This window comes from Cupressus sempervirens, chromosome 10, assembly GCF_028749045.1.
Source record: "Cupressus sempervirens isolate cs-2001-9-10 chromosome 10, ASM2874904v1, whole genome shotgun sequence".
NCBI classification, from domain to species: domain Eukaryota; kingdom Viridiplantae; phylum Streptophyta; class Pinopsida; order Cupressales; family Cupressaceae; genus Cupressus; species Cupressus sempervirens.
In genome coordinates this window covers 480,736,152-480,880,330 of record NC_143127.1, presented here as the reverse complement: position 1 = coordinate 480,880,330, position 144,179 = coordinate 480,736,152, and positions in this window count along the sequence as shown.

The window sequence follows — 144,179 nt, the reverse complement described above, 5'->3', positions numbered from 1 at the left end:
CCTTTGCTCATATTCTTCTAGTCCCTTACTGAAGAATGCTATTGGTTGTTCTAATCCCTCTACATTTTTCTATACCAGCATGGTTGAAATCACATCATGACCACCATATGCATAAAGAATGAAATCCTTACCAAAATCAGGATTGATTAGAATGGGTGCTACTGCTAATGCATCTTTAATGGGCTGAAAGTTCTCTTTGGCTTCCTTTGTCCATGCAAAAACTGCATTCTTTTTAAGCATGGCGATTAATGGCTTGAGAAGAGCTATGATGTTAGGCATAAATCTTCGCACAAAATTAATGTGACCAATGAAACTCTAAAGGCCTTTCTTGTGTTGTGATAGAGGCAACTCCAAAATTGCTATTACTTGTTCAAGGTCCACTGTGATGCTTGACTTAGATACAATGTATCCAAGCAATTTACCCTCATGCATAGAAAATATACTCTTTTTGGGATTTAATGAGATGCCAAACTATCTACAATGCTAAAATATCTATCTTAGGTGATCAATATGATCTGCTATTTTCTGTGAATAAACAGTGACATCATCTAGATAAACCAAGACAAATCTATACATCAGATTACTAAACGCCATTTCCATGGCTTTTTGAAAGGTTGCTCCAGAGTTGGACAATGCTGTCCACTTTGTCGTAAACACTATCTTGAACTAATCTTCCTCCTTCACCAGGATTTGATTATAACTCGAGTATCCATCCAGCAAAGAGAACCTTTCAGCCCCTGATACACACTGTAATATTTGCTCCATGGGTGGAAGCTGGTGTCTATCCTTTAGCGAGACTCTATTCAAGTCTCTGAAATCTACGCATAGCTGTAGCTCTCCATTTTTCTTCCTTACTGGGACCAAGTTAGCAACCCATCTCGTGTCTTTGATAGGGAAAATTATCTTACTTTCAATCAACCTGAACACTTCCTTTTGCATCAAAGGTTCCAACTTAGGATTGATTGGCCTTTGCTTTTGCCAAACTAGTTTAGCTACTGGTTCTAGCTCTATTGTATGTTGTGAAAGTCCTAGATTGAATCCTTTTAAGTCACTATATTGTCAAGTGAAGACATCACTAAATTCTTGGAACAAATGAAGAAAAGCCTCTTTTTCTTCAGCTAAATTTACTTTGCCAAATTTTAGGCATTTACCCAGTGCAATTTCTAGATCTGTATACTGGTTTTCTTTTACCAGCAAGTTGGCCTTTCTAGGTTTAAGCTAATCATCAGAATTAAAAATGCTTTCCAGTGTTACTAAAACCTTTGGAAACTTATTATTTTTCAATTGTATCACTTGATCACCATACTGATCTTTGTATCTCTGCTGGTAAAATCGTCTTCTTCCAGCAAAAATTGTAAAATTTGTTCATCGCTGTCAAAAACTTACCAACTAACATCATTATCAGGAACTGAAGGCTTGGTAATAATCCTAATATGTTGCTGATTAATATGTGCTGAAACATTTTTAACAATATCATACTGGGCTCCTACGGCTGCCAGTTTGTCAGCATGCTGGTTTTTGTTTCTAGGAATAGCCAGGATATTAAATGCATTAAAATTTTCAAGTAAATCCCAAACATGATGTTTATAAGATTTCAAAATGTCATTTTTTGCAGCATTCAGACATCTGATTTGATTTACTACCAATTCACTATCACCATACACCTTCAAGCACTTAATACCACATTTTCTTGCCCACTCTAATCCCTGGATTAATCCTTCGTACTCTGCTGTATTATTGGTAAAAATTGAATCTAAAAGTGGCATAGTACCTATCATTGTCGGGTGAAACTAGCATGACGCCTCCACCAACACCTTGTTTATCCCTCGAACCATCAAAAAACATGCTCCATAGCTGATCTTGGGATTCCTCCACCTGATTGCTTGGTTTGACCAGATTGGGAACAACTTCATTTTTCTCATGTATAATATAGGTCCCTAAGTCAGCACTCGTCATATGATAAAACTGGTTTTCATAGGTTTGACTTGATGCCCATTCATCAAGAAGAATATCTGGGACATCATCCAGTAGGGTTCAATTTTCAACAGCTGTATGACACTCTTCTTGGTCAAATGCAAGCAGTTTTGCATTGAAAAAACTAGGAACATAAGGCTCTATGTGGTTTTTTGCAAGTAATTTAGATCTAATCATTACTTTTGTGCCATATCTAGTCCTAAAAAGCATGTGGGACCAATCGGATGACAAGTAACCACCAATCTTTTCTGTGAAATCTCTAGACAAACAAATGGCAAAGTATGGAGGTAAATCTATCACATAGATATCCCACTGAATGGAAAAATTAGGAGAAGCATGAAGGGTGACACTTGCATCTCTAATCACGCCTATAGTACCTACAAATTTTCCATCAAGTTGAACAATACCCTTTTCAATGGGTTGGTATTTTAGTCCTAACTGGTTAGCTATCTTTTTTGGCATGACTGAGCTTGTAGCTCCACTATCTACCATACAATTATGGACTAGTTTATCACCAATGATCAAGAAAAGATAGAAAGAGGGTAGTTTTATTACCTTATTTGGCTCCTTGGCAATTTTATCGCTGTCCTCCTCCTTTTCATCAGCGCTGGTTAACACCGCTCTTGCTGGTTCATCCATCACCCTTGCGGGATTTGCCTCATCTGAGAGAGCCTTTTGCAAGATATTCGCTTGACCAGGAATGGCCAAAGTCTCCCACATTGACATAGACACGTTCAAGTTTTTCATGTTCTCTACGATATTAAATGGTGCCGCAAAGTGTGATTTCTGATGTGCTTTAACCGTGCCATGTTCTGCTAGCTTGTGAACGATTTCCTTGATGACAGGGACGTGAGTGTCTCTCACTGTATTTGTGGCACTTAATGATGGCTTAGCAGTATTAGGTGGTTTACCCTTATTTTTTGTTTGCTCTACTTCAAGGGCCCTTTTCTTAGCTCAGGTATTTGCTGATATTGGTGAGTCATTATTGACTGCACAAAACTCATCTTTCTGCCAGTTAACAAAATTGATTTCAGGAGTAGGTGCATCATGCTGCTGTTCAGGTGCATCATAAGTGACATTTTTCTATCCTGCCACTATATTTTGTACCATTAATGCTTTATTTATAACTCCATTTGTGCAAGTGGCCTGATTATGTGGCTCACTACAAGGGCAAAACCACTCAAAATCTGCTACAAGGTTATTTTGCATAGGGACTATGTCTCTTACTGGATTTGTTACATTAAGAGGGATTGGGTTGTAAGGTCAGAAAGGCCTTTGATTGATATTCTACCTATAACCCATTGCATTACCTTGAAATGGTTGTCTATTTCCTTGGGCTTGACCTTGATTTTGCTGCGGGTAAGGCGGGTTTACAACTTGATTCTGCTATTGGTAAGGCAGTCTAGGCTGGACCTGCTGCTTTTTTAGATTAACTAGCTCATTACTAAAAGTTTGCATCATATTTTTGATTTTGAGCTGACTATTCTTAATCTCCTATAGCTCTTGTGAAGGGCCTACAATACCTAAATGGCCTGCCACGGTAACTTCTTGGCTGGGAACAGGAGGTAACTGGTTAAATGGTGGAATTGTCAATGGTATATTTGGGTGAATGTCCAGAAAAATGGGCATTGGAGGCCTAGGGGCTATTTTTCTAGCCTAGATAAGACTATTTTCAGCTCTAATGGTGATATCATAAGGTTGAGGCAGCGAAACACCTCCCATAGATTGAATCATTACTGATATATCGCTATTTAAACTTCTCAAATAATAATAAAAAACATGATCAGCTGAAGGTCTTACCGTAATGGGTATTCTAGTCCAGGTTCTTTGAAATCGATTGTTAAAATCCATCATTTGCTCTTGTGGCACCCACTTTATGGTTGTGAGCTGCTCTACCAGTGACAAGAAGTCAGACTTGTCCTGAAAATGCTTCGTCAAAGCGTCACCCAATGCATCCCACGAGCCTATGGAACTAACAGTTAGACTTTTGAACCACTGTAATGCTTTCCCCTTTAAAGATGCTGCCAACAACTTAGTAGCAACATCTTCCTCTATAACATGATGTACGTTACACAGAGTAGTAACATCCCTTATGTGCTCATAAGCTGTAGTTTGGTTTTCTCTAGTAAAATTTGGCAAACTCTTCAATGCTGCAAGTGGTATATCGTGATGTTGAGAAAAGTTCAAGGGACTCCCTTGATTAAAAGGCACAAAAGCAAATTGCCTCGCCATTGGTGGAGGTTGTTGTGCAGGATGTTGCACTTGTTGTCATTGTACAGGATGTTGTTGAGCAGGAACACTCTATTGAAAGCTTGTATTTGTTGTACTAACTGGTATAAAACTAGTGCTTGCTGAATTTTCAGTAGAGTCAGTAGGTATGTCAAATGATTTAGCACTAACTGATGGACTTGCTAAATGTCTAACTTTCCCTTGATGTGTTCTGTTGTATACACAAAGACCAGGGGCTAAAAGTTGCCTTCTTGATGCTGGCTTCATTCTAGCAAGACTCCTTCCATGTCTTTTTGGAGTTTCTAGCTGCAGATATTCAAAAGAACTAGAACTTCATGTTTGTATCTTTCTCATAAATTTATCATCTCCTTTTGGCTGGTTGAAAAATGACTTTCAGTTGTACCAACATAGTTAAAAAATGCGTTTGAGTCCCACCGGGTGTGCCAAAACTGTTAAGTTTCAGGATTTGCACCCTTTACTAAATTGGAAAACGTTCACTAATCCTTACTTAACATGGGATTCATTTCACTATATATGGGACTGGATAGTGAGATGAAACCTCTAGATTCTAGGCTGGCTCCTATTAAGTCCTTCAGTGATAATCTCTAAAACTCAATGAAAACTTGAGGGAAAAGGGGAGAAATTGCAAACAATAAACCTAAAACCTAAAGCTTAGACTAAGAAAAAAAGGTGATAGACCAAAGGGGTATGGAAACATAACCCACATGTAACAAAGAGGATTATATAGCTCTATGAAACACAAATGAAGAACAACTTCCTGTAAAGGCTTGCACAAATGATTTATAATAAGGTTTTCACACTAAACTACAAAGAGAAAGATAAACTAATACCTCACTTTGATCAATTCCACCTAAAAACACATGTCATAACCTACAAAAAAACTTACTGTTCTACATAAAGGTGCTGAAATGAGACAGAAAAACAAGGAATAATGAAACATTCACAAGTTAACCTATCCAATCATTTAAAAATGCACATAGAACTTGTAGAAAGGAAAAAGGCTAACTGATAATTTCATCAAGCATAATCACACTATTGTTACCTGTATTATACTTCTAGAAATGAATTATAGACTCTATAGAATGAAGTCCAGGACTCAGAGAATAGCCACAAAACTTCTATCCATAAAAATTAGAACCTCTGAAATGAGTTGAAAAACTCATACTTAACACTTTTTTTCCAACTACATTTCACAAAAGCCATAAATGCTAGGTTGGATTCAGCACTTGAGGCCAACTTGAGTCTCTGAAAAGACATAAAAAAGGTGTACAAAATCCCCCAAAAAGCATGGCCTAAAAAATCATCACAATTGTCCCTCATAAATGCAGTTATTAGCTCTGAGCAATCCCCAAAATTCTCCAAGATGTAATAAAGATCCCTCAACTGCTCTGACAGAGTCAAATCTGACCCAGACATATAAAACTTCCAGATATTCCAAAATATCTGACACTTTTCTCCTTAAGGACATGTCAAGGAAAAGATGACTCACATTTCTTCTTTTTTGCATTTGCTAAAAATAGAATTAACATTTAATGATTTATAACTTATCATTAAATATTAATACTTTACAAGATTGGACTTATTGCAAAAAAGAAAATCTTTTTCTTTTTAAAAGGTGAAAAATATTAAAATGATTTATAACATATCACTTAAATATTAATCTTTACAATTATATTACACACCTATTCAAAAGGAAAAGACTAAGTCAATCTTAAAATTGACCTAAGGCAAAAGATAAACTTTACTCCCAACATGACAAATATAAAAGCCCTCAAAAAGGATTAATATCCCATGAAATTCCCATGGACTCCAAAAATTATATAGAACTTGGGGCATGAGATATTAATTGATTACCCTAGAAGGTTTTTTATTGTTTGCATTTACATTGAGAAGCATCTGAAGGGTCGAGGGAGAAAATGAGGGTTTCTTGGTCTTTTGCCTGCCGCCATGAATGCCTATTAGAGTTGGGAATGAAGCTCGAAATTAAAATATTTTCACTGCTCTTCAATGCTGCCATGAATGCCTCTAAGTTCGCTAGTATCTCTCACTAGCTTTCGCAGTCATCATTGTAGAATTTGTTGGAATTTAGTGAAGTCGTTGTCGTTGCTTGATCAAGGTAAGGTTGCGTTATTAAATCTTTTCCTCTATGCTTCATTTCAAACTTGAATACATACAGTTGGCTTTGTTTTTTGAAAACTCGAATGGGGATTGAAGAAACTTCATACACTGGAGGTATTTATTTTTGTGCTCATTGCGGGTTTATATCTGTGTCTTGAAAGCACTGAATTCATTCCTGGGTTTCATTTTCAACTGGAATATATATTCTGCTTTTGAATGAAGATGGGGGTCTTGTTTTTCTTTATTGTTGTTGCTGCCATGTGATCATGAAAAGTAGTTCGATGCCCTTTTAGTTGCTTGAAATATCTCTGTTGGCCACCATGTAAGATATTTAGGGGCAATTTTTTACTTAAAATGTTTAGCTATTGCTTGATATTTTCTTGATGTTGTTGGAGTCTATATTCATCACATTTCCATGTATAATAGTAGCAATCTAGAGTCTGAAAGTTGCCATGAATGAATTTGTTGCTGGGTGCTCCTCTGTTGTAACATGCATGTGCTGTTGTAAAAAATTGCTTGGCTTTATAAAAAAATAAAATAATAATAATGTGGCTCCACTTTGCTACCATTATAGAGTACTTTCTTACACTCTAAACACAATTGAGGAATAGATATATAAGTTTTCAAAAGCAACAACCCTCAGCATGGCAGGCAAGTCAAATGACCATAACCCTTTCCAACAGATCCTTGAGAAGGAACACACTATGATATGAGCTCCTATTCCATAATAGAAACTCTTGTCATGACTTTCATTACTTTCAAAGAAGTCTAATAAATACAAATAAAATCAACCTTGTGGCCAGTTAACATATTGTATGATTGGACAATTACATGTTTATCCAGTTGACTATTTCCTTTTGCTGAGCACTATGATGATAAATATATATATTGTCTTCCTTCATTGCTTTGTTAGATCTTGAAAAGTTAGATATTCATCAAATTGATTGCATTGTGCTGAAACCTTCATGCTATCACCATGACTTTTTACTTCCTTTTGAAGTTTCAGTACGAACTGATGTAACTTTTTGATTGTAATTGAGAGTACCTTGCTGTCCTCGAGTATGAGGTATGAAAACCATTTCTTTTTATTTCCTGAATCTGCTGTAGCTTGCATCACAAATGACATGGTGTAAATACAATTTATAGTTGAGGTACTTGTCATTTTTTCTTAAAATAAGATGCAAACAACATTCCTCGGTATCCTTGTTTGCTTGTTGCACATGTTCATAAATAACTTCATAATACATATTTTTTAGTCTGTTCATCTTTTCTATTATGTTGCATATCTTATGAGGTTCGAGCACGGGCTCGTGACACTCACAAATGGTTTTATTTCTTTAAGCACTAAATGGTAATATCACTGCTTGCTTTCTTTCATGATGGAATGCATTGACAAATAGAATATGTAGTCGTAGAGATAGGTAGTCATTGCTTAGATCCCTCGGGATCTAATATCAGTTGCTTTTATGTTTTGCATATGCTTGAGATCATGGAGCTTTGAGTTGGACAGGCGCGACAGGGATCTCAAGAACACATATCTAGTTTTATAGCCAGTCAAAGCAACATGCAATGACTGGTTACCTCTACTCCTATTTATTTCATACATATGCATCTTCTTGTATTTCTTTACGAAAGAAATCTAGCTAATAGACTCATGGCTTGTGTGAAATCTTCTCTAGTCAGCATGTTAATTCATTTCATACTTTGTAAAATGAAAATTGTACATATCAGCTGATGATCTATACAATGAACATTGTACCTCTTTTGCTCATGATTTCATATATGATTGCAAAAATGATGAAAATGAATAGAAAATGTATGCTTCTTTTTTGCAATGTTACTTTCTATGATGTTACTTCCTAGTAAAATTCAGCATGTGTGCAATTTTCGTAATAAGGCCTTCATAAATATTTTCTCTCTCTCTTTGTACTCTATTTTATTAATTGAGAGTAGTGAACTAGAAGGTTATAATGAAGTTGTGCAAGTAGATACAAAGGTTCAGTGGGAGTCTACAATCACAAAAGAATTTGAATCCTTGCTAAAAAATCAAACTTGGAATTTATGTAAATTTCTTGTAGGTAAAAGGGAACTATAAAATAAATGGGTTTATAGGCTAAAAGAAGAGGATGGAGGCAAGAAAATATTTAAATCTAGGTTAGTTGTAAAATTATTTTCATTGAAAAGTGGCATTGATTTTTGTGAGATCTTTTCTCCGATTGTTAAAATGACTTCTATTCACATGTTTTAAGTATTGTGGCTACTGAAAATTTTCATTTGAAATAGCTTGATGTTAAATTTTTTTTTTTTTCATGGTAATTTGGATAAAGAAATATATAAGGAACAACCAAAGGTATTTAAGGTTTAAAGTAAGGAGAATTCAATGTATAGATTGAAGAAAAGTTTATATGGCTTCAAGAAAGCACCTCAATAATGGTATATTAAATTTGATTGTTTTTTGAATTAGCATGGATATATGTGGTTTCATTTAGACCATTATGTTTATTTTAAGAGGTTGGATGATGATAGCTACATTTTTCTATGTTTATACATTGGCGATATGTTTCTAGTTGGGTCTAACATGAATCACATCAAGGGATTGAAATAATGGTTAGCACATTCATTTTCTATCAAGGATTTGGGGGTAGAAAAATGAATCCTTGGTATGAAAATTCATAGAGATATGAAGAGAAGAAAATTAACTATATCCCAAGATTCTAATATTGAGAAGGTGTTGCAACTTTTTCATAAGGAGAATGCAAAAGTTGTCAGCACACCTTTGTATGGTCATTTGAAATTGACTAAATACATTTTTCTAAAGACATAGGAAGAGGATGATAAAATGTCCAAGGTACCTTATGCTTCAAATGTGGGAAGGTTATGTATTCCAAAGTATGCACTAGGCCAAATATTTCACATGGTATAGTTGTTGTTTTTGATTAGGAAAACAGGTTTTACAGGGATCTTGAAACCCAAACTTTTACAGTAGAAAACAACTTAAAGCAGAAAAGACAAAAAAAAGGCTGCGTCAAAAGGCCAGAAACAAAAAGGCCCGAAGCCTGAGAAACAAAGGCCAAGAATAGAGCCTGGCGAGCAGACTAGTGTCCCTTCTTTTCCATTGCCTATAGGAATTTTGCAGCGTCACTTTCCTTCTGGTTGGCCTCTTCCTCCTGGATTGTGGGGAGGAAATGCATCAGGTCCCCCTGACTTTCTTGGATTCCAGTCTCTTTCTGAGGATCTTCTCGGCTTGTTCTGTGCTCTGTACTCTGCTCCACGTTCCCCACAAGACCGACATTGGTCAGATAGTCCCCCATATTAACAATTTTTTCATTCAAGGTATGGAGGGTATCCACAATCTTTTTAGTCACAATTTGGTGGACAAAATCCAGCCTTTGGACCTTCTGCTCGAGCCGGGTGATTCTGTCCTCCTGATTGTCTCTGGGGTCCTGGCTTCTTTCTTTTTCTTGGCTGCCCACCTGGTCTTTACTACCTCTGGCTTCATGATCCTTGAAATCCCCCCTATTGTTGGTCTGGTTGGACCTGTCCTTCAGAGTCTCAATTTCCTTAAAAAGCCACTTAATGGAGCAAAAATTGTCAATCAAGCTGTTCTTTGCATTGTTGAGAAAGTTGAAACCCATTTCACGAACATTGTCAAAGAGAACCAGAAGAGTCAAGTCAAGGAGCTCGTCATAGTGGGTGCTACTATCGAGATCCCCCAACACCTAGATTTTAGCAGGTTCTCTGACAATGCCCATACTGACCCTATCCACATTGAAATTGCTCCAGGATCTTCTCTTATTTTTCCTGATGGCCTCCCCCCCCTTTTCAACCATGATTTCTATCATCTCTTCTAGGGGCGAAATAGGGACCTCTAGGGGGTAGGTGGGCGCAGTAGGGCTGGGGGGCAAATCGGCGTGGTCACTGAGATGATCATGGGTTGGGGTCTGGTCCAATTTTCTTTTCTTGGGGTTATCCTAGGTTACAAAGGGGGTCACCTCCTTCTTTTCATTATCTTTCTCCTTGTCGTCTTCCAACTCACTTTCCTTCTCTGCCACCAAATCTGCCTCCTCTGACTCCGTATTTGACTCATCACTAGACTCCTTAGGATGAGGGGAAGGGGGGTTAGGGGGAGGGCACCTAGGGCTCTTCCTGCTAGGGAAGCGGGGAGAGGGATTGGCTTTTGGGGTTTCAAACTTGATAGATTTCACAACACGCACTTCCCCTGAGTTTGAGCTGGCGGTGTCCTCTGAGGAGCCACCTGAAACCCCAATGGACTTGACTCTTGTCTAGGTTTTTAGAAACTCAAAAATGAGGAGCAGAAGACCTTCGTGAAGGGCGGGGTTCTTGATAGGACAATTCTTGTAACTCTCTATATTCTTAGTCATAGATGTATAAATATAGAAAGGAAAGGAGATTTTCATTTATGTCTAAAATGATTAAGCAAAACAAAATGATGGGTCCTGACTCTATCAAACCTGGGCTCCAAAGTGACATACTCTATGATGATCCTCAGAACATGCCCCTAGATCTTCTTGAAGGACTCAATGTCATAGTAGGTGTCAATCTTTACCAGATTGCTTTTCTCCTTGTCGTTCTTGATGAAAGCGTTGACAACATTGGCGGACATCTTCTTATCCCTGAAGAAGCTCATGTCTTCCTGGGAGAAGCCTATCACCTCCACAATGAGACCCTCTATGATTTTGTGGGAGACACCATCAATTTTGATCTTTCTGTTGTGCTAGTTTTCAACCATAATCTTGGTAACCTCCGTGTTGAAACCATGGAGCCTCTCCATGAAGCTGGTTATGCCGCCCTTCTGGAGTTTTTTTCAAACCTTCCCTTTTTCTTTCTAGCTCTCCGTTTCTCCCCATGGCTCTCTTCTAATCCTTTCTCCCACCATTGCGATATTATGCCTCTCTAACCTTAAACCCTTAACAGAATTGCAAAGCTCAAAGATGAAAAAATTGCTAAGGACGAGAGCTTTAATGCGCATGTTATTGGGTTTAACTTGGATTTCTTCTGCTCATGTAATCCGTACATGTTATTATGAAATGGTGGGGGTTTTGCATAACTCCAAATGATTCCCTTTTTAAAACATGATTTAGCATGTCTCATCATCATAAAAAAGATTTTGAGTTGGTACCTTGAATTTGCTCCTTTCGGATGAGCTCCATAGCTGTCGCTGGAAAATGATTATTGTTTCCCCACGTCATCACCAAATTGAATGTGACCACTATGTTTGCGAACCAATCAGCAACCATGTTAGCTTCACGGTAGACATGGATGACGTGGTAATTTTTAAATTTGCTCAAGTCCATTTTTAGGTCCTCAATTATGCTTTCAATGGTCCATGATGGTTTGGTTACTCCTAAAATACAATTTATTATATTTAGGGAGTCTCCTTCAAGCCACAGTTGTTCGATCCCTAAGTCCAGGGCCAGCTTAACAGTGAGTCTGGCTGCACTGACTTCAGCCAAATGGTTGGTTTGGTGATCAATAGGGGAGGAGATAGTAGCAATGCCCCCTCCCAAGCTGTTTCTTATGATTCCACCGTATCCGACGGGACCAGGGTTCCCCTTAGTCGCCTCATCGAAATTGGCTTTATGCCAGTTTTTGGGGGGGAAGGACCAAGTAGCCTGCTATCTTCTTTTGATCCTGTCTTCTTTCTTGGTCTTAATTTTCCCTCCATCCTTTATGTTTCCATCTCTAGTTGTGGAATAGTTATCTTTCATGAGGCCATCAATTTTCTCTGCTATAATACCCTCAAGAGCTTCTCTTTCTCTGAATATCCTATTGTTGCGCTCCTTCCAGATTCCCCAGCAAAATTGTGGGATAATCCAGGAACTCAAAATTTGGGAGTTCAGGCCTTTGTGGTATAGTTGTTGTTACCAAGTATATGAGTCATCCTAGAATTTAGTAGTGGAATTTTGTTAAAGTGATTCCTGGATATTTGAGAGGAGCATCCATAAATATTTAAATTTTGGGGGCTCTAATATATATTTAAAAGGATATGATGACTCATATTTGGCATGGGATCTAGATACTAGGAGGAGTACTACAAGATATGTATTTATTGTTGGTGTAATGATAATAAGTTGGATTTATTGGTTATAGAAGGTGAATGCTTTATCTACTACAGAAGTAGAATATGTTTCTACTACAGAGGAAACTAAGGAGATGATATGGCTTCATTTTTTTATGGAAGAGTTAGGGCACCCACAAATGGATAACTATTTGTTTATATATAGTCATAGTTTTATTCATCTTGGCAATAATTCTTCTCTGCATTCAAAGATTAAAATCATATAGTGATAATATTTCATTTCCAGTCAGTTTTGGATGATAGATAGTTAAATTTGGAAAAAACACATACAGATAATAATCCAATAGATATTGTTATGAAGGTTGTAACAAGGGAGAATTTGAACTCCTCTTCAACTTCAGTTGCTCTTCTAGGTTAAAGATCATAAAAGACTAGCTAAGTTCAGGGTGCATCAATCCAATAGGAGCTTCAAGGGTAGTGGTGTGGCTATAGGGTTGGTCTCCAAGTGAGAGGTGATTTAGTGTGGAGCCTGATCAATCCCCAAGTGGGTGATTTTTGATATATGCTAATTGATTAGGAAATTATTGTGCACTATTCATAACTATTAGGGTTCGAGGCATCACCCCCGAAAAACATTTTGGTTAACTTGTCAAGGATTTTTAAGTTGACTCGTCAACCATTTTTCAAGGTTGACTTGTCAAGTATGTTTAGGGTTAACTTGTTACATAAGTTATGTAATATTAACTTAGGGTTAGGATTTTATAAGGTGAAAATATAGCCTCTTGTAGTGGTAGTGAGACAGAAGGAAGATTGAAGATTATAACAGGTTGAAGTTACTGGATAATAATATTGGACTAACTATTTGGTGGATATGGCCTAGGGATTGGCCGAACCATGTTAAATATTTGTGTCTTTTGTTCTTTTGTGTGTTCTTTATTCTTGTGATATTGATTATTTTTGCATGTAAGTGTCATTTTCTATCTATCTAATCCTAATATTGATATTTTGTTAGATTTTGGGAACTCAAAATGACATCAGCTAGTTACTATAATCAATAAAAATATGTATGATGATTGTAAAGAAATTAGTAAAGTGGCCACTTGGTCTTACTTTACAAGGTCATAAGAGATCCTTTAAAAAGGTTGTTCCCTAGCTAGCATAGTAGCTCTAGATAGAAAAATACTTAGGATTTTTTTCTAACTCGTCTACATCTATCTCATAACCATTGCATGCAAGATTACAAGAATGTCTGCCAACCAGTTCCCTTCATGATATATACAACTAATAGTAGATGATTTTTGTAGATCACTCCACACTTGCTCATTAATATACTCTATTTTACAATTAGTCATTTACTTTGACTTGATGGAATGGATTACCATTGATGAATATCCTTCCATATAGATATGAGTGTCTCCCTATGAGATAGTAGAGTGAAGGCCAATTAAGAGTACTAGAGCCTCTAATTGATTATTTGTTCCTTGGAGAGTTGGAATTGATGAGACAATGGACATATTTCCTTTTGAATTTTTTATGGCATATCTTGCACTTGAAACTCATGGATTTCCATGGGAGGCTTCACCAAATCTCATCTTAACACAAGGATTAAATAGTGAGTACCATCTAATTTTATTTCTATTGTTTCTCTATGCTAAATTTAGTGATGTTAAACTTGGCACTCAATTGCCTTTCCATTTTTTTATCAGATCATTATCCATGAAGCAAGGATATAATAGTTGAACCTTGTTTTTGGATTATTTGTACATTCATTATCTCTAGAATGGAATGCTCAAGTAAAATTAAGAACGAATGGGATGAGGACTCTTTGTGTCTAAATATCTTTAGATTTTTCTTCCACCACAATGCCTAAATAATTGGGGTTAGAATGATTTCCCATATTAGAGAAAAAAATTGAATATTGATGATGAATAGGCCAAGAATCAAGCAATTTCCATAGTTTATTTAGAAGTGAGAATATTTGAGTTTAGCCATTACATTGGTCCATAAAGCTTGTGCAAAGTGACACTGTAGAAATGTATGATCCATATATTTAATATGATTTTTGCAAAATACACATAGAAATATATTGGAAAAAGTTAAGTTGATGTAGTATCACTAATCAACACTCATATTGATGAAGTTAACCATGAGAAGAACCTTGCTTTCGGGGGAACATATTGGCTTCAACAAAATTGGGATGACCTATTAGATGCAAGATTGTTTTGTAATCTCAAAAGTGTCGTATAGTACCAGTTGACTAAGTATTTACCTAAGGAAGATGGTGCCCATTTTACTATGTCTTTCTCACCTATTAAGAATATTTTTCTCTTCTTAAGATTTTTAACAATTTTTGGTTGGTATGTAATGGGTTTCTTATATCACCAGTTGACTAAGTATTTACCTAAGGAAGATGGTGCCCATTTTAATATGTCTTTCTGACTTATTAAGAATATTTTTCTTTTCTTAAGATTTTTAACAATTTTTTCTTGGTATGCAATGGGTACAAGAAGAGTGGAGAAGGCCTTCCATATCACTCTCATTGTGATGAGATCTAAGATTATAATGCCTCCACATAATTTGATATTTTAATCTTCAAAATGTATGAAGCTATATTTACTACATGCCTAAGTTCTTCTTGGCATAATAAGGGTGGATGTCCTAACCAAGAGATAGTCCAAAAATTTACTTCTTCTCCACAATGTACTTCCTAAGTGACATAAGAAGTCATGATCTCCCCGAACTTAGTAATGAAATTCCACATTGCAGACCCAATTGGTGGGTTAGCATTTTTTATAATTCCAATGTTATTAGATGAGTTTAGATATCTCACTTGAAATATTTTGACATGGAGTTTTGTTTGGTTAGTGTACATTTTCTAAACCAACTTTGCACCAAAATCCATGTTTCTCAAATATATATCTTGTACACAAACACCTCCTTCCATCTTATCTTTTGTCATGTTTTTAAGGGAGACTAGCAAAATCCTTTTCTTTTAAGTCATGTTATCTTTTCACACAAATCTTTCAATGAAATTTTCAATCTGCTTAATGACTGAGGTGGGAGCCTTGTGGACTGGTATAAAGTAGCTTGGGATAATTGCTAAGCAAGTTTTAATTAGAATAATCTTACCTGATATTAGAATAATCCTACTACCTATCAACAATTAAAGACCAAAACCCATATTTATTCACTCCCATGGAAAAAGGGATTCCTAAGTAAGAACTGGTTATATTAGCTTCTTTGAAACCAAGAGAAACAATGATCCTCTATTTTATAGAAGCCTTAACATGGGAAAAAAAATTGATTGATTTTTTTTTTTTAATGTTGATGTAACCTCATACACGTTTAAGTTGATTTTCATTTTAGTGTAGATTTCCCAAAGAGAAAGGTATTGTCTGAAAATAATGAGTGTGTATCTGTAATTGAAGTATGATAAATATTAATGTCTTTCCAATCCCCTTTAGCACATGCTTTGGTTATTGATCTACTTAGTACCTTTTTCATGGTAATGAATAGGAAGGATGGTAATGGGTCTCCCTATTAGACACCTTGTGTACTATTAAAAAGACCCATTGAATTACCATTAGTGAGCATTAAAAAATGGCTTTTCTAATACATGTAGGAATCCACTTACATTATTTGTGTTTGAATCCAAATGCCAAAAGAATATAATGAATAAATTCCTATTTTACTCTATCATATTCTTTGATCATATCATGTTTAACTACACATGTTGGAAGGCTATATTACTTGACTGAGTGCAACACTTCGTGTGTGACCATGGACCCCTCAATAAATTTTATACTTGGAATAAAGCCACCTTATTATACTGAAATGATTTTTTGTATTAAGTGCTAAAGTATAAGATATTTGGTCTTTTAAAATATTTTGGAAACTTAAATGCATAGAGAAATTGGTCTATAATCTACAAAAGTGATTGGTTGCCTATTTTTTGGAATTACTGCATTGAAATGGCTTGGCATAGTCCCATATTTCTCTTTATTATTTTGTTTCCAATAGAAGATAAAAGTCAATTATATCCCAATTTTTTTGAAAGAATATCGAAGTATAACCGTCTGATCTTTGTGTTTTTTTCTTTTTCTGGAGATAGGGAAAAGACCACATTTTTTTATCTTATCCAATGTGAATGACTATAATTTTTTATTATTATCTTCATGTGTGACTATAAATAGTATAGATCACAAAATTCCATAAAATTTAGGTTCTTAACCTTGTGAATTGTTTATATTAGGTGTAATTTTTTTGTAAATAATCTTAGGCCTTCCTAAGAAATTTCATTAGCATTGGTAATAGTGTCCCATACAACATGTTGTATGGAAAAAATAGTGTTAGCTAACTTCTTGACTTTTTTAGCATTGTGAAAATAATTTGTGTTTTAATCTCCCTCTTAAGCCACACCTATCTTGATTATGTTTCCAATATATTTCCTCTTTCCATTAAAGTTCTTCCTATTGATCTTGAATCATTTTCTTCCTATCATATAGATATATAGCGAGTTCTTGTTGAATGACACATTCATGTATCTTTGTTAATTCTTTCTCCACAAGTTCCTTTTGCTTGAATATATGTATTTTTTTAATTTGAGATATATATTTAGAGGTGTTTCAAATTCATATAGAACTAATACATCCATGTACCTTTTACAAATGTTCTAATATCCACCATGACTTAATATTTTGCAAAAATTGGAGATGTCTTAGCCACATCTTCTCAAACTTGAATGTTGAAGATTTAGGTGCATGCTATTGAGAGTCACCAATTGTTAATGAAACAAAATAATTGTCCAAGGATAAGAAAGGAATGGTAGATTTAAGTTTGTAATTAGGAGCTATCCCAACTCTTGAAATGAGGAATGTGTCTAGTCTCTTTGCAATCTGATGGAAATCGTTCCTCTTATTTTTCTATTTGAATTTTCTATTAGAAGGAAACATATCTATTGTTGTGTTATCTTGAATAAAGAATTTAAATTCATGCATGACCTATTAAGGGGGTAATATTACAACTTTCTTCTCTTGTGGTGAGATAATGGCATTAAAATCTGTCCACCCCCCCTAAGAATGTGATTTTGATTGGAGAGGGATTGAATGGAGTTCAACAAAGGCTCCCAAAGTTTGGATTTTTACATTATGGATGTAGAGACATGTATACTGTAAATCATGGATTGAATATAAATTTTTGAAACATTCACCAATTTTTAGTGAAAATGTGAGGTCACACGGACAACATTCATAGTTTTTGGGTCCCACAAGATGGCTAGTTGTATGGAAGCTCTATTTCATGAGAAGAAACATCTAGTAATTGTGTTTCCTAGAGAAATACTATGTCATCCCTACTTGCATCAATTTTTCTTTTGATGCAAGCTTTTGATGTAGTACAAAGCAGGAGAATCCCCAAAGGAGATGTCCTAGGCCCCAAAAAATAACCACACAGTGGAAACACAAAAATAATGCAAGATCTGATAACAAATCACAATTCTTTATTCATAAAGTAATTGATTACATACAATGTATCAGGTTGTAAGGCCTTCCTAGTTATGACCAAATATAATAGAAATTGCAATAACAGTTCCACAAGATCCCTCAAGATCTAATCCAAACACTATCTTGTCTAGATCTACATTCTAGTAGAAACCTCCAAGGAAGATCTAAGCTTGTGCTTGCAAGCCCTCAAAGAAATCTCCTTATTTTTCAAATCTCAGCTACTATCCCTTCTCAAATTTTTCTCCTACACTTCATTCCCTTCTCCAAGCTGGATGATCTACAATTTTCCTTAAGACTCCACAAGACCCCTTACTTATACCCAACTAAGCCACAAGTCAACCTAGTAAGCTAAAAATTAAAATAAACCCTTGCATTAAATACATATTGAGCCATAAGTTGACCTCCAATAGATATTAAATACAAAAATGCCTTAGAAGGCTTACAACACAAATCAAATGCACATAGGATAGACAACCAAGACCCAAATAGGTGCACACAAACTCCCAGACCAATCCACATCATGATCACATGCTACATTCATTAAATGCACCTAATTAAACAATAAAATTTGCAATAACTCCATCCCGCAAGCCACACTACCGAGTGTTAACAAGATGACAAGTGTTGTCAAGCTCCCACAAGAATTATCGTATTCCAAAGGTGTCGAGCAACCAATACATGTTGAGCACAATAGTGAGTGTCAAGAAAAAGCAGATGCCAAGCCCCTTAAGTGATCCAACCCTTTAATGACTGAGCACCTTGGCCAACACTACATCTAATAATGGCTGAGCACCACTCCTTTTGTGACTAAGTTCACAACTCGTAGCCAAAATCCCTCCAACATGCACGATTTCTAACAACCCTAGGATGGTCCTGCATTAGACATCCTAGGCTCAAAAATATGTTCTTAGTAGTTGGAAGACCATCTTCTAGGATTCAACACATAAATCCCAAATTGGTTCTTCACATAAATTTCCTCTAAGTCCTCAACTTTTATGCTATTTCCCTTGTTCTACTTCTATTTTTTCACATCCATCCTCAGTGTGCTACAATTTTGCCTTACATACTAATATCTAACCCTCTCAGAATCCTTCAACTTAACTTGGCTACCAACACTCAGGTTCCTTTTATCAAGCTCTTCATTTTGAAAAGGAATTAGGGAATGTTTCTTGTCACCTTTCACAATTATAAAAACATTCTTGACACAATCATGCATATCCCTGCACTCATACTGCCAAGGTCTACCAAGAAATAGATGAAAATAATTCATGTCCACAATATCACAAAAGACTTGATCCTTATATTGCCAAATCTAGAAATCAACAAGGCATTGTTACCTTACTTCCAAAGCATGCTCACCTTGTAACCAGCCAATCCTATAAGGATAAGGATGTCTCATTCTTCTCAAACCAATTTTATGAACCATCTCCTCGGCAACAAGGTCAATAGTTCTACAACCATCCACAATCACCTTGCAAATTTTGCCACTAGACTTACAAAAAGTCCTAAAAAAATTACTCCTCTAACAAGATTCCAATATCCTCTGACCAACTAGTACTAATTGAGCTAGCAAACTCTCTCCTTTCTTAGGTTCACTATTATGGTTCTCAACTTCATTCACAACAACAACTCTCCTAGGACATTCAAAAGATCTATGTCCTACTTCACCATATTTGTAGCAAGTACCTCTAAAATCACCTCCACCTATCCTTCTCTTCTAATCAATAGGTTTTGGTTCATTTTCTACACTCAGTTTAGCCTTTCTAAGCTATCTTGATTCTCCTTCCCTCTAGAATTACCTTAAGTCCTCTTCAAATTTTATTCTAATCTCAAAGAATATAGATAATCATCCTCAACCAAATAAATATTTAGTATACCTACCTCATGCTAAATATTGAATCTTAAACCATTAATGTACTGAGCTACCTTCTCCTTTGACCATTCTCTATGCCTAGACCAAATAGTCAACTTGTAGAACTCCTTAGTATAATCTTTCATAGTAATATCCTTCTGTTCCAAATTTTGCAACCTTTTAAATAATTTAAGTTCATAATCAATAGGAGTGAACTTAGCCTTCTACTTAGTTACCATCAACCTCCATTAGTGATCTTCATTTCATCTTCCTCCTCTCTATCTCTTTGTATCTCTTTCCACCAAAGAGCAACATGTCCTTTCGATTTAGTTTGTACCAACCTTACTTTGAGTGGATCCTCAATATCCCCAAACTCAAAGTATTATTCCAATTCACCAATCCAATCAATCAAGTCTTCAAGAGTCAAAGTACCTAAGAAATTAGAAACCTCCATCTTACACTTTAGCTTCAATTGAGATCTAGGTCTAGCAAACTAACAAAGCCTATTTCCCATAGGTCTCTCCACATGATCCATTTAGTCCTCACCACTTTGTCCAACGATTTCAAAGTCTTCAACAACTTCCTCATAACCATCTTCAGTACCCACATGTCGAGGTACACCAATTATAGCACTTACAATTTCAACAACAATTTCACTCTTCATCAGTGTCATCTTAGATCTGAAACTAGCTTTAACCTCCTCCATTTTAGATCTAAAATTTTCTTTAACCTTCTCTGAGATCCTTTCTTCCATAGCATCACTGAGACCATCAATTTCCCTAGAGTCCAATCTTCTTAGAGACATCTTCCAAGGTCCTTTGCAAAATCAAATCAATAAATCCACAAATCTAGAAGACCAATAAGTTCCACTAGATCAATCTTCTCTTCTTGCCTTCACCCAAGTCCTAGTGAAAAATGCCTCAAGTTTCTTGCTCGATCTACATAATCAGGAACAACCTTCACTCTACTACTAGCTGATGCAATACAAGGCAAGAGAATCCCCAAAGGAGATGTCCTAGCCCCCAAAAAAAACCACATAATAGAAACATAACAATAATGCATGATCTGATACCAAATCACAATTCTTTATTCATAAAATAACTGATTACATGCAATGTGTCGGGTTGTAAGGTCTTCCTAGTTATGGCCAAATACAACAACAATTTTTCAAGATCCCTCAAGATATAATCCAAACACTAACTAGTCCAGATCCACACTCTAGTAGAAAACTCTAAGGAATATATAAAATTGTTTTCACAAGCACTCCAAGAAATCTCCTTATTTTCCAAGCCTCAGCTATTATCCCTTCTCAAAGTTTGCTCCTACACTTCATCCCCTTTTCCAAGCTATATGATCTACAATCTACCTTAAGACTCCACAAGACCCCTTCCTTATACCCAAATAAGCCACAAGTCAGCCAAGTAAGCTACAAATTAAAATAAACCCTTACATTAAATATATATTGAGCCACAAGTCAACCTCCAATAGATATTAAATACCAAAATACCTTAGAAGGCTTACAACACAAATCAAATGCACATAGGAGAGACAACCAAGACCCAAATAGGTCCACACTAACTCCCAGATCAATCCATGTCATGATCACTCACTATATGCATCAAATGCACCAAATACAACAAGAAAATCTACAACAAATCCATCCTGCAAGCCACACTATCGAGCATCACCAAAACTAGAAGCATTTTTGAGCTCCCATAAGCATTGTTAAGTTCCAAAGGTTCTAAGAAACCAATACATGTTGAGCACAATAGTGAGTGTTGAGCAATAATAGATGTTGATCCCCTTGAGTTACCGAGCCCTTCAATAATTAAGTACCTTGGCTAACACTACATCCAATAATGACCAAGCACCATGTTAGAAATAGGAATTATTGTGGGGGTGAATTAGTAATTCAAAAACTTTAGTCGCCATCTGTATATTATTTTTTACTCTAAACCATACACAAAAAATTAATAAAGTAATGCTAAATAGTAATAGTAACCATGCATAAAGATAACTCATAACACCATATTTTGTTAACTAGGGAAACCTTGGCCAAGGGAAAACCCCAGTGGGGATGATACCCACTAGATAATATACTGATATATAAGTTCCTTATTGGAGGATGGACCTTGTTAAGAGTCAATGAGAAAATTCAATATAGAGAGTCCATGTTAGGAGACCTTGAATCCCTATAAGAAGATTCCAATCTTGTTAGGAGTTGTGCCAACCCTATTAGGAGTTGTAGTACAATAGATGCAAGATGAGCCCACTGCGAAAACATGCACTTCCAATTATGGGAAGAGCTCGTTGCCCAAACAAGTAATCAAACTTCTAGAATATAGATTATATAACTTCTTTCTTTTTTATCTCTAATTTTCAGCTTGATCTTGGATCACAGAATAGCTTTACAAACTTCACATATATCGCTTTCACAAAAGTTCACATACAATTGCTCAACATAACATATCACAACTTCTCCAAGATAACACACTTAAATTCACAAGATGTCCTTTGCATAAATACCATGTGTAAACACAAATTTCTACTATGTTGGCTAAGACAATAATATACTTTCCCAAATTAGAGTAAACATCTAGGATGTCGACCCAAAGTGGACAAGAAATTATTTTGCAAACAACATAATTCCTTTCCTTCAATTTTGTCGTCCTATTTCACCGGTGAAACAAAATATCTCTTTTTTGTATAGTTTGTACTAACTTCTAAGGTTATACACATCATCATCAACATGTATTAGATCTCCATCTAACTTTTCTAGTCATAATATGATGTCAGTAACAAGTTACATACAAAATGATACAATGTTGTATACAAAATTCATACTTAGACAATTTTCTGAGTACCAAAAGCTAAGTATCTTTATTTCCAAGGTTTCCTGTAAGCATATATATTATGCATTTCCATAAATGGCAACAATTACATATCTTCATTAGCTAATTGTCAACAATCTCTCCCTTTGGCATTGATGGCAACAAAATAGGGAAAATTGGCTAAGTATTAAAAACCTTAAAAATAACACAATAACATTACATATATTACAACTCGTCCATCTTACATATGCTCCCCCTTACAATATGATTTCATATCTTACAATTTTATCACAATTTTCTTATGCATTTTCTCCCCCTTTGACATCAATGAAAAAGGTTAGAATGTCAAAATGATGTTCTTTTGCCTTAAGCTGATAGTATCTTCATGCAATCATCAAAACTTACCTTAAGATTGTTCATACCTTTTGTCCATGTATCTTTGGGTTGATTTAGTAGAGGTAAGAATTTCACATAAGGCATATGATGCAATCTCAACTAAATTAAGGTCAGAGTATAATAAGTTAAAATAAATGTCCTTGGCCTTGACACATTCCTCCAACTATTTCTGAACAATAGATATTAACAATAAACTCTCTAAAATCCAATACTCTCTTCAAAATTTGTTCCTTCCAAAGTTCTAGTTTCCTAATATCACTATGAATACTAGTCACTTGTCCTTAAAAATCATCAATTTTACTAGAAGGATGTTGTAACTAGCTAGATAGAGTCTCTAGCTCACTCATCTTTCCCCTAATCTAACTATTAATATCCTTAGTCAACTTATAAGATAGGGCACACTTGATGTATAGTATCTTACAATCCTATTGGTATTTGTGAAGTTCCTTGATACAAATATCAAGACTTATCAAATCATTCTTAATATTCTGACAAATAGTGCTAAACAAGTTAGCATCATGTGAGATCTGTGCCTTAGATTTTACAACATTCAACAAATTTGTGAAGTCTTCATCAAAATATTTTAGCACTACTTGTGCCTTCTATTTAGGATCTGCCTCTACATGTTGGACTGCCATAGTATTGTGTAATATGTTAGTAACCTCCATCAAGGTTCTTTGCAGGCTCTTCATGTTAGAAATAGGGATTACTGGGGGGGGGGGGGGGGGGGAATTAGTTATCTACAAACTTTAGTCACCAACTGGATATTAATTCTTACTTTAAACCATGCATAACAAAGAAATAAAGTTATACTGAACAATAATAGTAACAATGCTCAAAGATAACTCATGACACCATATTTTGTTAATTAGGGAAACCCTAGCCAAGGGAAAACCCTAGTGGGGATGATACCCACTAGATAATATACTGATAAATAAGTTCCTTGTTAGAGGATGGACTCTGTTAGGAGTCAATGAGAAAATTTAGTATAAAGAGTCCATGTTAGGAGACTTTAAATTCCTGTTAGGAGATTCTGACCCTGTTAGGAGTTGTAGTATAGTAAATGCAATATGAGCCCACTTCCCAAACATGCACTTCCAATTACAAGAAGAGCTCACTACCCAAACAAGTGATTAGACTTCTAGAATATAAGTACTATATCTTCTTCCTTATATGATCTCTAATCTGAAGCTCAATCTTGAATCACAAAATAACTCATAAAATTTTGCATATATCACTTTCACAAAAGTTTGCATACACTCACAATTACAATATAGCACTTGCAATCCCACTTCTCATTGCAAGATGTCCTCTACATAAATAACATACCTTTAAAAAAATTCTATTGGGTTGTATAAGACCACAATCCACTTTTCCAACTTAGAGTAAACATCTAGGATGTCGGCCCCAATTGGACAAGTAATTATCTTGTAAACAAAACAATTCTTTCCTTCAATTTTGTTGTCCTATTTTGCTTCAAACATGATTATCTCTATTCTGTATAGTCTATATTGACTTTTGAGGTTATACACTTCATCACCAACATGTATACTATCTCCATCTAACTTTTCTAGTCATAATATGACATCAACAACAAGTTATAAACAAAATAATACACTATTGTAGACCAAATTCTATACTTAGACAATTTTTTGATTACCAAACACTAAGAATCTTTATTTCTAAGGTTTCCTATGAGCATGTACACCATTTGTTTCCATAAATGACAACAATTACATATCTCTATTAGCTAATTTTCAACACTTCATTGTCTTGTTCTTCTAAATAATTTTTGACAAAGATGAGATCAATTTAGTTTGATCATTATCATTAGTTGTTAGGCTAGCAAGCAAAAGAAAAGTAGATGAACTATAAGGTTTAGTGTCATCTTCCCTTTGCTTCTTTTCAACTACCTTTGACTCTTCTTTCTTCTTCCTCTTTTTGTTCTCTTTCCTTTCTTTCTTTTTCTTTCTTTTCTTCCTCTTCTAATCTCGTCTTCTTATCTTCCTTTGTTTTCCTTTTCATTTCTTCTTCAACTAACCTTTTCTTTTCTTTCTCTACTTTTCTTTTCATCTAATCTTCAAGCAATTTTTGTTTGGTCTCTTCTATTTTCCTTTTCTCTTCCTCTAATAACCTCTTTTCCTCTATAATTTGCTTCAATTGATCTTCAATATCTTTGATATGAGGTTCATTATGTTCAGAACTTTCAAATGAGTTAGTATCATCAATGTTAATGGTAACATTGGTCTAAGCTATCTTCTTTGTGTCACCACTTACTGACACTTTTGAGGTTTTGGGTGTAGGTGAAGATGTTGCTTTGAACTCTATTGTCATCTAACTTATAGCTATCATAGTTTCACTTCTTATTTTGTCTTTGTCACCCACCATAAATAGGAATCATCTTACCTTGTTCCTCAAGTAAGGTGCTAGATTGTTCAACAATCTCTTGATTTCTTCATCGTCATTGATCTTGCATATTGTTCTTATCATAGACTTCTAAAGTTCTATGTCCTATTCTCAAGATGATGCCTTCTTTTCAAATAAGTCTCTCATAGACTTTTTGGTTTACTGTGCCTTCAATATCCTTCAGTTTCAGATTATTGGCTATTATGTATCTCACAATAGAGATATCAATCCGATCTTTCTCAAAATTATTATACAAGTCATAAAATTTGTTCATCTAAACAAAGTTGCCTTCATTAGAAATATTTGAATTTATCTTCTCTATCTTTGGCTTCTAGGGTTGCTGAGCTTTTTCTACTAATTGTTTAGAAGTAGTTACCTTCTTTGTTTGTTTAGCTTCTTGTTCTTGTTCTTCTTTACTAGACTCAATGATTGTCAACAATGTCTTTTGGCTCTTTCCTATTCCAGTGGCTTGTTTTTAGTCTTGGTGGTCATAGCTTCCACTAATCTCTTTGATTTTCTCTTTGAGTCACTTGTCTATACATCTGATACTATTGCATAAGGAATGCTCTATTCCGAAGATGTCTTTGCAATAGACACTGACAAAGGTTGCACATTTAATATACCTTGTTTCATAGTTTGTCTGATTGCCTATGACTCACTCTCAGTCATATCAATCCCTGATAAGGCTTTCTTTATTATTGTTTTGATCTTCTTGTGGGATGCTTTCTCCAAGGATGCCTGATTAACTGACTGGGTAATCTCATCATAAGTTCCAAATGTATACTTAGCTTGGTCCTTCTCTGATTTCAACAATAAATCAATGTATCTGACTACTGTTTCATCACTTAATTCATAACCTAAGGGATCAAGAAATATTTCCTAAGGTTCTACTACTTGAATATAAGTAAAATATGTGTCAACCATAACACAAATATCTTCTGTAAATCAATTCTAAATCATTCTCTCATCTCATTCTGAAATGTTTTCATTATCAAGTTCCCACTATCCAATATTTTATTTTTTAGATGTCTTTTACGCACCTCTGTAATATTCTCCATTGTACACCTCTCAGTGCTCATAATCTTTGTGAATGACAAATATGGAAATCTTTTAAGTACATGAAAGAATAAATGGTTGATTCATAATTGAAATCTAAACACACCATTCTTAGTTCTTTTAATTTTCTCTAGGTTCTCAAGAAGTTGCATTCTTAGAATTTCACTAAGGTTAAATTGTTCCTTTTCAATACATATCTTTTAGGCTACATAGATGAATCTGGCTAACAATTCATCAATCTTAGAACTTGCACATGTAGAGTAGGCAATGATTATACTCAGAAATTTTCATCATCTTGTTTAATGGTGCTGATCACCATGGCCTTTCCATTATACACTACCTTTCTGTAGCTCTCAACTTTCTTCTTAATCAATTTCTCACCTATAGGTACACTACCTTGTTTATTAAGACTAGTTACCTCATGAATAAGGTTGGCTAAATATCAACTACACGATCTTCCATCCATAGTTTTTCATCATGTATTCTACTTAGTATGATCTGTGTCCACTCATCTCTATCCATGTTCTTGGTATAAATGATATTTCAATAGGTCTAGTTCTCTTAAATGTTCAAATTTGGGTTTCACATTCATATCATGATTAAAGAATTATTCTATATCCTTGTTCATATACTCACTCCCAATAGATTCAAACTTCTTGTTAAGATAACTTCCAACTTCCAAATATACTACATTGTTCATAGTAATGGATAATGCTGAATTAGGGTTTCCTTCTATGGGTTTCATGGAAATAACCTTCAATTTTGGTCTATCCTCATTCTCAACATTGTGAACTATTGACATATTCATGATTCTATCAAATATAAACTTTTATTGAATAAATTCTGTAGATAAATGATATAATACCTCTTTCAAAAATAGGGTTTGCTTCAAAATCACCTTGTCAAGTTGCTTATGAGTGCTCTATGCTTCTGATGTAATCACAATGAAGTGGTAATCAAGTCTGTACTTCATTTTATTCCTTCAAGTTGAACTTGCATTAATTTTGTACTTTACAAATAAGAAAAAAGTTTTCAATTGCACTTTGAAATCAAATATCTGCTCAAGATCTTTTATCTGATATTTAGATGCTATGAAAAGTTTACCATAGCTTGCTTCCATCATGAAAATGCTCCACAAAATTCTTAGTGAGAACATAGTTTTCATCTTTTGTTACATAATTGACTTTCTCTATAATAACAGTAACTCTTAATTCCTTTGTAACTAATTTAGATAAGCTCCAAATTACAAGCAAGCTTAGGTACCATCTAAACTGATCTCGATACATCTTTTCTCAACTTTGCTACCTCTAGTTCAATCTTTAGATGAAGTTTCAAATTCTGGTGTTGTGAATGAGCTTAATTCAACTTAGTTGAATCAAACTCGATAACTATCTTCGATCTTCCTGTCTCATCATCTTCTAATTTTCTTTTGAGATGTCTAATCCTTTTACAAATACCTCACTAAGTTGCTCTCAATTTTTAATGACTACATTTCTTTGTTCCTTATTGTCTTTGTTAGTTTTGGAGTTCTTCTCATGATTCCTTCTATCATTTTTGATGTTTCTTCCATCATTCCTTCTATTTCTAAAGTTTCTTCCATTGATCCTTCTATCTCTTAAGTTTCTATCCATTCTGCAATACTTTGTTGTATGCTTGAAGTTGTTGCATAATTGACATACTGGAGTTTTTCTTCTAGGATTCTACTAATCATCAAGTGTATGACAATTCTAAGAAATGTGTCCAAAGTTGTTACACTTATAATACACGATCTGTGTTCTTTCTTCATAAGGTCTTCCTACTCTTGATGTCCTTTCATTAGATTTTCTTGTATCTATAGGGTTAGTATTTCTAGATATTCTACTATTCCATCTATCATTATCATATTTAGGTTTCCTACAATCAATTGCTTTATGACCCATACCATGACAATTATGACAATAAAAGTCCTTAACATGATTAAATGACTTATTTATACAATCTCTTTTCATATGACCTATTTTTTTACATGAAAAATGCTTACCTCTAAATTCATACCTAGTTTCCTTAGGAGATTCCACTTGCTTTGGTTCATCCAAATTCTCAACTTCCTTGTCTTGTCCAACTTCTTTAGGTTTATCAGAAGATTGACTAGATTCAATCTTATCATCTGATTTATCTTTTTGTTTTGGATTTGACCTAATCTCAAGTTTCTTTGCAAACATGTTAAATAAATAACCAAGACCAATCTTATCATAAGTAGGTCTCTATATTGACATTGAATCATCAAGTTTTCTTTGCTAGAATAAAGCTTCTCAAGTTTTCTGAGCTAATTCACCTTTCATAATAGTATTGTCTTGTGAAGTTCTTTATGATCTTCTTTCAATGTTTCAATCTCAGATGACTTCTTTGCTAGACTTTCTCTAAGATCTGTATTCTTAGCCTTCAAATTAGATTCAACTTTTCTAGGATCATTCCTCAAAGTCAACTTCATATTTTTAATATTTAATTCTTGCTTCAAGATCTTGTACTCTATCTTTAGATTTGAATTTAATAATCATCACTAGTTTTAGATTCAGTAGACTTAGGCTTGGATTTGAGATGTTCAATCTTTTACTTCAATTGTCCAATGCATACTTTGGAGTCTTGACATCTATCCTTTAGCTTATCTCTTTCTTCAATAAGGAGATCAATTTGTTCAAATGCCTCTTCAAGGTTCTTCATCAGCTGTTCCATATCCATAGGGATCTTACTCAAGTTGTTAAGCCTCTTCTAAGTAACTGTTCTCTGATACCAATTGTTAGAAATAGGAATTCCTGAGGGGGTGATGGGGGTGAATTAGTAATTCACAAACTTTAGTCACTAACTAGATATTATTTGTTACTTTAAACCATACATAAAAAAGGAATAAAGTAATATTGAACAATAATAGTATTAGTGCACAAAGATAACTCATAGCACCATTTTTTTAAACTAGGGAAACCCTAGCCAAGGGAAAAATTTGATGGGGATGATACCCACTAGATAATATACTGATATATAAGTTCCTTGTTAGAGGATGGACCTTATTAAGTGTTAATGAGAAAATTTGGTATAGAGAGTCCCTGTTAGGAGACTTTGAAACCCTATAAGGAGATTCCAGCCCTGTTAGGAGTTATAGTATAGTAGATGAAAGATGAACCTGTTGGCTCTTGATTTAATATATTTAAAAATAACCAAGAAACCAAACCAATACATCTAAGGCTAGAACTTTCTTATGATGGATGCACTTGACTGCAATCTTGGGCTAACTATAAGGCATAACTCCTTCTTCACTTCAGGCTCTGCAAAACCTAGGCGAGTTATCCTTGAGGTTCTAATATATGGTACCAGTGAAAATAAACATATAATCTAAACCTATTGACAAAAAATGAAACCCTTTTATCTTTTGATACTTATGCAATAACATAGGAATGAAATAGCTACAAATCATAACCTATGAATCCATAAGCTAAGTGAGGTTTAATTCCTTTTAGCCCACTACAGAACTTGGAAAACTAAATTGATTTGATTAAAAAGGTTTGTGCAAATGACCTTCATCTTAGCTTCCTTTTGATTTAGTGATCATGCCTTATCCATTTCAACATAGAGTCATTACTAGCAGGATTATCTAATTTGATTGCCTTAAAATTAAGTTTATCAACTAAGATCCCCAAACTCCATTCTTACTAGCATCCCCTTCATACACCCATAAACCCTATCAAATCATCAAAGCATTTACTTAACTCCTTGAATTAAAAGCAACAATAGATCTGACACACAACTCATCCAAGCTATCTTAAATTGAATGAACCTTATTCATTCAATCAAAACTTTAATTGCATATGAAGAATTAGGAGACAAAATAAGAGAACACATATAATTCTTTGTAAATCCCCTTTTGTATTTATCCTTGGAAAGAATGAATATATTAACTAGTAACACTGAATGAAACTCAAGATATGTCACATGATCTATCATCAATTTTCATTTATCTCAGAAAACAAGACATGAAATGAAAATGAAACTTGCATAAGAATGGATGTGTGGCCTTCATAGCTAGAGCTTTTCTCAATTAGATAGGAAGTAAAACCAACAACAACCTAGTCTCACAATAAAAAACTAGAACCCTATTGGTTTCATAGAGAAAACTCCCAACAACTACCATGAATGAGAGAAAGAAAGATATAGATAGAATGAATTCCTAGATTTTCTCTGCAACCACCATGTGTCCACTTGGAAACCTTCCTCAATAAGTTAAAAACATCTCTCTAATCTCTCGCAACAACTGGTAAATCAAATCCTCACTCATTTTGCCTCCCAAAAGCATAAAATATCTTCAACACTTGATGGAAAAACATAACTAATTTTGATGCCAGATTTGAGATCAAGGCAAAGGTAAAAAATTAGTTAAATGACCTCTAGAGGCAAGATAAACTTTTCACAATCATTTTTCTCCACATTCAAGCTTCAAAAAACTTTCATATTTTCCCTCTAACCAATTTTGATGCTCAATGATAAATTTTGCCCATTCTACTGAGAATGCTCTGGAAAATACAAATCTACTTATAGACTGTACCACTGAATATCTATGCAAATTCTAACCCCATATTCACAAAATTCGTCTCCTCTCAGTTCCAATGTTATAGTGGAGTCCATATTTTGGTTCAACCTTGCCCCTCTAGCAACCATTTGAAAAACTAGCCCAAGGCTATAAAATGAACAATTTAAGTGAATGAATTTGAATTTTTTAAAAAATCTCTATAGTCTAAACTATAGAAAATTCATTTTTTGAAACAAAAATTTTAAATTATAAGATTGAATGCTCAAAACTAGCAATAAAAATAAGTATTATTTTAAAATATCTCCTTATACCTCCCTCAACCATTCTAGTAGTGCCATGTGTTGAAGCAAGATTGGTCATCTTAATCACTGTTGGGTCCCACAACTCTTACTAGTTTTTATGTTTTCTAGGAGGTTGCCATGTCTTTATCGGTGAATTCTCCTTTTTTCTAGTAGCAACATGGTGACCACCAAAATTTGGCAACTTTCTAGTGAGTCTTCTTTGAGTCAAAATTATTGACCTTGCTTCCACCTAGCCACAACGGGCCCCTCCTCAGCTTTTTTCTTCAAAAAGTGACATCTTTCAAGACACTAAGCATATAGAGTGTACTAGTATTTAAACATCACAAGATACCTAGGCAATGTGGGATATATTATTTTTTCATTGTTTTTCCCCTGCTCATCCTTGCATTACAACATTTTTTCTTTGACTGCTCTGGCTCTTCTCCCTTGCCATGGCATGGATCTCTTCATTTTTTCATTTTGTTGCCCCTTTGTCTTGCAGTGGAAAACTCTACTCATGGATCTTGGGCACTCTTTTTCCTTTTCCTTGGCATGGGCTACAACTCCTTAATAACCCAACTCGCGATATTACTTATTGGATAGGAATGTTCTCTAATCATTAGAAGTATCATCTAAGATGTCCCACTGAATGACTCTCCCCACATCAATGCATACTTAGGAACCATCATGGATGTAGATTATTTTCCCAATTTTCACGTAGGATAATTCTATACCCGAATCCCCTTTGACTGTGGCTTCCCTTCATTTTGCATTTTGCACTTAAAACTAGGTTACTTCCTTTAGAAGATCATGCCCACTCTTGGCTCCCTTAGATTCTTGTGGGTAGTTATGGTAGCCAAATCACAATAGTCAAATGGGTTTGCAACTTCCTAAGGATACAATAGACACCACTCTTGACTTTTAGCCCAAATTTTTTTGAGCCCTAAAGTAAAAATGATCTGATTGATGTATGATATAAGAATCTCCTTTGGAAAAAGATGGCCCGAGGAAAACTCCATTGCAAGAAATAAAAATAAGAGTTGAAATAGTTACTACTTGAAATGAGTCCATAATCAGATGCAAGTTGCCAAAAGCTTGCGATGATGCAACAACAATTATTAATCAATCTCCTTGCATTTAAAATGATGAGAAACAATGGTTTACAGGCCCTCTAGAATCAAAGCAAGATGTATACTCATCACTACTATGATTCCTCTCTAGTCCAATCACTCTGTATGGCAAGGCACTTCTGATAAATTGGGATAAAAATTTTGTTTGACATCTCTTGCTCTCTTCATCTTGATGATGGATCACTTGGTGTGATTCGAAACGTTGATGGTAAAAAATCTTTACACAATCGAATCCAGAAATATATCAGTTTATTTGCTATGGATTGTGGAAATTTAATCTCTTCATTTACATATTATCTATAGACCATGATTTTTTGCTAATAGGGCCTATCAATTGGCTTTAAAAACTGATCCAAATAGATAACTAGGCTCCAAAATCAAACCTATTGATTCTTTGTTTCGCATACTCTTACCTTGTCGAATCTTATCTCATGATGAATTCTCAGTCAAAAGATATTGATTGTTAAATTTTCCTTTTCAGAATTGCCTGTAAGAAAACATGTTAGAAAACCATAAAACATGCTTGGATTTGGCTTCAAAAATTAGGCAAATTGACACTTGGGGGCACGAGAATTGGGGCATTGGTTCACTGTCATGAGGATAACATAAATCTAGGATTAGGGCTCATGAAAAATAATAGGACACATTTAGCGAATGGTCAAAGTGGGCTACTCGTAATTTGCAGACTGGAAACATTGGCAGAAAGCATTTTTTGCAAATGGAATGGACCTAGGAAAGTGTGCAGACGAATTTGTTAGGATTTGAAAATTGGCACACTTAAAGTATTTTTAGAGTATAACACAAAAGTATAATCCATTTGATCTCACCTATCATGGATTTAGAGATGTGACATCACGAACAGGGGTACCAACCAATCTGCATTTTATGACACCAGTAAAACTTTACAAATTGCTTTCAGAATCGTGTCCGAAAACTAATCAAATGGATTCATCGTAAGCTCAAAATTGAAACATAGAAAGTTTCTAAACTCTAAAATACAACACAAAATGACTTTTCTAATTTTGGTCAACTGGGTCAAAGTTATGATAGGTCAAATAGGGCCTTCTAGAATTCAGAGAAAATTGCATCAACATGATGACAATAAATGACCAACTTTGAGGGATTCAAGACATAGTAAAAAAAATTTGAAATGACTCAAAACCTAAAACATAGGTTCTCTAGTATGGATACTAAACATCCCCAAAGTGGTGGGTCATGAAACATTCCTAGGTAAAAGATATTCAAAGGCAAATTGGGCTACAACACACTATTTGACATAGGCAGAAATGCAGATTTAGGCATTGCTCAAAATGGAACTTCACGAAATGGCTCTTTTTCTTCATGGAACACATAGACATACTAAATGCAATGTGTTAGAAACATTAAACATCTCTTAGGCCTCAAATGGACAACTGGGTACACATGCATCAAAAAGTGTTTATAGGGCTTATTTTTCAATGGTACTCAAAATCAGGGCTCTAGTTTTGAGTCCCAACAGAGCTCATTGCCCAAAAAAGTAATCAAAATTCTAGAATATAGATTCTATAACTTCTTTCTTATCTAATCTTTTATCTTTAGCTTTATCTTGGATCACAAAATAGCTTTACAAAACTTCACATATATCAATTTCACAAAAGTTCGCATACAATTTCTCAACATAACATATCACAACTTCTCCAAGATAACACACTTGAATTCACAAGATGTCCTTTGTGTAAATACCATGCCTTTACACAAATTACTGCTAGGTGGACTAAGACCATAATATACTTTTCCAACTTAGAGTAAATATCTAGGATGTTGGCCCCAATTGGACAAGAAATTATTTTGTAAACAAAATAATTCCTTTTCTTCAATTCCACTCTCCTATTTCACTGGTGAAACAAAAATATCTCTTTTTCATACAGTTCATACTAAATTTTGAGGTTATACATATCATCATCAACATTTATGTAATCTCCATCTAACTTTGCTAGTCATAATATGAGGTCAATAACAAGTTACATACAAAACAATACACCACTGTATACAAAATTCATACTTAGACAATTTTTTGAGTATCAAAAGCTAAGTATCTTTATTTTTGAGGTTTCCTATAAGTATGTATATCATGTTTTGCCATAAATGACAAAAATTACATATCTTCATTAGCTAAGAGTCAACACACCACTCCTTTGGTGATAGAGTCCACAACTCCTAGCCAAAATCCCTCAAACATGTAGGATTGCTAACAACCCTAGGATGTTCTTGCATCATTTCTTTTGTCAAAGGTATTTATGCCTTTGATATTATATGATATGAGCTACATCTTCTCAAAGAAGAGTACATGCAAATTTTCATCCTTTTGCTGATGGACATCTTTGAGATATCCATAGTGGTCAATTCAAGCAATATCATTATCTTTTCTTAGGTACATTTCTTCCTTTTCTTCCTTTGTAATCATGGTTGTACATTCTTTCTTGGTGTCTTGGAAATCTCCCCTTTTTTCTTCCTACCCCTTATCTTAAGTGTCGGTGAATATAGGTTTGTTGGAGTATAATGTTCCTTTTCTTCCTTTGTAATCATGGTTGTACATTCTTTCTTGGTGTCTTGGAAATCTCCCCTTTTTTCTTCCTACCCCTTATCTTAAGTGTCGGTGAATATAGGTTTGTTGGAGTATAATGTTCTAGAAAAATGAGAACCCTCTAAGTGAGTGATGTGATAATATTTAGGATCTTGGAGGAGAATACACTTTAAAGAATGAGAATTAGGTAGAGATTACCACAACGAATACATATCATGATTTTCATCACATGTAGTTTTTGAATTTTTTGGTTCTACCACAACTTGAAGGGCTTGGTTATTTATTTTAAGATCAAGTGGTGGAAGATTGACTGGAGTAGTGTTATTAAAGTAAGAGGTGATATGACAAGTTTTCAAATCTATTTTATGCTACATTAAAAATACAAAAGGTTCTTGAGAAGAAATCAAAAGACTAAACTTGTTGAAATTTGATTGTTCAATGAAATGCTTGAGTACCAAGGAGTAGGGATTAAAAAAAATCCTTTGAAAGAAGCCCTCCAAAACTTCAGGTAGGACCTTAGATATTGTGGGCATGGAAAATTGGTTCTCTTCCTCATTAAATATTGATATGTTTGTATTCTTGGTACAAGGTAAATTTCTCCTTATGAATGGTGTGCAATGCCTTCTCATGATATTGTTGATTCTTCATTGATGGGTAGCAGACAAGTATGAGGCGATTTCTCTAAGTCATGGCATTGATGACAAGTGTTAGTAGGGGACTCAATCAAAACTTCATTTTCCCATTTATCTTCTTGTGATATGTTTTTTTGGGAAGTGGTCTTGTAGTTTTTAGAAGAATACAAATTCTAGTTGATTTTTGAGGTTCTGAAAATTATTTTCTATCAATTTGTAGAAATTTTCCCATTTGCCCCCCATAGATTCCCGAAGTTAAAACTTTTCTATATTCCAAAGGAAAATAAGGGAGTTAGAGCCATAATGGGGTAAATCTACATTCAAACTTATTATAAGAAAAATTTGGTGTCCATGCTTGCATTCATAGCCCATAAACATCATGAACCCATGATTTTTGTCTAAAAATGGAGCTCCTTTCTTGTAGCATCGAGAACAAGAACAAAAATACCCTATTATTTTCATATACATAAAATATCTTAAGAATCCCTTCCCTTTCTGAATGAAACCATTTTTGAAGATAGGATATATCAAAGCCTTTATTCCAAAACTTATAGATGATGCCTCTTTGTTACAGATCTTGTGTGGATGGAAGGAGCTATTGGTGTGAGAATATGATTTCTTCTACACCACCTTGAACTAATATTATTTCTATTGTTATTCTAGTCCTTCCTTGATACGATCTTGTCCTTTCTTTCACACCCATTTGAGCGTAGATGTATTTGTATGCACATTGGGAGGCATTTTATCCAACCTCTACTTTCACTACCTCTTTTAGTGAGTTGAGGGAGGCTTTATATTGAAGGGAGTTCCATACACCATATATTTGAATGTGCATTTCATTTTGGAACTTTTATTTCTAGAAGTTGCGTCTAGACTAGATTCTAATTCATTCAACTTTGAGTAACATGGAAACACTCCTAGCTAGTGGGAGGTACAAAGATTAGGAGTGAGTCTCTAGGTTATAGGCTAGTTCCTTATGATGTTTCACCTAATTGCTTTCTTCAAATGGAAATTTAAACTTGATAGGGAAAGGGATAGAAGGATTACTTGAAAGTAAATGTTGAAAGTAAAAGGGGTGATACACCAAACATTGATATGAGGGTATTTTTGGACTAACACAATGAAACACTTCTAAATAGTTGAGATATAACACAATATTGATCACTAGAACTTCATACATAAGTATTTGTTAAGAAGGAAAGCACTTTAGGAAAGATGCTAAAGGGAATTCTAATATTCACAGTTAACTATTTAAGACAAAGCACAAATTCATGACTTATAACCTGTATGAATACATCTAAAAACTTCCTTGCAAGTAAAAACAAGACAAAGATTCAGGGATTCAGAATAAATTTCAAAAGTTAGATCATATCAGTAATTTGAGCAATAGAGACACAATAAGGACTTCTAAACTATTTCTTTATTTAGGCTTCAAAGATAGTTCCACAACATTCCTCAAGATTGACTGTAAAGAAATATACATAAGAATTATGAAGGACTTAGAAGAAATCACGATAATATTAATTTTGCATAGAAACTTTTAGAATTCAATTAGCCAACACCTTTTCCACATCCTAGAAATCCTTATAAAGAGAAGGATTGCAACAAGCTTTAGATGGGAGGGGCACATGTCAAAAAACCATTGGAAAAATGCAAATATTTTAGAAAATCACATTTACATTTATTTTTTCTCCATTTGGGTAAAACCAAGAAGATAATTATGAAAAAGCCAGGTGATTCTTGCTACAGGAACACCTTTAACTAATTTTGTTTTCTCCTACCCTTTTTGTTAAACTCTTTAACTTCCTCTGCCTTTGAACTCGATAACTATAACTACCTTCAAAATTCTACCTATTTCTTGGTGGCCACTCCACAAAATTGATTTTATTCTAATTTTGATCATATCCTTGCTCTTAGCTGAAAATTGGATCTTCATTAAATTTTTGTTGCTCGAGCCACCAACCCAATCATCTATTTGATGCCAACCTATTCCTTACTTTGTTCTTCTTTATTTCAACATTCCTACCACCTTAAGATCAAAACTCATCTAACTACTAAGTGGAGCCTATGTGTTACTATTTGATAAGTTGAACTTGCCACCTTTCACATTTTCATATTTACATTTCTACATTGAGAAGGTTGACTTACAATGATATAGTATTGATCTTACGCTGGAGAGAAACCCTTTGTATTTTCTTTTGAGGGAAGCACTGGCTTTATGATCTCATGATTGCCAGAATTTAGACCTTATATTGCAACATCACAAGCCTTGGAAATGGCTTCTATGATCATACAAGCTCATTTTCCATGGCATTTGAACATCTCTTTAACCCTTACGATCTTATGATCATGGTGATACTTTCTCTAGTGTAGCATCGACAATTAGCATTCAAACCCTTATGATGTCATGAGACAATTTGGTGTAACATTGACTTCACTTTTCAACTCTCATGATCACATGACAATAGTTGTATCTTCTTTGACTTTATAACATCGAGAGATTTACATTTTACCCTTATGATCTCATGATGAAGGACTCATCATATCATCTTATCATCTTAACATATTAGGTTCATGGCTTCTTTGTAACATCTCAACTTCCCCTCTCATTCTTTATAATCTTATGATCCTGCCTTTATCATGCCATTGTACCTCTTTTATTTTGGTTAGATGATCTTTCGATTAAGGTGAATCCTTGCAATATTGTGACCACACGATCATATGACTAGCATATCATCTTATTCCTCCACATTTTTCCTTGAGTTCTCTTGATACACTACCTATTATAGCATCATAATCACATTTCCTTATTGTGACATCTTAGCTTCAACATTTGGCCTTCCCAATCTCATGAAATCCTAAAATCATTGCCCCTTTACGAGATGCCCTCCATCTCGTAGCATCATAACTCTCCTATTTTCACCTCAAGATCTTACAAACATATTGTTCACCATAGCATCAAATCTTTAGAATCATCACGTGAAAATTTTCCTTTTCTTATAATCCTAAGCCCACCTTGTCTTATTACTTTGACCTTTATGATCTTATGATCAAACTTTGTTGTGCCATCAAGCCTCTTCTGTTCTAGCCTTATGATCCTATGATCACTTAATCTATCCTATCTTTAGAAGTCTTGCTAAGACTCTCAATAATGTCATGACCACTCTTTGTCACAAGATTGGGACCAAACATATTACCTTTGCATCTTGTTCCCCTTAACATCCTATGATTGCCTTATTATCATGTGGTCACAAGTCTCTATTTCTTCTTTTGCGATCCCTTAATGCACTGCATATCATAACATCAGAACTTGAAATCTTTATCGTGACATCTTAGCTTTACTATTTTCTCCATCCAATATTATGACCAACATGATCTTGCGACCATAAGACCCCATGATGAAATGTAGCATCTCAGGCCCATATCCTTGGCTTTACAATCCTTTGATCAATATGCATTGTCATAAGGTCGTAACTATTCCTTTTCAATTACAAGGCATTGAATATATCACACTTTCTTTTATCGATCAATGCTTCTCCAAAAGTTGAAACTTGCAATGCCATGACAACTTGAACTTATAATATTGATCCCTCCTAGACACACATCCGAAGCTTGCTTCCCCAATTCAATTAAACCCTAAGCATGAGTGATAACCCTAGATCTTCATCTAATCAATAACCATCAAACAACTATAAACCTCTTTGAATAGTCAAAACCTTTGATCAACCAAAGCATTCCACCTAGTCAAACTCTTCTGACACATTTCACCAACCTATGATCTTATGATTACAACTTAGTAAACCATTTTTGTAGCTTCGATGGTCAATATCTTAACCCTCATGATGTCATGACATAGACTGTCATAATATTAGAGCCATTTTCCATTCACCTCACAACTTATGGCCACACAATGATGGTTACCCTTCTATCTTGTGCAGCATCAGGAGTTTAATATTTAACCTTCATGGTCTAAAAAAAAACAACAATCATAAGATTGAAACTCACATCAGTGGCTCCTGAGATCATACGATGAAACATAATTGTAAAATCAGAAGATAGGAAGATTACCATTCTTATCCTTTATCATAACATCATAGCCTCAACACATCTTATGATCTTATGATTTTCCTTTACCTTGTAGCTTCATGCCCTTCTTAGAGATCCCTCATGATTTCACAACACCCTTCTTGTCATAAGATCAGAACTTTACTTTTGAACACCATACCCATGATCTTAAGACACCATCTTCATTGCATGGCTATGGCCTCTCAAATATTTCTCTTTGATTTGATGATAAACTGTACATTATAACATGAACACTTTAATTTTTCATAGGTCATTATACAGTTATGATCCTACAATTAGGTGATCATGCGAATATATGACCATATGACAAGGCATAGCATCACAACGTGAAATCCATTCTTTTGCAATATTACAATATCCATATCTTTAGATTCATTAACCATACTTCCAATTTTATGAACTGACGATCTTATGACTCAACATAAGATCATAGCCTTCATCTTTTATCCTCGCGATCACACAACATTTTATGGCACTACAAATCTTCTAATTTAGCTTCTCAATCACATGATTAAGGCATTTGTCTTGGAATCACATCCTTGTAGCATCAAAACTTCATGGTTTCTTCATAAATCTCATCTTTCTTTCTCATTACACTCAATCTTATGTCTGGCATGATCTTGAAATGATACAATCCCATGATGTAGCATAACATCTCATCCTTGAAATCAGGTGCCTACGATCTTACGATTGCTTTGTATCATCTCAACCCCTTTGTCTTTGCTCCATGATCTTATGAAATGAGGCACTTTCATAAGGTTGTAACCATTCCTTTTCAGCTACAAGGCATCAAATGAATCATCATTCATTTATTGATCAATACTCCTTCAAAAACTAAACCTAAGCTTTCCCTTGCGATTAGGCAATATTATGATGCTACGATCGTGCTCTTGCTGAGTTTAAGTTGTGACAACACACCACTCTGAACATCAACTGCTCCTTTAGAAAAGGATGTCAAATGAATCTAGACTTCTTTTATTGATGCTCTTATGAAACTCATTTAGAAGGTGACCCTACCACATTTTCTGACCCTTTGCCTCTTCCTAAAGATGTGCCATGTGGCTAGTTGTGATTTGTTCACCTCTACCATGCTTTACTCTCTAGGCCCACTAGGACATGTGTTGTATCATCATTGTGTTGCTATGGATAATATTCTTGCAGCTTCACAAAGTGACATAGAAACATTTTTTGATCTTAGGAATATCAGATGGCTAAACAAAATACCTTTTCCTTTTCTCATGCTCATATCTGCAACAAATAAGCAACTGACAACTAGAACTTTCTTTATGAAAGAAGAATTTTGGTAACTCCCTATATGGATAATGGCCTTGTAACTCTACAATGTGACATAATGATGACCACTAATCTACTTTGAGATCCATGGTCTATATGATTTCTATCTTCGAACATAAGATATAACATGTAGAAGCTTGAAGATTATAATAAAAATTTGGATGTAAGCATGAGACACACATATTCAAAAGGTTATAAAACCTATGGATATAAAAGATAGAACATGGTAAAAAAATTATGTATCCCTCTATATTGCATGGCCTTCAATAAACCAATAGAAGAACATGAAATATGGCTATCATCTTAGGTGGAAAAGACTAGTCAACTTTTCTAACCATTTTTGCATAGTGATAAAAAATAGTAAAAGGAACATTGCCCTACTTCTGGAGCTCAGATACCATAGGCTTGTAGAAGAGAATTATCTTTAAAAAAAAAATCATTCCTCAAGGGGTGCTAAGAACTCCTTCATACTATGCAAGGGTTGTGATCTATGCCTTCCCATTATAGAAATGATATGCTCATTTTACAATGGGTGTACACAAAAAAAAATGGTGCTGATTTCTGATATCTTGGGTAGATATTGATGATATGCAAGTTCATAAACTTCACCATAGATTGAAAATATTGTATGCACTAGATGTAGTCTTATACTATAATGACATATTCTCACCTATTGAATAATGGTTGTGTATGGAAAAATAGAACTATTTAATAGATCTTTTAAGGACTTAATCTACAGTTAGGATTTATGACTTTTTGTCGAGGTTTTATTACTTTCTACATAATCACCAATTTAAAAGAAATGGATTTAATATTGTGATCATTAGCTAATGGCCCAAACTACAATTGTGATGAAGTTGATATTGACTAAAGGTATTTTGATATGTCAAGAATAGATGTATCACAAAATAAATAAGTGTTGGTAGATGTGGAGGTAGATACTAGGACTTGGAGGTGCCATGACCAAACTTGGATTCAAAATATCTAATCTTGGTTTACTAAATTGGATACTTCTCTTGATGTATGGTATCATACTACAAAATGCATAATTTGGTCTAGTTTTCATCATAATAAATGGTTTAGTATCAAAAATATCATTTTTCTCCTTTCTCCTTTCCTCGTTTCACTTCTATATTTCTCCCCATTATAACATTATGATTGAAATGAGAACAAGTTTAGGATCTAGATATTCTTTTTCCTACATGGTCATATGAAAATGATAGTGGACTTTAATGTTTTTGTTTCAATGTTATATCTTTATTCATCTTGATTGTGGGATATATTTATTTCATTACTCTTTAATTGATATTGAGATTTATTTTGTTTTCTAATTTGATACAAAGTTATCAACCTAGATCACTATGATGAAAATGTGATGAAATTACCATTACGTTCTCATGTATTTGAGAATGGTTACTTTTCTGTCACTTTTTTTAGACATATGTCCTATTATGGAGAATAAATTATTTTCAGATGTTGTGGACCAAAGAAAAAATGTTGTGTACAAAAGACTAGTCTTATATGATATTTAAAGAATCTTGTAGCTTGGTTTCTTTGGAGGAGGTAGTGTTTTTAAAATAGAAACAACAAGAGGGTGTTGGACCATGGCACAATAGTAATACACTAGACACACATTAATAGCACATTAACGAAATCTAGAGAATGAAAAATATTAAACTATAAATAATATACCATCTTATATCAAAAACCAGCTTTAGGAACAAAGAGTACTATCACTTATCATAAAAATAAAAATCTATATGAATATCCATAAAAATTACAAATAAATTTACTTTAAACAACATATCAAGTCACATAGGGCTATAAGAAAAGTTCACCACACAATTCTTAGGAAAAAAATAAAAATAAAACGTATAATATCCTCTAGGGATATTTGAATCAACATGATAGAAGCATAGAAGAGGAAGAATCATTTTCCTTTCTCCAACAACTCAAAGAATAGAATTGGTACCCATCCTTCATTCAAAAACTTGAAGAGTTCTTGAGCTTTGTCCTCCTTAACTAGGTTACCATCAAAAGTATTACCCAAAAATAGATAGAAATGGTGGTGGAGGAATGCATAACCTTAAGCGCAAGATTTATCACATCATTTAGATAGTGTTTCATAACTTCCATGTCCTCCTTTAGTTGATTGACAAACATGTCTAGAGTTGCAATTTAGCTCTTGATAGTAACCACCATGCAATAAACATTGAAGTTACTTGTGTTAGACCCATCCACCACTGCATGAATCAAATTTAGTAATGGGGAAATGGGGTGGGGTGGGGTTGTAAGTATTCACCAGGGGAAGGGGAAGGTTTTTTTGGTTTTTTTAAAAATTAAGGCAGGGGGGGGGGTAAGGGTTTCTTGTAGGACTTAGGGCTTCCTTAAAGGAGGATTCACCATCTGAATCACTCTCAAATACCTTCTTACTATCAGTATTTATCAAACTATCCTCATTTTTAGATAAATATTTGATGAATTTTTTCCCCTTCTCCTTAGCTAGTTTTTTAGAGTGATGAGTTTGTCTCTTTTAGGTATCCCCATCCCTTTCATAGTCAAGGATAAGGTTATTCTTCTTAGATATTTTACCAGGGAAAATGAATTGAGTTTTAATGCTCTCCCCTCCTTTTTTTTGGAACCTAGGGTTTTTGATATGGGGGAGTCTCTATAAGAGACAAGTCTTATAGGAGGGTAACCATAGAATTTTCAATTTTTATATTACAAGGGTTGGACATAGAGAGTGAGAGGTTGGTTTGATGTTGAGTGATGGTTAACACAATGGTGTTTAGAGGGATTCACATGGCATGATGAAACTCATAAAGAATGCACATAAGCCCTTGGTGAAGAATCCTAGGTTTTCTCCCTGAGCCTTGACTTTAGCAACATTAATAACATTTCTTTTGAAAGAGTGGAGCAAGTAAAAAAGAACAAAACTTAAGTCCTTTCTCTTAAGATGATTTAAAAATAGGAGATGATAATACTAAAATACCTCATGCCTACCCTATATTATGAATCATTTGATTATAATCTTGCACATTTTAGACCAAAACTCTAGGAGGCCCTTTGAACTATACTAACTTTTCTTGTAGATAGGATTCCCATCAAGTCCTCTAAAAAATTATTCCAAATCCACTAGGTTGGGATTTTTTCTATTTTTTTAGAAGTTTAAAAGATAATTATAGAGTTAGTTATGATGTCAATTGTTGGAGAAGTTCAAATAATATCGAACAAGGGAGATTTTATGAATTGAATTGAAGTACAATATTTAAGATAAGGTGTGATACCTTAGTGTCTAGATTCAACGAATCTAAGATGGATGATTGTGATTAAGTGGAAAATCATGAAAGAATATGGTGAAGCAAGACAAAATTCTATTGAAAGGATCAACATGCTTTTCATTATTGTTGATCAAGTTGAAGAAAAATATTGATAACTAGAGGAAAACCAAGAAAAAGTGCATTGTGAATATCAAGTTCATGTTTAGAGTGTTTTATTATGTTTAGTTCTAAAATATTTAAAATCACTCAATAATTTATTTTATTGAAAAATTTAAACTCAAAGATTCACCACAATATTCAATACATGATTAGATTTGATTCACCTAAATATTATATATTATCTAAGAAATTAAAATTAATTCACCAATAATTATTAGTTACTTTAGGGATATATTACCAATACTTAGTTTTCACTATTGATTTAAAATACAATGTAATTATCCTCAGAATTTCCATGAGATAAAACATGTTCAATTTTGATTTGTAATATTCCATGATGATTAGTGAACTTTCTATTATTATTGAGATTTGCCAATATGTTCTACTCAAAAATTATGATTCCAAAATAATTGCCAATGTAAATAATATTTAAAATTAAAAAAATGAGAGATTCGCCGATAAAACTAATTTGGTTTTTCAAAATAATGAAAGATTCACCAATAATTTATATCTTTTTCTAGAGAGGGGTTTATATCAATGATGTTTGAGTGAGTGGATCAACCAGAAGGGAGCAAAAGAAAGAAAGAGGATAAATAGAGGAAGGAAATAGTGTGTGATGCAAGACCATCTTGGGTGTAAGACCAATCTTGCATCACCCAAAAATATTTCTTTTTTGTTTCTTGAATAAAGGTTGTCTTAGTGCAAAGTGTTATTTTTGGAGCATTGCTACTTAGTAAGTTAGTGATACGAGCTCAAAATGCCTTAATTTTAGAGGTGGATGTTCATCTTGGATATATTAGCCTACTAATTGAGGCTTAGTGCCATATCATGACTATTTGTTGATTCATTATGGATTTTTGGTGGGAAATTTCGGTATCAAAACTTCAGACTCAATGTTGAAGACCTTGGAGGCCCTCGATGGGCTTCAGATGGTCAACTAGAGCTTGTGTGAGTTGATCCATTTAGATCAAAAGTTGGGCTAGGATTCTAAAAAGTGGTTATAATAGAAAATCAAAGTAGTGGTTCAAAAGTTATGTCCTTCCAAAGTTAGACCGATCAAAATTTCTAAAATAAGTGTCAAAGGTGTATCTGATCGACTCTATATGTAATTTTAGAGTTAGTCAGTCTCAAGGTTTAGGGTTTGATGTCTAGAAACTTCCCAGGTGGTGTAAAAATGCCTATATAAGGAATGCCCATACATTTTCTAGGACAAATCTAGGTGATAGTTTGTAGCTCTGTACATTGCCTATATAAATAATGCATGTACATTGTATTTCAAAATTCTGTAATCTCGCATTTGTGGTGATAATAAGAATCCCATATTTTGTTCTTGCAAATTTTTGTTATTTCTTTATTTCTGCTATGTGTTTATGGTATTAAGGGGAGCACCCTTCATCAAGTGGTATCATAGCATATCTTCAACAAGTGGTATTAGAGCATACCATCATTAGTAGTATCAAAGTATACCTTCATCTGTAGTATTAGAGTGTATCCTATCATTTCCATGATTAGAACAATAGAGCTCAAAGAGGAAGAGAAAGAGGGAAAGGATTTGGAAGAGAAGGTTGTCATGGAAAATGTTTTCACTATGGAGAAGAAGGGCATAAAGCATTTGAATGTTCCTAGCGCCAAGGAAGGATAGATTGGAGAACATAAGGTTAGGCTAGAATTGCACATATTGACGAAGATGTCAAATCATCCCATTCTAAACATGCTAAAAGAAGAGAAGTCCTAATTAATAGGAGAGTCTTTCATAGTGATGAAAATAAACCTAATCAAAGGAGGATTTTGTTTTGCACAAGGTGAAAATGTGAAGATAGGTGTTTTGATTTGATCAGTGATGGTGGAAAGAATGACAATCTAGTGATAAGAAAGATGGCCACAAAGATAAAGCTAAAGAGGTAGAAACACCTGTTTCCATACCCTATTGCCTCAGTGTAGGATGACCACAAGGTCATGGTCAATGAGTAGTGCCTAATGAAGTTAAAGATTGGAAGCTACCAACATGAGGTAGTATGCAATATCATACCTATCGACATATGTAGTATGTTGTCAGGTAGGCTGTGGTAGTTTGACATGCATTTTGTACATGATGAGTGAGAAAATATATGGACTCTAGAAAGGGATAGAGTGAAACATAAGTTGAAACCATTTATAGAGAAAGAAGAAAAGGTATGTAGTGTGAGAGCATGTGTTTTACTATAATCCAAAAGGATGCTAAAGATGAAGTAGATGAGGTACATACAAAAGTTGCAAACTTGCTGGAAGAGTTTCTTGATATTGTGTCAGATAATGTACCTTATGGTTACCCCCTATGAGGAAGATCACTCACTAAATGGACTTGGTCCTAGGAGCTAGTTTTCTAAACAAGGTAGCACATAGAATGACACCAGTAGAAAGTGAAGAGTTAAATGGACAAGTGCATGAGTTGTTGTAGAAGTGGTTGATTCAAGAGAGTCTAAACCCATGTTTTTTACAATATACAATCCACTAATATAACTGAGAGTGGGGCGGGGGAGGGTGAATCAATTATCCAACTATTATCACAATCATCATATTTAAACAATCTTAGCCATATGAATAATATTAACTAAAACCATAATAAGATACTCATACACAATTAACACTAGATATGTTAACTACGAAAACCCTTGATCAGAGGGAAAACCCCAATGGGGATGGTACCCACAAGATGATGTACTAATATAAATATTCCTTGTTAGAGGATGGACCTTGTTAGGAGTTTGTTACAACATTCATTACATGTGAGTCCCTGTTAGTAGACTTTGAATCCCTATTGGGAGATTCCACCCCTGTTAGGAGTTGTGGAAGACAACTAGAGCCACTTCCCACACAACTTCAAGGTTAAGATTAAAGAACCTACTATCCAAATGATATTTCTATTATTCCTTGTAGAATTATAGAACTAAAAAGTACTTCTTCCATTGTCCCTATGCTATCAACAAGACTTCTGCTCCTTCATATATTGTAACCAAATATCATACTATGCATCTAATGATCCCTTGGATCACTTACACACATTTAGTAAGCATTTGCCTCCTTCTTTTACTACTCACTAATACTTCACATTCCACTTGATCCTCTGAATCAAGACCCCATCAAAAGAAAGGAAAACAACTTTCTTTTATACTATATCTTAATAATAATTCCTTGAGTCAGCCTTGACGCTTTCCCAATTAATTAAAATAAGATAGTAAATTAATTCACAATTACAATAGCATTGTCGGCTCATAATGTATACAAAAATTCACACATGTGAAACCACATCTTGTGTATGTGTTGGCATCATCACCTAACTGTTATTTTCCTTTGGCTGACTATCCATCACTTCATTATATCTTGGCTAAAAGATATAATACAAACATCAGAAACTACCAAACAGATGCCCTATTTCTACACTGCTTCTAGTAAATCAAGTGTAACTTCCATACATCATTGACTTAGACTTATTCCTCTTAACCACATCATCAAGACAACCTCATGAACATGTCCTCTATTGTGCATCATCTAAAAATTCCTCAACTTTTGCACATACTAGGATTACTAACTGGTATTCTTCTAGTCTTAACAAAATTACTACTATGTTGACATCAATGACAAATATAGTCATGAATGCAACATGTTAATACTCTACGATGTTTAGGATACTCCCTAAAGTATTATCATAAGAATTGATGCTAACAATATTCCCTTTTGGAATTGATGGCAATAGAGATGAAAAACATCTAAGTTCCACGAATACCAAACTATACTTTGCTATTGTCATCTTCTCAAATCCTCTTCATCAATCTAAAATCTGAAATCCTCTAGAACACTATATTGTTCTTCTTCTTCTTTTAGGATCAAAAATAGTTTTTCACAATGAACATCGTACAATAATTTTTGGATGCATTTGCACACTTATATTTCCTTGTACACATTTACATTTTTGACTGCACACTTACATGAATCTTTCTAAATCACCCTAAAGAGATAACTCTCCCCCATTTCCATTTCAACAAGTGCTTCTCTTCACATTTCTTATGTACATTCTCTCAATATTTTTTTCATGTACATTCTCTCCCCCATTGACATCAATGTCAAAGGTGTCAATCAAAATACCAATTATTTATCAGTGGCTCAAATCATCAACCAGCTCGAGTGTCCAAAGATACTATTCAATACCAATTGCCAAGAGTCCTTCATGAATTAGTACATACCAAATACTCCCCCATTTAGGAAGTATGAGCATTCAATCCTGTCTAACCATAGTGCTCTGTACCATTGGACTAATGCACTCTTTACATCATCTATTCTGAAGTAGGTAGGGGCATAACCCCTAGCATACCTCTTAGGTAGTCAAAAGTATCTTTAGGCAAAGGCTTTGTAAAGATATCTGTAATCAGATCTTTAGTGCTTACATACTCGAACCTTATCTCTTTCTTTACTGCCTTCTCTCTCAAAACATGATACTTAATGGATATGTGCTTTGTCTTAGAATTCAATACTAGATTCTTAGACATACATAACTTGCTTGTGTTATCACAGTAAATGATAATAGGTTCTGTAAACTCAATCCCAATATCTTTCAATATTTTTTCATCCACACAACTTTATTACAATTATTTTTTGTTGCAACATACTCTACCTCAGCTATACACTAAGATATATAGTCCTATTTCTTGCTCAACCAAGAAACAAATCTTCCTCCAAGAAAGAATGCTCCACCATTGGTGCTCTTTCTGTCATCCATATTGCCTGCCCAATCTACAATAGTATATGCATACAAGGTGAAATCACTTGATCTATCACACCAAATTCCATAATAAGATGTGTTAGCCCTCATTTCCAATAGCCCTTTTTTCCCAAGTTATGTCATCAAATTATCTGAACATTGAGCAAATTGAGTTAATAATAGTATGTTTTTATTCCTTGGTGAAAACCTTATTTTGGGATTTATTATTTATGCCAGGTACCTAGGGTTTCTATGAGATTTTCATGATTATGCTTTACCCTAACCATAGCCTTGTTTTTAGGCTTGCCACTTTTTTAATTTAAATTTTCAAATACCTAAGAGTGTTGCTTTACTTTATATCTTTTATCTTCTACGAAAGGATCCTTTTTTTAAAAATGTGTGACCATATGACTAAGGTTAGTTGCATGGTTGAGAACCTTAATCAAACTACAAAAATAAAGGGTGTGACCTAGTGAAGTCAAGATTTCCCTTTGATCTTTGAGTCATAGTAGGTTGATGGTAAAGTATTTTCCTAATTGCGACCAAGCGAGGTAGTCAAGGTTACCTTGATCTTGCGATCACCTTAAAAAGTGTTTTATCAAAGTGTGGATGCAATTGGGATATTGGTTTGATTTCTTAGTTAGGCATATGGTTAATAAAGGTATGTGGTTAGCCATGAAATGGTGAAAGCTTTGAAAGAAATGTTGAATCACATAGTCATGATGTTAGCTAACTAGTGAAAGAAGTAAGTGGTGACCTTTCAATCATTGTTATAGAAGATACATAAGTTTTTGTTCACCCAGTCGCATCACTAAAGGGACAAGCACTGTTTACTTAGCAACCCAACAAAGATAGTTAAAAGGGTTTGATCACTTGGTCATGCATTCAGTAAAAATAAAAGGAAGTTTGACCATGATCATGCGATGCAATATGTAATGCCCCACCAAGGGATCCAAAGAATTAACCTAGAATTTCACTAAGTTTGGTAGCATTTTTTTTTCTAACATGAAATTAAATACCACATATAACTTATGCACAATAACAGAAGCAATAGCAATGTCCATCTAAAAATAAACATAACATACATATCAGATTACATTCTTTAAGATCCCTTAATGTTGGATTACATCTAGAAACATTTAACGTACATGAATCCATCTGGTACAACATCCTCATGAAATAATAATGATAACTCCAATGTTTATACATTACATTTCAAATTCTTATTCATCCTCTATACATGTCACAGGGTATGACAAGCTCAAAGATTATACATACATAGAATAAGGTACATCTTCCTATTCTAATCCATGATACATCAAAGTAAAGATAATCACATGATACATCATCATAGAAGACATATACATCCATCATAAAGATCAAACATAATAAACTAAGTGCACGGTTCCTCCCAATCGTTAATAGCATCATTAGACCATCGTGGATCCTAGCCATCCCCCCGTGTGTAACATTCCAAATCACCGAAGAGATCATTGGTATTAACATAGTACGAATGTCACTCCTAACATATATAGTACGAATGTCACTCCTAACATATACAACATCATATGTAGAAAGTAATCTAACATGCAAATAAAAGCATAAGATAACATCATCTAGCATATGCTAATCATCAATGAAAAAGGATACATATCCACCATCATGAAGGATGCAACAGCCACGATGTCTCAATGAAACTCAAAATGATAAGAGTGGAAAATACACTACCACCCGATTGCGTGGTACCTAAATGGTCCACTCCCACCATGCTGAGGAGATAATCTCAAGTCCCAAACAGGCTATCCATAACACATACAAAAATCTCCATAAGTCCAGGAATCCTAAAAGTATACTAACTCAAAGGTTCCAAACACAAAATCTGACATCTAATCCTAGAGGCACACAATGACATGTAGGAACCTACTATGCAAGTGAAAAAGTGTCATCGCAATTATCATGTACAAGTTACCCTGGCAGTTAGCTAAACTCCACGGGTCCATACTGATTTCATGTGGCCACTAGTATCCTCTCATACTGATGAGGCATACTATGGAATGCAAGGTTGCAACCATGCATCTCACTACTCCCATCCTAGCCTGTACAAGCACTCAAGGCATGGGCGAGAACAAAAAACTTATCTTTTTAGGTTCATTTAGTTAGTATTAGGTGTGAATGTTATCACTTATTAATCCAACTTACAATGAGTTACCCTGGCAGCCTCTTAGGGCCCCGACCCCCATTGCAAGCCACTTCCTATCACTACATGCAGATATCCTACCCTAATGCTCATGGAATCATAAATCTCAAAATCACAAAAGATAATCCAAAATCAAATCATCAAATATGCATAAAAGCATCAAATCTCCATGAGCTAACAAATATAGAAAATCATGAACACAATAGCTCTCTATTGGCAACTGAAGTATCACTGATAATCAAAGTATCCAATGGTTCTCAATAACCAAAATATATCTCAATCAAACTGATCGAAGACTCCAAAAATGGTTGAGTCAAACATGTCACATCATGACATCATCAAGAATAAATCCACATCACAGTCCCATCATGGCGACTAGAAAATAACCAAGGATAACTGATCGATGACCAAAAATAATGGTTAAGTCAAGTGTCTCATACATAAGAATCTCAACTATAACAATCAGTAATCACATCCAATACATAGAGCATTCCATCACATAACCATGGTTGGGTTTATAAAGATCGAGATTAAAACATCATCACAATCGCATAACTCCCAAGCCTCTGGTAGATGTCCTATAACTGGTCAACACTAGTCAACCCAAAACCCAAAACAATAGCATAAAGAATACACAATGTAAACACATGTTTTGGTTTTGCTAAATTTACAATTTGAATTTAAATGCAAAAGTCTCGGTTTACATTCCCAAGTTTAGAGAAAGAATTTGAAAGAACATTTATACATTTAGAATAAATACAAATCCATTCTTTCAATTATAATTTTAATCCAAACGTTCCCCACAAAATCAATATTTAATGTACTTAATAAAACAATTAATTTAAATCACGAGCCTTTGATATAAATCAATTATCAATTTACAATTATAAAACAAATAATCGTATTTACATATTATATACATACTTATATATATATTTTATCAAAATATATACATATAAACACATATATGAATATATAAATTATTTTATCATTTAACAAAATCGAATTAATCAAATTCGATTAATGCCAAAATTAAAATCGAATATGGCAAACATTTTTTAAAAACAACACACATTTATATAATATGACTGTCGATACGCAGGACCTTGCGGTCGTAGGGCCTGCAACGTTAGTGGTACTGCGTACCACTGCTGTCGCAGTATCTGTGACGGTGGTACACTGCGACCGCAGTGGGGGGTGCGGGTCTCGTCCCCGCCCTCGACTCAATGTTTATAATGTTTATTTTTTAAAAAAAAATTGCTATCGCGATTTCCATTTGCGATTTGGTTTAAAATGTTTTCACCCATGGGTATGTTATCCGATTTTTTAACAAATATATATTATACATACATACATACATACATACATACATACATACATACATACATACATACATACATACATATATATATATATATATATAGGTACATATATATATATACACACACAAATATATGTAGAATTAATAATATCACAATATATGAGCATATATATATATATATATGTAAGTATAAGAAAATTGACAATATATCAATACAACTTCAATTTTTCAGAATTTCCCCATAAATCTTTGATCTCCCAGAATTTCCAATAATTAATCTAATGGGTTCGACTATGAATCTCAACCCTAGCCCCGTGTTCTTTTTAGATCCATGCATATAAAAATTCTCAAATAAATTAATCTACCCATATTGAGAATGCACAATAAATTATGAAATTCTTTAGAAGACATATGGAAGACACGAAGAAGACAGGGAATGCATGATGCAAAAATAACATAAGTAAAATCACAAGAATCTACCCAAATTTTGATGCTAATTCGCTCTTCCTCAGAAACCCGTAGAGCAAGCTCCTCCCTTCTTTGGAGTTCTCGAGTCCTCCAACGCTCCAATTTGCACTCCAACCGCTATGTCTAAGCTTCAATGAATGCCTGAATATAAAGAGCTTTCAGGAAACATCTAGAATGCTTCTAGAAACAACTGGAAGGTGTCACCAACTAAGCATGGCTCTTTTTCAACCTTCAAGATAAGCCATAGGGTTGTAGACACCATGTGCTTAATTGATGCACTAACCCCCATGTTGTTGACACTTAAGAAATAGAAAAGTGCGTTAACTCCCATGCAAGCTTATAACTCCAATTCACTTTTTATATAATTTCTATTTAAATATTTATAAATTTCATTTTAATCTTTATAACTTTCATTTTAATTTTTATAACTTTTATTATTATTATTTATTTATTACTTATTATTATTATTTTATTATTATTATTAATTTTAATTTCTAATTTTCTTTTATTTAATTCTTTTTCCTTAATTAATTCTCATTTAATTAATTATAATCAAAATATCAAATAACATGATATTTTATATTAATTTTATCAAATAATTAATTTATTAATTAAATCTATTTATTAAGACTTAATTAATAGAAAATTCACCATAGACCTCCAAGAATAAAATATGAAAACCCATCATAGAGAAAATCACTCAAAATCAATCTAAAGGGTTAAAAATCATGAATCATGTCATCCGACACATTCGGTGGGTAAAATATCCAAATACTTGTCCTACCTCACTAGGACAATTGGCTTAAAGGTTTGGGATTTGGACTTGAGAATTTATCTCCCTTCTCTTATCATTGAGATAGTATAATAGGGTACGCTCATCCTGGCAATTCAGGAAAGTCGATACCCAGTACCTGCAACCTGCAGGAAAAAACCATTCACGTACATATAATATATATAATGCTAAGCTAAACAGACAATGGCAGGAAGTGGTGCATTGTGTAGATCCCAACTAAGCAGGTGACTACGACTCCCTTCCTTAACCACATCAGAAACACCATACAATAAGAAAACACACACACCATACACATGCAAGTATGGGGTAAGTATCCATAATAAAACACATGAAATAATAACCATCAACTAATCATCAACAATAGCCGAAAAAAATATAATGATCATCATGTATGCATGAAATGTAAAGTCTGAATGATCTCATCTCATAACCTCTGAATCCATAACATAATGTCTGATAGTGTCAAAACAATACCACTAATCCATCATAGTCTGATAATAATAGCAATAATATGTCCAGAAAAGATGTGAACGAGGATAGGCACTACATCCACCCCCCCTTGGGTTAGGCTTACTCCTAGAAGCCTACAAAAAAGTACAGATATAACTCCCTCAATCTAGCTGCATCCTCCCAAGTAGCTAAAGAATCATCAGTAGGGTCCCATTGGACCCTTACCTGCTCGATGGTTCGACCCCTAAGGGTCAACTCCCGCTGCTCCAGAATATGAACCGGCTCCAAAGCCAGCTGCCTGTCCTCTACCTCCAACGCATTCCAATCAAGAACATGTAAAATATTAGGTATATACTGCTGAAGCATTGAAACATGAAAACCATCATGAATGTGAGCTAGGCTGGATGGTAGAGCAAGGTAGTAAGCAACCGAGCCAATCCTCTCTAGAATCTCGAATGGTCCCACAAAGCAAGGTGCTAGCTTAGAACCCTTTCCATATTAGATCAGACTCTTTCGTGGATGTACTCTCAAGAAAACCTTATCTCCCACGGCAAATTGCTTATCAGTCCTATGGGCATCGGCATACTTCTTCTGCCTATCCTGTGCCATAGTCAAATGCTCACGGATATGCACCACCTGTTGCTCCATATCACAAAGCATCTCAGGAGCCAACAGGATGCGATCCTCAAGACTATCCCAACTCAATGGTGTACGACAAGGACATCCATATAATGCTTGAAATGGTGCCATGCCAATAGAACTATGATACCCGTTGTTGTAAGTAAACTCCACCAGGTAGAGATAATCCTCCCAATGTGTCTTCCTATCCATCACATACATCCGTAACATATCTTCCAAAACCTGATTCACCCTCTCTGTCTGACCATCAGTCTCTGGATGATATGTCGAACTAAAGTTTAACTACGCTCCAAGCTCATGCTGCAGTGATGTCCAGAATGCAGATGTGAATACAGGATCCTTGTCAGAAGTGATCTTTCTAGGAATACCATGTAATCTCACAATGTCATGCATGAAGACATTAGCTACAAAAGCTGCTATGTAGGAAGACCTAATCAGTGAAAAATGTGCCACCTTAGTCAACCGATCAACGGTGACCATGATAGCATCATGATGTCGAATTGTCATAGGTAATCCTACTATGAAATCTATGGAAATGATATCCCATTTCCAAGAAGGAATGAGATTTGGCTACAAAAGTCCAGCCAAGTGCTGATGTTCTGCCTTAACTCTCTAACACTCAAGGCACCTAGCCACAAAATTTGCAATATCTCGCTTCATCCCAGACCAAAAGAACAAATGTCTCAAATCAGCATGCATCTTCTTGACACCTGGATGTGCTGAGTAAGGTGTACGATGGGCTTCTGCCAGTATCAAGGTGTGAATCTCATCTAAAAATGGCACATATATCCTCCCCAAATGTCTTAAAAGACCATCTGATTATCGAACATAACCTGCAAACTTTGCTTCCAAAGATCTTCCCGAATCTATCTCTCTGCACACTTCTTGATACCAGGAATCCTTAGGAAGTGCCTGGAGAATCTGACTCCTCAAATCTATACTAAGAGTCATTGATGATACCACATGTCACCTACAACTCAAAGAATTTGCCACCACATTCTCCTTACCTTGAATGTACTTAACCTCAAAATCATACTTGCATAAAAACTCCATCCATCGCCTCTGGCGAGCATTCAAATTAGGCTGAGTAAAAATGTACTGTAGACTACGATGATCGCTATGTAGCTCAAATTTGTGCCCCAACAAGAAATGTCTCCATCTAGTCAAAGCATGAACTACTACTGCTAACTCAAGATCATGTGTAGGATAATTTAACTCATGATCCTTGAGCTTACGTGATTCATATGCAATCACCCATCCTTTTGGCATCAACACTGCCCCAATCCCTTCAAGAGAAGCATCTGTACATACCATGAAATTGCCTTCTGGATCAGGTACAACTAGAATCTGTGCATTGGTCAAAAGCTCCTTGAGCTTCTAAAAAGCTTCCTCACATTTCTCTGTCCATATGAACTTATTTCCTTTCCTTTGAAGAGAAGTGATAGGATGTGCTATCCTAGAGAAGTTCTGGACAAATCTACGATAATAATTGGCTAAACCCATGAAACTATGAATCTCTGACACATTAGTCGGTGTAGGCCAATCTATTATCGCCTAAATCTTTGTAGGATCCACTAAAATACTGTCACCTGAAATAACATGCCCTAAATAATGAATCTTTGATTTGAAGAATTCGCACTTAGCTGCATTGGCATAAAGCTGATCGTCCCTCAAACACTACAAAACCAACTGCAGGTGTTCCTCATGCTCCAACTGAGTCTTAGAATATATCAATATGTCATCAAGAAAAATGAGTACAAACCTGTCCAGATAAGATTGTAACACATCATTCATCAAACTCATGAACACCAATGGAGCATTAGTCAATCCAAAATGTACCACTGTGAACTCATAATGCCCATAGAGAGTACGAAAAGTGGTCTTGTGAATATCTACTTCCTTAATGCGAAGCTAGTGTTATCCTGACTTAAGATCAATCTTGGAGAATACTGTAGCTCCCTTGATCTGATTGAATAAGTCATCAATCCTAGGTAAAGGATACCTGTTCTTAATAGTCACCTTATTCAATTGTCTGTAGTCAATACAAAGGTGCAAAGAACCATCTTTCTTCTTCACAAAGAGCACTAGAGCTCACCATGGTGATAAACTAGGTTGAATGCTCCCTTTGGCCAGAAGTTCCTCTAGCTGAAGATGTAGCTCATCCAATTCCTGTGTTGTCATGTGATAAGGAGCTTTAGAGTCCCTCTTTGGAGGCATGCCTAGAACCTCACTTGGAAAAACATCTGCGTACTCCTACAAAATCGGGTGATCTAAAGTCTCCCTCATGGAATCTTCCTCATCAAGATCATTTGCCATAACAACAAATATCTGACATCCCTTACAAAAAATTTGTTTCAATTGCATAGCAAAAATCATCCACAGAGATATAGGCCTCAGTATCCCAACTATTTGTACATCATTCCCTTGGTCATCTTGGCACATAATAATCTTCTTCCTGCAATCTATACTAGCTCTATGAGATCCAAGCCAGTCCATGCCTAGAACCACATCATAGGAACCAAGGGGTATGACTCAAAGACCCATTGCCATATCAAATCTTCCTAAGCTAAGCCCACACTTATGAACTACAGAATCTATGGAGACCTTAATGCTTGAGGCTAGTTCCACTTTCCAACCACGATCTTGCTTCATCGCATCCAGCTTACACTTAGAAACTGTAGATGGTGAAATAAATGAATCTGTAGCTCCTGAATCAAACAATACTGCAAGAGATATACTTCTAATAGCACCTATGGTCTCAACCACTGTCCCTTGATGATCTGCCTGATGCTGATCAACTACTGCAAAGACTCTATGAGCTCTACCTGCATCACCAACTGTAGGCTCTGAAACGGTAGGTCTAGGTCCTAAAAATTGAGGTGCTCGCTGAGGATACTGAGCTGCATAATGTCCAATTTGACCACATGAAAAACATTCCATATTTCTTCCAAAACCTCTTCCTATAGGTGGTACATTTGATTGCTGATGACTGTTCCTGCTCACAAAAGATTGGCTACTCTGAGCTGGCTGATTGGACTGATTCTATTTATTGCATTGAGCATTGCGGTTGTTCTTGGTGTTAGAACCTTTGCCACCACCTTGAGCCTGAGAATTTGAGCCCTTCTGTTGCTGTGTCTGTTGAGATTGCTACTGATACTGTTTCCCCTTATAGAAAGAAAACTTCTTGTTACCACCTGAAATGTAGTTGCTTTTAGATCCTGATGCTGCTGGCGCTCCTACAAAACCACCTTGACCAAGGTTGACACTTTTCTCAAAAAGGATAGCTCGATGTACCACATCCTTGAGGGTTTTTGGCTCAAATACTTTAACTCCCCCAATAATACGGTTATTCAAAGCCCTAATAAAATGTTGTGTCAATTGAGCTGAATTTTCACTAAAACCTAAAAAAGACATGAGCTCATAAAACTTACACTCATACTCGGTCACTGACAAAGTGTACTATCTAAGATTATGAAATTCATTAGCCCTTTGCTATTTCCATTCCTCTGGTAGGAATCGTTCATGAAAACTTTCTAAGAATAACTCCCATGTAACCCTGCTCATATTGATACCCAACTTCTTCTCCTCTATCGTCCACCAAGTGGCCCCAAAATTCTCTAGATTAGTGATCGCAAATCTTGCCTTAACATTGTTGTTGAACTCCTGCATGGAAAAAGTCATGTCGAGAGAAATAAGCCACTGCTCGGCCACATAACCAGAACCTTGCCCATTGAAAGGCCTAACCTTGGATCTTGAAAGATCCTTCATCTAAGTGGACACAATGGACCTCTGACGATCCTTCCGAGGACTTCTAGATCTGGGTCTATGCTCTTGTTCTGTCTGATGCACTTTGGGATGTTCTTGAATAGGAGGTAGACATTCTAGAATAGTCTGCATCATTTGCCTCAAACCAACCTCTTCAGACTTAGCTTGGTCCTCTCTACGACTCTCTTCCTGCTGCCTACTAGAGTGCTCTTCCCTGCTCTCTACATGGGCCAATCCCTCATGGGCAGACTCATGGACACTGACAGCTCTGCCATGACCATGGCCTCTACTACGGTCTCTAACATAAGACCTAGTCCCAGATACCATCCTACAACAGTACAAGGTACTAAGTTCAGTTCTATGTTTAGGTTTAAGTTAAAATTTCCAGTTTTGAAACTAAGTGTTGAAGTATGAAAAATATTCAAGTAACAATTCAAGTTTTGCTTCAGTTCACCTAGTTCAATTTTTGAAAAATACACTTAATAGTTCAGAGTTCTAGTTGTTCCAAAATACCCAGAGCTCCTAATGTAGAAACTCGAGCTCTGATACCAAATGTAATGCCCCGCCAAGGGATCCAAAGAATTAACTTAGAATTTCACTAAGTTTGGTAGCTTTTTTTTTTTTCCTAACATGACATTAAATACCACATATAACTTATGCACAATAATGGAAGCAATAGCAATGTCCATCTAAAAATAAACATAACATACATATCAAATTACATTCTTTAAGATCCCTTAACGTTGGATTACATCTAGAAACATTTAACATACATGAATCCATCTAGTACAACATCCTCATGAAATAATAATGATAAGTCAAATGTTTATACATTACATTTCAAATGCTTATTCATCCTCTATAAATGTCATAGGGTATGACAAGCTCAAAGATTATACATACATAGAATAAGGTACATCTTCCTATTCTAATCCATGATACATCAAAGTAAAGATAATCACATGATACATCATCATAGAAGACATATACATCCATCATAAAGATCAAACATAATAAACTAAGTGCACGGTTCCTCCCAACCATTAATAGCATCATTAGACCATCGTGGATCCTAGCCATCCCTCTGTACGTAACATTCCAAATCACCAAAGAGATCATCGGTATTAACATAGTAGGAATGTCACTCCTAACATATAAAACATCATATGTAGAAAGTAATCTAACATGCAAATAAAAGCATAAGATAACATCATCTAACATATGCTAATCATCAATGAAAAAGGATACATATCCACCATCATGAAGGATGCAACAACCGTGATGTCTCAATGAAACTCAAAATGATAAGAGTGGAAAATACACTACCACCCGACCGCATGGTACCTAAGCGATCCACTCCCACCGTGCTAAGGAGATAATCTCAAGTCCCAAATAGGCTATCCATAACACATACACAAATCTCCATAAGTCCAGGAATCCTAAAAGTATACTAACTCAAAGGTTCCAAACAAAAAATCTGACATCTAATCCCAGAGGCACACAATGACATGTATGAACCTACTATGCAAGCGGGAAAGTGTCATCGCAATTATCACGTACAAGTTACCCTGACAGTTAGCTAAACTCCACGGGCCCATATTGATTTCATGCAGCCACTAGTATCCTTTCATACTAATGAGGCATACTACAGAATGCAAGGTCGCAACCATGCATCTCACTACTTCCATCCTAGCCTGTACAAGCACTCAAGGCATGGGCGAGAACAAAACACTTATCTTTTTAGGTTCATTTAGTTAGTATTAGGTGTGAATGTTATCACTTACTAATCCAACTTACAATGAGTTACCCTGGTAGCCTCTTAGGGCCCTGGCCCCCATTGCAAGCCACTTCCCGTCACTACATGTAGATATCCTACCCTAATGCTCATGGAATCATAAATCTCAAAATCACAAAAGATAATCCAAAATCAAATCATCAAATATGCATAAAAGCATCAAATCTCCATGAGCTAACATCCATAGAAAATCATGAACACAACAGCTCTCTATTGGCAACTGAAGTATCACTGATAATCAAAGTATCCAATGGTTCTCAATAACCAAAATATATCTCAATCAAACTAATCGAAGACTCCCAAATGGTTGAGTCAAACATGTCACATCATGACATCATCAAGAATAAATCCACATCACAGTCCCATCATGGCGACTAGAAAATAACCAAGGATAACTGATCGATGACCAAAAATAATGGTTAAGTCAAGTGTCTCATACATAAGAATCTCAACTATAACAATTAGTAATCACATCCAATACATAGAGCATTCCATCACATAACCATGGTTGGGTTTATAAAGATCGAGATTAAAACATCATCACAATCGTATAACTCCCAAGCCTCTGATAGACGTCCTATAACTGGTCAACACTAGTCAACCCAAAACCCAAAACAATAGCATAAAGAATACACAATGTAAACACATGTTTTGGTTTTGCTAAATTTACAATTTGAATTTAAATGCAAAAGTCTCGGTTTACGTTCCCAAGTTTAGAGAAAGAATTTGAAAGAACATTTATAGATTTAGAATAAATAAAAATCCATTCTTTTAATTATAATTTTAATCCAAACGTTCCCCACCAAATCAATATTTAATGTACTTAATAAAATAATTAATTTAAATCATGAGCCTTTGATATAAATCAATTATCAATTTACAATTATAAAACAAATAATCGTATTTACATATTATATACATACTTTTATATATATATATATATATATATATTTTATCAAAATATATACATATAAATACATATATGAATATATAAATTATTTTATTATTTAACAAAATCAAATTAATCAAATTCGATTAATGCCAAAATTAAAATCGAATATGCCAAACATTTTAAAAAAACAACACACATGTATATAATATGACTGCCGATACGCAGGACCCTGCGGTCGCAAGGCCTGCGACGTTAGTGGTACTACGTACCACTGCCATCGTAGTACCTGCGATGGCGGTACACTGCGACCGCAGTGGGGGGTGCTGGTCTCGTCCCCCCCTCGACTCAATGTTTATAATGTTTATTTTTAAAAAAAAAATTGCTAACGCGATTTCCATTTGCGATTTGGTTTAAAACGTTTCTTAAAACATTTTCGCCCACAGGTATGTTATCCGATTTTTTAACAAATATATATTATATATACATATATATGTATATATATATATATATATATATAAAGGTACATATATATATGTATGTATATATATATACAAATATATGAAAAATTAATAATATCACAATATATGAGCATACACACACACACAGACACACACACACACACACACACACACACACACACACATATATATATATATATATATATATATATATATATATATATATATATATATATATATATAAGTATAAGAAAATTGACAATATATTAATACAACTTCATTTTTTCAGATTTTCCCCATAAACCTTTGATCTCCCAGAATTTCCAATAATTAATCTAATGGGTTTGACTATGAATCTCAACCCTAGCCCCGTGTTCTTTTTAGATCCATGCATATAAAAATTCTCAAATAAATTAATCTACCCATATTGAGAATGCACAATAAATTATGAAATTCTTCAGAAGACATATGGAAGACACAAAGAAGATAGGGAATGCATGATGCAAAAATAGCATAAGTAAAATCACAAGAATCTACCCGAATTCTGATGCTAATTTTCTCTTCCTCAGAAACCCGCAGAGCAAGCTCCTCCCTTCTTCAGAGTTCTCGAGTCCTCCAACGCTCCAATTTGCACTCCAACCGCTATGCCTAAGCTTCTATGAATGCCTGAATATAAAGAGCTTTCAGGAAACATCTAGAATGCTTCTAGAAATAGCTGGAAGGTGTCACCAACTAAGCATGGGTCTTTTCCAACCTTCAAGATGAGCCATAGGGTTGTAGACACCATGTGCTTAATTGATGCACTGACCCCCATGTTGTTGATGCTTGAGAAATAGAAAAGTACGTTAACTCCCATGCAAGCTTATAACTCCAATTCACTTTTTATATAATTTCTATTTAAATATTTATAACTTCCATTTTAATCTTTATAACTTTCATTTTAATTTTTATAACTTTTATTATTATTATTTATTTATTACTTATTATTATTATTTTATTATTATTATTACTTTTGATTTCTAATTTTCTTTTATTTAATTCTTTTTCCTCAATTAATTTTCATTTAATTAATTATAATCAAAATATCAAATAACATGATATTTTATATTAATTTTCTCAAATAATTAATTTATTAATTAAATCTATTTATTAAGACTTAATTAATAGAAAATTCACCATAGACCTCCAAGAATAAAATATGAAAACCCATCATAGAGCAAATCACTCAAAATCAGTCTAAAGGGTTAAAAATTATGAATCATGTCATCCGACACATTCAGTGGGTAAAATATCCAGATACTTGTCCTACCTCACTAGGACAATTGGCTTAAAGGTTTGGGATTTGGACTTGAGAATTTATCTCCCTTCTCTTATCATTGAGATAGTATAATAGGGTACGCTCATCCTGGCAATTCAGGAAAGTCGATACCCAGTACCTGCAACCTGCAAAAAAAAACCATGCATGTACATACAATATATATAATGCTAAGCTAAACAGACAATGGCAGGAAGTGGTGCATCGTGTAGATCCTGACTAAGCAGGTGACTACGACTCCCTTCCTTAACCACATCAGAAAAACCATACAATAAGAAAACACAAACACCATACACATGCAAGTATGGGGTAAGTATCCATAATAAAACACATGAGATAATAACCATCAACTAATCATCAACAATAGGCAAAAATAATATAATGATCATCATGTATGCATGAAATGTAAAGTCTAAATGATCTCATCTCATAACCTCTGAATCCACAACATAATGTCTGATAGTGTCAAAATAATACCACTAATCCATCATAGTCTGATAATAATAGCAATAATGTGTCCAGAAAAGATGTGAATGAGGGTAGGCACTACACAATAAAAGTTGAAGCTAAATGTAAGAGTCACTAGGTCATAAGAGAAAAGTTTTAAAAATGCTTAACCATGGCTGATGCCATGGCTTCATGAAATGAAGGTAATCTTAGGGTTGCTAATGTTAGGTTTTGATGCTAACATAAGGTAGTGATTGTACAATTGAATCAAAATAAAGGATTAGAACCTATGCTCACTTGATCGCATGATTAGCTATCAACAATAGAGAATAGACCATGAAGTAGTGAAAAAAGGTAAGATGTTGCGGTCGCTAGGTTGTAAGGAGGAAATAATAAGTGAAAAGTGACTATTGGAAACCCCTTTATGATTTTAGAGATTATGTCCTGTCAAAAGATCCATAAAATAGTTAAATGTTAGACTGTACATGTCATGGCTCTGCACTTTAGCAACTTTTGAAATTGTCCACACACATCAACATTAAGATACATAAATGCTCCTCAAATTTTTTATCTCCATTAAAAGGTTGGTGTAACTAATTCCTAAATAATAGTATTTTGCATAAGTCAAGAACAAGAAATTGAGTGCCAAAATCTTTAGTTATAGAGATCATGGTACAAGAAAAAGAAAAGATGATAGCGTAGTTTTATGTGGAAGGATCTTTAGAGGCCACAGAGCAAGCAAAGCTAAAGTTGAAAACTTTATATGTAGAAGAGTGGTTATATTTTATCCTAGGGTCCTCACATGCTCAAACTTTGAATGTCCATGTCTTCAAAGATGTATACTCCTTTTGCATGGATGCCATTGTGCCATAGACTAACAAGAATGAGTTATTTGGGCATTTTTATCAAAATAGGTATGCAAAGTCTCTAATCTGTAATCCATGGATCAAAAACATGGAAAAATTAATAATGCTAGAGGTGATAATTGATGTTGATTTGGTGAAAGCACTAACTAAGTCTTATAATCTGACTACCAAGGCCTTTCATAGAAAAGATATAAGTGTCCTCTATAGATTGGATAGGGAGACCTTTGCTGAAGTTTTTGACCTAGGAGGGCTCCTCACAAAAAAAATTGAGAAAGAAAAAATGAATGAAACCTTCAAAAATTCCAAAAGTTTCTACACTAGAACTGTCATGAGGAGACACATTCCTAAATCAAAGAAAGAAAAGGGAGAGTTTCTCAAGAAGGTAGGGGAACTAATGCTATTAGAATTCTTCTACAAATATTTTAGAGACAACATCTTTAGGATTGAGAAGGTACTAGGAGTCGATAGTACCATGAATTTCCTAGGTTATGTATATATCATAGCTTTGGATATCTAGGATCCAAATCATAATATCTGTTATGATTTTGTGGAATACATCATTGATAGAATGCATGAGGGAATTGAGGTAGCTAAGAAGGGGGACATGAGAAACTTCAGGTTTTTCCATCATTCATTGTTGATGCTTATCATCCTTTTTAAGAACATAGGGCACATCAATCTAGACTTAATTGAGGCTACTAAGGAGAATGGAGAAACCTTGCCTATCCAATTATGGATTCGCTTCTGGAAAAGGTTTTATCCCTATGCTAGTACTATTGCTTTCTATAATGATTTTGTATTTCTAATCATGAATATGTTAATAGATATAAATGAAAGAGTACCTAGAGGGGTAAGAATGTTAATTAGACCATCTGCTTGACCAAACAAGGATAAGGTACTTAGCCATGATTAGGCTAGTTTGTTTTATTTGAAAAAATTCAATTATAAGAGTGTTCAGTTGTCCTCAACCTCCCCATGTATTACCTAAGTATGTCCCTAAAAACTAGGCCAGTTAGAATTCTTGTGGCAATTACTAATGATGAACAAAGAGTATCTAGGCCCTACTATTAGGAAAGGCTCTTTTGTAGGCATAAACACTAAAATAGATGATATTCTGATAGGAAAAGATGCCATAGAAGAAATAGATTAGTGTTTGCTGAAGTAAAACTTCCCTTTACCACAACTAGGACCTATGATTCAAATTATTTGGTGAGGAATTCTCTTAAACAAATGAGGAAGTACACCCTTCCTAACAACAAACCAATCTAGGAAGAAGATTACATCATGAACTGCCTATAAATAGAGGTGTGTAGGGAGAGGACTTAGAATTGGAAAAAGATAATGGAGATAGAAGAATCCATAAAGGCTATAGACCCATTATTCAAGGGTTTCCATCATGATGTGCCATACCTTGTTAGATATAATAAGTTATTGGATAATTTTGATGAGCTAATGACTCAAGTCCCTGTAGAATTCAGAGATAGAGTAGAAATGCCACCTCCTCAATAAGAGGATGTTATAACTATTGAGGTTGAAGATGATAAATTGGAAAGCTCTTCATGGGCTCAAGGAAGAAACAAATAGAAGATGATTCATATCCTTGATAAGATTAGAGGAAAGGCAATGCAAATTATGCCTCAAGGATCAAAATTCTTTGATACAATTAGACAGGTTTCTAATCAAATAGGCAGGTGAGAATGAAAAAATCCCCAACATGATTGAATTACAAATCCAAAAGTTGGATGAAAGAATAATCTAGGCTGAAGAGTTCAATAAGGATGGCCCATTTGTAAATTCTAATGAGTTTAAGTCATTCCTTTATAAGGTAAAATAGAATGAACTTTCCTTGCAGTTGCAACCTAGGTATTTAGCTGAAAAAATTGTAAAACTAGTATAGAGGTTATAGGATTATGATCCCAATAGTGAGAATCTCATAGTTGAGGAGGAAAGAGAATTAGTGACAAGAAGTGGAATGCTACTCTTTCTTGGTTAGGAACTTAGTTCCTCTTTTATGTTGGATCAAATAAGGAAACAAGAAAGATCAGTCTTTTTTGAAGAAAGTAATATCACTGGTGCAAGGCTCTAGATTCAACATAGACAACAAAATAATGGAAATTTGGAGCATGGATCTAGATGATAATAAACCAAATCTTATGGAAATAAAGGAGTCCCCCCTAGTGAAATGTTATTTTTTGGAATGTTTCTACTATATCCACTGATTGAATCCACAATATTGGTGAATACAACATCAGTAATGGGGAAGAGAAAAATGGATACATTTCAAGAATAATTATACAAAACCTATGGTATATCCATTAATGCAAGGAAAAAATATGAAGAGCAATTGACAAGGACTTATGTCTTGGAAAAGAAAATTGTTGACATGGAAGAAGAAATAAGGAGCTTAAGGGTTGTAACCAGACCTGTTATAGATGTAAAGGATAGTAAAATTTAGATTGATGTTGAGATTGTAGTTGTAGGGGAGGCCCAACATATGGATACTAATAAATAGGATGGTGTTAAGGAGGTGGAGATAAAGAGAATGCATAATTTCCTCATGTACAAAATTGGTGCCTTACAAATTCTTTCACAAATTGTGCACAACAACTATATAAGCCTCTAGGGAGCTAAATACAAATGCTCAGAGGCATTAGATCTTTTATTCACAACTTGGGGGCCCTGTGCTCAATTCTTTGATAATTTGGTCCCTCTTCTACCCTAGAAAAAGGATTTACCCAAGCTAGTAATCATTAATACATGAAAGATGATAAATAGGGTAAGGGAGTTACATGGTTTCTTTATAGGAAAGTTGTAATTAATCCAAAGAAAAATGAAGTTGATTGCTATGGGAATACCAAATTCCATTCCTAGTATAATAAATAGTAATGGAGATCTTAAGGAATGATAGGAATGGTCTTGTTCTTTTGAAGATATTTTGAGGCATCCAAGGTTTTTGGCATATTCTAATAACGAGATTGATATAAATGTTGTGTATTAGTTGATTTTCCTTTTAGAATTGAATTAGATATGAGTAAAGTCTCTAGAGAGGTGAAGGCTATTACTAATTCTAAGCGAGGTAAATGTGTAGAAGAATAAAATGCAGTAAGGGATGCTACTTGGATGTAAGTAGAATCGGATTTAGTTATTTGGGAATTGATTACATACATCAAGGCTCTACCATCCTAGGAGGATGATTAGATAGAGACAACTATTGATCTGCTACAAGAAGATAGAAGGAGATAGAAGAGGACACAACAATTAAAGAAAAGGATCTTTTCATAAATGACATCTACTTTATGCACCCACTTTCCTATCTATTCTCCAATTGTAACAAATGTATTAATGCAACTTTTAAAAGGTTTTTTGCTTTTGTTTTGACCGGATAGTTTTGACACTTGCCTTCCCATTTGAAGCTAGTTGCAATCCTCTATATAAGGATTCCCAAGATGTGGAATAGAGGTCAAGAGTATGTAGAAATTTTCATGTTTTATGCCCCTTTTTGTAGTTCATCTTGTTTTGGTAATTATTTGAATGTAACCAGTATTGTATACTCTAGAATATAGTAAATATCAAATATCAATTGTCATGTTCTGAGTTATTTTTGAGTCTTTGTCTACATTGTAATTTTTTTCAAAGGAAATCAATACAATAAGGAAATTCTCTATATATCTATGTCTTTGAGTTTTGTCTCCTTCTTTATCTATATTTGATCTTGATATTGAAATGAACAAGCTCCTTTTAGTTTAATTCAATTTGAATGAATTTTGTATCTCTTACTAATTGCTATTAATTCAAAGAATTAATTAATTGCTTTCTATAAGTGATAAGGTTTAGGGTTTATAAGAAGGATATGATAAGACGAAAACTTAGAGCTTACCATTGATAGATTTAGTTACAAGTAGACTAAATAGTCTAAGCTACTGATCTTGACTCTATATAACAATGGATAAGACACTAGTCATTAATTTTTAATTTGCAAACTGGTGATTCATATAGTTTCTAAATATACAAATTATAAATGATCAATTTACCAATTTATGTAATGATGAACTAGAATTGTTGGTCACTACTTGTTTTCTTTTCCTTTCCTTTTAATTGTAGTTAGCTACTATGATTAGGAAGTTTATAAGAAAATCATAGAAGAACATTGACCATTTCTACTATAGGGGATAGTCTTGAAGAGAAGAATATCAAATAAATAAGATCAATCCCTAAGGTTTTCCTACCTTGGCCCTGCAGAGCCTAAAGTGAAGTGAGTCTTGAGGACTCTATCAATGTTGACCCATAACTAAGATTTAGCCCTGCTGAATATAGGATTTAGTTGATCCTTAGGTTTTTCTATGTCTTATGCTTCCTGGTATTAGGTTTAAACCCATCTAATATGTTCCTTACCAATAAGAACTCTAACAAAATGGTGACTCTACTGGGGATGTGTGTGAAAAATATTGTCATATCTACTAGTATCCTATCTGTAGAGTAAGGTTTCTATTACCCAATGTATAATCTTGAAAGATTTATCAGTTTGACCCATTGTGTCATTTCTGTCTTTAAGTTTTTTGTCATTATCTTAAGCCCTTATTAAAAAAATTTTGCTCAAAAAGTGTGGTGAATCAAATCTGAGGTTTTGTAGCTAGTGCTATAAATATATCAAATAATCCTAACCAATGGTAGATAAGAAGAAAAATACATGTGCTTTCACAAAGGACCACCCAAAAATACCACTATAAATAGAATTACCACATGTGGGTAGAAAGAATCAAAATAAGAAAAAAGTGAACCCTAATCCTACTTGGATCCCTAGGGGTAGTGTGTTAGCTCACTCACAATATTACCCTATGGTTGAGAAAGAGTCACCTTCCAAAATTTTTGAATGTGAAAATACTATGTTGTTAGGGGAAACATTTGCCACTCCCTTTAGAGAGGATAGGGTATTTCATGATAAAAATGTGTCTCTTATAGGAGATGTCCCTTATAGAACAAATTTGGTGAATGAAATGAACTATAGTTGGGTTTTTAGGGAAAATATGGATACCAGTTTTAGTCTTAGATAGGAACCATATGTGGAAAATCTTATAGATCTAGATGACCCAGTAGGCTTTGAGGCCACCACTATAGATCTTGAAGATTTATTCCCTGAGCTAATCCATCTTAGACAAAGGGTTGTAGAAGAAGAGGCCAAACACATTCATTTGGAGAAAGAGAAAGAACAAATTACTTTGAATACCCTTATTGAAAGAGATAACTTTCTTAGGAGAATGGCTTCCTTAAAAGAGCAAAAAAAAAAGCAATAGGAAAAATCTTCTAAACTAAAATCAGATGTTTTTGGAGATGTAGAAGTTCTAAGGTCCAAGGTCCAAGAGGAGGAACACCTTCTTAAAAAGAAAGAAGGGATTTCTATTGTATCTGTTCAACCTTATAGAACTATTAAACCTAGTCTTGTAGATATGACTATGAAAGACAATGATAAGGGAAAGCAAAAGGTTGTTGGAGCACAAATCAATGAACCCCGAGTTTTTCCTATTAAGTCCATAAGCCTTACCATGTCTAAGCTTAACCTAGATCTAGAAAAGGCTAAGAAAGAAAGAGAAGATTTGGCAAAAGAACTTGAGAAATTAGAAAATGAAGCTCATGTGGTTGAAACTAAAAGAAAGATACAATTTATCAAAGCTAACTTTGTTTTAACATCTTATCCTAGCCCATCTTTATAGGTTATCCCACCTATTCCATTTCTGGAGTTGCAACAACTAACCAAAGTTTATCTCATTCATCCCTTGCCATTTCTGTTACCAATAGCCAAATCCTAGCTATTCAACAAGCCCAACTGCTACAGATCCCTATCCAAAGTTGAGTTGCTAGAGAAAGCACATCTAATGCCACTATCCCTTAGAGAAGACCCAACTATTTAGAACAATTTAATAAAATGTCCTTTATGGGTATTCCCAAATTTTCCCACCCTATCTCAAATGACCTGAGAGATAAGGTTGTCAAATTCTTAGGCAATAATGCCATAACTAGTGAAGAGCACTTGAGAAAATTCATTGATATGCCCAATGACTATGAGGTGGAGCATGAAGATGTAGTGATGAAGTTGTTTGTTCATTCACTAATAGAGGATGCAAGGGACTAGTTTAGAAGGCTACCTAATAGCAATATTAGCTCATGGAATGACTTAGAGAGGTTACTAAGGAATAATATTGTGATAAGACTAATGCTAGTTTCATGCTAAATGAATTTAATGACATCAAGAAAAACCCTAATGAGTCCACATTTGACTTTAATGTGAGATTTTAGAAAGGGATGTATAAATTGTTCCAAGTCATAAGGTTGGGTGAGGATGTATGTCTCACAACTTATTTCAATGCCTTTGATAATAAGATGGCATATAACCTAAGGGATAAAGATCCTAGAACTTTAAGGGAGGCTTATACAATGGCCGTCAACATTAAGAATAATAGAAGGGTTTCTAGTAAATTGGGAAGAAGGGATGACCCAAAGCTTTTTAATCCAAAAGGAAACAAAAAGTATGGTGGGAGGCTTGTATTAGGTAAGAAGCCTGAAGAAGATACAATGGGGCACATTCTAAGCTTGCTAAAGAAAATGAATTTGTCAAACTACCAAGCAAGTAAGAAAAATAGTACTGAGAAGGCCCCCTTCAACAATAATTTCAATAGAACACCTAGGATGCAAAACTACCCTTATACTACACAATGGAAGGATGGGAAGCTCATCCCAAATCCTGCACAAAGCAACAAAGACAAAGGTACAATAGATCCATTACAAAGAAACACTGAGAACATGTTTGATAATATGCCATGGTGTATTATATGTCAATCCCCTCACTCCTCTAAATGTTGTGAAATTGCTCAATTATTTGTAGCAAATCAATAGGCTCAAAATGGAGAAGAAGAAGAAGAAGATCATGAGGATGTGATATGCAATATGGTGAATCTTTGTGACAACATGGAGGAATCTAACATTGAGGAATTGGAGATTGATGTTGTGAACTAGAGAAATGTATATTAGATGCATCATCAAAAGGTATTTTTAGATGATAAAGATCATGATGATAGCACTATCTATAGTGCATTGCTAGGAATAAGTCACATAAATTTGAGAAAGCTATCTAAGGATGAAATTGATAGAAATACTATTGAGATGGTGGATCAAATGAATAATACTTACAATTTGAGAAATTAGACTATTAACAATGCTCCGACAAATCCAGTTGGTATTTTTATTAAAGACACTAATGTTAAGATAGTTGATGAAAATAAATAGGCCACTCCTAAGACTTCCAAGCTCAAGGACAACAAAGGTAGGAAGTGGGAACCAAAGAAAAAGGTGTAGTTTCAAGGATTTGAAACTGTCAAGGCAAGTGTTCAAGAAAATATACCAGACTTTGATACCATCAAGAAAAAGGAGGCTCTTGTTGTTCAAACACCTATAGCCACAAGTATTTCTATAAATCCTACAAAGTATGATCCTATTGACATGATTTTAGTGCTATCACAAATCACTATCAAAGTTCCTTTATCAAAAATGTTTAGGATAGAGGAACACCAAAATAAGGCTTTATCTTGGTTGGAAGGGATAGGAAGAACTAACATTGTGACACAAGAACCAATGATCCTATCATTCGACACTTCAATTATAGTTGAGGATAAAGAAGTGATGTCCCAAATACCACAAATGTATTTAGATAATTCCTCTGTAGCATATCTCCAAGACATTGATCCTTTTTTCCTCAGCCTGATTATAAACAGTAGAATTCTTAGGAATTGTATGATTGGATCCAGTGTATCTAATAATATTATGCCTTTTAAGGTCATGGAATCCCTTGGTTTGAAGGTAGACATGAAACAGGGCAGATGTAGAGAAATGGATGCTAGAGAAGTACCAGTTATAGGTACTATCAATGCTTTACCTTTTAAACTTGCTACTTACCTTGCCTTGTGGTTGATATTCCCCCCCACTATGGAATGCTGCTCTCTAGGAAATGGAGTACTACAATGGGAGGTAGCCTTTAGTGTGACTTATCATATGCTACTTTCCATATAGGGGAAAAGGCTATCAAAGTTGAAAGGGAACCCAAGGTTAGTCATATGTTTGAAGATAATATTGATAAGGATGCTATGTGTTTTCTTGACACCGAGGTCAATACTTTTAGGGCTGAACTTATCATTCAAGAAGTTCACAAGAGGTGGAGAAGTGTTTCAACTCACATAAGATATGGACCATGTATTTTGATGGGGCAAGTTCTAAGCAAGGTTCAGGAGTTGGGTTAGTATTTATATCCCTAGAGAAAAACACATTTAGGTATTCATTCACCTTGAACTTCACTTGTACCAATAATGTCATAGAGCATGAAGCACTACTACTAGGATTAAAGGTTGTAGCTAGTCATGGAATCAAGAAGTTGCATGTTATCAAGGATTCTGAATTAGGGGTATCTCAAATAAAAGAAACATATGCCTCCAAGAACAAAAGATTTAAATAGTATAGGAATGTTCTCTGGGACTAGATAGAATCATTTGATGCCTTTGGAATTTCTTAGAAGGATAGAAGTAACAATAAAATGACCGACTTATAAAATAATGTAGCTATTAAGCTAGATGTCATATCATTTGTTGGTGTGTCTACTATTAAAATTCAAAATAGGCCTTCAATTCCGGACAATGTGGAAAGTTGGAAAGTTTTTGAGGATGACAAGGACATCCTAAATTTCTTCCTTACTAAGGATAAATATCATGGACATGAGCTTGACTGTAGTGCTTGGATAGAAATGATAGATGGAAAAGAAAAGATCCTTGGCCAAGAGATCCTGTAGCTCAATACCAACAAGGTACCCAAGGGACTGGTTGTTTTGGAAATTTTTTTTGATAACCAAGACTGAGTATATTCAAATACCAAAGACAATAAACCATGGGAGCTAGAAGAAATAAATCTTGGTACTACTAAATCCCCAAAGAAAGTATATATTTGAAAACCCTATCCCTTGAAATTAGAAAAAAATTGATAAATTTGTTAAGGAGATGTAGGCATGTTTTTGCATGCTCATATGATGACCTTAAAGCATATAGGCAAGATTTTTTCCAACATGTGATACCTCTCGAGGATTATGTTAAACCATTCAGACAAAAGCAAAGACTTGTGAATCCCACTCTAGCTCCTAAGATGCAAGAAGAACTCATGAAACTTAGGGATGGGGGGATAATAAAGCCAATTAGACACTCTTCTTGGGTGTCTAATCTAGTACCATTTAGAAAGAAGAATGGTGACATCAGGATTTGTGTCGACTTCAGGAATCTTAACACTACTTGTTTGAATGATAACTATGGATTGCCTAACATGGAGGCTATGCTATAGTAAGTGTTTGGTTCAAAGTTAATATCTTTGATGGATGGTTTCTTAGGATACAACCAGGTCCTTGTTGATGAGAGAGAGTAGTTCAAGAAAACTTTTACTACCCCTTGGGGAACATATGTATATGTGAGAATGCCTTTTGGTCTCATAAATGCAAGGGTAAATTTTTTAGAGGGCAATGGATGTAGTATTCAAAGAATATATTGATAAATTCATGGTGGTGTATTAAGATGACTTAACTACATATTCAAAGAAAGCTAAAGACCATTGTAGGCATCTTGAAAAGATATTTATTAAGGCCCTAGATTATGGTTTTTTCTTAAATCCCAAGAAGTGTACTTTTAGAGTAATAGAGGGGAAGCTCCTTGGGCATAAAGTTTCAAAAGATGGGGTAAAAATTGACCCTAAAAGAGTGGCTACAATTGATAAGGTGCAAAAGCCCAAAAATGTCAAAGGTATACAATCCTTCTTTGGCAAGTTATTTTCTTGAGGAGATTTGTGACTATCTTTGATGAGGTCAGTAGGCCAATTTCAAAAATTCTCAAAAAAGGAGCAACTATCAATTGGGAAGGTTAGCCTGCTATTGCTTTCCAAGAAATTAAGAATACCATTAGGAATGAGCCAGTCCTTAGGACCCCTAATTATGAAAATCCTATGCATATTTTTTCTATATGAAATCAATGAGAAGTAGGCATATGATCTAGTCAAAGTTGTCAAGGCCTTTAGGTGTTACTTAGTAGGTGCTATTGTTATTTCTTTTGTTCCTAGTGTAGCAGTAAAGGATATCTTTTCTCTATAAAAAGTGTCTAGTAGAAGGTGTAGATGGATCAACAAAATCCAAGAGTTTAACATAGATATTTAGATTAACAAGTTGGTAAGAGGTCAGGGATTAGCTAAGCTTATGGCTCATAAAAAAATAGATTCTAATTAGATAAATGTTGAAGATCAGAACCTCAGCTCTAGTACATGTGATATGGATCAGTGTGATTGGTACAAAGATATGATATACTATTTACAACATATGTAATCTCCGTCCCATCTAATAGACAATGAAAGGAGGAATATAAAATTTCATGCAATCAAATACATTATTATAAATAGATACTTATGGTAGAGAAATTTTGAAGGAATAATTTTGAAGTGCATTGATTAATAGAAATCAAAAAAAGTATTGAGTAACATGCATTCAGGGGTATGTGGTGGGTATCATATGGAAAAAACTACTACCCACAAGATCATGAGAGCAAGATTTTGGTAGCCTAAATTATTTAATGATTCTCAAGTCCTAGTTAGGAAATGTGACCCTTGCTAGAGGTTTGCAAGAAAATTAAAGTTATCTGAGAACACACCTTTGAAACTAGTTAAGGTCAAGGTACCCTTTCAGCAATGGGGGATGTATTTTATAGGTGAAATATCATCTAGGTCTAGTAGTGGTTACTCATGGATACTAGTTGCAACTAATTATTTCACAAATTGGGTAGAGGCCATCCTTACTAGAAATTTTACTAGTAAAGTGGTAAATAATTTCGTATTGAATAACATTATTTCAAGATTTGGTTGCCTTGAATGAATAATAACTGATAATGCTATGTGCTTCTGATCTAAATAATTTATTAAATTATATGATAAAAATGACATCACTGGGTCAGTTTCATTACCTTATCATCCACAAGGGAATGGACAAGCTGAATCTACACACAAGAGCTTGTTAAAAGTCATAAAGAGGACTTTGGATGATAACAAGAAGGCTTGGGACTCTAAATTGTAGTTAGCAATCTGGGCTAAGAGAGTGATAGTGAAGAAGGAAATTAGTGTATCATCTTTTGACCTTGTATATAGAATTTAGACTAGAATTCCTCAAAATAATCTAATGGGTTTGTATAACTACATCTAGATGTATCCTAATGATACCATTGATGATATGCAATAAAGGATGGATAACTTAGTTGGATTAACTAAAACAAGAAAGGAAGCCTCTATAAGAAACATAAAATTACAATTATAGATGAAGCATTTGTATGACAAGAAGGTAGTGGAAAAAAAGTTTGAACCAAATGATCTTGTCATAATGTGGAATGCATGATTGGAGGACAAAAGAAAATATAGAAAATTAGATCCTATATGGCTTGGTCCATATCTGGTGGATTCTACTTGGGGTGATGACTCATACTTTATCAAGGAACTATCAAGGAGATTTCTTGAATTGCCAGTTCATGGACAATTCTTGAAAAAATACTTTTGTTGAAGGTATTTTATTTTCCATGAATAGTAGTTAGGTTTGAATATCCTTGCACATTTGTGAAATTTCCTGTGCATATTTCTATAGCCTTTGTGTATATGTGTATATTTTTGTGTGGTTTGCTTAACCCAAAGTTTGTAATTTCTTGCATGGATATAGGTTATCCATCATCCCCAGATAGAGCTACTATTACCCCTCATTTCTAATAGCCCTTTTCCCCAAGTTATGTTGTCAAATTGTCTACACCTTAGAGAAAATTGAGTTACTCACATTGTGTTTCATCCCCTCGTAAAAATGTTATTTTGGAATTTATTATTTATGCCAGGTACCTAGGGTTTCTCTAAGATTTTCATGATTATGCTTTACCCTAAGCATAACCTAATTTTTAGGCTTGGAATTTTTAATTTTTAAAATTTTCAAATACCTTAGAGTGGCACTTTACTTTATATATTTAATCTTTTGATAAAGGATCTTTTGTTTTATTTGTTTGACCATGTGACTATGGTTAGTCACATAGTCGAGGACCCTAATCAAACTACAACAATGAAGGGCACAACCCAATGAAGTCAAGATTTCCCTTTGATCTTTGAGTTGTAGTGGGTCGATGGTAAAGTCTTTTCCTAACCATGACCAAGTGAGGTAGTTAAGGTTACCTTGATCTCACAGTCACCTTAAAAAAGTGTTTTTATCAAAGTGTGGATGTGACTGGGAGATTGGTTTGATAACTCGATCAGGCATCTGGTTAATAAAGGTCTATGGTTAACCATGAAATGCCAAAAGATTTGAAAGAAATTTTGTTATGCATGGTTGAAATGTTAGCTAACCATTAAAAGAAGTAAGTGGCAACCAAATGATCATTTTTATAAAAGATATATAAGTGGTTGTTTGCCTAGTCGTATCACCAAAAGGGATAAGGAATGTTTACTTAGTAACATGATGAAGATGGTTAGAAGGGTTTGATTGCTTGGTCATGCAGTTAGTAAAAATAAAATGAAGTTTGACCACGACCATTTGATGTAGTAAAAATTGAATCTAAATTTAAGAGTCACTAGGTCACAAGTGAAAAGTTTTGAAAATGCTTACTTGTGTGCAATGTTGTGACTTCATGAATTGAAGGTTATCTCAAGGTTGCTGATGTTAGGTTTTGATGTTAACATAAGATGGTGACTATGTGATTGAAGAAAAATAAAGGATCAAAACCTATGGTTTCCTAATTGCACAATTAGCTATACATAACAAAGAACAGACCACGAAGTGGTGGAAAAAGGTAAGATGTTGCAGTTTTCGGGTCATAAGGAGGAAATAATAAGTGAAAAGTGACTGTTGGAAAGCCCATTATGATTTTAGAGATTATGTCCTATCAAAAGATCCATAAAAAAATTAAATGGTTGGCTATACATGTTGTGGCTCTACACTTTTGCAAATTTTGAGATTTCCCACACATGTCAACATTAAGATAGATAAATATTGTTCTAAATTTTTATCTCCATTAAAAGGTTGATGTAACTAATTACTTAGTTATAGTATTTTGCATAAGTTAGGAACAAGAGTTTGAGCACCAAAAATTTGCAAGAATTTATAGAGTTCTCAAGGCCAGTATTGATAGATAATTGTACCAAAATCTTCAGTTATAGAGATCATGGCATAAGAGGAAGGAAAGATGATAGCACAGGTTGATGTGGAAGGATCTTCATAGGCCACAAAGTAAGCAAAGCCAAATTTGGGAACTTTATATGTAGAAGAGTGGGTGTATTTTGTCTTAGGGTCCTCACATGCTCAAACTCTAAATGCTCATGTCTTCAAAGATGTATACTCTTACGGGGATGCCATTGTGCCTGAGACTAACAAGAATGAGTTATTCTAGTATTTTTATCTAGACAGGTATGAAAATTCTCCAATCTATAAGCCATGGATAAAAATCATGGAAAAATTAATAATGTGAGAGGTGATAATTGATGTAGATTTGGTGAAAGCTTTGATTATGTTTTATAATCCAACTACCAAGGCCTTTCACAAAAAAGATATGAGTGTCCTCTGTAGACTAGATAGGGAGACCTTTGCTGAAGTTTTTGACTTAGGAGGGCCCCTCATGAAGAAAATTGAGAAAGAAAAAATGAGTGAAACCTTCAAGAATTCCAAAAATTTCTACACTGGAACTGTCATGAGGAGGCACATTCCTAAATCAAAGAAAGGAAAGGGAGAGTTTTCCAAAAAGGTAGGGGAACTAATGCCATCAAAATTCTTATACAAATATTTTAGATATACCATCTTCAAGATTGAGAACGTACTAGGAGTCAATGGTACCATGAATGCCCTAGGTTATGTATATATCATAGCTTTGGATATCTAGGATCCAAATCATAATGTCTGTTATTATTTTGTGGAATACATCATTGATAGAATACATGAGAAAATTGAGGCAACTCAAAAGGGGGACATGGGAAACTTTAGGTTTTTCTATTATTCATTGTTGATGCATATCATCCTTTTTAAGAACATTGGACACATTAGTCTAGAATACATGAAGGCTACTGAGGAGAATGGAGAAACCTTGCCTATACAATTATGGACTTGCTTCTGGCAAAGGTTTTATCCCTATGTTAGTACTATTTCTTTCTATAATGATTTTGTATTTCCAATCATGAATATGTTAATAGATATAAATGAAAGAGTACCTAGAGGGGTAAGAATGTTAATTAGATCACCTGCCTACCCAAATGAGGATAAGGTACTTAGCAATGATTAGACTAGTCTATTTTTATTTGAAAACTTTTCAATTATAAGAGTGTTTGGTTGTCCTCAACCTCCCCATGTATTACCTAGTTATGTCCCTAAAAAGCTAGGCAAGTTAGAATTCTTCTGGCAATTACTAATGATGAATAGAGAGTATCTATGCCTTGTTGTCAAGAAATGATCTTTTGTAACCCAAAACACTAAAATGGGTGATTTTCTTATAGGAAAAGATGCCATAGAAGAAATAGATCAGTGTTTAGCTGAATTAAAACTTCCCTTTGTCCTAGCTAGGACCTATGATCCAAATGATTTGGTGAGGACCATTCTTAAACAAATGTGGAAGTACACCCTTCCTAACAACAAACCAATCTAGGAAGAAGATTCCATCATGAACTTCCTATAGACAGAGGTGTGTAGAGAGAGGACTCAGAATTGGAAAAGGATAATGAAGATGGAAGAAGCCATGAAGACTACAGACCCATATTTCAAGCCTTTCCATCATGATGTGCCATACCTTGATAGATACAATAAGTGCTTGGATAATTTTGATGAGCTAATTACTGAAGTCCCTGTAGAATTTAGAGATATTGTAGAAATGCCACCTCCTTAATAGGAGGATGTTATAACTATAGAGGTTGAAGCTGATCAACTAGAAAGTTCTTCATGGGCTCAAGGAAGAAATAAATAGAAGATGATTCATATCCCTAATAAGGTTAGAGGAAAGGTAGTGCAAGTTATGCCTCAGGGATCAAAATTCTTTGATACAATTAGACACAATTTTCTAATCAAATAGGCAGGTGAGCATGAAAAAAGCCCCAACATAACTGAATTACAAATCCAAATGTTGGATGAAAGAATAATCCAAGATGAAGAGTTCACTAAGGATGACCAATTTGTAAATTCTAATGAATTTAAGTCATTCCTTTATAAGGTAAAATAGAATGAACTTGCCCTGTAGTTGTAACTTGGGGATTCACCTAAGAAAATTGCAAAACTAGTATAGAGGTTGCAAGATTATGATCCCAATAGTGAGAATCTCAAGGAGGAAAGAGAATTAGTGACAAGAAGTGGAATGCTACTCTTTTTTTCTTGGGAACTTAGTTCCTCTTTTATGTTGGATCAGATAAGGAAACAAGAAAGATCAGTCTCTTTTGAAGAAACTAATATCACTAGTGAATTGCAAGGTTCTAGATTCGACATTGACAAAAAAACAATGGAAATTTGGAGCATGGCTCTAGATGATAATAAACCAACTCTTATGGAAATAAAGGAGTCCCCCTAGGGAAATGTATTTTTTTGGAATGTTTCTATTGTAGCCAGTGACCAAATCCATAATTTGGTGAATACAACATCATTAACAGGGAAGAGAAAAATGGATACATTGCAAGAACAATTATACACAACCTATAGTATATCCATTGATGGAAGGAAAAAATATGAAGAGTAGTTGAAGAGGTCTTATGTCTTGGAAAAGAAAATTGTTGGTGTGGAAGAAGAAATAAGGAGCATAAGGGTTGTAACTAGACCTATTACAGAGGTAAAGGATAGTGAAATTGAGACTAATGCTAAGATTGTAGTTATAGGGGAGGCCCAATATATGGGTACTGATGAATGGGATGGTGCTAAGGAGGTGGAGATAAAGGCAATGCACAATTTCCTCATACATGAAATTGGTGCCTTACAAATTCTTTCACAAATTGTGCACAACAACTACTTAAGCTAATACAAATGTGTAAAGGCATCAAACCTTTTATACCCTCTATTCAAAACTTGGGGTCCCTATGCTCGATTCTTTGATAATTTGGTCCCTCTTTTACCCTAGAAAAAGGAGTTACCCAAGTTGGTAATCATTAATGCTAGAAAGGTGATAAATAGGGTAAGGGAGTTGCATGGTTTCTTTATAGGAAAGTTGAAATAAATCCAAAGAAAAATGAAGTTGATTGCTGTAGGAATACCAAATTTCATTCCTAGTATAGTAAATAGTAATGGAGATCTTAAGGAATGGCAGGAATGGCCTTCTTCTTTTGAAGATATTTTGAGGCATTCAAGGTTTTTGGTATATTCTAATAATGAGATTCATATAAATGTTGTATATAATTTAGTTGATTTTCTTTTTAGAATTGAATCAGATATGAGTAAAGTCTCTGGCAAGGTGAGGGCTATTACTAATTCTTACTAGAGTAAATGTGTAGAAGAATTAAATGTAGTAAGGGATGCTACTTGGCTAGAAGTAGAATCAGATTTAGTTATTTGGGAATTAATTGTAGATATCAAGGCTCTACCATCCCAGGAGGATGATTGGATAGAGGCAACTATGAATCTTCTACAAGAAGATAGAAGGAGATATAAGAGGACACAACAATTAAATCAAAGGCTCTTGCCATAAATGACATCTACTTTCTGCACCCACTTTCCTATGTATTCTCCAACTGTAACAAGTATTAATGTAACTTTAAAAAGGTTTTTTGCTTTTGTTTTGACCAAATAATTTTGATACTTTCCCTCCCATATGAAGCTTGTTGTAATCCTCTATAAAAGGATTCCCAAGATGTGGAGTAGAGGTTGAGAGTCTGTAGAAATTTTCATGTTTTATGCCCCTTTTTGCAATCCATCTAGTTTTGGTAATTATTAGAATGTAATTAGTTTTGTATACTCTAGAATATAATAAATATCAAATACTAGTTGTCAAGTTCTAAGTTATTTTTGAGTCTCTATCATTATTGTAATAATTTTCAAAGGAAATCGATACAAGAAGGGAGTTTTCTATATATCTGTGTCTTTGAGTTTTGTCTTCTTCTATATATATCTTTAATCTTGAGATTAAAATGATCAAGCTCCTTTCAATTCAATTAAGTTTGAATGAATTGTGTATCCCTTATTAATTGCTATTAATTCAAAGAATTAAGTAATTTATTTCTGTAAGTGATAAGGTGTAGGATTGATAAGAAGGATATGATAACAATGAAACTTAGAGCTTACTATTGACAAAGTTAGTTACAAGTTGACTAAATAGGTCTAAGCTATTGATCTTGACTCTATATAACAATGGATAAGACCTTGATCATTAATTTTTAAGTTGTAAACTGATGATTCATATATTTGTTGAATACACAAATTATAAACAATCAATTTATCATTTTATGTAATGATAAACTAAAAGTGTTGGTCGCTACTTGTTTTCTTTTCATTTCCTTTTAATTATAGTTAGCTACTATGATTAGGAAGTTTATAAGAAAATCATAGAAGAACATGTTGGAATTCTTTAGAATAACTGTGGGGGGGGGGGGGTGAATTAGTTATTCAAGGTCGAGATGTCCAAATAAAACTTTTTCACAAAATAGTGAGCCTATAAATTTTTCTTAATAATGCATGCATTCATTGTGTGTTAACCAAAACTGATATGTCACTATTAGACTAACATGTATAAACATAAAGCATAAAACAAAATACATCCATCTGTACACATGACACAATGATTTAACATTAAAACCCAATTTGGGAAAAACCATTAGTAACATGCTACTCCTTTCTCACTCTTCTGAAGTGATGCCCTATTAAAGGACAACCCTATTAAAGGTTACAACACACACTGTTAAATGTGACCCAGTGAAGGGATTTTAATCACCCTATTAAAAGTGAGCCTTTTTAGAGGACTTTAGGCCATTCACTTGGAATGCTACCCTGTTAAAGGATTTTCCAATAACTGTTAAGTCAACCTTTCTCCAAAGGATTTTACCCTAATCTGATACAATTGTTAGAAAGTAACAATAGAGTTTGACCTTATACAACTTACAACCTTACTTGCAGATTATAGATCACTATTTAGTCGTCATCTCTACTTGGCTTCAAATCTTTGTAGTTCTAACAACTTGGTCACCCTTTCAAGCATTCATCCTCATTCAACCTTCTTGCTTAGTTTTCCATTGTAGACTTCTCTTAGGTCACTTGATGAAGCAAAAAACCTCTTCCTTCACTTTATCAGATTTTCACATCCAAAAACTCTTTTACCTCTCAACCTTTGCTTCATGTCCAGGCATCCCTAGATATAGGAAATTAGAACTCTTTTTCCCACTCATTATCCATCTCAAAAATTAGGGTTTTTGATGGATTAGGTAGGATACAATGTATCTACACCATATCTTGTCTTCTCTATAAATTTCTCCTAGAATCCTTTTGAATTTGCCTCTAAAATGGTTTACATAAGATTACGTGCCTCTAGATCATCAATCTTATCTTCCTCCTGATTCACAAGTTCCAAGAAAACAACCTTGTTGTCTTTCATTTGGTGAATCTTCAATCTTATTCATAATGCAACAGCTTGGCATTATCAATTTATTGATGCTCGACACATATTGTGTTACTTGGAATCTATTGTAAAATCACTCGACATTAACTGGATTTTACTGGTGCTTGACACATACTGAAAATCACTTGGCATCTACTAACTTGTTTGACACTAGTTAGTTTGCTCAACATCCACTAGAAATTGCTTACACTAAGCTCCAACTGAATTTTTTCTTGGCTTGCACTTAACTTTACTCGACACCTTCTATCAACTTGGTCAAGCTTAGAAAATGAATTTTGTCCAACCTTTTTCTTCTAAACTTTCCAATAATTTTGTAATCCCAAGTAGATTATCAATACATTATGTTATCACTGTCTTAATTGATTCTTGCACTTTAATACATAATCATAACTCAACCTTTCTTCTAGGTACTTTTGTTACATCTTTTTGATCAAATCCTCTTCATCAATCAACTAAGTGATAGAACTTGAAACATATAAGCAATTATCTTACCAACATATAGAAGGTTTGACATCAATGACAAAACAATGATTGAAAACACTTCTTATAATCTTCTATCTTAAATGATCTTTTCAATCATATATCAACAAAACATTGACGATTTCTGCTATAGGGGATAGTCTTGAAGAGAAGAATATCAAGTAAATAAGATCAATCCCTAAGGTTTTCTCGCCTTGGCCTTGTAGAGCCTAAAGTGAAGTGAGTCCTAAGGACTCTGTTAATGTTGGCCTAGAACTAAGATTTAGCCCTGCTAAATATATAATTAGGTTTGTCTATGTCTTATGCTTCATGGTGTTAGGTTTAAACCTGTTTGATACGTTCCTTACCAGTAAGAATTCCAACAAGATGTACCCTTCAAATATCTAAATATTCTTTTTATTTATGCATAATGATACTCATTTGGATCAGCTTGGATTCTTGCAATAGTCCTAACTACATTTTCCCTATATTGTCTAGTGTGAGTTAGATATTGCAATCCTCCAATAATATATCTATATTTCTTCTACTCAACTATAGGCATTTCATCTTTACTAGATAAATTGTGACTAGTTACCATGGGTGTACCAATAGGTTTGCAACTTTCCAAACTGAATCTTTTCAACAAATCTTTCAGATACTTAGTTTATGAAATAAACAACCCATCTTTGTATTGCATAATTTGCAACCCTAGGAAAAACTTCATTTCTCCTGTCATGCTCATTTCAAATTTATTTTTCATCTCTTCAGCAAACTTATCACTTTATTTTATCATCTCCTCAAAATATTATGTCATCTACAAATATTACAATGATAAATAAACCATCATCAAATTTTCTTAAATACAAATTACCATATGTTGTACCTTTAATAAATGAAAACTTAGATAAATACCTATATAACCTTGCATATCGGGTTCTAGGTGCTTGCTTTAGACTATACAGTGCTTTCTTTAGTCTACATACATAATCTTTATCTTATGTCAGATAGAATCCATCAAGTTGCTCAATGTAGACTTCTTCTTTAAGTTCTCCATTCAAAAAAGTTGATTTTACATCCATTTGATAAACCTTTAAATTCTTGCTTGCCCCATAAGCCAAGAACATCCTTACTACTTCCATTCTTGCCATAGGTGCATATGTCTCTTCATAATCTATGCCTTCTTGCTACGAGTAACCTTTGCAAACAAGTTTGGCCTTGTTTCTCATGACCTCTCCTGCTCATTCATCTTATTTTCTAGAATACCCACTTGGTTCCTATAACATTTTTTTCTTTAGGTCTATGAACTTATTCCCATGTCTCATTTTTCACAATCTAATCTAGTTCTTCTTTCATTACTTGCATCCAATAATTATCCTTACATGCCTCATTTGCGCTCTTAGGTTCCAATTGAGAAATTAGACATAACTCCTCATTCACTTTATTTCTTGTCATCACACCTTTATCCTTGCTCCCAATCATCTACTCAAGAGGGTGTTTCTTTGTCATGTTTCTGCCAGAAGTAGGAGTTGACATCTCAACTCTTATCTCTTCTATAGGTTCATATCTCTATTCTTCTCTATGCTCAATAGATACATCATTCTACAAGTCATTATTAGTCTCAAAAAGAAATTCAACATTCTATCTAACAATTCCAAAATTATCCTCTTCTTCATCAGAATTATATTCTACCATCTTCTCTTTAGTACCAAACTTTTCATCAATCCTTACATTTGTGTAATCAACTATTGTCTTGGTTCTATAGTTGAAACATCTATATGCTTTACTTTTCAATGAGTAACCAAGAAACATACCTTCATCACTTCTGGGATCAAACTTACCAATATCATCATCTCTCTTTATGTAACACTTCCAAATATTTTGAAATACTTGACTAATGGTGAGTGACCAAACCATAACTCATATGGTGTCTTGCTCATACTTTTCCTAATGTGTACCTTGTTCATAGTATATATTGTAGTGTTAACTACTTCTCTCCAAAATGTCTTTGAGACATCATTCTCAAATAGCATCCCTCTTGTTGCTTCTTCTACTGACTTGTTCCTTCTTTCAACAATCCCATTCTATTTAGGTGTTCTAGGTGAAGATAATTTTCGTTTAATTTCATTTTCTTCATAGAACATGTTGAACTCTCCTCCTTTATTTGATCTTAAACATTTAATATTGACAACAGATTCATTTTCAACTCTATTCTTAAATATTTTGAATTTCTCAAAAGCTTCAAACTTCTCTTTAAGAAATGCTACCCACACCATCTTAGTGAAATTATCAAAAAAAAATTGTAAAGTACCTTTCACCATAGTATCCTCTGGTTCTTATAGGACCACTTAGATCTATGTGAACAATCTCTAATTTCTCTATAGTAGAGAAATTCTTACTAGGAAAAGACACTTTCTTCTACTTAGCCAAAATACATTCCTTGCAGATAACATAACTGGGCTTAATAATCTTAGGCAAATCTCTCACTGCAAATGTACTACTAACCTTCACAATATTATCAAAGTTTATATGATAGAATCTTCTGTGCCATAACCAACTGTTGTGAACCTTTTAAACCAAACATGTTATTTTAGTAGGATTTAGCTAAAATACATTACCTTTGGATCTAGTTCTAGTACTAATTAGCTTGCCATCTTTGTCTTTGATAATGCAAACCTTCTCTGTAAACTACAATAGATATCCCTTGTCTACCAATTGTCCAACACTTGATAAATAATGCTTCAAACTATCAACAAAGTAAGTATAATTAGTGTTAGTTTTACCATCAAGAATAATATATCCAATCCCTATAATATGATAGGCTGCATTGCTACCAACTCTAGCAATACCTCCATCATGATTTTTGAACTTGACAAATTTGTTCATATCACCTATGATGTGATGTGAATATCCATTTCCCAAATAGCTTCAAGATTAAGATCAAAGAACCCACTATCCAAATGATCTCTATATTATTCCTTGCAAAATAATATAATTAAAATGTACTTCTTCCTCTGTCTCTATCCTATCAACCAAACTTCTTCTCCTTCAAATCTTAAAACTAGATCTCATACTACACATCCAATGGTCCCTTGTATTGCTTACATGCATTCAGTAAGCATTATGCTCCTTCTTGCATTGTGCACTATACTTCACATTCCACTTGATTGTCTAAATGAAGACCCCATCACAAGCAAGGAAAACAAATTTCCTTTATACTATATCTTTATAATAATTCCTTGAGTTGGCCTTAAGGCTTTTCCAATTAATTAAAATAAGATAATTAATTCACAATTAAAATAGTAATGTGGGCTCACAATCTATACAAAAAATTCACACATGTTAAACCACATCTTATGCATGTGATAGAGTCATCACTTAACTATTTTCTATCTTTGGCTAACTGTGCATCACCTCATTATATCTTGGCTAAAAGATAAAATGCAAACATCGGAAACTGCCAAATAGATGCTTTATTTCTACACTACTTCTAGTAAATCAAGTGTAACTTTCGTACATCATTGACTCATGCTTAGTCCTCTTAACCATGTCATTGGGACAACCTCAAGAACATGTCCTTCACTGTTCATCATCTTAAACTTCCTCATCTTTTGTGCATACTAAGATTACTGACTACTATTCTTCTAGTCTTAACATAATTACTACAATGTTGACATCAATGAAAAATACCATCATGAATGCAACATGCCAATACTCTACATTGCTTAGGATACTCCCCCAATGTAGTATCATCAACATTCATGATAATAGTTTTCTACTAGTAGTATTAGCACCAAAGAAGAATGGAGAATGGAGAATGTGTACAGATTCTTAGGCTATCAACAAGATCACAATCTACCAGAGATGATGATATTATGGATTGTTTGAGTGGACTTGTGTATTTTAAAAAAATAGATGTGAAGAGTGGGTATAATCACATTTATATCAGAGAAGGAGATAGTGGAATACTACCTCCAAGACAAGGGAAGGATTGCATGAGCACTTAGTCATGCCTTTTGGGCTAACCAATGCACCAAGCATGTTCATCAGGCTTATGAATGAGGTATTGAAGGTGTCATGTCCCCTTTTCAAATAATTAAAAAAAAAAAAATCTTTGCTAAGATAGGCAGGCCCAAGAAAGTGAAGTTTCGGAAAAAGGGAGTTAATCTTTGGAAACCGTTGGACTAATAAATGATAATTATTATTAAAATATGTTTCATTAACCTCTCTTAGATGTGAGTTATAGTTATGCCCTTTTTAAAGAGGTTTGGAGGCATTTTTGGGGGGGGGATTCCAGAACTTGATTTTCGCTCATTCCTTGTTATTCTTCAGAGGCTGCCAAACCTGTGGAGAAGGAGACCCAAGAACGGGAGTTTACAGGTTTCCAGGGAGACCCAAGAATGGGAGTTTTCAGGTTTATAGGAAGGCTAAGGATGGGAGTTTGAATCCATTCCATGTGCATGCTCATACAGAGTTTGCCTTTGTGCTGAACAGTGTAGATTTGTGGGTTTTTGGGCGTGTTTTTTGCATGAGTTTGGTGTTTTTAGTTGAGCATTTCATATCAGTTTTGGTTGCTGCTGTATTTCAGACTTTAAGCTATTAAAATAGAGCTGAATATATTTATTGGGATGTGATTAAACTTTTGAGATAGTTTATTAGTGTTTTTGTGGTGTTTTCGGGCATTTTTGTGTTAATTTTCGGAGTCCGATGAGCATAGTTTTTGTCCTACATTTTTGAGCCGTTGTGTAAAGGCTATATGGATATGGAAATGTCAATTTGGAGGCTGTTATGCTGCTGAAAGTTCTATAAAAATTTCCATTTTCAGATTTATTAATAATTTGTGAAGTTGTGAAGCTTTTACCACTATTTTCAGCATACCCGATTTGGGGTTTCATTGAGAAATTGGTGGATCTTTGTGATATTAGTTGTTTGATCTTAAAGATCTGATTAGAGGTGTGAAATATCATATCAAATCAGAAAAGGGGACATTTCAGTGGTATCAGAGCCATGATCTTTCTAGCCTGAGGGTTTGTAGAAGTTGCAGGTCAGTTTTGACAACTACCCAGATCTTGCATTTCAGTTTTGAGAACTACCCAAATCTTGCATGTCATAATTTATGATTGCATGTTGCTTCTAATCAGATGCATGTAAAAATTTATGGTTGCATGCTACTTCTAATCATTTTCATGTTAGTTCTTGGTGAATTTGGTGGTTGTAGAAGTTTGCATTTCAGTTTTGACAAGTACCCAGATCTTGCATGTCAGTTTTGACAACTACCCAGATCTTGTATGTCATAATTTGGTGGTTGCATGTTGCTTCTAATCAGTTGCATGTCCAAATCTATGGTTTCATGCTACTTTTAATCATTTGCATGTTAGTTCTTGGTGAATTTGGTGGTTGTAGAAGTTTGCATGTTAGTTTTGACAACTACCCAGATTTTGCATGTCAGTTTTGACAACTACCCAGATCTTGCATGTCATAATTTGGTGGTTGCATGTTGCTTCTAATCAGTTGCATGTCCAAATCTATGGTTGCATGCTACTTCTAATCATTTGCATGTTATTTCTTGGTGTTTGAAGAAGTTATATCCTATTGGGGTTACACTCTACTTTATCCAGAATGGTCAGGTATAGTACAGAGTCTCAGAGGGAACGATCTTGGACAATTGATAGCCAGAGTCAAAATAGTAGAAAGGATGGTTATTTAGACATTCGAGATAAACTTATGAAAATAAGCCATGACATGTCTAAACAATTGGTTGAGCACCACTGTATAATGAATGACATGTTATCTGACCCAGCTAAGGTGGATAAGTTGATTGGATTTCTATTTGGCAGATTTTCTCACAGTACAGATGATACAATTCCCAAGAACTTGCATGAGGAGTTTGAGAAACTAGCTGATAGCCAGGTAGAGGTCTCAGATTCTACTTTGCCACAAGAGGTGGTGGGAAAGGATATTACACAGATTGATAGTAATAGTCAACTTGATACTCAAATTGAGACAATTGTTTACAGGTTGTCAAAGGGTGATGCCACAGGTATTCAGGATGGTATAGTTACAATAGGCAGTGACTATAGTGTAGTGGGTTCAGATGATGATTATGAGGATGTTGTTGTGCAGGATGGTGAGATACCTAGTAGAGATGAGCAGACATTGAGCATTCATGACTTTGTTGAGAAAGAGTACCAGGCATAGTTAGATGCTTCATCACATGAGGTTGAGGCAGGTAGTACTTCACATGATTTATCCCGCCAGCTAAAGGTGAGTGAAGATAGTATTGTGACTTCATTACCTCATCATGACAGGTATGTGGAGTTAGTTGGTATTGGTCATATTACTCAGGTAAGGAGTTTTCTTGAGTTACCAGTTAATTCTAGTTTACGGATATGGACTCGAGATTGTTATATTGGTGTTTGGGATTCAGTTGACTGGAGATCTTTAACACTTTTTGGTAGCAGTGTTTATTTGGGTGCTATCATGGATTTGATTAGCAGATTACATGATGTTGTCTTTTCTTGTGCCAGTATCTTGTCTAATGTTGGTATTAGTTTTTATACACCGGTGTTGGGCTTTGTTCATATATCCAGTCGACCATACTTGCTAGAATGTGTTGATGATCTTTCATATTTGGTAGTGTGTACAGATGAGTCCCAGGATCATATTGGCATTGATGACACCTAGGAGGATGTAGTGGGCAATTTTGAAGACTTAGTTTCTTTGGGTACAGATGAGTTGGACAGCAGTGCTACAGTTTTTGATACTCTGTATGTTGATATGAGCTTTAGAGTTGATTCACAGGACATGGATGGTAATACTCTAGAGACTAGTAACTTTGAGGATACTCCTTTAGACAGTGCATCAAAGGAGGTTTGTAGGAGACAGTCAAGCCAATGCCATCATGTGTCTAATCAGTTGAGAGTTAGTGACCAAGACATTGCTATCACTTGCCAACATTTTGATGCTGCTCGTCAGTTATTAGCAGTTTATGGATGGGGTTCTCCTACTAGTGATGAGCAGGAATGAAGTTATCTTTCCTTGACAGAGATCCACTCTTTATGGGAGGCTATTCAGATTTTGAGACAGAATTATATGCAGTTGGTAGCTGATAGAGATTATCTTATGGAGTGGGGTAGTACAGCATATGATGCATTGTTGGCCAAGGAAGATGAGGTGAGTGAGCTTACTGAGCAGCTTGAGGTGACTTCTGAGATTCTTGAGAGTACACAGTTGGCTTTCAAGGAGTCACAGTTTCATTTGGCTAAGGTGACCATGGAGTTAGAGCGACTACAGTCTTTATCTGATTCTATACAGTCACAAGCTATGGTGTTTGGTGATTTGAGGATGTCCATGGCTGAGATTGTCAGAGACAGTGGAGATGGGGATGCATCCATCCTTGATACTAACATTGGCATATCAGGTTCATTCCCACTAGAGTCAGGTTTAGTTGAGTTGGGTATTGTAGCAGATTATTGTATGCCTGACAGGGTGGTGGCCTCTAGTACTGAAGGCACAGAGACTAGAGATGTATCAAAGGTCATGTGTGATGTTGGTGAGTCGACAGTTGGCATGGTTCCTGCTAGTAATACTACTCCCTTGGTGATATCTTTGGAGGTAGTAGTCAGTTCCAACATGGTTGATGATCAATTGCAGTTAGTTTCATCTGGATTACAGTCTGAGCCACTGACTGAGATTGGCGCATTCTGTCGGCATTACACTGTGAGGTATGCTCATCAATTTACCTTTGATGACCATGTTGATGAGATTATGATACAGAGATGTACTTTGGTTCCTAGTGCTTATCATCAGTTATGGAATAGTTTGATGCCTCGAGATGAGAGTTGTGATGGGCATGACATGGTGACAGGTTCTGTAGTTGATAGCTTGATAATACATGACTTAGAGCAGGAGTTTTGGAGTGATGCTTCAGCAAGTGTTGTTATTGATTCTACTCCTTTGGCTATGACATCTCCTGACTTAGCTAGTGATCAGTCATAGTGGGTTGTATCACTTGTTCATGGTGAGCTGTTGACTGAGGTTGGTTTTTTTAATCAGCATTATATTGCAGGGTATGTACATCAGTTAACAATTGATCCTTATGCCGAGGAGTTGATGGCAGGAAAATTTGGTTTGGGTTCCATTTCTTGTTGTTTATCTTGTGATGGCTTTTCACCATCAGGGGTGCATGGGAGTTATGGTTATGAGACAGTGGCCAATAATTTACAGAGTTGTGTTGACTGTAGGAGTTGTACAGCGTGTGGATTCTCCATACTTGGTATAGTTTCATTTGAGAGCATTCACCATTGTTGCAGAGTTGGATTGTACATTCCATATAGGCCAGTGGAATGCATTGATGGTATTTACTATGTTGGTAGTCCACTTTACTTGGGTTTTGATATTCTAAGAGTTTGTGTCTCATGGGTTTTTGACTGTGGTAATGGTGATTTTGGAGTTTGGTTGAGCTATAATTGCCAGTTTGATTATGGATTCCTCTTGGTCATATTGCAGAGGATCTTGCAGGAGTCTGTGTTAATTGGTAGTAGTATAGTTCATGACTACATTTGGGATCCAGGAGGATTGATTGGTTTATTGTTCAGCCATTGCTTGAGGACAAGCAATGTTTGGGAGGGGAGGACTTTTCATGTCCCCTTTTCAAATAATTAAAAAATAATAATCTTTGCTAAGACAGGCAGGCCCAAGAAAGTGAAGTTTTGAAAAAAGGGAGTTAATCTTTGGAAACTGTTGGACTAATAAATGATAATTATTATTAAAATATGTTTCATTAACCTCTCTTGGATGTGAGTTATAGTTATGCCCTTTTTAAAGAGGTTTGGAGGCATTTTGGGGGGGGATTCCAAAACTTGATTTTCGCTCATTCCTTGTTATTCTTCAGAGGCTGCCAAACCTGTGGAGAAGGAGACCCAAGAACGGGAGTTTGCAGGTTTCCAGGGAGACCCAAGAATGGGAGTTTGCAAGTTTCCAGGAAGGCTAAGGATGGGATTTTGAAGCCATTCCATGTGCATGCTCATATAGAGTTTGCCTTTGTGCTGAACAGTGTAGATTTGTGGGTTTTTGGGTGTGTTTTTTGCATGAGTTTGGTGTTTTCAGTTGAGCATTTCATATCAGTTTTGGTTGCTGCTGTATTTCAGACTTTAATCTGTTAAAATAGAGCTAAATATATGTATTGGGACGTGATTAAACTTCTGAGATAGTTTATTAGTGTTTTTGTGGTGTTTTCGGGCATTTTTGTGTTAATTTCCGGAGCCCGATGAGCATAGTTTTTGTCCTACATTTTTGAGCTGTTGTGTAAAGGCTATACGGATCTGGAAATGTCAATTTGGAGGCTTTTATGCTGCTGAAAGTTCTGTAAAAATTTCCATTTTCAGATTTATTAATAATTTGTGAAGTTGTGAAGCTTTTAGCACTATTTTTAGCATACCCGATTTGGGGTTTCATTGAGAAATTGGTGGATCTTTGTGATATTAGTTGTTTGATCTTAAAGATCTGATTGGAGGTGTGAAATATCATATCAAATCAGAAAAGGGGACATTTTAGAAGGATTTTAAGGTAAGTTTGTCATTGTTTACTAGATGATACATTGATCTTTAGTTAGACATTGGAGGAGCATTTGGTGCATATTCATAAGGTTTTTGATAAGTTGAGGAAAGAAAATCTACTGATAAATCTAAGGAATTGTAGTTTTGTAAAGAAAGAGTTAGTGTACTTGGAATTTGTAGTCTTAGTAGGTCTTAAGATGGACCTTGAAAAAGTGAAGGCTATGCTTAAATGGCCTACTCTAAGGAGTGTGACTGGGGTAAGATCTTTCCATGGACTAAATAGTTTTTATAGAAAGATTATAAAAGGTTTTAGCATTATTTGTGGTCCTTTGACTAAAATAATGAGAGGGGATAAGAAAGAATTCAAGTGGACTATAGGAGCAGATAAGATATTTAATCTATTGAAATAGAAAGTTATAGAGAAACCTATATTAGCACTTCTATATTTTAACAAGGTGTTTCAAGTAGACTGTGATACTAGTGGTATTGCAATAGGAGCTATTTTGAGCCAAGAAGGTAGACTTGTTGATTATTTTAATGAGCAGTTGAATATTTCCAAAAGAAAGTATTTTATTTATGATCAAGAATTTTATGTTGTAGTTTAGGCATTGAAGAAGTGGAGACACTATCTTCTTCGTCAGGATTTTTTTTATTATGTAAAAATAGGTTTTGAAATGACCCAAAACCATTTATAAAGAACCAAGTTGATAAGCTATAAAAGCTTAGAAGAAATTATGCATCAACACTAAAAAATTAAACATGCCAGAACAAAAGGCCCTAAAACAACATGCAGAATAAAAAGATAACAAAAAGATATCAAAGATACAACAACAAGAAACCCATAAAGTCTTTAGTAGGTTAGTTTCTCGATCAACTAAAATATTCATGTTCACAATAGAGGCCCTCATCTCATCAAACTCTTTATCATCAATAACCTCTATAGAATTGATCAATAAGTTTTTTCAAAATATTCTCAGTGCTCTTAACTTTGTTCTCCAAAATTTTCATCTTCTTCTACATGTCCTTCACCACTTGATCAATAGCTCTATTTTTAGCTTCAAGAGGTGGAACTCTCTTCATCAAATTCTTAACATCTTTAGCATTCCCAACCACTACTGATAACATATCTAGATGTTTGCCTAAAGTCATATCACCTCTATTTGTTTTGACGAGATGCTAAAACTCCCTTCTTATATCTTGAATTTGATCCTTCATAAAATTAATTTCCCTTCTCATCTCACCATGGTTTCCTGAGACACCCTTCATACACCCTTGATCATCCTAGGTACTGCTCTGATCTAGATTATCCTCATCTAGATCCATATTATCTTTCTTGACATCAACATCCTTTGTAGCTATATCCTTAGCCTTCCCTTGAAGCATAATCTCATTACCTTTTAGATCCTTCTCATTTTTATAGATCAGGGTTCATTATCTAAGGGGATGTTCATGCATCTCTCATATTTTTTCATTTTATTTCTAGTTTTAATTTTGCTACCAATTTTACCCTTATTCTACATCCCTTTTTCCTCTCTAGTCTCCTCATTTGTCCCAATCTTAGTCTCGTAATCCACCTCATTTCTTTTCCTTCTCTTAGATAATGATCCCCCAATAGTAGGATTTTTTCTCTTTTTTTCTGCTAGCTCTACTTCGTCCTCCTCTATTTCCTCTTCATAGGCCTCATCTGAATCACTCCCCTTAGTTTCACATTCCATAGTTTTTTTATTATATAGGGTTTGTCCACTTTTTTTAACTTAAGAAAATTTATAATTAACACCATCAAACCCTTATGACAAACATGATCCCCATTTGGGTCATTCTGTAGGGTTAATATGGTATTATGTAGAGACTACTGAAGGTTGAAGGGAAAGTTAATCTCAATCTAATGTCTAAAGTGATTAGCCAACATGAAGTGGTGACCATTAATCTTAATAAAACATCCATCTAGGATAATATACTCAATCACAACACACATTATAAACCTCCAAGGTCTAGAAATAGAATGAGGGCTAAAGTAAGAATTGCCAATTTTGACCAACCTATTTCTCTCCTTAGTCAGCTCCACAAACTCATCAAAAACTCTATTAGACATCTTCCTATCTTTGTAGAAGTTAATCCCTTCCATGTCTAGGCTAGTGGGTTTGGTAATGATCTCCTCTGTGACTTTCATTATTTGATTTCCAACCAGAATGTTTTTGTTCTTCCAAGTTTTGATAAACTACCTGGTAATAGATAGGTTACTTCCCTTCAGTTTCTCCATAAATCCCATAAAATTAACCTACTCTAAAATGTTCCATATCTCTAGTTTTTGCTTCTATTCCTTGTAATTTATTGGCTCACACCTCTTTCTCCTACCTCCCATGTTACTGGTTCTATAGAAATTTATGTTCTTACCAGAAAGCTCGAGCAAGTTAAAATTCTTTGTTTCAAAGTCACAATGGGCTTTTCTCTTTTGTAAAACACCAACAATCCATGTGGTAATAAATGGGTAGTCGCATCATACACAATCATAATCTACACACCCCCTCTCTATCACATCTTATAATTACTCCTAATTATCATTGTCATCATTATTAAAATATTTTTATTTGCTTCCAATTCTGTCATACTCTATCATATATAGTCTATCAATTGGGATGTCATTGCCATTATTCCAAATCATCTTCATGTGACTTTTACAAGCCACATTTTTTTTCCTAGTCAACCACCTTGTTAGTTTCTCTATAATTGTAAGTAACAACACATTCTACAAAGGAATTGATTAAATTTATGGCTTTGCATATAATGTTATGAATAATCCATGTTGGGGTAGTAACCTTGTTAAGAAAATTAATGATATTTAGGGAATCCCCTTCTAGCAAAATTTTCAACATATTCATACTCTTAGCATATAGTAATATATAAAGAGCCACACTAGCTTCCACTATGTGATTGGTCTGCTTTCCAATAGGGACTACCATTACTCAAATCCTATACCCATTTTTATTTATGATAATATTACAACACTCCACAATCCCTAGGTTTCACTTTGAGGCCCCATCAAAATTAATCTTATACCATCCCTTGGGTGGAAAATCTCATCTAGCTAAGCTTCTAAGGCTTCTCTCACTTTGAGAGTAATTGGCCCCTTCCACTTTCCAATTCTAAATGACTTTGGATTGCCACTTATCATGAGCCTCTTGAACTTTCTCACTTAGCTTGACATTCTTTGTCACCGTACTCTTGATCTTATGAAAGAGCTAATTAGCATTTGACTCCTTACCCCTAAAAACCCTATCATTCCTTTCCTTCCAAACACCCCAACATAAATAAGGTAAAAGGTAATTCCATTAGTTATTGATTAAAGCATTACAGGACAAATACTTCCAAGCTAAGAAGAAATCTTGTATACTATGAGGGACAAGCCACTCCATATACAAAAGTCTAAATTTTCTCCCCATAAGATTCTAGTGTAGGAACAATGAATGATCAAGTGATTAACTGACTCTTCCTCTTCCTTGAAAAGATAACATCTACTAACAAGACAAAGACCTTTTTTCTTTAAGTTGTCAGTAGTGAGGATTTTATCTTGCAATGAGATTCCATCTCACCCCTTTATTAATAATCTACTTATTTTTCTAAGCTTTCTTACAAATGGTTGAGCCCCCTCAAATATCACAATTGCTAAGGAAAAAATTAAAGCTTTTATTCTCTATATTAAATTTATTATTCCAAATGTCTTTCTATTCTCCATCATCATTATAGAGTTTCCAAATGAGCTTACCAAGTAAGAAATCATTCATATTACTTATCTTTTCTAAGGAGTTTGTTTTGTTTATTGATCATCAAGATTTGCAATATTTGAATAGTGAAGGAAAATTAAACCAAGGCATTTGAAGTTAGTTTGAGTTTTTGTAGTGGTGTACATTTTTTTTAAAACACAAGAGTGGGAAGTTTAACAAAGTTGTAAATGCTCTTAGTAGAAGATAAATTTTTGTTGACAAAAATGCATATAAAGTTGGTTAAGTTTAAGGAACTCAAGAATTTGTATCTAGAGGATCCTAAATTTAGCCAAGATTGAAAATCTTGTACAGAACTTGTTACACTTGACATGAAAAAGTGGTTGGATTTCATAGTCCAATATGATATGGTATTTAAAGGAAGTTAGTTGTGCACTCCTAGAAGTTCTATGAGGGAAAATCTCATCAAGGAGAAGCATAGTGGAGGATTGTTTGGACCTTTGGGAGAGATAAGAACATTTCTTTAGTTGATGATAATTATTATTGTCCATAGTTGCAGAAAGATGTGAAGAATTTTGTAGAGATTTGTAGAGTTTGTCAGATAAAAATAGGCATGAAGCAAAATACAGAGTTGTATCAATTATTACCTTTACCAAAGAATCAATGGGAAAATTTTAGCATGGATTTAATTCTTGGTTTACCAAGGACACAATGATAAAATGATTCCATATCATTGGTGGTTAATAGATTTTTTAAAATGGCACATTTCAGTCCCTACAAGAAGCTAGTGATGTTGTTCATGTGGCAGAGTTGTTTTTTGGAGAATTAGTGTGATTGCATGGTCTGCCAAAGAGTATAGTTTTATATAGAGATAGTGAAACTACCATGGCATTAAAAGAGGTACATTCCAAACTTTGTGGTGCTAACACAAGTGGTATAGTCGTAGCAAAAAAAAATCCTAAGAGTAGGCTAATATTGGGCTACTATTGAACATGATGCTTGTAAAATTTTCAAAAGGTGTCTACCCTACCAACAACATGAAAATTTGATATGAGCTCCAAGTCAAGATCCACCATGGTTGTTTGGATATTGGGAGTTTGACCTTGTTGGTGCAATTACACCTGTATCTTCAGAATGCTACAAATGGATCATCACAGCTATAGATTATTTCACCAAGTGGGTGGAGGCAGTCCCACTTGTCACTACCATAGGAGTTTAGATTTCCAAATTCATCCTCTATCAAATTATATGCCACTTCGATATCCCTGCCACCTTTTTTATTGACATGGAGGTAACTTTGAAAACCTCAACATGGAAGAGTTGTGTCCCTCTCTCCACATTCATCACCATTTCTCTAGTCCATACTTTTCACAAAGTAATGGTCAAACTAAGGAAACTAAAAAAACCTTTCTCAAAATCCTCAAGAAAGTTATCAATGATTTTGATCATTATTGTCATTTACAAATCAACCCAGCCTTATGGGCTTACCACACCTCATTCTATACATCCACAAGCACAAATCCATACTCCTTGGTCTATGGTGTTGAAGTTATGCTACCTATTGAGGTAGAACTCCCATCCTTGTGCATATCTTTGCAAGGGTAGATATCAAATGAGAACTATAGAGTTTCCAGACTTGCACAATTAGATCTACTCAATGAGAGAAGGCAATAGGCCTATGATCACCTCATAGTCTATCACAATTTGACTCAAGCATAACTTCAACAAAAAGGTTCACTTGCAAAAATTTCAAGTCAATGACATGATCCTCATAGAAAACATGAAATTATAGGTAGATTGAGAGCATAAGAGTAAGTTTGAGCCCACATGGCTTGGTCCATATGTGGTCATAGTATCTTTTGGCTCAAGAGCATATCAACTATTAACACTAGAAGGTGAAACTCTGAATGATCCCACCAACAACATTCACCTTAAAAAGTTCTATGTCTGAGCCTCTCAATGTATCCTGCTAATCATGAAAAAATAAAAATAAAAATTTAAAAAGTCTTGGAAAAAGACCCAAAAAATCAAAATATCCAAAAAAGCAAAAGAAAAAAGTAAAGACAAAATAAACGTCCAATGGTGAAAACTTGGCAATTCAAGTTCCTTGGTGAAAACCTAGAAATAGGTGCCATGTGTACTTGGCCTTCCCATTATCTATCAGTGATCCACACCCTCCCACCCTCTCACCTAATCTAATTATACATCTCCCAATGTTCTCAAGATGTTCCAACATCACATCACAACAATGCATGTATCACTATCCCATTTCCTAAGCTTGGAATCTAAATCACAACACTGTATTATATCTTGGCAATCTCCACATGTATCATATCTATTTATCATACCATATACTATAATATGTGTACTATATTTCCCATTATCTTCTCATCTTGAGATTTTTCACTATCACCTCATCTTGAGCTTTTCATCCTCTATCACTTCATCTTGAGCTTTTCATCTGCTATCACCTCATCTTGAGATTTTCCTCTATTATCACCTCATCTTGAGATTTTCATCACATTGTCTCCTCATCCCGAACTTCTTCACATTATACTATATCAAATCCATTTAGCTATCCTATCATACTGATATTTTGTACAATGATCCTTGTAAATATCTTGGTCAGTCAATTTTACATCCCTCAGAGTCAATCCTTAGCTTAATCCCATTATATATATCTCAATTTTTGTGTTATTCATGTCTGATCAAAATCTACACTTCTCCTAGCTATGTATTTGAGAAAGTCCTCATGCAAAATCCTTTGTCATCCAAGCATTTTCATAAAAGTTTAAATTCACCTCAATCACATCACCCCTCTAGATACCACTAATATATCCTTGTAGGATACAACTTTCCTCTCATCTAATCTTGGTCCATGTGTCTCCCATCCTACTGATCTCTTTGGAAAAAGGTTATTTTCTATAGATTTACTATTTTTTTCAATATTGGATTCCAATTTTGGTTCTTGATTATCTTTTCCAAGAAATTTTTTTATTCCCTCCTCAAGGTTTCCATGGTTCTTTATATCATGGTATACTACAAATGGGGCAATTTGAGAGCTAGGTTTTGATTAGTCTTTTTTCTGTTTTAGTTTTCTATTTGTGATTCAATCGGGTGTGACCCTTGCATATTCCAAACATATGACCACTTGTGGTTACATGGTGTACTTGGGAAATATCATTTTCTTATGGGTTACCTAGTGTCATTTCCACTCTGATTCCTTCGGGATTCATGTGAGATGTTGGGGCAATCCTTGCATGTTTGTTTTGTTAAAATCCTATGTAATATTGATGAAAAGGCCTTGATGTTCTTCGTAACCTTGGCATGTCTCCAATATTCCTATATCAAACTTAGTGCTCAACTACATGGTGGTTCTCTCATTCAGATAATCCCCGTGCTCAAACTTCAATAGATTATGATTATGTCTCTCTCCACTCTATTGAAACACCAACCTGTTTTCAGATTTCCACAATCTCCAATAAAAGATTCTATCCAATCAGTCATATAATCATGATCCAACACCTTTATCTATCCCAAAAATATCCAAAGTTTCCACCCCCATCATCCTACCATCATCACTTATCTGATTTCAATTTAAACCATGATTATTCTTGTGCACATGGTCCTCCTTTATCTCATTCTCCCATAGTGAGAGTCTAAGTCCCTGTTCACCCTCTCTTAACTAATTTGTGTCATCTCCCCTCCTAGATTCTCATACTTTTCAAGAAGTCATTGGGCCTCATCTTCTCTCGTTGCCTTCTTCTTAAGGGGGCATCACATTTTCTAGTCTCTCCTCTTTCTATTCAAGACTGGGGAATATTTTTTTATAATAAATCTTCTTTATGTTGTCTATCTTCAAACTTCTTCGAAATAGTGTTGTCCCAACACTATGTTAAAGAGGGGCAACATGTAGACACCTAAATTTGATTACATCATTTAAGTAATCCTATTTACTTATCTCCTAAGGCATCATTGATTAAGCATTTAATATTTAATTAATTTATTTTCATCCCCTAGTTTATTTATTTATTTAATTAACTATAGTTGAATTCATAAATTTAAATGACAATCCAAAGTCTAATTATCAATAAAATCTCTATTCTCCTATTAAATTAAATAAATTCATAGTATCTGTTTAATTTAAATCCTAAAATCTCCTTTGATTTAATGAGTTATTTTAAATCAATTCTCAACCCCTAACTATTCCTAAATCCTTATCATTTGCTAAATCCTATCCATTCACCCATGATAATCCTTTTTAACCAACTAATTAAACCCACTTGATTACCTAACACACTTGCATCCTAATCCCCCCTCTAATCCAATCCTAATCCTCACCCTAATCATTTGTACAATTTTATGTTGCATACAATTGATTAATTACGTATTGTCTTTGATGTTACACAAAATGTCATATCATTATTAGTCAGTGTATGACAAGCTCACTCGGGCTGTAAAGATAGTTTTTTGTGTCTACTGAGCATTCCAGAGTTTGTCTAGTTTAGAAGGTAGTGTCTACTGAGTTCACTTGGGTGTCTAAGGAAAATCTATGGAAGATGAGTGTTAACTGAGGTCACTCGATTAATGAAGAAAATGTTGGATGGAACCAATGCTAATTGAGTTCACTTAGTTACAAAAGGATTTGTGCAAGTATGTAGTGTTAACTGAGTTCACTTGGTTAACATAAAAAAAAAAAAATTCTAAGTTAGTGTCTACCGAGTAGGGTCGGCTAACAAATAATTTTCTTGTTTTGGCATATCGAGTTCAATTGATTTGATTATTGGTTCTAGCTGACTAAAAAGATGAATATTAGTTATTGCAAGTTGTATTTGAGCCAACTTGACCATATGAAAGATATAAATAAAAGGTTGAGTTAAGGATTAGAAGTAAGAAGATGGATATGTGAATGTATTGAAGATTTGGTGATGAAAAGATGAAGCAAATCAAAAGGATAAGAAAAATATCATTGTGGAGCTAAAAAGATATATCCAATCAAGAAGGATCAAGTATACAAGCCAAAATTAAGATCTATAATCAGCAATTCAATTGCATCCAAATTAGGTCATGTCATTGTTACTCTCTAACCATTGTAACAGTGATCTAAATCTCTTAACAGAGTTTGCTCAATAACTATTTGTAAATCCTCTAAGAAGGTGGCAATTCTATTGAATTGTCTAAAGATCTATAACAAGGTCACTCCTAATAGGGTGATTAAATCCTCTAAAAAGGTCACACCTAATAGTGTGTTTTTTAACTTTTAGTAGGGTTGGATCCTAATAGGGCTCACTTTAGAAGAATGAAAATAGTAACTAGTTGCAATTGGTGGTTTTTCCCAAATTGAGTTTCCATGTTAAATCTTGGTGTTTGATGTGTTCATGCTATTTAATTTCTATGTTTGCAACTAAGTAAAAAGTAATGGTAATCTTAGATAACATCTTAATACTTTCATGCTAAGTAGTTACCGAGCAATTATAGTGTTTATTGAGTTATAAGATTTCTTTGTTTTCCAAGCATCAACAGAATCAAGTTTTGATAGAATTATTTTGTAATGACATCTAAAAAATCTAGAAAATATTTTTTTAGTAAATAATTCACCCCTCCCCTCTTAGTTACTCTTCTTATATTTCCAAAAATTGGTATCAAATATTTTGGTGCTTGTAGAGAAGGTTTCAAGGACCTAAGCTAAAGATTGGGATGTCTTATAGAAGAGAGATTCCCAAGTTGAACAGAGACAATTTTGCAGCATTGCAAGGACTTATGAGGTTATATTTGGCTACTATCAATGATTTAGGTTGTGAATAGATTGATACTAAATACAAAACTCCCACTGGAACATTATCAGTAGAAGATATTGCTAAAAAGAAGAATAATAACATCATGATGATTGATATTCCATTTGCTCTCAGTTATGCTGAATTTGATGAAGTACAAGACTACAAAACAATGCATGAAATGTGGACCAAACTAAATGAAATCTATGGAGGAGATCACAATGTAATAAAATCTAAATCAAAAAGTCTCAAAGGTTGTTTTGATTAGATGAAAATGCTTGAGAAGATGAAAATATTGCAAAATATTTGGAAAGAATCAAAGCAAGTGTGAGTACAATCAAAGCATTTGGAGGAGACATTGATGAGAAAATAGTTGTAATCAAGGTACTTGGAACTCTTCTTCCTATTTATGCATTTAGAGTATAATTAATTCAAGAGATGAGATATGATCCAAATAAAAAATAAATTTGGATTCTCTAGTTGGAAGATTAACAACTTTTGACTTAGATAACTATTATAACTATATTCCTAGTTCCAAAGGTATTGAGTCTGCATTTGAAGCTAAACTCTCACTTAAGAAAAGGAGTAATAAATCAAAGGCTATTCAATTAGGAAGTGAAGAAGAAGAAATAGAAGAAAGTTTAGACAATGATCTTGAAGTTGTTGAAGCCCTACTTGCAAGAAAGTATTCCAAAGGCAGAGGAAAGTAAAAATGTAAGGTTCCTCTGATATGTTTTTCTTGCGAAGAAGTTTCTCACATTGTTGCAAGGTGTCCAAACAAATAAAATAAGGATGAAATGAAAAAGAAATAAGTACAAAGGAAACAAGGATTTCAAGAACTACAAGAACTATAAGGACAAAGGTAAGAAATCTTGTTTTATGGCTAAAGATTCTGATAACAGTGAAGATGAAATGGTATATATTGCTATAAAAGATGAGTCTAATGATGAAGGAGATAAAATGGAACTTATCTCTCATGTTAGCAAAAATGATACATGGATTATTGATAGTGGTTGTTCACTTCATATGAGTGGAGATAAAACAAAATTTGAGCACATGGAATATTATGATAGTGGTAGTGTGAGATTCAAAAACAATGAACCTTGTAACATAAAAGGAAATGATATATTTATTTGACTAAAGAACTTGTATGTGATAATGCTTATTGGGTTGAAGGATTAAAGCATAATCTATTGAGTGTGGCATAGTTGAATAGCATTGGATTTAAGGTAGAATTCATGGATGGAAAGGCCAAACTACTGGATGGAAAAAGAATTTTCGTTGGATCTAGCAAGTAAATAAAAGGTAATCTATTTTATCTTGATCTCAATGAAAGTTCATGTTTTATTGCTCAAGTAGAAGAAAGTTGGTTTTGGAAAAAAAGATTATGTCATGTAAAATTTGATAATTTGATTAAGATAAGAAAACATAAAAGAGTAAGAGGTATTCCTAGTTTGAAGAAACCTAATATGGGCCTATGAAAAAATATCCAAATTGGTAAGATGGGAAGACTAGTTTCAAAAGCAAGAACTATCATTTAGAAGAAGTCTTAGAGCTTGTGCACACAGACTTATGTGGACTCATTGGAATAGAAATTTATAGTGGAGAACATTTTTTCATTCTTTTTGTTGATGATTATTCTAGAATGATGATTGTAATGTATCTTTAAAAAAAAAAGCTTTTCAAAAATTCAAGTGGTACTTGGCAAGAGTAGAGAAAGAAACTGGAATGAAATTTGAAATGTTTGGGGTTAGATAGATGTGGTGAATTCATCTCCAATGAATTCAATGAATTCTTTACTGAAAAAGGAATTAAAAGGCAAGTATTAGCCCCTGGTACACCTCAACAGAATGACATAGCTGAAAGAAGAAATAGATCCATCATGGATTCTGCAAGAACATTGATGATAGAAAAGAATGTTGCAATCAAATATTGGAAAGGAGCTATCAGTACTATAGTTCATACCTTAAATAGAGTATAGCTAAAGAAAGACTCAAATCAAGCTCCTTATAAACTATGGTATGGCCACAAACCCAATGTAAGTTACTTGAAAGTATTTGGTAGAAAATGTTAAATCTTGAAAGAATCTAGAAAAGACAAATTTGATGTCAAAGGTGATGAAGGCATATTTCTATGATACTCCTATAGAAGTAAAGCATACAATTTTTTGAATTTTTCTACTCATAAAATCATAGAAAGTGCACATGTGAGCATTGATGATTTTGTAGAAAAGAGTGAAGAAGAAAGCAACAAAGAGCTAGAAGATTACAAGAGATTTGTTTACTATGAACTTGGCACCCTGAAAAATCTATCTAAAAGAAAAGAAGCTTCACCTTTTGAGTCCCCAAAATCTCCAACAGTTACCAAGTTGTAGATAGGATAACTTGAGTTAGAAGATAAAAAGATAGTGCAAATCAAATCTGATGGACCCGAGTCATAGTTTGAAGGACCCAAGTCACAGACAGTGGGACCCAAGCCTAATATTGAAGTTCATGATGAAGTCATTGAAACTCATTCCAAATCCAAAGAACCTATGTTAGCAAGATATGTTATAAGGCATCATGCACCCAATCAAATTATTGGAGACAAATTTGATGGAACAATGACAAGAAGCAAATTGAAAGGTACATATTTACTTGCTAAATTTGAACCTAGAAGTGTTAAAGATGCTTTGGAATATGAAGGTTAGATTGAAGAAATGAATGAAGAAATAGAAAAAATAGAGAAGAAAAAAACTTGGACTCTTGTTCCTAGACCTAAGGATAAAATGTAATTGGCACAAAGTGGGTATTCAGAAACAAGCTGAATGAAGATGGAAAAATATCTAGAAATAAAGCAAGGTTGGTGTGTAAAGGCTATTCTCAAGAACAAGGTATTGATTATGGTGAAACTTTTTCTCTTGTTTCAAGATTAGAAGGTGTTAGAACTCTACTAGCATATGCAACTCACAAAGGATTTAAAGTATGTCCAATGGATATAAAATCTACATTTTTGAATGGAATTCTTGATGAGGAAGTCTACATTGAACAACCAAAAGGTTTTGTAGATCCTAGCAAAAGGGAAATGGTCTGCAAATTACAAAAGGCATTATATGGACTCAAGAAATCTCCTAGAGCTTGGTATCAAAGACTTCATAATTACTTGATATAGATTAGCTTTCAAAGAAAAAATGATAACAATAGTTTGTATATCAAAGAAGGACCAAAAAAAGGATTGTGTTGGCAGAAATATTTGTTGATGATACCTTATTCACAGAAAATGATGACTTGTGCAAAGAATTTTTAGAAGAAATTAGTAAATAATTTGAGATGTCCATGTTTGGAGAAATAAATTTCTTTGTTGGATTACAAATTCAATAGAAGAAAGGTGGTATCTACATTACTCAATATAAGTATATCAAAGAAATACTAAATAATTTTGGAATGGAGGATTCGAAACCAATTGGAACCCCTATGTCTACTAGACATAAGCTTTCTAAAAATGATGATTCCAAAGAGGTAGATCAAACCACTTACAGATCAATGATTGGAAAATTGCAGTATGTATTGCATATAAGGCTTGATATTGCATTAATAGTCAGTATGGTGGAAAGATTTTTACAAAATCCCAAAGAGAATTATTTGATGGCAGTCAAAATAATCATGAGATATCTAAAAGGTATTGAAGACTATGGCTAATGGTACAAAATAGGAGGCAATTTGGAGTTAAAGGTATACACTGATGCTGATTGGGCAAGAATGTTGATGACAGAAAAAGCACTAGTGGAGGAGCATTCTTTGTTGGTAAAAGACTAGTGTCTTGGACAAGAAAGAAAGAAAATTGTATCTCTTAGTCCACGACAAAGGCAGAATATGTGGTAGTAGCAATTAATTGTTCTAACATTGTTTGGTTCAAACAACTAATGACAAGTATGAAGGTAGAGATAGGGGATTTAGTAGTCATATAATGTGATAACACCAATGCAATCAATATATCAAAGAATCTAGTGATGCATACCAAAACAAAGCACATTGCTATAAAATATCACTTCTTAAGAGAATTGTTGGAAGATAAAGAAGTCAGATTGGAATATGTAAACACAAAAGAACAAATTGTAAAAATATTCACCAAGCCATTACCTAAGGATACATTTCTATATCTAAGTGATAAGCTAGGGGTCATTCCTATATCTGAAGCTCACTAAATAAAGTTTAGTGATGCATCAACCAAAGCATGTTGAAGATAAATTAGTTGGTGTAGTATTGACAAGGGCATATTGCAAATAAATCAGCACTTAAGGTACAATGATTATCACTGAGTATTATCTTTGGCATGTTTTGTAAAAGAGGGAGAAGTATATTGTCATATCTCATAGAAATTATGTTGAAAAGATGAAGAAGTGTGTTGTTATAGTAAAGAGAAGTCATAGAGGGAGATTGCAAGAGAAGAATTATCAAAGAGGGAGAATGAACTTTGTAGAAGTTCTATGTAGACAAAAATTTTCTAAAAGAGGGAGAAACTAAAGACAAAAAGAGTTCACACTGATAGAGGGAGTTCTCATGGATGAGAATCAGAATGAAACCAAGGATATTGTAATGACCCCTTTTTTAATTCTTTGACTTGATATTCAAAATTTGGTATAAGTTAGGAAATTATTCAAATTAAACAAGCCTCTGATCCTTATTGTTATTCAAAAGTTTGAGGAGTTGATAATTTTAATTAATTAATTTGTTTGTTCAAAAAATTACTTCTTATAGCACCAGGCAATCTTCTCTCTCCTGGTTATGATCATCTTGAGATGGTCAATTAATGGTGCAGAAGGCGCCTGAAACAAGCTACATGTGGCTCCCTAGAGGATACCATCAGGTGCTCTAATTTACTCCACCTCTCCCTCCACCAACTCTCTATCTTAAGACATCATAACTCAGATGAGAGTAAGACTTTTTGTACTATAATTTGAAATACATTTCAATGATAATCCTTAAGAATGTATATATGTAGATAAGTATAATATACCAGTATCTTCTTATTTGTGATTTCTTATTATTATATCACAAGTTGATATCCATTCTAAAATTCTATATTGTCATATTCTATATATATATATATATATATATATATATATATATATATATATATATATACATGATAGAAATATATTAATATGTATATTGAAAATGCTTTAAAGCATAGAACATTTTCTATTTAATTTAATGTATAGCATAATGTTCATGTAAATTACTTAATGAAACTTTAATAGTTAATTCCGTTCGATGAAAGGAATATAATGATATAATTCAGATGTGACTATTTTGAGCAGTGGATCCTATGAACGATTTAATGCCCATACTTATACATACACCAATCGGTGTAATATTCCTTTAAACTTATTTCATGTATTCAGTGGTTATGAGTAGAGTGAATGTACCTATTGTGTACTTCGTTGTTGAGATAATGAGATCCAACGTGCCATGTACAGTTTGTGACTATTCATGTAACCTTGCAAGTGATAGGATGGTTTTGAAATAGGTGAGGATGGCTAATTTCTTTGGTATTATTTTGATCCACGTATTTGATCCTCTTCTTGTACTTTCATGTCTTCTTGAATTATTATCACTTTGATATCTCCTTTTTATTTCACCTCTTATTGGTTTATGTTGTATTCTCACGTCTTCTTTCTTGTTGCTCAAACCTAACCCTAATACACACACACACACATATCATTTGGACGATCATAAATAAAAATTCATGCCCCTTCATATATGATTCGATTATGGTTTTAATTTTCCTTATTCACATAGTCCAAACATTTATATTATATTTAGTAAGTACTTATATATATATGTGTGTGTATATATATATAAAGTACCAATATAATAATTGGAAACATTTGTAATTAGTAGATTAGGTTTCTTTGGATTGAAAGAATGTTTAAATAATCAAATTAGGTTTAGGTATATTTAGCATTGAAAGTGGCAAGGTTAATATATTTAAATTTAATGATATTAATGTATTCTGAAATAATAACATATTTATAATTATGAATGTTCACATGGGACTTTGGAGATTATAAATTTAACATTAATAATATTTATTATAACTTGTACGCTACTTGACTAAAATAATTCAAAAGTAATGCCATCATAGTAATATATTGAATATGTCAATCTAAAATATTTAAACTAATAGATTACATGTTTGATAAAGGAAAAAATATATTAATCTTGGCTCATTACAGTCCCCCCTTCCTAACTTTTCTTGTCCCCAAGCAATGCTGAATGAGAAATGACTTCTTCTCCAACCCAGGTAGCATCTTCCTTGGGAAGATTTTTCCATTTTACTAAGTATTCTAGAATAGTCCTATTCCCCAGTCTCCTATCTCACCTGTCAAGAATAATCTCAGCCTCTAGAATGAGCTTTCCTTCATTGTCTAGTGGTGGCAAATCAACACAAGGGCTTATATGTTTCTCGAGGACCTTTTTAAGTCTAGATACATGAAAAATATTATGGATCTTACTATTTTCAGGAAGCTCTACTTCATAGGCTACTTCTCCTATCCTTCTTAAGATCTGGTATGGGCCATAGAAATGTGGTTTTAGTTTTTCTGCTCCACTGACCTTGAGTGAAGATTGTTTGTAAGGCTGTAATCTTAAAAATACCAGATCTCCAATTTGGAATGACCTTTCCACTCATTTCTAATCAGCATAAATCTTCTATTGGTTTTGAGCATGGTAGAGATTGTCTTTGAGAATTTTCATAATATCGATGCTTTGTTGAATGAAGTCCTTGGTTCTTGGTACCCCCGCTTTCTTGAATGATTAGATCCCCAAATGTAGTGGCCTCATATCCATATAATTCCTTAAATGGACTCATCCCAATTGACATGTAATGGGTATTATTATAATAGTATTCTCCCAAGTATAACCATTTGACCCATGCATTTTGTTGTCCCGACACATAATTTCTGAGGTAACCTTCTATCCATTTGTTAATGATTTTAGTTTGTCCATCTATTTGGGGATGATAATTGGTGTTGGGGGTTAATTTAGTTCCAACTAACCTAAAGAGTTCTTTCCAGAATATGCTAAGAAATTTTCTATCCCTATCACTTATGATATTCCTTGGCAATCCATGTAGGCTAAAAACCTCTTTAAAGAATAATTCTGTTATTTGAGGTTCTTTATAATGTATGGATATGGGAAAGAAATGTGCATATTTGGTTAGCCTATCTACCACTACCAGGATGGAGTCTCTCTCTTACACCTTAGGTAATCCTATAATGAAATCCATGGAAATGCTTTCCCATTTTTTATTTGGACTGGGTAATGGTTGTAATAAACTAGCTGGGTAATTCTGTTCAGACTTATTTTTTTGGCATGTTATACATTCTTGGACATATTTCATAATGTCATTATTTAGGCCTTTCCAAGAGTACCTCTCCCTTATCTTCTTGTAGGTTTTGTAAAACCTAGTGTGTCCAGATAGAGGGTTGTCATGATACTCCTTCATAATCTTCTTTTTAACTTTGGAATTTGCTACAAGCAATATTCTTCCTTTGTATAGTATGAGCTCTTCCACAATTTTGATTTCATCATTGGTTATGTTTCCCTCCATAATGTCCTTGGTCCTTGGATCTTTAGCATATTCTGCAACAATTTCATCTTTCCTATCACCTGTGACACTAGTAATGGTATTTAATTGTCCCTACCTAGATAAAGCATTAGCTACCACATTATGGGTTCCTTTGACGTACTCAATATCAAAATTATAAGCTTGGATTTTACTTACCCATTTCTACTGGCGATCATTAAGGTCTTTTGATTCATGAAGAACCTTAGGCTATTGTGGTCAGTTTTAATATTGAACCTTCCACATACTAGGTATTGTCTAAATTTTTCCAATGCATGCATGATTTCCAACATTTCCTTATCATAAATTGAGTAATGTCGTTCTATTTTTGAAATTTTTCGGCTTTCGAAAGTAATAGGGTGTTTTTTTTGCATAAGCATGGCCCCAATTCCTTCACTAGAAGCATCACATTGTAATTCAAAAGGTTGTGAAAATTTTGGAATAACTAAGACTGGTCAAGAACTCATTCTCTCTTTTAACTCTTCAAAAGCCTCTTGTGTTGCCTCATTCCATCCGAAATTTCCCTTTTTTCTTAAGTCTATTAAAGGAGATGCTAACTTGGAAAAATTCTTCACAAACCATCTATAATAGCTGCATAAGCCCAAGAATCCTCTAAGTTGGGTTAGAGTTTTTGGTTTTGGCCATTCCCTTATTGCTTTAATCTTTTCCTCATCCATGCTTACACCCTTGGCACTAATTTTATGACGAAGATAGAGAATTTCTTCTAATCCAAATTGACACTTTGATGCTTTTGCAAATAAAGATTTAGATTCCAATATGCTCAGGACTTCTTTGATGTGTTGGAGATGTTTTGCCCATGATCTACTATAGATAAGTAGGTCATCAAACAAAATAAGAAGGAATTTCCTGAGTTGTTTTCAGAAGATTTGATTCATACATGATTGGAAGGTGGCCAGGGCATTAGTGAGGACAAAAGGTAGAACTAGAAACTCAAAATGCCCATAATGACATCTAAATGTTGTCTTGGGAACATCCTCCTTCCTTATTATAATTTGATGGTATCCTGAACGTAAATCAATCTTAGAAAAATATACTACTCCATGAAGTTCATCTATGAGTTCATCCACCCTAGGAATGAGATAGTGATTTTTAATAGTTTTCTTATTTAGTGCTCAATAATCTATACACATTCTCATTGTCCCATCCTTCTTTTTCACTAATACTACTGGAGATGCAAAAGGATTGGAACTAGGTTGAATGTGTCCCATTGCTAAGAGTTCTTGAATGGCCTTTTCAATTTCATCTTTATACTTTTGAGGATGTCAGTAAGGGGTGGTAATCACTGGTTTAGCATCCTTTGCCAATTCTATAATGTGTTCAAATCCTCTTTTGGGTGGCAATCCTAGTGGATTTTCTTCAAACACCCTATGATGTTTCTTAATGATAGGTTCAATATCTATATGGATAGCTGATTCCTATGGTGTGGATTTGTTTAATACTAAACATTGTGCAACCCATTCTCCTCAACCATGCCATAATATTCTTTCTATTCTTTTTCATGAAACCAGTCTTGCAGAATCATCAGGTATTCCTTCCAATGTTATTTCTTCCCCCTTGTGATCAAAATGGATTTTCAAGTTTGGAAGGTCAAACCTAAAACATCCTAGAGAAAATATCCATGGACTTCCCAAAATTATATTTGAGTCTAGTGGAACCACATGTACATCTTCTCTGATGGTGTGCTTTCTTCCTAAAGTGATTTCTTGTTGTGGAATCACCTTTGTATATTGTACCAATGATCCTGTGGCTTGAACAATAGTAAAACCTTTGAACTTCTCAGTTTTTAATTTCATTATGTTAACAAGTCTTTCATCAATGTAGTTATGGGATGCTCCACTATCAACTAGTGCAATGACTTTCTGTCCATTAAGAGTGCATCTAATTCTTAAGACTTGATTTTTGGAGGGTTGAGTCATAGTGGCTATCACTCTGTATTCTTCTCGCTCTATCTTTTCTTCATTGGTTTTGTCACATTTTTCCTTTTTGTTGACATTTTCTTCCTCGAGATCTTCTTCCATTCTTTGGATGTAGCCCCTTTTTCCATATCTATGTCTGGGCACCCAGTCTATTCCACAATTGCAGCAAGTGTTTCTTTTTTGGTTGTAGTTATGGCCTGGCTCCCATGGCTCTTGGAATTTAAAGCATAAATTCTTCTTCTTTAGTTCTTCTCGCTCCTTTGTTAGAAAAAACTTTTTTTATGACTTATCTTTTTTGTGATTTTTAGTAGTGGGTTTATTCCATGATTTTCTGTTTGTGGTTGAAACTTCCAATCTTAATGCCATTTCAAAAGCATCATCTAAGGATGAAGGTTTTAAGGCACTTACTAGACTCTTTAATGAATCTTTTAATCCTTCTATGAACAAGTAGGTAAAGCGTTCATCATCTAATCCTGTGACTTGAACTGAGATCTTTTGGAATTCTTTAATATAATCCTCTACTATCCCTTGCTGCCTTATTTGAGTTAATTTCTTAAAGTTTTCTTGAGGATGTCTTCTATCAAATCTCTTAATGAGTTTTTGAGAAAATTATTCATAAGAAGTAATATTTTGGTGTCCTTGAGTAATAAGACCATGATGCCACCAATCATGTGTTGTGCCCTCTAAGTGAAGGATTGCAAATTGAAGTGCATCTTCTTCTGTCATTGGACTAAGGGTAAGATATGTGTTCAATTTTTGTAACCATGCACGTGCAGTAAGCTTTTCTAATCCATCAAAATTTGGAAGTGTCACTTTATTTACTTTACTTCTAAAATCTTGATTTTGATGTCTTTTTTTTTTCCTATGGATTTATTGCCTATTGGCTTCATAGAATTCTCTGAATGTTACTAACTCTCTGATACCAATTGTAATGATTCCTTTTTTAATTCTTTGACTTGACATTCAAAATTTGGTATAAGTTAGGAAATCATTCAAATTAAACAAGCCTCCGATCCTTATTGTTATTCAAAATTTTCAGGAGTTGAGCATTTTAATTAATTAATTTGTTTGTTTAGGAAATTACTTCTTATAGCACCAGGCAATCTTCTCTCTCCTAGTTATGATCATCTTGAGCTGGTAGATTGATGGTGTAGAGGGTGCATAAAACAAGCTACATGCGGCTCCCTATAGGATACCGTTAGGTGCTCGAATTTACTCCACCAACTCCCTATTTTAAGACGTCATAACTCAGATGAGAGTAAGACTTTATGTACTATAATTTGAAATACATTTCAATGATAGTCCTTAAGAATGTATATATGTAGACAAGTATAATATACCAGTATCTTCTTATTTGCGATTTCTTATTATTATATCACAAGTTGATATCCATTCTGAAATTCTATATTGTCATATTCTATATATATATATATATATATATATATATATATTGCAAATGCTTTAAAGCATATAACATTTTCTATTTAATTTAATGTATAGCATAATGTTCATGCAAATTACTTAATGAAAGTTTAATAGTTAATTTTGCTCGATGAAAGGAATAGAATGATATAATTTAGACGTGACTATTTCAAGCAGTGCATCCTATGAATGATTTAATGCACATACTTATACATACACTGATCGATGTAATATTCCTTTAAACTTATTTCATGTATTCAGTGGTTACGAGTAGAATGAATGTACCTATGGTGTACTTCATTGTTGAGATAATGAGATCCAACGTGTTGTGTATAGTCTGTGACTGTTCATGTAACCTTGCAAGTGATAGGATGGTTTTGAAGTCAGCGAGGATGACTAATTTCTTTGGTAATATTTCGATCCATGTATTTGATCCTCTTCTTGCACTTTGATATCTTCTTGAATTATTATCACTTTGATATCTCCTTTTTATTTCACCTCCTATTGGTTTATATTGTATTCTCATGTCTTCTTTCTTGTTGTTCAAACCTAACCCTTATATATATATCATTCGGGTAGTCATAAATGAAAAGTCGTGCCCCTTCATATATTATTCAATTATGGTTTTAATTTTCCTTATTCGCATAGTCCAAATGTTTATATTATATTAAGTAAGTACTTATATATATATATAAAGTACCAATATAAAAATTGGAAATATTTGTAATTAGTAGATTAGGTTTTTTTGGATTGAAAGAATTTTTAAATAATCAAATTAGGTTTAGGTTTATTTAGCATTGAAAATGGCAAGGTTAATATATTTAAAGTTAATGATACTAATGTATTATGAAATAATAACATATTTATAATTATGAATGTTCACATGGGACTTTGGATATTATAAATTTAACATTAATAATATTTATTATAACTTTTATGCTATTTGACTGAAATAATTCAAAAGTAATGCCATCATAGTAATATATTGAATATGTCAATCTAAAATATTTAAACTAATACATTACATGTTTGATAAAGGAAAAAATATATTAATCTTTGCTCATTACAGATATGTTCCTTACCTTATTCTTGTTCCAAAATTTTTATTGTAATATGGCATGTTGTGTTGCCATCAATGCTAAAGAGGGAGATTGTTGAATACAATTGACTAATTGTGTACTGTCTTTGATGCTACACAAAATGTCATATCATTATTAGTTAGTGTATGCTGAGATCACTAGGCAGTAAAGATAGTTGTTTGTATCTACCAAACATTCCAGAGTTTGTCTAGTTAAGAAGGCAATGTCTACCGAGTTCACTCGAGCATCTAAGGAAAGTCTACAGAAGACAAGTGTTAACTAAGCTCACTGGGTTATGGAACCAGTGCTAACTAAGCTCACTCAGTTACCAAAGGATCTGTGCAAGTATCCAATGTTAACTAAGTTCACTTGGTTAACATAGGAAAATTGTTTTTGAGTTAGTGTCTACCAAGTAGGGTTAGCTAACAAAGGATTTTCTTATTTTGGCATATTGAGTTCAATTGATTGGTTGTTGGTTCTAGCCAACTAAGAAGATGAATATTAGTTATTGCAAGTTGTATTTGAGTTGAATTGACGATATGAAAGATATAAATAAAAGGTCAAGTTGAGGATTAGAATAAGATGATGGATATGCACATGTATTGAAGATTTGATGATAAAAAGAGGAAGACAATTAGAAGAATAAGCAGATTATCATCGTGGATTTGAAAAGATATATTTGATCAAGAAGGATCAAGTATACAAGCCAAAATTGAGATCTATAATCAGCAATTTAGTTGCATCAAAATTAGGTCATGTTATTGTTACTCTCTAACCATTGTAGCAATGATCTAAATCTCTTAATAGAGTTGGCTTCTCTAACCATTGTAGCAGTGATCTAAATCTCTTAACAACTATTTGTAAATCCTCTAACAAGGTCACACCTAATAGTGTGTGTTTTAACCTTTTACAAGGTTGGCTCCTCACAGGGCTCACTTTAAAAGAGTGAAAACAATAACTAGTTGCAATTGATGGTTTTTTCCAAGTTGGGTTTCCATGTTAAATCTTTGTGTATGATGTGTTCATGCTATTTCTTTTCTGTGTTTGCAACTAAGTTAAAAGTAATAGTAATTATAGATAACATATTAATACTTGCATTTTAAGTAATTATCGAGAAATTATAGTGTTTATTGAGTTACAATATTTCTTTGTTTGCCGAGCATCAACACAGTCAAGTTTTGATAGAATTATTTTGTATTGACATCTAAGAAATATGAAAAATATTTTTGTAGTAACTAATTCACCCCTCCCCTCTTAGTTACTCCTCTTATATTTCCAACACTTTAATCCTAGATTAATAATTCCTAAGCCAAACCAAAGTCAAACCCCTCTTACACCCCCACTCACATGCATTAAATGCTCTTACAAAGACTTAATGACTTCTTACACTCTCTTACATTCCTCTTACACATGCCATCCCCCTCATAACTCCTTTGTCCTACCACTTTCCTTCCATTTTCCCCATCCTCTCACATCCTCTCTACTGATGACACTTGTCACAAGGTTATGGATTTGAGAAAGCACAATCCACTTGCTTCCCTCTCCTTGCATCCTAGCCCTTCCTCATCTTTGCATCTTGACCCTCCATCCTCACCATACTTGGCCTATAAATGTAACCCTCTCCCCTTGAAATCCATATCCACTCTTATGCTAATGTTATAATGCTATTTTAAGAGCCTAAAAACAACCAAAATACTCTTATAATGGAAAAAACTATCCAAACTTTCATTTCCATTCACCATTCATTTGAAGGCTTGATAACCATTTGAGCATTCATTTCCATCACTTGGAAATGCTACTTGGAGGAGTGGGGTTTTCATTCCTTTTGTTATTATCTTGGTTTCTTGTTGAAGGTCTTCTCATATGTGTTAACCTTGTTTTTTTTTTTGGATGTTTTGTTTAATCTTGGTATTCCATTGACAACAACAATCTTGGGTTCTACAAGAATGAAGAACAAGTTTTATTAAATAAATTAAAGAAATAGAAGGCAATATCAACCCAAAGCAATTTTGTGCATAGAAGAGATGGGAACAACGAGAAAGAGAGTAGTGATATAGAGGCTATCACAATGATCATCCAAGATGCAAGAGAATAGAAAGATATCTTCTAAGTATATATTGAAGATCTATCAGGAAAGTTATGCCATATAGACTAGATCATATTTGACTTCTTTCTAACCAATGTAATCATTTTGTATGCTCTTAATAGAGAATGCTTCAGTAGAAATCATATGATGAATCCTTTGACAAGGTGACTCTCAGAACGAGTGTTAAAATCTTATAACCAAGTATCCTTAACAGGCTGATTATAATCCTAACATGTTACAAACATTATTAACTAGATATGTTCCCATAAGGAACAACTTATAGTTATTAAAAAGGTGTCCTTTTATATTTAGTAAAAGGTTAGTGTGTATATTTATGAATTCTTTTGTGTGTGAGTTTTCATACTTATACTTTACTACATTTATAGTAGTATTAATGTTTAAGTGGTTGTTGTTTACCATACTTGAAATAGTTAGGAGAATAACCAATTTTGGAGTTGGTACTTATTAACACCCCCTCCCCACCAATAATTTTTGGGACCAACATGTGCACCTAATGATTCATGATTGAAGTTTCAATTATACACTCTTAGGAAATCAAGATCTATGTAAACAATCAACTATTTTGGGTTGTATATTTTAACATTTAAATTCAAAAATCTTGGATTTGAGGAAGTAAGGAATGAAGGTCCCCTCCATGCTAAAACTAAGGAAACTAAGACCCTAGTTTCAAATATCATTATGATTAATATTAAAAGCACCCTCTTCCTACTGAATACGACTTTGGTAGACTTGAGGATAAGGTTGAAAGCTCTTTAGCAACATAAGGTGTCAAATATTAGTCCAACAATGACCATAGAATCCACCACCAAAATACCCTCCATGTAGTTGTGGTTTATCTTAACTTCATCAAACTATTAATTATGTCAAGGATGCTTTTAAGATAATTGTTAAACATAGATAATACTGAGAGGGGGGTGAACCAATATTCTACAATTTTTTTCCCATAACTGAATATTATTAATTATTTTACAACATGCATATGATAGTAAACCAATAATGCTAAGCAGTGAATAAATTCATACACAAAGATAACTCATAACACCATTTTTGTTAACTAGGGAAACCTTGGCTAGAGGAAAACCCCGGTGGGGATGGTACCCACAAAATGATCCACTAAACAAAAGAATCATGTTAAGGATATTGACCATGTTAGGAGTCTATGAAGTACACATAGTGTCTCGGTCCTTGTTAAAAGCCTCAACCCTATTAGGAGTTTCTTTAACCACATTAGGAGTTGGTAATACAATTACAGATATATGCAAGAAGATCCCATTGCCCCAATATACAATTATATAATATATTTCCTTTATACAAAATGAGATAGATACAATAACCTCTTTTCTGATGCTTGTTGTAGTTTGCATATCTCCAATCTCACATCAAAATTCACATCATAAAACCTTCACATAAGTTTTCATGTTCATACATAGTTCACATATGCACCACACACTTCACAAGTAATGATTTCTTACTTATACCTTTCCTTTTGACAAAACTCTGTCTAATTGGCTTTGATGGTTTCACATGTTTGGATAAATACAAAATTAGCCCATGCTAACTTAGGGTTACCATCTAGGATGTTGTCCCAAAATAATTAAGTAATTATTTTATGAAATAATTCCTTAAACTATTATTCATCTTTTATAGATGTGCCCTATTCTACTCTGTTTATTGCTTTTACTGGTAAATCTAATATAACTTACGTCATACTAACTATACCATACTACACACTTAGCCACGTCATTAGGACTATTTGCACTATGTGTCCTTAACTTTGCACATGCTAAATATCACTGTAGACTTCGCAATATCAAAAACTATCTCTGCACTAATATTAAAATTATCTAACACTTAGACAATTTTATGTCTTTGATCATGGAATTTTCAACTGTACATTCTGCCTTCCATTCTAGAGTTATATGTTGCCATAAATGACAACCCTTACTCATCCTACTTAGCCATATTGCTAAAAATAATATCCATTTTCCACCCTACCTTGGTAGAACATTTAACCATATCAACAATGATTTTTTACTACCCATTAATGTGTAGTATCCTACTTCTAGAAGAAAAGGTAAATTTCAGCCCTCACCACCACTTTGTTTGGTTGATACTATGCTACCTAAAAGGCCCAACATACACATCTATAAGATTACCGTTGTCATTGCAAATAATGCCCCCACCGGCCTCCATCTGTCCATTGGAAGCTCCATCAAAGTTGAGTTTGTCCCACAAAAGCTTGGGAAGGATCCATTTAGTGGGATTTCTAATGAGGAGATTAGTGTTGTCAAACCTACTACAACCCTTATCTGTGCTCCATTTTTTGGAAATATGAAGGTTAGCACTTCCAATGGGTCATGAAGAGGTTCTCTAGCTTGATTTTGGAGCTAAGGTGGAGCACCTCAATAGGACATATTCTAATGTCTCTAAAGATCCCATTGTTGTGTTCCTTCTAGATGGTCCAACATAAATGGGGGGTTATTATCATAGGAGTTTAAGGAGGGGTGTTGGAAGGGTAATTTCTAGCCAGTGACATATCATTAGATTTATTTGTTGACAATCAAAAGAAGGTTAAGCTTGTGGAGGATCATCTACAAAATAGAAATAGAGAATCCATAGTGTAGGAAGAGATGGTTGATATATTTGTCCTCCTTTTTGCATAGGTTGCATCTATTGGCCAGACTAAGCCCTTTCTTTTTGAGGCTATCTAGAGTAGGAATTTTTCCATCCAACAATGTCCATCAGAAGTAGTTTACATTTTGGATGAGATGGTAATTCCACACTTGCTTTAAATAGGTAGCGTAAGCAACAACCTTGAGAAGAGAATTGTAGGCTGACTTAATAGTGAAACAACTATTTTGAGTGAGAGACTGGAGAACTCTATTGGGGAGGTCAAACAAAGGAATTCTTGCCTTGTGCGTCAACTCCATGAGGCCAGTGGCTAAAAAAGAAAGGTCCACTCTATCAACCAAAAGGGATAGAAGATCCACTCGTAGACCATTGGAGATGTAGCTAGCCACCAAAGTTCAAACCCGAAGAGTGTCATGGAGCTTAATATTCTTTTGAAGGTTTTGATTTTCCATAAAATTCTTCATCATGACATTATTATGTGGGTGTTCAGATGGTTCAGAGGGTAACTCAATAAATTTTGTTAATATCTTTTTACCTAATCTATGAGTGTCTTGACACGTTATAGTGGGTTTTCTATCCACTAGTTAGGATTCACACATTAGGCTATTTATAATCTATTTTATCTAGGTTGAGCCTCTTGATGGACTTCTGACTAGTGTTTTTGTTTCTAGGTTTGGCAATGTGTCATTCCAATGTAATCATGTCTAGTTTTTTAGATTTTCCTTTGAGCTACATCTGAAGATTTTCTTCCTGGTTCTTTCCTATTGGTAGGTTGTTTTGAACCAGAATTATTGTTGGCAACTTTTAATAATTAATAAACAATGTAATGTCTCAGCTTGACCCCTTATGTAGTAAAAAAACCTTAATAAAATAAAACTATATTACATATAAGAATACATTTTATATTTTAGATAAGCAAGAGCCTACAACATAATGGTAAATTGTGAGCCAATCACTTAGAAGGTCTTGGGTTTGAGTCTACATGAATTTAATACATAATAATAATTATTTTTAACAAATAATAATAATTAATACTTAATTTATTCCACACTTCTTAAAGTAGATTCTATATAAATTGGTATTACTTTAATGATTACAAAAATAATGATTAATAATAAACATAATAGAAAACAAATAAATCTCAAATTTTAAAAAATAAAATATCAAATCATATATTAATTATAAAATATATTTATATATTTTATAATATATATGTTAATATTATTTTTCAAATAGAATTAACATATCTGTTGCACTTTTCTTTTGGTGTTAGTGTTCACCTATATGTTTTAATGTATTCCACTTCTTGAAATAAATTCCACCTAATTGAAAAACATCTATTAATATTTCAATTTAAATTTTATTTAATCAATTAATTATCAATTTTTATATATTTATAATAAAAAGCTTCCACTTGATCCGAATGACATTCTCATCCACTTGAGTGGTTTTGAATATATATGTATTTAATTTTGGAGTTGGAGTATTTTTAACTCCACCTAGGAAAAACAATTACACCCACGTGACTTCACATGCATAAGTTTAGTTTGTTTTATCATTTTATGTAAATCCATATATTTGGTTTGAGTTATAACTATTGACTTTGACCATGATTTTAATTAATAATTATATTATTTAGGGTGCTCTTTTAAAGGAGTTACCTTTATTGACTTTCCTTTGGCTTTGTTTTTAAGATTCTATTGGTGAGGAATAAGTCTTATACAATGCCAAGCTTGAGTTGAGAAAAGGTGATATGAAATTTGTCTTCAAAGTGAAAAAATAAAGTTAAATATATTTTTAATAGTAAAAAATAAATAATAGAGGATATTGTCTTTTGGTTATATTGGAGTTAATTAAAAATTATTTTTCAAATACTTTTTGAAAGGAAAAAATTATTGTATATTATATAATAGTTGTTGGAGGTGTTCTTTGTGTTAAAGTGTAATAATTTGGTTATCACTCTTTAGAGTATAATAGCTATTTAAGATTTAGAAAGATATTGAGATTATCTAAAAGTTTGGTGGGCTATAGATATTGTAGTATTGGGCACACAAATTACACTTGGAACAATCTTTTCTAATGTTAGTCAAATGTTTGATTTGTTATCATTTGAAATTGTCATGACTAATGTTTGTGTTTATTTTTTAATACACACTTACATGTTATGTGTTATGACTAATGTTGTGAATGGGACTAAAACAATTGAAATTTTTGTAAGAGAAGAATAATCGTGTGAGTTACTCTAATTCAAGTAAGTATTAAACTTAACATTATTAAGATTATGAATTAAACTATAAATAAGTTAGAGTTATTCTAACAAAAAAAATCCTATTATTTGTTCCATTTAGATCATGTTCATACTAATCAAATCTATTATAAATAAGTCAACTATGGTGATCTTACCGAGCTTGCATCTTAAGCTACTTAATATTGATAAACACTTATATTTGTACTTTTATTATAATTGTAGATTTATTCTTAAAGCTTAGATAATACCACTTTTTTGTTACACAAAGTTGACCTTATTTTAAATTAATCTAAATATTATAACAAGATTTGTAAGTGTTAGACTTCATTAATTCATTTGTAGACTAGAGAATTCAATATTATAATAGAGGATTCTACTTGATATTTTGAAAGTTTGTGAGATCTTATAGCTTTGTAAAATATTTTATATATTTATGTTTTGTTTAGAGATTAGATTTTAGTTGCTATTTTTTGAGGGCTTTTCATTGTCTTAATTATATGTGTCTTGGAGCTTGCCAAGTTGCTTCAGATATTGGAAAAATGTTTACTTGATGTTTTTATTCAATATTCAAAGAAATCTCTTAGAGAATCTTTTTCCTCTTTAACTATCTTTAAGGAGAAATAATGATGTTCCCTTAACTTGATGGTTGTTTTTTTAATGGAGAGAATAGGGAAAGGAGATATTATTATATGGTTGTTTCTATTATTCTCTCATCTTAAAGTATTCAGAATGAGAAGAGCTTTATGGTGTCTTTTTTAACCTTTAATAGCTTGGTACATTTTGTAGAAAGAGAATATTGGTTTTTATTAGTTCCACCTATCTATAGGCAGAGACTATAGTTTTTTGTCTCCTTATGTCCAATTAATCTATGCTCCAAAACTGTGCCAAAAATTTATATGCTATGGCCATTTCAAATAATTCTATTAAATTTTTTAAAATTTTGTTATTATTATTTAATGATTGGTTTTGGCTAATTTTTTGATTAGTCATTTTTATTTTTGAGTTAGCAAATAGGGAAAAAAATAGCAGTCCACTTATATGTGATCATTATAATTGTTGATGTGGCTTCATTATGTATAACAGTGAATAAAATATATCCAAATACATACACATATACATATTTAATGGTATATTTTAAAAAAAGTTTCAATTGTACAACATAAAATATTTAGATAATTGACTAAAACTTGAATAAATATTATATAATAAAATGATTTAAAAAATAAATCACATTATAAGATTATCGTACAATAAAATTTAAACGTAAAAAATTATTAATAAGTATAATTATTTATTATTTATCAATAATAAGAATTATATTATAAATCAATTTAGGAAAACAATTTTTAATTTAATATTAAAAATACTTAATTTACTAGTAAAATTCAGAAATTTTTGAACCTATTGTTGGAAATCTAATAGGGAAAGTGGGATATTGAGGGGATTGAATTAGGATATATAGAACTTCTTTTACTTCAAACATGAAATATATTTGATATCCTCACATAAACCCTCATTTGAACATGAACCTTACATTAATGCAATCATTCACATCATCATAATATCATATATAAATTTTAAATGCATGAATTAAAACTAATAAACATGTAACAGATTAATATGCATATATGGTAATGCATAACCTTCCAAGGTTAAGGTAAAACTATGGTGGGGATGACACCCACAAAATCTTCACTACTACAATAATAAAGTTGTGCCTGTTAAGGATACAATGTTTGATCACTTATGATGATCTACCTTGTTAAAGGCTAAAAGTGTTGCTAGGTTCTACCTTGGTTAAAGAATTTTTACATCACAAATAAGTGAGTACTCTGTTAGGAGATAAACAAAAGCATGTCAAAGCTACTCTGTTAAGAGATTTAAACCTTGAAACACCTGTTAGAATGTTCAACACCTGATCCTTTAGTATGCACTTACAATGTTGATATCAGATCTCCTCTATGCCATATATTGTCGCCTTACTGTGATTGATCTTCTTTATATCTTCTTGAAACTTTTCATTTCACTACTTGGTCTCTTCTATTCTTAACACTCTGATTCACCTCCAAAACTTCGCATGCACACAACCTCTTCATTCATACACACTCACACACATGAACTAGGTCATATATCCTCCTTGAATAACTATTTGGTGAAGGTCTTCTAGATCCTAATAAATTATCTAGATTTATTTCTTTTGCTGCTTAGTCCTTGTAATTTTTTGATTGGTGGATTGCCTCACATAGAAATTAATGATCTTTCATTTGATGCATAATCAATTCCTTGATGACCTCCTCAATCTTCAATGCATGCTTCTGATTCGATAAAAATGGTTTACATCTAATTTCGTGCCATTCCAAACAAATATGTGAAACTGTGTTACTTGACACTAACATCAGTTACAACTAATTTTGTGCCATTCCAAACAAATATGTAAAACTGTGTTACTTGACACTAACACCATACTGACACTCGACATAAACTATTTCATCATGTTGTTCCTTAGCCTTAACTGTGCTTAGCATATACTGAATTGCTCATCCTCAACTATTGTCAATGATAAAATTGACAATCATTGGAGTACTCAGTGACCTCTAGATTGCTCAATAATAACTACTTCTTAGTACATAACTTGAAATATATACAAGTCCTCAATAATTAGCCTAGTCTACATATGATGACTTTATCACAGTGATGACCAAACAACCCTGCCTTGTGAATGACTAAGTGTTTTACAATAATAGACAACATGACTTAGGGATCAACACCTATATGTTTGTGATATAGTTAAAAACATAATATATATTTATAAAAATAAAAATAAACCATTTAGTCAAAATCTTATTGGTAGTATCGAAAAAGAGTAGGGAGAAAAATAATTTTTGAAACCAAAATTAATATAAAAAAATGACCTCTCTCTAATAATAGGTGTCATTGAATGCACAGTTTCTGACTTTAAATGTGCATAAATTCTTTATGTTTTCCCTAGTATCTTTGCTTCTAAAATTCATAGTTTTCATGGCTTCATTTAATCTACTAGTTTTTAAGATTCATTTTGTACTTAGGATTTCTACTTGATGGTGTAACTATACAAGACCAATCTTATTAATAGAAATTAATTAGATTATATTCTATAGAAACTAGTGAAGGGGATTTTATTTCTATATAAATTAGTTGTATTTTATTCCTAACAAAATTAACTATAATAGTCTTCAACAATTCTTCCTTTTGTCAAAGTGTTACTAAATTTCTCTCCTTTATGGCATCAACATGCAAACAATAGGGTTTGATAAATGATTTGGTATTTCCACTCTTACAAGTGATACATTTCATCTTTTAGTTTATTCATTTATTTTATTATAAATAAATCTAAAAAAACCTAGAACATGGTTAATCCTTGATCTTCTTTTATCTCTACAAACCTGAATATATTTCTTGGTTGCACAACCCTCGATCATTTCTTTTTACTTTTTTATGATTCTTGAATTTTGGAAAAATTGTAGAATGTATTTCAAATTTCAACAACAACCATTTTGAATTTTAAAGATATCACTTGTGTCATCAAATTTTGATCTACCCCCTCTAACAATCATTTTCTAACAGCTAATTGAAACTCTGTTATTGTTCTGATCAAATAATATGGCCCTAAATGTCAGTAATGGAATCACATTACAATTTGGTATTTTTATTTAACCAAAGAACCTACTTAACAATTATTCCTAGATGAGTTCCCTATATTTTTAGCATCTACATTGAAAAGTAGTCATTATGTGATTCTAGAATTATACTGCTAAAGAAATCAAAAAATAACATATGTGAATCTCTTTGCTTTGATCATTGGTTTCTTTTATGAATTTGAAAATATAAATAACCATTACCTAAGGAGGTCTATACCCAAGAGGCTCTTGAAGAGGCCTTATGTTAGCTAGTGGATGCTTAGTAGACAACTAAACATTAAAAGACATAATGATTTTAATTGTAACAAAGATACATAAGTAAATAAGTCTTATAAACATCCAAATAGAATGTAAAAGGGGCATTTCATAAAAGAACAAGCTTTCATCACTCCACTATTTAATCTAAGCATTTAACCTTTTAGATGATTTGGAGGGTAGCGTCTAACAATGTCGTCTGTCTCCAAAAAAACATCCCAGTTCCTCGAATTCACTTCCTCCAATACTTCCCCATCTCGAACTTTAGATTTTCATTTTATTGATAATAAAATCTGCCTATTATTGACATGTTGTGTGATGATGCCTTTGTATCCTCCTCTATGTATTCATGTTCATTCTATTCAATACTAATGTTTTAGATTTGGAAGATTTTGATCCCGCTTGAATATGAAAAATTATAAGTCTAAATCATATAAGAAAAAGATGCCACATAAAAAAAACATGCATGAAGCCACATGAAACATTATAATGATCTCATATAGGTGGACTGCTATTTTTATCCAAATTGCTAACTTAAAAGTCAAAATGACTACTGGCAAAATTAGCCAAAACCAATCAGTAAATAGAAATAAAAAAATAAAATTATGTTTTAATAGAATTATTTGAGATAACCACATCTTATAAATTGTTGGCACAATTTTTGGAGCATAGATTAATCGGAGATAAGGAAATGAAAACTATAGTCTCTTCCTATAGATAGGCGAGACTAAAAATAGGGTAGTTTTTCAAATTTTATGTTTATTTTTTTCTATAATTTATAGTTTTTTTTCCATTATAGAAAGATAATAGACTTATGATGTATTCATTTAAAATTCAATAGCTTGTACTATCATGTAGAAAGAGAAGTTGATGGATTTTATTTGGAAAGAAAGGTGATATCAATATTATATTTATTTTACTTATGTATTTTTTCCAAGTTTCAAAGTGACATGGAAATATTTATTTAGTACCTTTATCTAAGCATGAATAGGTTGGTGTATAATATGTGTTGAATATAAATATTACAATAATGTCTTATTCACTAAAAATAAGTAGAGAAATTGTTTGTTTGAGATTTGAGGTCCATATTCCATATCAATTGTTTGATTGAAATTTGAGATCCATATTCCATATAAAACCCTTGTACATCTTATTTTGAAATTATTTTAAGTTTATTATAGTCTTGTTAGGAGATAAAAAGTTTTATGAAAGGTGACTTTGGTAAGCTTCCTTGCATCTTATGGTGGACAATGCTTACTAATTTTTTTATGAGAGACCTATATAAAGATGTTGATCTTGTATGCATGAGTTTGTCTTAGGTACTACAACTCTTGTCCTTAATCTAGGGGTTTGATAGAAAGCTTCTATGTAATACTAGATGATATATCAAATAGTTTCTTGAATAACTCTCTCTTATTAATTCATCATTTACATATGAATCTTGTAACTTCTAAATTATCTTGGATATTCAACATATTCTTTAAGATTCGATGTGTCTTTTGGATCCCAATTTTTTTGGTCTAATTTCTATTTTTTGTACTCTTTGTACCATCCAAAAATGAAAGAGCTTAATTTCTAGCCATTTTGGGATGATTTTGATCCTAGTTTAGTGTGTTTCTTATGGCATGGCCTCTTATTGTACTTAAGTAGATATTTAATTCAAATAAAGACCCTCCTTATTCTTTAATCATATTTAAACTCAAGGTTGGCTTTAACTTCTATGCACGATTTCCCAATTTTCTACCTATAACATAATTCATCTTCCTCCTAGGACCAATGCTTTCATTTTTAGATTTTAGGATTTTCTTTGATTTCCTAGCATATTGTGGATTTCAACACCCCTTTTGGTATATCCCCTAAGTCCAAGGAAAAATTTGAAGTAACTTGCATAGACAAGGTTGTCCATGTAAGTCATTCCCTAACACTTTGTGCTGAAATGGGTTTGAGCCCAATGTAAGGGATTTTCTCTTAGATCTTCAATTGAGGTTAGGCCTATGAAATATGAGCCCCAAAATGAGTATACAAAAGCATTAAACCTTCTCATTTTCACATGTTCCATTATTGTGTAAGCTATTTACATCCTCAAATAAGCTATTGTGAATTCATGAGATTTAACTGAAAGAAACAATACATTATCAAAACTTAAACACAATTTTAAGAATTCAAGTTAAGGGAAGCCATGAAGATTCATCAAACATTTCAATTCTTTTTTCTTTCATAAATTCAAATACTTTTCTTCCACACACACACACACACATGTATATATATTACTTATTTCCTCCCATTAGAGACCAAGAAAATGAGTTTACAATCATGGAAGGAGATCTATATTCATCGACTAAGTCTTCTTCTTCTTCTCTCTCTTATTTAATCCAACATTATGGCCAATAATATCTACTAAATGAGTTTTTTCTCACATAATTTCATTTTAGGTTTTAATGTTGAGTCAAATCTATTTCATTGACATACTTGATTATATTATAAGAGATAATTTCATCTACATAGTATGATATATTTAATTGTTTAGACCTAATCTCTACTAAATGAAAATATTATTTCAATAATATTTATTCCATTTCAAGTTTGATTTCTCAAAAAAGGTTTGACTATGGAAAACCTCTCCTCTTAAATTTCTTCTCCTTTAATATGTGAAGAAGTAGGCAGAAGAGTTATATACCGAGATTTGGGAGTTTTCAGTATGGTTACAGAACCTCAAAAAAATTCATCAGATTTAAAACTACAAAGACTAGATCAAAATTTTGGAGCATCATCTTATACTACAATGTCTAGGTAGACCTTGTTCTTTGGGGATTAAATATTCATTAAAGGTAGTTACAAATATTATAACCCTATATTTCAAGTTTTTCTTAATTCCATAACCTCTACCATTGTCAAAATTAGATTTGAAGGTCCATTTACCTCTTAATTCTCTAAGGTGAGCCCATTCTTTCTATTTTTCATCTTTCGCTTACTTTTGTATATCACATCCACATTATTTTAATCATCTATCACATTTTACATGTCATATTTACATATCATTATCATCCCTTCCGTAAGGAATCACAAATACCCCACATAGGATATATTACAAATTGACAACCTTACTCAATTGGTTGTTCTAATCAAATTTATTTTATGGGAGGTTTTGTATTCCTAATGTATAAAGGATTTGAGAATCTAAAATTAATTCCATTTTCTTATATTAGGTTCTCATATTGACAACTTAAAACTATAATAAAAATAAAAGATATAATTAATTCCAAACTTATAAAATTGATCACCAATAATAAGAAATTATACACCATAACACACTAATTTTTTGTTCTTGAGGAAAACCCTTGATCAGAGGGAAATTCCTTAGTGGGGATGACACCCATGAAATAGTGTACTCATATATAAGTTATTTTTAAGAGTATGTGACCCTATTAGGATACAAATATATTTCATTTAGCACATCATTCCCTATTAAAGGACAAATCCCTATTAGAAGACTATGAACCCTTCTTAGAAGGCTCTAACCCTATTATGAGTTAATGCCAACAAAAGGCACACTACCTAAGATCACCACTCAAAGGATAAAAGGTTAAACAATTTGAAAGATAAGTACAAATAAGGTGGGTGAGGAGTGAGTAATTACTACAAATTCCATTATTAATTCATCCTTTTAACCTTCATGACCTTTAAACTGAATTATTATATCATTTTAATTATTGTAATAAAATAATAGTTTACACATTTCTATAATATAAATTGATAAACATCAACATGAATTAATAACACACAACATAAAAAAATTGGTCTTATAGAAAACTCTTGTTTAGAGGGGAAGACAATGGTGGGGATGATACCCACAACTCATCACTGATGCAATAGTAAGTTTTCCCTATTAGGAGCTACAATGTATTGTTATGTGGAGCCTAATCAGACTTAGAGGTTAAAGTTTCCCACCCTTGGAAATATAAGAGGAGTAACACAGGGGGGGGGTGTGAATCAATTACCACTAAAATGATTCCAAATCCCATAGATGTCAATACAAAAATCTTTTTAACTCACAGCTTGGTTATAACTAGATATTCACTACACCTCAATCAACAAAGAAATCTTAAGATAATGAAGTGTATTAACCTTTAGTAATGTAATTAAAGAATGATAAAGTAGTTAGAAAATAACATTCACACATGAGACACCAATATTTAATGTGGAAACCTAATTTGGGAAAACCACCAATGCAACTAGTTATAACTTTTCAATCTTATGAAGCGAGCCCTGTTAGGAGCCAACTCTGTTAAAGGTTACAAAAAACATTGTTAGGTGTGACCCTGTAAAAGGATTTAAAACACCTTATAAGAAGTGGCCTTATTAGAGGTCTTAAGACACTTCAATCTAGAAATGTCACTTGGTTAGAGGACTTACAAAATGACTGTTAAGTTAACTCTATTAAGAGTTTTCTTCACTGCTAGAATTTTTATAGAGTAATAATGATTGACCTAATTGATAAAGTAACTAAATTGTAGATTCAGATCACTAATCTAGATTATCCTTTGGATCCTCCATGATTAGAATATTCTTTATAGCTCCTTCAATACTCTACTTTAAATCAGATATCATTCTTTATTTACATCTTATCTTCTTCTCCACTTTCTCATATGTCAATCCACAACTTGACCTTTTATATGTATGGAACCCAATGTCAAGTCAGCTTGAATACCCTTTCAAATAAGAAAATAACATCCACTAAGTTAGCTTGCATAAAACAACTAATAGATAAAACTAATCTACTGAAGGTTGGCTAAAATTGGGTCACTTGATTAGTACTGAGTTCCTTGGTAACCAACCTAACTTGGTTTGCACTGAAATCCTTTGGTAACCAACCTGACTCAATTTACATAGGAATTGCTACACTTTCTTGGCTAATATTGAAGTCTTCTAAACTCAGTTCCAACTGGTAGTGCCCAGTTAGAGTATAACATTTGTGTAACATCAATGACAATTACAATTGAATGATTGTTATCAACAATCTCCCTCTTTGGTATTGACGGCAACACAACATGTCATTAAGAAAAGAAAACTTAGAGAAATTAAAATGATTTATAAGATTTTATAATATTCTTAGTTTCATTTTGATTCTCTATCCATCCATGAGAACTCCCTCTAGTTTCTCCCTCTGCCAACTTATCTTTAGACTCCATCAGATTAAGTTCTCCCTCTTATAGATTACTGCCTCTTATTCTTCTCTGATTACACCAATCTCTCCCTCAATGAATATATGACATGATTCTCTCCCTCTTTGACATCAAATGTTGAAGAATTGACATAGTGATTTTTAAAATGTACTTGATGTATTGATTCCTATATCATGAGCTCTAACTTCTTTGCATCAACTTGATAGATCTTTAATGCAGTTTGGTTAATGCATCACTAATTTGTGATCTAGTGAGCATCAGATAGGGGAATGACCCACAACTTTCCTCTTGGATATAAAAATGCATCCATAGGTAATGGTTTGGTAAATATGTCAGCAACTTGGTCCTTTGTGTTCACATATTCCAGTCTAACCTTTTTTTTATATTGAACTAATTCTCTCATAAAATGATACTTGATTGCAATGTGTTTTTTTTCTTGTTGTGCATAAATGGAGTTTTAGATATGTTGATTACACTCATGTTATCATAATAAATTACCACTGGGTGCATGATTTCTTCCTTCATTCTTGATAACAGTTGCTTGAACCACATTATGTTGGAGGAATTAACTGTTGCAGCAACATATGTTGCTTCTGCCATAGACTAAGAGATGCAATTTTGCTTCTTTCTTGTCCAAGATACTAACCTCTTTCCAAGAAAGAATGCTCTTCCAGTGGTGATCTTCCTATCATCAATGCTTCTAGCCCAATCAACATCAATAAAGGATTTCAACTCAAAGTTCCCTCCTTTCATGTACCATAGACCATAGTCTTGAGTGCCTTTTATATATCTCATAATTATTTTGATTTCCATCATATGATTTTATTTGGGATTTGCAGAGAATCTTGCAACTATACCAACTGTTAATGCAATATCAAGTCTTGTATGAACAACATACTGAAGTTTTCTAATCATAGATCTATAGCTAGTCTAATTTACCTCTTTTCAATCATCATTCTTTGATAACTTATGTCTAATAGACATAGGTGTTCCAACTAGTTTGGAATCTTCCATTCCAAAGATCTTCAATATCTACTTGACATATTTTGACTTAGTAATGTAAATGCCATCCTTCATTTGATGAACTTGTAAACCAACAATAATTTTATTTCTCCAAACATTGACATTTCAAACTCTTTCCTCATCTTTTTAGAGAATGGATTGCATAAGTCATCATGACCTATAAATAGGATATCATCCACAAATATTTCTGCTACCAAAATCTTATTTTGTGGTCCCTCTTTAATATACAAACTGTTGTTATAAAGTGTTCTTTGAAAACCAATCTTTACTAGATATCCATAAACTCTCTCATACCATTCTCTAGGATCTTACTTTAGACCATATAAAGCTTTGTGTAACTTACAGACCATGTCTCTTTTATTTGGATCAATGAAACCTTCAGATTGATCAATGTAGACTTTCTCTTCCAAAATTCCATTCAAGAAAGCTGATTTTACATACATTTGATACACTTTGAATCCTTTAAATGTGTCATAAGCATGTAGTTTTCTAACTCCTTCAAGTCTAGCAACAAGAGAAAATATTTCTCCATAGTCTATGCCTTCTTCTTGAGTGTATCCTTTTCACACTAGCCTTGCCTTATTCCTTGATACTTTGCCAGTTTCATTCAATTTTTTTTTGAATACCCACTTTTTACCAATTAAATTTTTATCCTTAGGTCTAGAAAAAAGAGTCCAAGTAATTTTTCTTTCAATTTTATCAATCTCTTCATTCATTTCCTTCATCCAACTTTCATTATTCAATGCATCATTAACAATTCTAGGTTCAAATTAAACAAGCAAACATGTACTTTCTAGTTTGTTCCTTGTTATTATGCCTCCTATTTGATCTCCAATTATTTTCTCAGGTGCATGATTCCTTCTAACATGTCTAGCAAGTACAAGTATCTTACTTCTAGATAATAGATTGGATTCACTTGGTTCACCATGCTCAAAGGTTCTATGAATTTCCAAATTTTTCTTTGTTTATGTTGTCTAAGACTTGGTTCCCACAAACTATGACTCAAATTCCTTTGTCTAAGACTCGGTCCAAACTATCTCTAACTCAAGTTGCACTAGTTGCAATTGAGTCAACACTAGATGTAACTCGATTCACACTCTAGACTTGGGTGACTCGGGTGGGGTAATCTATTGAATTCTTGGTAAGGTATTAGGTTCAAAGTAAAGAAAGTTTATGTAATCCATAGGTTCCTTACTTCTTTTTTCTCCATTCTTTTTTGTAAACACATCAATTTTTACATGTGCACTTTCTATGACCTTGTGAGTAGCAAGACACAAACATTTATATGTTTTGCTCTTGTTAGAGTATCCTAGGAAATTGCCTTCATAACTTTTTACATCAAACTTTCCTTTCCTTGACTCTTTTAGGATATAATATTTGCTTCCAAATACTTGGAAATAATAGACATTAGGTCTATAACCATACCATAATTCATAAGGTGTTTAATTTTTACCTTTATTTAGTTGAACTATGTTCAAGGTATGAACTATTGTCTTGATTGCTTCCTTCTAGTATTTGGTTGAAACTTTTTTCTCTATCATTAGTGTTCTTGTACAATCCATGATGGATCTATTTCTTATTTTTGTTATGTCATTCTATTGAGGTGTACCAGGTGCTAATACCTATCTTTTGATTCCTATCTCATTATAAAATTTATTTAATTCATTAGAGATGAATTCTCCTCCTTTGTCTAATCTTAAGCATTTTAACTTCTTACCTATTTCTTTCTCAACTCTAGCTAGATACCACTTGATTTATTAAAAAAGATTTAGATTTATCCTTCAAGTACATTACTATCATCATCCTAAAATCATTTTTTTTTAAAAATGAATAATTTGTCTCTAGTGTAGCTCTCTATACCTATTGGTCCACAAATATCTGTATGAACTAGTTTTAGGACTTCTTCAGCATTGAAATTCTTACTTTTGAAGCTAGTTTTACCCATCTTTCTAATATGACATTGTTTGCATATGGCCATTTTAGGTTCCTTCAGATTTGGAATACCTCTTACTCTATGGTTCTTTCTTATAGTAACTATATTATCAAAGTTTACATGATGCATCCTTTTATGCCATAACCAACTTTCCTCTACATGTGCCAAGAAGCATGAACTATCAGTTAGATCAAGATAGAATAGATTTCCTTTTTTCTATTTGCCAGTTCCAACTAGGTTTCCTTTACCATCCAAAATCCTAGCCTTCCCATTCATGAATTCTACCTTGGGCTTGAACCAAATGTTGTTTAGATGTGCCACACTTAGAATATTATGTTACAGTCCTCCAACCCAGTAGGCATTGAAAATTTTGATTCCATCAACTAGCACAATGCAACCTTTTCCTTCATAGAACATGGTTCATTATTTCCAAATTTAACACTTCCACCATTATAGTGCTCCAAGTGTTCAAACCTAGTTTTATCACCAATCATGTGATGAAAAAAACCACTATCTATTATCTATAACTCATTCTTTTTAACATGAGAAATAAGTGTCACCTTTTCATTATCCTCATCATATAACTCATCTTTAATAGAAATATATACCATTTCATCTTCGTTATCACTGTCAGAATCTTTTGCAATATAACAAGATTTCTTACCTTTGTCTTTGTAGCCTTTGTAGCTCTTGAAATCTTCCTTGCCTTTGAACTTGCAAGATTTTCTATCATCATTACTTTCCTTGTTTGGACACCTTGCAACAATGTGACCAAATTTTTCACAAGAAAAATAAATAAATGGAATTTTGCCTTTATATTTACCTTTGTGTTTTGGTAACCTTCTTGTAAGTAAGGCTTCAATGGCTTCAAGATCATCATTAGATTCTTCTTCTTCTTCACTATTAGACTATTTTCCTTCTGAGTTTCCTCCCTTTCTACCAAGGGTTAGTTTATCTTTTAATGATGATCCTATGTTGCGTGATCTAGGAAGATAGTTATCAAAATTATCCAACTCAAAAGATGTTAAACTTCCCACCAGAGTGCATCCGAAGTTATATCACTTTTGGGATCACATCTCATCTCTTGAATAACTGAAACTTTAATTGCATAAATAGGAAGAAGAGTTCTTAATACCTTGTTGACTATTGTTTGATCTTTTTTCCTCTCGAAGCTCTAATTGCACTCACACTTGCTTTGATTCTTTCACTATATTTTGCAATGTTTTCATCTTCTCTCATCTTTGTCTAATCAAGCTAGCCTCTTAAATTTTTTTCTTTGAATCTCCTCACATTGTCATCTCCTCTATAGATCTTTCATAAATTGTTCAGCATTTCATGAGTAGTAGGACAATCTTTGACTTCATCAAATTTAGCATAATTGAGAGTAGAAGCAATGTTAATAATCATTGTGTTGTGATTCTTTTTATCTACCATCTGATCAACAGTCAAAGGATCATGAGGTCACACATACTAGTTCTCTAGGAATTTTAGGCTTGTATCTCCAATGGTTCCCAAATGTAGCCTCATGAGTTCCTACGATGCTTTGGAGTTTTCTTTGTTCAAATTAGGAATCTCTCTTCTATAAGACATCTTGATCTTTAGCTTAGGTCCTTGAAACCTTTTCTACAAGCACCAACAACTCTGATACCAATTGTTGAAATATAAGAGGTGTATTTGAGAGGGGAGGGGTGAATAAATTACCACTAAAAAAATTCCAAATCCCTTAAATATCAATACAAAATTTCTTTTAACACACAACTCAGTTAGAATTAGATATTCATTGTAACTCGATTAACAAATAAATCTTAAGATAATCATGTGTATTAACCTTTAGTAATTTAGTTGTAGAAAGATAAAGAAGTAAGCAAATAACATGCACACATGAGACACCAAGATTTAATATGGAAACCCAATTTGAGAAAACCACCAATGCAACTAGTTACAACTTTTCACTCTTATGAAGTGAGCCATGTTATGAGCGAACCTTGTTAAAGGTTACAAAATACACTTTTAGGTGTGACCCTATTAAAGGATTTAAAACACCCTATAAGGAGTGGCCTTGTTAGAGGTCTTAAGAAACTTTGATCTAGAAATGTTACCTAGTTAGAGGATTTAAAAAATGATTGTTAAGTCAACTTTGTTAAGAGATTTCTTCATTGCTATAATTTTTAGAAAGTAACAATGATTGACTTGAATAAAAAAGAAACTAAGATGCAGATTCAACTTATTGTTCTGGCTTATCCTCTAGATCCTCCTTAACCATAATATTCTTTGTAGCTCCTTGGATACTCTGCTTTAAATCAGATATCTTTCTCTATTTGCATCTTATCTTCTTCCTCAGTTTCTCATACTTCAATCCACAACTTGACTTTTCATATGTATGAATCCCAATGTCAAGTCGTGATCCAAGAGCATCCTAGGTGTAAGGGCAATCTTGCATCACCCAAAAATATTCTATTTTCAGTCTTTTCTATTTTAATAAGGACTAGTAGATAGGCTGGTTACTATTTATGGGAATTTTCTATTCTTAGTAAGTTTGTCATATGAGCTTGGAATGTTCTCATTTTCTAAAAGAAGGTTCATTTTAGAGATATAAGCCTACCATAAAAATCTTGTTGCTCTAGCTTAAGTATTAGAGAAGTTATTGCATATTTTTGGTGAAAATTTTTGTAGAAAAATCTTTAGGCTCATCATTGTAGGCCTTAGAGTTCTTGGATGAGGTCCAAAAACTTGACAGAATGGCACTATTGTAGTTCCAAGCCTATAGATCAAGAGCTGGAATTTCTAAAAAGTGGTTATAATAGCCAATCGGAGCAACGGTTCATGAGTTATAGTGTTCCTAAGTTGGGCTACCTGAAATTTGTAAAATTATTGTCAAAGATGTATTTGGCCGATTCTATATGTTTTGTTAGGGTCTTTTGGCCTTAGCTATTAAGTTTGAGTATCTAGAACCTTCCCAGGCAACATAAAATTGCCTATTTAAGGAAGGCTCGAACATTATCTAAGAAAACTTTGGGTGATAGTTCATAGCTTGTCTTGCAAATTATTGTACTAAAGTCACCCATGTGGGTTAGCATATTATACTTATGAATTCTATAATTCCACATTTGTGGTGCAAATAAGAACTCAATATTTTCTTCTCAAATTTTTTGTTGTTTCTTTGTTTATGTTATGAGTTTATGGAATTAAGGGAAGCATCATCAAGTGGTATTAGAGCTAGAGTTCTTGAGTGTCTGTACAGATAATTGACTATAAGGAAATTCACACCAGGACTATGCTTTGGGCTGAGAATGTAGATAGATCACTAATTATGAGGTAGTTTACACTAGGGTTTCAGTGGAAGTGCAAAAATTGCCTCTACAAAGAGAGCATGGTGGAAGAGCTATAGGTGTTATAGCTAAGGGTTTTAGAACCCTCCAAAGATAGATGCAAACATTGGAAGAACAAATGCATAGAGGAATAAGTTCTTTTGTAAGAGATGAAAATGAGGATGAGGAAAAAGTAGAAGAAAATGCTAGAGCAGATATTGTTCTAAACCTAGAGGAAGAGAGGCTTTTTAGGGCCATCTCCAAGATTGAAAAAAGACCTAAGTTTGAAGTTTCCACATTTTTGTGAAATCTTAATCTAGAGGAGCTAATTGATTAGATCAATGAACTAGAGGAGTAATTTGAATATGAAGATATTGAAGATCCTAATAAGGTCAAGTTTGCGAAGGCAAAACTAAAGGGACATGCAAAGATCTAGTGGCAGGAGGTTCAGTTGGAGTGAAATAGAAAGGGAAAGGACAAAATCACCAGATGGGAATGGATGGTAACTAAACTGAAGTAACAATTCATTCATGTGGATTATGAGCTTGATCTATTGAATAAATTCAAGGGTTGAAGTAAGCAGGACAATCTATTTAAGAGTATAACAAATATTTCTACCAAGTTCTCATTAGAACTAGCTATGCAGAAGCTGATAAGGAGAAAATTGATCATTATCTTAATAGGTTTAGGCTAAGCATTTAGGATGAGCTAAGTCTAGTTTGAATGAGTAGTATTGAGTAGGAATACTAGTTTTCCCTAAGAGTTGAGGAAAAACTGAGCAAGAAGTTTGACAATAAGAATAGCGGAAGAGGTCGCGATGGAAGATCTGGTGGACAATCTTATGGTGGTCATAATGATGATCAAAAGAATAAGGATGAGGCTAGAAGTAGTAGTCAGAACTAGAGGGGAAACAATTCCAATCATTTCCATGATCAGAACAATAGACATCAAAGAGGAAGAGGTAAAGGACAAGGATCTGGAAGAGGTGGCTTCTGTGGGAAATGTTTTCACTGTAAAGAAGAAGGTAATTTGAATGTACCTAATGCTAAGGAAGTATAGATCAAAGAATAGAAGGCTAGGCTAGAGTTGCACATGTTGATGAAGATACTAGATCCTCACATTCTGAAGATGCTAAAAGAGGAGAAGTCCTAGTTAACCAAAGAGTCTTGCTGAGTGGTGAGAATGAACCTAAGGAAAGAAGGAGCTTGTTTCACACAAAGTGTAGATGTGAAGATAAGTGTTGTGATGTGATCATTGATGTTGGAAGTACTAATAGTATAGTGTCAAAAATGATGGTCACCAAGTTGAAGATGAAGAGGCAGAAACACCCACATCCATATTGTATTGCTTGGGTGCAAGATGACCACAAGGTCATAGTCAATGAGTAGTGCTTAGTGAAGTTCAATATTGGAAGATACTAGAATGAGGTACAATGTGATATCATACCTATGGACATATGTCATATGTTGTTGGGTAGGCCATGGTAGTTTGACATGCATGCTATACACAATGGGCGAGCAAATACCTACACTCTAACTAAGAATGGAGTGAAACATAAGTTGAAGTTGTTGAAGGATAAAGAAGAAAAGGTATGTAGTACTACTAGGATATTTTTTGTTGATGGAAAAGAGTTTCTTAAAGATATGAAGCATGAGCATATGTGTTTTGATATAATTTCTAAAGATAGTAAAGAAGAAGTAGAGGAGGTACCTGCAAAAGTTGCAGATATGTTGGGAGAGTTTTCTGATATTGTATTAGATAAAAATTCTTAATGGATTGCCACCAATTAGGAAGATCCGTGACCAGATGGATTTGGTTCCAGGAGCCAACTTGCCAAACAAGGCAGTGCATAGAATGACACTAGCAAAAAGTGAAGAGTTGAATAGGCAAGTTCATGAATTGTTGTAGAAGGGGTTGATTCAAGAGAGTCCAAGTCCATGTGTTGTACTAGTAGTATTAGCACCAAATAAGAATGGAGAATGGAGGATGTGCATAGATTCTCGTACTATCAACAAGATCACAATAAAGTATAGATTTCCATTGCCAAGGATGGATGATATTATGGACTATTTGAGTGGAGCTTAATATTTCACAATGATAGATCTGAAGAGTGGGTACCATTAGATTCATATCAAACAGGGTGATGAGTGGAAGATTTCTTTCAAGACAAGGGAAGGACTATATGAGTGGTCAGTCATGCCTTTTGGGATAACTAATGCACCGAGCACTTTCATGAGGCTCATGAATGAGGTACTAAAGGAGTTTCTAAGAAAGTTTTTCATTATTTATCTAGATGATATATTGATCTTTAGTAAGACATTGGAGGAGCATTTGATTCATATTCACAAGGTGTTTGATAAATTGAGGGAAAAAAAGTTGACGAACTTGAATAAACGTAGTTTTGTAAAGAAGGAATTGGTGTACCTAGGATTTGTAGTCTTAGCAAAAGATCTAAAAATGGACCTAGAGAAAGTGAAGGCTATCCTTGAATGGCCTACTCAAGGAGTGCAATAGAGGTAAGATATTTTCATGAACTGGCTACTTTTTATAGAAAATTCATAAGAGGTTTTAATAGTATGTGTGGACCCTTGACTAAAATAATGAGAGGAGATAGGAAAGATTTTAAGTGGACTGTAAGAGTAGATAAGAGTTTTCATCTGTTGAAATAGAAAGTTACTGAGCAGCCTATTTTAGCACTTCCTGATTTTAACAAGGTGTTTCATGTAGATTGTGATGCTAGTGTTACTATAATAGGAGCTATTTTGAGCCAATAAGGTAGACCTATTGCTTATTTCAGTGAGAAGTTGAATGATGCAAAAAGAAAATATTTTGTTTATGATTAGGAATTTTATGCTATAGTTCATGCATTAAAGATGTGTAGACACTATCTTCTTCCTAAGGAGTTTGTTTTGTATACTGATCATCAAGCTTTGCAATATTTGAATAGTCAAGGAAAATTGAACCAAAGATATTTAAAGTGGGTTGATTTTTTGCAAAGTTATACATTTGTTTTGAAACATAGGAGTGGGAAGTCTATAAAAGTTGTAGTTGCTCTTAGTAGAAGACAACTTTTGCTAACATAAATGTAGATAGAGATGGTTGGGTTCAAGGAACTCAATACTTTATATCTAGATGATCCTGATTTTGGTGAAGCATGGAAGGCTTGTATAGAACCTGTTACACTTGACAGGACAAAGTGGTTGGATTTTATGATCCAAGATAGTATGCTGTTCAAAGTAAGCCAGTTTTCATTCCTAGAGTTCAATGAGAGAGAATCTCGTCAAGGAGAAGCATAGTGGAGGATTGCCTAAACATTTTGGTAGAGATAAAACCATAGATTTGGTTACTAAAAATTATTACTGACCATAGTTGCAACAAGATGTGACAAAGTTTTTACAAAGTTGCAGAGTATGTCAGATGGCGAAAGGAGTGAAGTAGAATACAGGGTTGTATTTGCCATACCAGAGAAGTTGTGGGAGGATTCTAGCATGGATTTTTTTTCTTGGATTACAAAGGACATGGCATGGGCATGATTCTATTTTTGTGGTGGTTGATAGGTTTTCAAAGATGGCATATTTTATTCCTTGCAAGAAGATTAGTGATGTTGTTCATGCAGTAGAGTTGTTTTTCAGAGAAGTGGTGAGATTACATGGTCTTCCAAAGAGTATAGTTTTAGATAGAGATGCCAAATTTGTTGGGCATTTCTAGCATACATTATGGAAGAAGTTGAAGATAGATTTGAAGTTCAATTCATCACATCATCCATAGACTGATGGATAGACAGAAGCTGTGAATTGCAGTTTGGAAAACTTGCTAAGATGCTTGGTTAGAGATAAACCAAAAGGATGGGATATGATTTTACCATAGACAAAATTTGCATATAATAATTCTATCAATAGGAGTGCTAGTAAATCACTATTCTAGATTGTATATGGGAGTAGTCCTGGAAATGCTTCTGAATTGAGGTAGTTGGGTAAAGGTGAGATAAGTAGTGCTAAAATAGAAGATTTTGTTGAACAATTGAAGAACATCCATGAGGAGGTGAGGAAGCACATCATAAAGATAATTACACAGTATAAGGCTAAGGAAGATGTGAAAAGGAGATATAAGCAATTTCAGATTGGAGATGAAGTCATGGCTCATTTGACAAAGAAGCATTTTCCAATGGGCACATATAATAAGATGAAGATGAAGAAGTTTGGACCATGCAAAATAGTGAAAAGGCATGATCTTGTAAATGCATATGAAGTGGAGTTGCCTGTTGAATTGAATATTTCACCAGTACTTAATATTTTAGATTTGACAAAGTATTATGAAGCAGGTGATGGAGATGAAGTTCCAGAAGCGTAGTGGAGCATTCCAATAGCTAGTTTGGCTACAAAGGAGATTGAGGAGATATTGGATAGTCATGTTGGCAAAAGTACTAGAAATAGAACTTATGAGGAATATTTGGTCAAATGGAAAGGAAGGGCAGTTGAGGATTCATCATGGCTAATAAAGATGGAGGTCAACCATCTTGGTTTTCCTCTGGAAACCTGAGATGTGAGGGTGTCTGATGCAGGAGCATCTTGGGTGTAAGGGAAATCTTGCATCACCCAAAAATATTTTATTTTCAGTCTTTTCTATTTTAATAGAGACTAGTAGACAAGGTGGTTACTATTTATGGGAACTTGCTATTTTTAGTAAGTTTTTCATATGAGCTTAGAATGTTCTCATTTTCTACAAGAAGGTTCATTTTAGAGATATAAGCCTACCATAAAAATATCATTGCTCCAACTTAAGTATCAGAGAAGTTATTGCGGGTTTTCAGTGGAAAAATTTGTTGAAAATTTTTCAAGCTCACCAATGGAGGCCTTAGAGTGCTTGGATGAGGTCCAAAAACTTGACGGAAGGGTGATAGCATGGTACCAATCCTATATATCAAGAGCTGGCATTTCCAAAAAGTGGTTATAATAGCCAATCAAAGCAACAACTTGTGAGTTATAGCCTTCTGAAGTTGGCCTACCAAAATTTATAAAATAATTATCAAAGATGTATTTGGTTGACTCTATATGTTTTGTTAGGGTCTATCAACCCTAGGTATTAAGTTTGAGCATCTAAAACCTTCCCTGGCAACATAAAACTACCTATTTAAGAAAGGCTTGAACATTGTTTAGGATAGCTTTGGGTGATAGTTTGTAGCTTGTCTCACAAATTATTGTACTAAAGGCACCCATGTGGGTTAGCATATTGTACTTATAAATTCTATAATTCCACATTTGTGACACAAATAAGAAGTCCATATTTTGTTCTCGCATTTGTTGTTGTTTCTTTATTTCTGCTATGAGTTTTTTGGTATTAAGGGGAGTACCTTGCATCAATTCGGTTTGATACCCCTTCAAATAAACAAATAACATCCACTAAGTTGACTTGCATAAACTAACTAATAGATAAAATTAATCTACTGAAGGCCAACTAAAACTAGGTCACTTGGTTACCACTGAGTTCCTTGGTACCTGACCTAACTTAGTTTACACTAAACTCCTTTTGTAACTGACCTGACTTGGTTTACATAGGAATTCCTAAACTTTCTTGGCTAATACTAAAGTCTTCTAAACTCGATTCCAACTGGTAGTGCATGGTAAGAGTATAACATTTGTGTAACATCAATGCCAATATACAATTGAATAATTATTATCAACATCCCCCCTTCAATATTTTTCTATGGGTGTCTAGGGGTAGCTCTCTCGGAAGGGTCAAGGGGAAATAGCCTTTATGGGGTCCTAGGATTGGTGGCCCTAGGTGCACTCAATGCCCTTGAAGCCAAAAATAAATTTACTATTGTAAAAGGTGTTAGTAGTTTATTTTTTAATATTCTTTGACTTATTCTATCCCTAATTTTATAAGTGGGAAAAAGCTTGTATAAAATGGCTTGGGGTTATGGATTTTAGTATTATGATGATTTAGTATCTTCTTGTAGCATTATTGATTTGTAAGGGATCCTAGATAATAATCACGTTAAAATCACTACATAATAAGAATATTGGACTCGTTGTGTAGTAGACATAACCTAGGGATTGGGTGAACCATGTTAAATCTTTGTGTCTCGTATTCTCTTCTATGTACTTTATTCTTTTTTGATATTGGTTATATTTGCATGTAATTATTATTTCTATCTCTCTAATCTTAGCACAATATTGTCATCTTATGAGTGATTCACCTTATTAGGAGTGATTGATACCCTATTAAAAGGATCTAATAGTCCTATTATATACTATTATGTTAAGAGATTTTATGCCACTAATATAATTTTCACTTTGTTAGAGGACTTAAAATCAACTCAATTATGAATTTTCAGTCCTATTAGGAACTATCTAGTTAAGGGATTTCACAAACTTATTGGAAGTTGTTAAGTAAAAATAAAAAGGGTTTGATTTGTAAGTACTTTCACAAAAATGTTCTCAGATCCTTTAAGCTCTACTCTATCCAATCCTTCTGTAATTGATCATGATTCTATTATTTGATGCCTCCTTGATTCTACATTTAATTCCTTCAATAATCACTTCTCCAACAACTTTTAGAAACCTTTAATGAGTTTTCTTGATCTCCTTTTATTTTGAAGTTTTGTTTTCATTTAAAACCTAATTAGGGTTTTTTTGAATCCCTTATCTTCTCTTGGAATCTTCCTTAATCTCTAATCTTCTAAATTCTTTGACTGTGTTATCTTGCATTTGATCTATTCTATCATTTCCAACGTAGTAACTAACTCCATTTTCATCATTAAAGTATCCTCAAATTAATCACTCGGGGTTTGTTTGGTTGGTGGAAGATGAGTGGAATTGACATTTGCAAAATTTGGATGTGTATTTTTCTACATTTGTTTCAAAAAAGGCGTAATGGAATTATAATTTCAAATTTTCAATTTTATCCCAAAATTATAATACCAATCTTCCCTCTCTAAACTAGGAATTGGAAATTAATGCCAAGTTTTACTTTTTGTGGAGTTGTTCAAAATGATATTGGACTTTTTTACCTAAAAAAAAAATTAAATGATTTTAAGTAAAAACATTATTTACCTAAAAGAAAAAGTTATC